The 144,179-nt window shown below is 40.8% G+C and overlaps 4 protein-coding genes and 1 pseudogene across 6 annotated transcripts; 2 read left to right on the forward strand and 3 right to left on the reverse strand.

Annotated features, from left to right (window-relative positions):
• Positions 1 to 14,611: 14,611 nt before the first annotated feature.
• LOC306763221 (androgen receptor-like) lies at positions 14,612 to 23,947 on the reverse strand. The gene is made up of 9 exons (XM_079249987.1): positions 22,540 to 23,947; positions 21,421 to 21,557; positions 21,069 to 21,185; positions 20,268 to 20,411; positions 19,943 to 20,149; positions 19,352 to 19,496; positions 18,142 to 18,272; positions 17,838 to 17,989; positions 14,612 to 16,512 (listed from the first exon to the last, which is right to left on the reverse strand). The coding sequence occupies exons 1-9, from the start codon at positions 23,421 to 23,423 to the stop codon at positions 16,348 to 16,350; spliced, it is 2,082 nt and encodes a 693-aa protein (XP_079106113.1). The 5' UTR covers positions 23,424 to 23,947; the 3' UTR covers positions 14,612 to 16,347.
• An 812-nt stretch (positions 23,948 to 24,759) lies between these two features.
• LOC306763570 (moesin-like) lies at positions 24,760 to 32,229 on the reverse strand (annotated as a pseudogene). Its single transcript has 14 exons — positions 32,193 to 32,229; positions 31,909 to 31,992; positions 31,733 to 31,828; positions 31,421 to 31,543; positions 30,869 to 31,020; positions 30,683 to 30,766; positions 30,465 to 30,611; positions 28,783 to 28,879; positions 28,067 to 28,230; positions 27,799 to 27,929; positions 27,102 to 27,262; positions 26,690 to 26,782; positions 25,781 to 26,014; positions 24,760 to 24,924 (listed from the first exon to the last, which is right to left on the reverse strand). The product of its transcript is annotated as a moesin-like (transcript).
• Positions 32,230 to 39,399: 7,170 nt separating this feature from the next.
• Positions 39,400 to 49,235, forward strand: zc4h2 (zinc finger, C4H2 domain containing). Its single transcript, XM_079250496.1, has 5 exons — positions 39,400 to 39,525; positions 40,177 to 40,348; positions 40,947 to 41,119; positions 45,816 to 45,978; positions 48,616 to 49,235. Exons 1-5 carry the CDS (start codon positions 39,473 to 39,475, stop codon positions 48,727 to 48,729), a joined length of 675 nt encoding a protein of 224 aa, XP_079106622.1. The 5' UTR covers positions 39,400 to 39,472; the 3' UTR covers positions 48,730 to 49,235.
• Positions 49,236 to 51,850: 2,615 nt separating this feature from the next.
• On the forward strand, positions 51,851 to 56,620 carry asb12a (ankyrin repeat and SOCS box-containing 12a). The gene is made up of 4 exons (XM_079249544.1): positions 51,851 to 52,026; positions 52,121 to 52,444; positions 55,493 to 56,021; positions 56,112 to 56,620. Exons 2-4 carry the CDS (start codon positions 52,160 to 52,162, stop codon positions 56,255 to 56,257), a joined length of 960 nt encoding a protein of 319 aa, XP_079105670.1. The 5' UTR covers positions 51,851 to 52,026; positions 52,121 to 52,159; the 3' UTR covers positions 56,258 to 56,620.
• A 2,479-nt stretch (positions 56,621 to 59,099) lies between these two features.
• LOC306763622 (rho guanine nucleotide exchange factor 9) lies at positions 59,100 to 102,902 on the reverse strand. Of its 2 annotated transcripts, none has more exons than XM_079250479.1 (12): positions 102,630 to 102,902; positions 99,592 to 99,718; positions 99,386 to 99,492; positions 81,036 to 81,215; positions 78,635 to 78,835; positions 71,068 to 71,247; positions 70,510 to 70,742; positions 69,312 to 69,441; positions 68,375 to 68,506; positions 65,421 to 65,664; positions 65,056 to 65,124; positions 59,100 to 61,924 (listed from the first exon to the last, which is right to left on the reverse strand). In XM_079250479.1, exons 1-12 carry the CDS (start codon positions 102,720 to 102,722, stop codon positions 61,749 to 61,751), a joined length of 1,872 nt encoding a protein of 623 aa, XP_079106605.1. In that variant the 5' UTR covers positions 102,723 to 102,902; the 3' UTR covers positions 59,100 to 61,748. The 2 variants fall into 2 exon arrangements, with proteins under 2 accessions (XP_079106605.1, XP_079106606.1); XM_079250480.1 differs by having other exon boundaries at positions 61,799 to 61,924; positions 65,033 to 65,124.
• Positions 102,903 to 144,179: the final 41,277 nt, after the last annotated feature.

Raw genomic sequence — 144,179 nt, forward strand, 5'->3', positions numbered from 1 at the left:
GATAAAGTAGCACATAACAAAAGCTCCACAGCATAGTAATAGCAAGACTCCTTCCATCTGTAATCCTGCCATTGAATGTATGGGCACCATGTGGGTATGCACGCATCTGCTACTACAAACTCCCCCATGATGACTAATGAAGTTGACACAGGGCTTTCTGCTATTCATGACTTGAGGCTTGAATTATTTGTTAGGATGATGTAAGCAGACAAACTGTTTCCAGCTATCAAACCCTGTAAGAAAAAAAAACAAAAAAAACTGTCCCCCTCTGTGGGAATCTTCTGACTAGGCGTGCCTTTGATTTAAAAAACACTGTCTCTGTTTCCTACATCAGCCCCTTGCAGTTTACAGCAGCTCCTTCGGGTGGATGCGCTCTGTGCAGCTGTGGGCATGCGAGGAAAGGATGGAGAGACAGAGGAAAAGAAAGGGAAGAGGCTAAACTAAAGCTCATTATGCCTCTTGCTTACAGGCGTTGTGTGCGTATTCTATTAGCCATATCTAAAGTGTAATTGTACCGTTGGGGTGGGGAGGACAGTGTTGTCGGGGTGCCAAGCTTTCTCTCAGCGACTAGCGAAGTGTGGTAATCTCACACACCATCTCATTACAGTTTAAACCCCCAGCAGCTGCTCGCATTAGACTTTTATTACACGCTGCCGCTCACAGCTGTGCTGGCATAGCCCTGGACAGGATGGTGAGAGACGGGAACAAAGACAGACAGACACAGGGATTCCAGCACAACATTTGGCTCCCATCAAAAAAGTGGAAATATCGAAGCAGAGGGTTGTAATGACCCTAACAGCTTCTCAGTGTGATAACTCTGCACCCTCCCTTCCACCCCAAACCCTAAACTGAGGCCAAGGACAGTTGCACAGATGGACCAAGTCAAACCCAGTCAAACTGGGATTCAATCAAAACTGCCAGAGCAGCGGTCATGCTACAGCTTCATGCAGGGACGGCTTTCAGAAGCATTTGTCTCATTCTGGAAACAGTATGGAGCAGCACTGATGTGTTATCCTAGCAGCTATATCTGCTTTAAGACAAACATGTGCATGATTAATGTGCTGAATACAAGTTATGCTCACAAATGTGTATCATGCAGCTCATACAGTGTTTTATAAACAGGTCCCAGCAGGGATGTTCCGTCTCTGATCTTACCCTGAGCAAGTTTAAACACTATATATATATCTATATATATATAGATATATATATAGATATATAGATATAGATATACATATGTATGTATACTGCTGATCCTACTTTTGTGTAATGTGCTAAATATGATTTCCCTGAATGAATATATACACTCGAAATCAATTTTAATAAGATTCAGATGGAGGAATAATGAGTCTTTTTGGCATTATATTCTCAGCTCTATAAAATCCAACTATCCAATTTCACAGAAATGACCTCAGTGTCCTCATTGGAGACTGTATCCCTGGTTATAACAGCTATATTGTGATGGTTTAAACTGTTTAGGCAAAAGGGAACAGAGAGAGGAAGGAAAAAAAACATAATATTGCAGCTTAAAACAAGGTAAAAGCAAAGGTCAAAATAAGAGATACTTTCTGATATCTTGTTTTTTTTAATCTGGAAAAAACTTTGTGATGTATTTGATGTGAAGTTTAATGAAAAAAAGAAATGTTACCCATTTTCCAGTCTTCATAAGATGCCTGTTTATTTGGAAGGATAATAATAAAAAAAAAAAAAAAAAGCTGAAACATTATTAAAATACCATAAAAATATACTCAGTCTTGCCAAGTGGTTTGCTTATGATGAAATACAAAACATCCTGGAGGAAATTCATGTTACATCATAACTTCAAGTGTAAAATGCAAATTGTAGCAGACTAAAAAAAGCAAAAACAAAACAATTATAATGAATTTCACATAAAACATGAAGACTTATTAGAGTACTGACCATAAATAAGATCTGTACTTCAGCTATATAAGTTTGAAATAAAATAACCTCAATTTCAGACTATAAAAAACCGTAAGAAGCATACACCAATATATCTTTGGCATACAGAGCACAAACTGCAATCATCCAGAAGTACCTCAAAATAGGATGTTTCTGTGCAAGTTTGTCATTTCCATCATGGAGCATGCACAAAAGAGCCCCCACATGACTCAGAGTAGACCCAGAGATTTATGTTGGAGTAGAACAGCCTGTCAATATGAGGATTAAAAATTGGGTGATTAAGTACAAGAATTAAATATTAGAACAAGATGGAAATAAAACACAAATATCAAAGGTAGCAGCTATAATCAACAGATGGGTTCATGCCATGAAAGTGTGTGTGCGTGCGAAGAGAAAAAAGCCGGCAACCTGGGGTATTAAGGAGCACGAGTCTTGTGGGTGGACGGGAAAAATTATTTATTTAAAAAAAATAAAAAAAATAAAAAAAGCCCTTTTTGGCTTCATATCAAATCAAGCATGCTCTCTGTGATGTAGGCGTCTTCTTGTCGACAATCAAAAGAGGACTTCATGAACAAAACCTACATGTAAACATCTGGTGAGCCCCCAAATCAGACTCCATGTTAAAGAAAAAAACTCGCAGAATGTGTAAAAAAACTAAATTAAAAAATAAATAAATCATAAATAACTTAAATATGCAAATAAACAGATACATACACTGAAGGAAAAAAAGAAAGCAAAAAAAAAAGAGGATCCTTTTAATTTGGGCTTGCATGTGCAGTAAAATAGAACAATGGTGTTTATCGATGTTTTCCTTTACTGACAGCAGCAACAGGACTAATGCAGATCTATACGGATGCATCATGTGTTCCCGCTCTCAAAGAAATGCTTTCAAACTAACATGGAAACTCTTCATCATTCTGTGGGACAAAGAACCTAAACCACAATCCGGGAGCTTGAAGAGGTGAAAAATCCTCGACTGGCTGAGTCAGTCACCTGACCTCAGTGGGAATGAGCCGCATTCCACTCGCTGAAAAGCAGACTTAAGGCGAGAGAGTACCCAGACACAACTAAGAAGTGAACGTGTCTGCAGACGAGGCCTGAAAAGAGCCATAATTTGATGTATGTGGAACCAAAACCCCCAGATGGTCTCTGACTGTAAAAGATTTTCCCTGTAATATGATGAAAGCTGTGCAAATACCTTTAAACACACTAACTTTAGCACAGTGTTTCTGTATTCCGGTCCTCAGGCCTCCCTGCCCTGCAAGTTTTAGTCGTGATCCTCCTCCAAAACAGTCAGATTATTGCACTTTCTCATCAAGTTCTTTGCAGCCTGTTAACGATCCCTTTATTTCATTCAGGTGTGTTAAAGTAGGGTTGCCTATAAAACATGCAGGGCAGGGTGGCCTGAGGACCGGAGCTGAGAAACTGCTTCAGCACAATACCTTTTACATGTCTTAGTATGAATATTTAAATACTGACATGGTCAAATGAAAGACTGGGTTAAAGTTCAGAGGTGTGTGTCTGTTTAGGTTTCTACTGATCAATGCATTGATAGTGTGGCTGGGTGTCAGTCTGCGCCACTTCAGCGTGTGTGTGTGTGTGTGTGCTCATATCTGTGTCTCACCTTGACTTCAGTGTGAATGTGGCATACTTGCAGAGGACACTGGGACACAGAGCCCAGCTGGGGAGGGAGATGAGGCACAGCTGGGGATAATTAAACCCAGCACTGTCTCTATGAAAGGGCCGTGCAGCCAGGCTGGCTTGGAGTCCCCCCAGACAGTGCAGCTTACATCGAGGCGTTGTACACAAAAGTCTCCCCTCACTGTGTTCCCCAGCCAGAGAAGACTCTGACAGCGACTCAGCGGTAGAAATCTAAACAAATAACCAGAAGCCGCCACTCGACTTTTTTTTTGGCACTTCCCTAAATTGAAAGTACTGATACACGTTCATGTGCTGTCATCTCGCGTGTGTGCATCGCAGGGATTGACGATGCACAAGTGGTGGCATCTGAAAAGATAATTGGCTGGAGCACAGATAACATGGATGTTGAGCGTAACGGGCCTGGCCAGTGTTATCAGCTCAAAACTCGCCTTGGCGCTCCATGAAACATGGAAGCTAGCCACATCGCAGCCAGGGTGTACAGGCATCAAGCTGGGGCTGGGGTCTGTCTAATTTGTGGAATGCTGCTTCCTGCTTCTCCTCCACAAGGCTGATTAATTTACAATGGCACTGCTCTCTGTCTCTGCTTCTCTGATTTTGTACCATTGGAAATGAAAAGGTTTACTTTGGATGTTGTGTTAGAAAAGTGAAACCCTCTCCAGATCGCTAAATATCTTTTTAAAAACCTGTGCAGGAAGCCAACTCAAACAGCTTTAGGTAGAATGAATTGACCTGTCCTACATTTAAAAAGCCTGTACTTGGTGGGATGATAAATACGTCTTTCTAAGGGCGATCAAACTCCTTGCTGTTGCCAAAGCTGCTGAGGTGAATGACCTAGCGCACAAAAATTGCAGCGTGATTAATCAGAAATGGCTCAGGAGCACTGCGCTGTGCTGTGCATGTGCTATCACCACAGTTTTCACTTCCCACTGTTTGTTTAAATAAGTTTGACTGCTAAGCGGATTCATTTGATTACAAAGGCATTGAGTTGGCTCATTAATGATGCTGTTAATGACATCCTCCATCATTCTGGAATCAGTACGTTGTTGCAAAAACAGTCTACACACCATGCACTTCAACACCCACACTTTACTGGTCTGTAAAATTTGACTGCAGACATTTTATTTGCCAGTACTTGATAGCTGTGCTTGAAATATGGGCTTTGAGGAGCATGTAGGGGCATCTCATCAATGTATCTTACTGCACTCACAAGGCTGTAAATAATGCAAAGCTTCATTCAATGCAACCTTCACCTGAGCACATCTTTGTCGCTTGCACAATAATAATAATAAAAATAAAAAAAAAGTACTGGTCCAGTGGGAGATTATTAGCTGTTAGCCAGTTCCAATATTTTTCTGATTATAGCCTCAATGGTTGGTCTGAGAAGTGCAATATGTCTTCATTACAGAAATCATTTTAATGTATTCCTCAGGAATGGAGAGGCTGATCTTAACACTTGTAAGTGAACAGCTAAAGGATTTCTGATTAAATCCTGAGGTGCAGACTCGGATGAAATGAGTTCCATCGGCAGCGATATTACCATTTATTGCCCGAGCTTTCACAAGAAATTACGCTTTACAGAGCAAAGCTCCTATTTCTCTGGCAGTAAGTTCCAATGACAAATACAGATTTCACGGGAAGATGTGTCGACGGCTTGGCTCTCACACAGACTTGTGCACAGACCATGATCAGCCAGGCATGAGTTGCAAAATAGACTCTGGATTCATTATCAAGCGGATTAGAAGCAAAACCGACAAACCCTGCAAGCACATCAGTTCTCAAACAAGTCATCTGTTTGTTCATTTGGCTTTAATATTTACTCCTGTTCTGCAACAAGCAGAGAATACAACAAGCACTCATTTCATATCAGGTAACTACAGAGATTAGCAAACTCTCCCGCTTCAGTAGCCGTCGCAGCAGCGATAACACGCTTCCTTCTCTTGGATTTGCACACACACAAACACACGGAGCAAAGCAAACATTTGAATTTTAAAGCACATCATGCCTGTGAAAGGATCATTAAACCGAGGCCTAATAAAAGCAGCTAACCATGATGGATGGCTGCACGACTTCATAGTCGTCTTCCTGCCTCGATGGAGACAAGTTACTTCTGCAAGGATTCGTGCATTGTGACGCCTCCTTCGGGTTCTTGCAGAGAGGAAACTCACTCCATCCCCACGAATCCATCAGGCTTTGGAGGGAGGCTCCTTCCAGCTTGTTAGAGTAACACGTATGACCATGTAGGAGCTCTAATGAGCAGGAAGCTAGCCGGGAGAACAGTGCACGGACGACACAGAACATAAATCTCCTGTCCTGCTCTGCACCCTGGAGACCATATGAGCACCAAAATCGTGTGCCTGCATGAGCCACGGATTGCGAGTGTGTACATATGGACATGTGCAAGGTGCGTGCATGCTATTGCACACATAATATAGATGACTCTATCCTCCTGGGCCACTCATCTACGATAGTTGAAAGAAACAGGTTGTCTGAATTATGGCCTAAGAATAGTGCTCCTCTCCCACTCTGTAAATTAATCCAATATGGGGGATATCTATCATGACCACAGAACTTGCATTCAACTCTCTTCGTTTTATTTGGAATGACTTGGAGATGAATCTAGCTTTGGAGAAACCACCCAGCAGGTTATGATCATCTCTTGTTTTCAGGTTTCTCTCTTTAACGTTCTTCCTGGTTTTAAAAAGGTGCGGACATTCTTATCATCAGCATCTCACGCAGTGGCACAGACTCTGGTATTTGTGCTTTTCTTCACCTTACATGGCAACAAAAACTGCAAAGCGCTGCTTAAAAAGGAGAAAGAAACTCCATTAAAATACTGATTTATGTGGGTGAAAGTGGCACTGTGGGAAGCAAACTTATGTGCAGCTTTAGATAAATATGTGTTCATGTCTGCATGAGAGGGAGAAAAATAGAGAGGACAGTGGGCTTACATTTGTGCCACAGAAATGCACGTCTGTGTGTGTGTGTGTGTGTGTGTGTGTAGCGAGAGAGACACTTTATGTGCGAGTTATATAGCCTCTGGGAGCTGCTATGGTCATATTTTAATAACTTGCAGTATGTTGGATTATGTACTGTGGGCTTGTAATATCACACCATCGGAGCAAAGTCCTAACAGATTCTCTGTAAGCTAGCCCTTAGCAGGAAAAAAAAGTAAAAGAAAAAAAAAACCCATATCAGGGGACTCGACAAAACATTGTTTTCAGTTCTGCAGTACTTGTGAAAATGTGAGTTCCCACATGATTCCAGTTCAAAGGTATGCCTTCCCCGTTTTGTCTGCCTCAGCACGCAGCGCTGCCTCTCCCAGCTACAACCAACAGAGCTCCAGGTTTAATAGGCCTTAAGTAGCACAGCCCCTCTGCTGCCTTTGAAGAGCAAACACTCTCTGGCTTAACCACACTCCACATAACAGTACATGTACACACACACACACACACACACACACGCACGCACATTGCAGGGCAAGCAATAAAAAACAGTGGAACAGTGGCTAGTTCTCCCTCTGACACTTCAAAAGAGGAGCTGAGGGGAGTAATGTGTGGAATGATGTGTGTGTAGTCCAAGGCCGAGATGCCATTCATGGTTGTAGTGTTGTGGTTTTAACTGCCCAAGGAGGCTTTAAAGCTGTGACTGGCAAGTATGATGCAGTAACTTTTGACAGCCTCAAAATGCAATTTCAATCAAATAAAATGCCTCTGTGTCTTTCTTAATATGTACAAAGTGCAAAGCACATGACCGGATGACTCACGTGCTTGAGAAAAAATAGCAGCACTTCCCTTTACTGAAATCACGTAGCTCCATCTATAAAGCAATAAACATTGACAAAAAACTTTTTTTTTTTAATACTGAAAGTGAAACTGTTGTGAGGGTGCACTCACAGCAGGGGTCCATCTGGGTGAGCATGTTAGCACATATGCATGTTCCCGGGTCTCACCGTGAGCTATCACATAACTCAGGCACTGAAGGAGAAGAGGAAAGTTACAATTAGCCTTCTGCCGAAAGCGCAGCCTCATGTTTACGCTCTACCCATACGTTAATTACATATGTCGTCTTTTGTTTTCTATTTCTCATAAAGCGGGGCAACATAATGAGGGGAAAAAAAGCTCATTTCTACGCAGCATTGTGTAATACTACACAGTGCTCTTTTTGTCTTCAAGCTCATTTAGGCCTCAGAGGATGTCTATGGGCTTTGAAATGGGAGGAGAAGAGGGAGAAGAGAGGAGTGTAAACAGGGACATTGCTTCTCCAGATGGGAAACTTCTGTTAAGCTGTAATGAGAATGCATAATAACTCAAATGAGCTTGATGGAGCTCGACATAGCAGCGCCTTCGCTGAGGAATATGAAACCAAGAAACCTATTACACTTTTTGCCCCCTTTTCTGGTTTTATTCTTCACAATATCTGTTTCAAACCATGAAGGGAAAAGAAATGTCTTCATTAAATGTTTGAGTGAAAATATTTTATTCTTGTTTCATTTCCCTTTTTTTTGTCTTTTGCAGTCATACCCGATGAAAAAAAAAAAAAAAACATGATAGGAGGGCCTGCTCCTAATGGGACTGTTTTCAACAGCTGCATTAACAAGCCTGTTTGATTTGCTTCTCCTCAGTGAAGTTGTCAGCCCATGTGTCCAGCATGCTATGTTTAGGATGTCTAAAAGAGTTGTGTTTTCTGGCACAGGCGGATAATAAATGCTAAAGGGTTGACCTTATGTCTCCTTACAGCATGTTGCTCTGCGGTCACTCTCAAAACAGACCAAGAAATCCTCCTCGGCTGAGGTCACGAATCCATCACCAGGATTCATAGAATAACACACATTTCCATACTGGTTCGGTGAGAAACAAGCCAGAGGGAAAAGATGAGAACTGCCCTTGGTTATAGTGAGCTGCTCACAAACTGTCATACCATCGTGCTTTCTATTGAATTTCTTGTATTTCAAATTAGGTTAAACTACTTGCACCTCTCTGAGTGGTGTTTCTTACATATGCAAATGCTAGAATACTGAATTGTCTGCTTTCATTTCCATAATGTGAGTCATGAATATGCCTTAGACATGCTTAGTTGATTTCAAGCTCTGGAAAGAAACAAAATCCATAAATGCAAAAAGAGACAGGAATATATGTATGTGTATGTATGTATTTATGTATGTATGTATATGTGTATGTATATGTGTATGTATAAATATATATATAAATATACATTATGTGTGTGTGTGTGTGTGTGTGTGTGTGTGTGTGTGTGTGTATATATGTATGCATGTGTGTGTATATATATGTATGCATGTGTGTGTATATATATGTATGCATGTGTGTGTATATATATGTATGCATGTGTGTATATGTGTATATGTATATGTTCATGCAAAAAGAGAGAAAAAAAAATATATATATATATACACACACACATGTACACACAATGTGTTTGTGTGTATTTTTTCTTTTTAAGTGACTGCACATGGCTATTAGATACATGCTGAATATCTGTGTCTTGCACAATATCCCCATGATTATAGATTATTTTACCATGACTGTTTTGATGAAAATGTATGGCCCTGTCCTTGGAAATGTGGCACAGCAGTCAATATGTTCCTGGAGACTTGCTCTTGACTGCGAAGGCAACAGACTCCAGGCTCTTTTCGACTGATGAAACAATACCAGAGGAGGGGAAACATTCTTTTGCAGACTCTGCATTATTGGATTTGGATTGTAACATTGTAGTATCAAGTTGGGCTTAGAGGGGTCTGTGAATATCACGTTGGACTCACAATAGACAAAGGCCGATTGTTATTGCACCAAACTTCCATTAATAATTCAATCATTTGACCCGTGACATGATTTCCCGTAAAACAATCTGATCCTCTGAGGGCTGATAGAGATATTTGAAATCTATGAGTGTGTGTGTGGCATGTATATGTGTGTGTGTGTGTGTGTCTGTTTTGACCTTCCCAGCATGACAGAACTGAAGCCTGAGGCTGCAACTACAAGTATAATGTTTAGAGGGGAGGGGAGGAGAGAGAAGGGAGACGGGATATCAGAGAGTGTGTGTGTGTGTGTGTGTGTGTGTGTGTGTGTGTGTGTGTGTGTGTGTGTGTGTGTGTGTGTGTGTGTGTGGAAAGATAGCTGAAGTGCGTGGTAGCTATTCCCCAAACTAGAGATGCGCCTGCCCCTGAGGGTGCTCTAAAAAGCATGCCATAGAAGTGGAAGGTCTTACAAAAACTATGCACTTAAACCTGAGCAGCACTCTGAAAGTTAAGCAGAAAAATCAACAAAATGTATGCAGAGTGCATTAAGTATAAAAACACAGTGCGTGAGTAAGTGGAAACAAAGCCAAGTAATATCATAACACATTGTTTTAGAGATCACTACTGACAGAGGAAACCTTGTTGTTCCAACTTGGCCTGTTCCAAACGCAAGCCTCGCACACATGCCAGACGTAGATGAATGGGGAGACCTGAATGCATGTACACACAAAATAACAACACGCTTGCATGCATGCGCAAGCAAAAAAGCAGGGGTGCCATCTATCAGGCTGCGGACAGGGGAACCTTGGAAGGGGAAATCTGTCCTGTGATGGCTGTAAATGAGGGCTGTGGCGGCGCTGTCACATTGCATTTGGCTGGGGCATGGGAACTATGAGGGGCTACGAGGGGGCTACAAGGGATGGACTGTCTGTGTGTGTACAGATATAATGAACTTGGAAGGTGGTTGGAGCATGGGCAGACACTGCGATTCTGTCACAGCTAGTGGTGCTCTGCCGCTGGGAGGAAGGAGGGAGCGAGGGGAGGAAGTAAATTGAGTGCAGAGAAGAAAAGAAGGGAGGAAGAGGCAAAGGCAGTAATCAAGAGTGGGAGAGAAAAAAAAAAGAAACAGGGACTGAGAGATAGACGGGATGGGGATGTATGAACAGCCCTGCAGAAAAACACAAAGTTAATCGCTGTTAGAGTGATGAGGCAACACTGGTGTTTTACCAGGAGAATATTTACTCTAATTAGAGCCAGCTAATGTGTCTCCAGGTATGAAGGCTGCCGTGCTTTCCTGAGAATAATTAGAAGCACAGAGCTTGCATTGTCCAGAATAGTGCTGCAGAGCTCCCTTTGTACATCATTAACAGTTCACTGACAACAAAAGCAGAGTTAATAGAATGTAATGTGCCTTCCTCAACCATCCGATTGTTCAAATGGTCATTAGGGTAATGCAGAACAATTCCTTCCCTCTTGCTTCAACCCAAAACTCAACAACTCCTCCCCATGTGCCCGTCGACAATTTTTTTTTTCCTCCCCAAAGTGCTCCCTCCATTTTCCTCTTATTCCCCTCGACAGAAACTTCTCTTTACCCTCTGTGCTCCAAATCAAGATGATAAACATGATTTCACAGCACGTTACAGTCATCTGTCTTCATAAAACACACCAAATCCTCTATAAAAGAATTAATTCTGCTTGGGAGAGACAGAGCCAAATGTATAGATTTACAATTCCACACTTGGGTTCCCCACCATGTTTTAATGCATCATAAACACTTGGTGTTTTTTGGTCTCTGTTCCAATAAAAACAGAGCGCGCGGGGGTGTAATATCTGGAGCTGGGGGAAATTAAAGCTGAAGTTCGTCTCCTCCTTGGTGCACTCCCAGCTCTAACATGTACACACACACACACACACACACACACACACACACACACACACACACACACAGTTAACCAGTAGCCCAGAGAGAAATCTAAGACCACATCTACACCCAGTGGAGGGAACCTGATACAACCACATCTTATCCTACATTCCCGTCTTTCTCTTAATCATCAACACACACACACACACACACACACACACACACACACACACACACACACACACACACACACACACACACACACACACACACACACACACACACACACACACACACACACACACACACCCCTGCTGATAAATTAGACGCAAGTTTCAGTATGATTAACTTGAGTTAATGAAGACTGAAAGTGATCCCAAACACGGTAACAGTAGACGGGAAGGAAAGTATTTGAGGAAAACATTAGGCCTCCTTTCGACTCTGGTGGACACTTCTTTACTTTTTTTTTTTTTTTTTTCCCCCATTTCTAGTTTTTGCTGCTATTTTCAAAAGTCCTTTCAGTGCTCGGTGACAAACATAACCCTTCCGACTGGTGGAAAAATAAATCATACTTTCAAGTGAAGACAAATGCCTCATCCGCAGGGAGTAGCTGCAGGCTATAGTCATAATGGCCTCTCTTTCCCTCAGCCTGCCTTCCTCTCTCTATTCCTTTTTCTTTCAAGGCAGGGAGTTTCCCCTGAACTAGTTTTAAACGTCCACACACACCATCCTTACGCAGCATATAGCTTGTTCAAGGGAGATCAGTAGCTCAGGCAGTCTTGTTCCAGGCTTACTTAAGATGAACTCCAGCATTTTCGCCTCCTGAAGGACAAAAACCTGCTCAGCTTTCTCTTTTCTTTTCTGAACAACCAGCAAAACACTCAACACACATATCTTAACCTGTCAACACACACTCAAAGCCCAACGCATGATCCACGTCTGATGAGTCTGAGACGTTATAAACCATGGATTTTTTTTAATTTTTTTACAACACTGCAAACTGTGTGTTTGGTCCAACTCAGGCTTGGCATGGCTTGGCTTGGCTCGGACCAGCTGCAGAAGGTTACCCCCCCCCCCCCCCCCCCCCCCCTCCCTCCCTCCTTTGCTCTCAGTGCTATCAGGTTGCCACTCCTCCTCCTTCAGCCCATTACACAGGCCTCTTTATGCTGCGCTAAAAGCTGCTCATGTTCAAACACTCCTGGGAAAAGCTCCTTAAAACATGTCAGGATGAGAGGCCCTGTCTGGTAAAATATTAATAGGAAGTTAATTGGTTGTTAATGGACTGGTGCTTGGGTAGCAATCGCCCTCCATTAGATAGATCACCCCACACCATTCCATTCAGAGGTGTCATCTTACCACCTTTCTGATCTAATTGGTTTCCGGTCAGTATAGCTCTGAGCTGTGGCGTTAAAACCATTACTCCTTGGGTTTTATTTAAGAAATGCTGCACCCTGTGTCAGCCACATTGCCTTGTTATTTTCATGCCACGCCTGAAAAGTTACTTTGGTGTCAAATGTTTTACTAAAAGTCCACTTCTCTGCTCATTTTCTTCCCCTCCTTCCTTGTGTTAATCCTGCATCTAAGCATAAGGAAGCAGTTTGGACTTTTGTTGTCTGTGGTCGGCATGACTGTGCTTTCTGTGGTCGTCCTTTCCCAACACAGAAAAATCCCTCCACTGCCAGAGCAGACATGTAATATTGATGCAGAGCAGATTCAGAGGAACATAGAAATCAAATGGCATCTAAACCAAGTTCAAATGTCGACAACAACGCATACATTTTTGATCCTTGCGAAACTACAGGACGCTGCTGCCTTTTAAGGGAAGCCACGGGGGCATTTGTGCAGCAAGGAATATATTTAGAGATAAATGATATTTCAGCGTGTCTTTCAGTCCCGGCTTCGTTCAGCTCCAATTCATTTATGAGAGGGACAAAAACTTGTTGAAAGAGGTTGTTCAGGAAATGGGACTCAAAATGCTGGAGGAGGTTACCCAGATGGCTGCTTTTGCTTTTTTATTTATATATATATATATATATATATATATATATATATATATATATATATATATATATATATATATATATATATATATATATATATATATATATATATATAGTTTGGGCTTTAAAGTGGTCCTAAAACAAGACAGCTCTTGGAATAAAGATTTTTTCTGTCTGGGCCAACAGACAACTGCACTTTTGTGTTTTCAAATCAGACTTTTTGCCATATCTACATCTGAAAAAATGTTTTTTGACCAGACTGTCAATGAGATGAGGTGCTGAGATCAGTTCATCCTTCATCAGACTCCTGAACCCTTTAATTCCATGTACTCTATATGCAGTTAGTCCTTAATGCTGTGTGGTCAATTCTTGCTGCTCACCCTGTTTAATGCTGCCATCACTGAAATATGGAGTGAATCCGTGTCCAATTACATCACAAGGCAAATGTCAATGTATCCAACAGATGTTGTTCTACTTCTGCTGATTACCTATTGCTAAGTGTCATTAATGTGACACACCAGAGACAGCACTAGATGGCACTCAAACACAAGCAGGGATTGTTTTCAGATAACCCTGTGTTTATTTTATCTTTCTTTTCATTTTTAATGGGATAAAATGATTAGATGAATCAGCTTTGGGATGTGTTCTGGTTCCTGCTGTGTTGTATAGTGAGAAATGTGGCGTGCAAAGACTGCCCTCTGAAGTCCACTAACCCGGATGAATCCATCTTAGACATGCTTTCATGAAAAAATAGAAGAAAGTCTCTTATTTAAAGGTTTTACATAAATAAAAGTAATTTGGTTCATATTGGGTCTTAAGATTAGTGAAACACAACCTCAGATGAACTCTGAACTCTATTATTTGTTGAATAAAAGCATCTCTGTTGTAGTAGTTTGCTGATTTGGAGCATTTGTCTAAAGATAATGTCAAGTAGGGGTGTCAAAGTGTGTCATGCAACAGGTGAAAAATGCTGGCAGGATGGCTGAAAAAGAAAACAACGAATCTGTTGCAATGATTCAAAGCCCAAGCCTTTATTAAAACGCTGTGGTGGGACATGCAGAGAACTGTGTGAAAACAAATGTCTGCAAACTTTAATGAACTGAAGCAACACTGTGAAGAAGGTGTGGCTAAATGTGAGACTGAGACAATAGTCTCTCAGAAACCAGCACATGCTGGAGAGCTTTTCCACAAACATTCGCTGCATTTCAGCTTAGTTTTTTATTCCACGGTGTAGTATGTCTTGTTGCTCATCTGAGAATGTATTTGCCTCATTTCTTTTCTCCCTCATGTCCACGTGCATAAAACCACAGAACCGAAAGCGGACATACTTTCATTCTCACGTTGCAGTAAATTAATTTGTTTCAACACACACACACACACACACACTCCAGAGCAGCAGTAACACTCTTCACACTAAACCAAGAGGCTCATGCTTCACTTTTATTTCATTTTATTACATGTAAAGCTGTAAATATGGCAACAAATGAGCAAACTGATGATTGAACAGTTGATGTTTACACAAGCGACAGGAATGCACAATGATACACTGGAAAGCGTTTATCACCTTTAAGAAATTGTAGAAAAAGTTACGGAACAAGTATGAAATATCCACCTTGGCAAAAAAAAAGTACTTTAAGAGTGGTTTTTTTTTTTCTTCTTTTTTTTAAAGTCACCCAGTGTTTTAGTTGATTTAACAAGTCATTGGAGCAAAAAACACTAAGAACATTCTTCATTGTCTCTGGTGCGACTTTTAATATGAGAAAAAAAAAAAAAATCATAAATATACATTTAAAATGGACTTTACTGCAGTCACTTGCACTTATCGTGCTTATCGTAACAACACATAAAAGTATTAAGACAAAAATCTTTTTTTGAGAACATATGACAACGGCTTTTAAAAATGTCTTCATGTGCCTTCAGGCGACACAGCTTTGCCTGGTAGCATGCAAGTCACATCTGCTTATTAAGTGCCAGTCAAACGGCTTTTTTTCACCTCAGGTGCACACAGTTACATTCATTGTGGAAAAACTAGTTCAAATGCCATCGTACATGCACACAGAAAGCGTTGGGGGTGTGAAGCGAGCAACGTGTTTTTCTCCCTGCTGTCTTTCTCTTCCTCGGCTGATGGTAGCTGGCGCGAAAAGCAAGAGCTGGGCCACCAAAATAAATCAATCAATTTGAATCCATTAAAAAAAATTCAACAATTTTAATATTGATTAATATATATAGAGACAACTGAGAGGCTGCCTGTCCATAAATCAGCTGCTCTTGCAAGGATAATACCACATTTAGATTTTTAAAAAAGAACTAGTAAGAAATTTGTTTCCGGACAACAGATAATAAAATAATACACGCAAGGCTGGAAAACTATCAGAAACGTCATAAATAAGGAGAATAAAGGTCTTTTGGTGGATTATGATCACAGTTGCAAGGCCATTATGTGCACTTCTCTCACCAAAATGATGCCAAACTGCGACTTTTTTATTCACTGCTGAATTACATTCACCTGTAAAAGATTTAGCACCTTTTTTACGTCTCATGTTAGCAGCTAAAGCTAAGTCTGTGAGCTCTGCCATGTTTGACAAACGTGATCATAGACGATGATCTTTCGTATCAGCTGATTACGCCCAGATGTCTGATTGTCACGGTCATGGAAACGGGCTCAGTGTTTAATAAAAAAAAAATAGGCGTCTGAGAAAGTCTTTCATATTCTAGGGAGATTGGTGCTGCCACATTCATATCTGGAAATGAATGGATACAGAATCTAATCAGATTAGTCAGGAATTGAACGGATTCAGGCTGTTGTGAATGAAACTGAGTCGGTTCAGGACGACAGCAGTGATACCCAGCTTGATTAAAAGCCGAAGAAGTCTACATGGCAAGTTTTAACTGCTTGTGATGATGAATGCATGCAAGTGGTTTAATCAGCTCCAAAAACATGGGATGTGCCTGATACGGTGAAGTGGGAGCAAGAGGGGACGGGACTATTTAACATTATACAGGACAAGTGCGCTTTCCTTCCCTGTCTGTGTCCACTCATCCCCCCCCCCATAAAGCCATAAACCCTCTTCTGACATTTCTGCTTTGCTGGAAAAGGTGAAAGTTCTGGATGTCGGGGTTTGTGACGGGTCAGAGGGATCGGGGAGACTCGTTGTCTAGGCTGTATTGTGGAAAAGGATTGGCTTGACCATGCCGGACAGGATCTTGGGCACATGAACGCTGACAATCTCTGAGATCATCTCGGGGAAGTTGACGCGCATCTGCAGGGACTGAGCTTGGATGAACAGGTCGTAGGTGAACTGGTGCAGCTTCCTCACAACCTGAGACGTAGAGACAAAACATGGAAGAGAAAGAGAGGGGGAAAAAAAAACATTGAAAATGGGAGCAAATGGAACGATTGGGGCTTGTGTTCAGACACAACCCTAAACAGAGAAGGGGAAGGGAACACCTGACAGTCTGAGTTCCACAGACAAGAGAGAAAAAGGAGGAAGAAAAAAAAAAAGCTTGTGCTGCAAAAAACTCCTGCTTTAAGGGCCCTGCCAGAGACTCTCTGGCTGCTCTCCAGCTCATAAGGCACAAGGCTGAGCATTTAAAGGATGAAACTGCTGCAGCTCTGCTCTCTGCAGGAGGGAACTTCACAGTGTGCTGCTCTGCTGGTCCCACCCCCATCAGTGATGTCAGGGCTTTCTCCTCTTACGGTTAATTGTCCTCACACAAGTTCTAAAGCCATTAAAGCCAGAACGTGGTTCATCTACACCCTCTGGTGGTCGAACACCTGCTGGGAATCTCCATTAAAAGCTGGTATTTAAAATCCACGACATGGCTTTGCTTTTACTGTGTGCTGCTGCTCGAGTTGGGTTGAAAGAAAATTCTCAAAAAAAACCAAAAAAAACAAAATAAATTAAAAATAAATGTTAAAAATCCAAAGTCTCTCGTCTTTTTATGCTAAAATGAAAATGTTAAGATTTACGATGCAAACAGTATCATGTTCTCACATCCTGATGATGACAAGACGTGTGATAAATCTCACCGAGACAGTCAGGCATGCCTGCGTGTGGAACAAGCTCTCACAGCGTGATTTACTTCAGGTTCCACTGATGTTATTTATCTTGGCTACATATGTGCCCAGATGTTAGAGCGAAAATAATGATACAGCGGATGGATGGCGGAAAACGTGCCCTGTGAACCTTTCATGCTGTAATGCATGCAAGGGAGCGCATTCTGAGTGCGTTTTGAGGTTTTTAATGTCACCAATCAAATCGGCTCTACTTAAAATGCTTTCATATATTAAAAAGGAAAATCACAGTAGATGTAAATCAGAAGAAAATGCAAACGACAGCACATGTTTTCAGGTTCCCCGAGCTGGTGTTCTTCCTTCTTTTAAGTTCAGTGAGGATTAAGCATTGCTAGAAATGCATGCTTAAATTCTGAATGCAGAGACTGAAGGACTGATGGATGCTGCCTGGTAGGTTAATGATAAGCCAACACTGTACCGCTGGATTCAGGATTTGTGTACTTAGGAGGGACGCTTTGATCCACATTAGTTTTTTATTGAAGCAACTCAGTGACACCAGCTGAAATGACAGTTTACAGATGTGTTCTGGTGAGGTTTTTTTTGTTTTATTTGCAAGAGAGCGTGAATTACCGTCTGGAGGTAGTCCAGCAGCTGCGTGAGCTGAAACAGCCTCTGCGTCCGGGTGGTCTCTCCGCGGTGGCTGGCCAGGCGATCCAGCTCCTTGATGTAGGAGGTCCGCAGCTCATCAAAACATCGCTGGTTCTTCAGGCCCTCCACTGGTACTGTGACCAGAGCCAGAACACAACAATAAGTCTCACAGACCTTATCCATCCCATCACCCCCTCTGAAGTATGGCCACGCTCCTCTAAAGTCATACATCACTTGCTGAGTTGACATTTAAGCGATTATTCAGACACAACGCCAAGGGACTCACTGATGCTGAAGAGGACGAGGGCTTTCATGCAGAGGAACTCTTCCTCTGTAACCTCCAGCTTGCAGAACCTTTGGGCAAGCAGCTTCATCCTCATGCAGTGTTCATACATACTGGACACTTGCATCCGCTGGCTGTGAAGAAGAGTATACAAGACAGAGGGAAAAAAAAAAAGCATGAGAGGGAAGGAGGAAGCACAAGGTGCGACAAAAGAAGACGTGTGAAGCCAGGAAGATGGTCAGACAGAGTGCAAAATAGAAAGGAGGAAGACAATTAATAGTTGCAGAGATGAGAGAGGAGGAAAGAGGAAGAAAAAGCAGCAGGGGTGAGAGAAAAATGAGTTAGACGGATAATGGAAAAAAGAGAACGGCAGAGAAAAATGAGGGTCAGCAGCGAGGGCAGGCATATCCATTACCATGCAGGTCAGAAGCAGCCCTGCAGAGTGACAGAGGTCTAATGCAGAGAGAGCGAGCGTTTCGCTAATGTCGCACAAAGCATCGGAAAATTGCGAGCGACACCAAAGGGCCTGCGACCGGCGTTGGCGTCTGAGCAGCACCCTTTTCCACCCGTTTCCAGACGTGTAAGCAGCAGTGCATGTGCGTCGAGCGTTGCGATTTGCGGCGAAAGGCCTGCGTGAAGTTTCGAAAAGTACAAAGAAAAGACGAAAGAGCGAAGTTAAAGGAGCGCTTTGATGGAGGCAGCAAAGTTGAGCTGCAAATCAGAACTTGTCAAGGTGAAAAAAGGAAACGCGTCGACGCCGCCGCAGTTCTCGGGGACTCGCGGCTGGTTTTTTGCGAAGATGAAATGGAATAAATCATCTGAAGGTGATTCCTCTGCGGCCACGTTTATCAGGCGCCGAGGAAATGGCAAGAACAGAACACGCTTGTTTACTGTCACGCCTAAAAAGAGATGTTTACGGTGTGATTAGTCAGGTTTCCTCTGAAGCTGGTGTTCCACAGCGCCTTTTCTTTCCAGTGATGATGACAAGTGAATCCTCATGACGCTCCACCAAAACGCTCGCCACTCTGGTTATTCCAACTGATTACACCCCAACAAACTTTCTTTGTCTGAAGAAAGACACCGCGTCAGGTTTGGCAAACTTTTAGCAACTATAAGTCACTAAAAACAACTTCTTGATGTCAGATCTCTAAGACGACCTGCTGAGTTTGAAAACAACACTTTCTTTTTTTTTTTTTTTCTTTTCATGACTTACTCATTGAAAACCAGGTCCGGGGCAAAGTACAGCATGGAGCAGTTTGTCAAATTGTAGGACCTCCAGCCCAAAGCGAACACCATCACCCCCATCCACGACAGCTGGATCACAGACATCTGATCGTCCACGTGCAGGTCGCGGAAACCTGTCAACAACACCCCTTTTTATTCAAAATATCCTCAAGTTAATGTGATAAGTCATCAAATGTGCTCCTCTCAGCTCAACTGGATTCATGTGAAAACTATCAGCAGATTACAGGAGAGGCACGATGCTGCCCATCCACAGGTCTCCCTGCTGGCTTTAGACGTGAACACACCCCCCTCTAGTGGTCAACGCCGGAACAGTTTTAACCTGCCAGTGAATTCTGTTATCTCCTGACCCAGCTCTTGAGGCCTTGCCACCAACATTCCTGATACTTCTACTGATAGCGGTAACACACCTCCACATCACCGTGCACTGCGAGCAAAGCGCTCATACTCTGTATTGTTGACAAGTGCATTGTTTTTGTTGTGAATATACTGACCCGGAACGACTATGCCAGTCATCTGGAGCATTCTGCAGGAGCGGTTAGCTTGGCTCAGACTGGTTTACCTGGTATGGCCTTGGCCCAGCGCACCACGGTTACCAGTTGTCTTTCTCCCAGCTCGTTGAGGCTGGTGAGCAGAGACGCGGGGCTGTCCGGCTGGGCGGGGTCATGTCCGGCATTGACCACGGCGGGCTCGATGGACTGCAGGATGCTTAGCAGGGTCAGGCAGGAGCGCAGAGTTTGGGGGATGCCTTGAGGAGGGCCTTGGGGTCCTATGAAAGATACACAAGCGTAACAGGAGTATTTCTTTAAAAAAGAAAAAAAAAAAAAGAAACGTTGTCTTCAGCGGAAACAACTGAGCTGAGCATGTTCGCGTCTTATCCTCCCCACCTTGAACTCTGGCTGCTGCATTTCTGGCCTCCATGACGACATCTTTCTTCCCTGCCCTCTCATCCATCTCTCCGTGCACCCAGGTGGCAGTCAGTTGCTCTTCCTCTCCGTTTCTTGTCTGTCCGGCTCCCTTCAGCCGGCGACCTACAATTGGCCACATGCAATACAGACAAGCAGCTAAAAGAGCACAAACTGGCTAAATGCAATGATCAGATACGATGCCAGACTAGTCTCAAGCTGTTTATTTTTTCTTTTTTTTTTTTTTTATCATAAACATGTGAAATGTTTCGTAGAACTATCCAGAAAGAAAAGAAACTCCTGTAAAAAGCATTTGTTACACTGTATTACAGCAAATACTGATGATATGCGTTTGTCCCGATTCGATTTATATTGTGATTCTCACAATTCTTTGATATGGCTGATTTTTGTTGATTAAAAACAAAATAAATGTATGAAACTTTATTTTGCTCGTCATTTTTTTCCCCTTGATTTCAATGAGGAAAAAATCCAGTAGCTGCTGCTATGAAACCCAAGAAAACAGGTAAAAAGGTCAATAAAAACAATAAAAATGACAAAAATTTGCAAATGGATTATTTTTTTGAAAAAAAGTGATTTTATAATAAAAAAAAATTGTTTTTTAAATTGTGAAGCATAAAAAAATCCAGATTTTTTATTTTTCCCCTGGCAAATGCAGTCTGATCCGAGAACTGTAAGGTGTCCGACTGCCCTGACTTCATTCTCCAAGCACACAGAATTTCATCCCTCTGCCTCTCTCTCTGTTTTCTTTCTTTAGTTTCACACCTTTCAGGCTCATTCCTGACATGAAGCACCTCTTTAGGCGACACGAGGCGCAGTTTTTCCTCCGCAGCTTGTCGATGGTGCAGTCGTTCCGGCTGGCACACAGGTGGTTCTGCTTACCTGGTGGCACACAGAAGGTCCTGGAGGATTAATGCTCCACAGTGTCTCTGCTTCTACTCATAGCAACGATATGTGGGTGTTTACTGATAACAAATAACTTGCCCTCATAATGTCAGGTCACTGTGCCCTGTCGGCATGAGAGAGCAAGTGGGTGTAAGAAATTAAATCAGCGGATGGATAATTTGTTGTGTTCGGGTAAAGTGGATGCTGGTGTGTTTTTGTGTGTTGCACCCACCTGCAGCGGCCCTTTTGAAGAACACTTTGCAGCTGCCGCAGGTGACTGCTCCATAGTGACAACCAGATGCATCATCGCCACACACCTGACACACTCTCCTGTCTGATAGGTAGACGCCTGGAAAAAAATCCTCATGCCTGCACACACACACACACACACATACAGATGCAACACTGTGTTGTTTTTAAAGGACTCAAATGGTAAAAGATACAAGCTGAGAGATTTAATAACAGTTTCATCTTCTCCAGCTCGGATATCCACATAAAAAGCTTTAAAGCACCTGGTAAAACAGGCATATTATCAGATTTGGGTCACTGGGTCCGTCCCACACAGAGATTTGGAGCACTAATTCCCGAAATCTCATCCAATTATATACTGAGTGTCCCCCACCCCCATCTCATGAGTGATTACATAAGAAAAGAAGTCAATTCACAGGCAAAAGCAAACTTGTGATTAAAGAATAGCAGAGTTAGTTCTTCTTTTTTAGGAATCAGTAACTCCTGACCCCACTTTTGCTTCCTTTCTGAGCACAGAATCAGCAACAGGTGCTGTATCTCTTGTTTATAGTGACACTGATACATTAACTCATGTCTGGTAGTAGCTTGTGAAGCTAGTCACAGCACAAATAAGGACGTTTATGGAAAGTCGGGGATTGGTTGAACTTTGGTTCACTCTGGCTGTTGAAACACAGCTTGGCCAAGGCCAAGAAGAGCACATGCGGCTATTATAGCTCAAATGATTTAGTCCTGATACACAATGTATCAGTTCAGGCATGGCTATGAACAATACATAACAATAATTTTTATTTGTGTGTGCTGACATGGAGCAAATGTTCAGAGGCAGAAATCTGAGAGCGCACTTTAAGTAAAAGGCTATTAGAGAGTTGAAGTCACAACTAATCATCACATCCTCTTAATAGAAAATGCCAAACTGTAAAAAGCTTGGTGTACTGAAGCATGACCACTAGACACTGTGCTCCCGCTGCTTCTGTTCTTTTGTCTCTGATAAGAGACAGATGAGTGACTGAGCGCTGGTAAAGACTTAAAGTGACCAGAGCTGACCCAAATGGAACAATAAGCAAATAAATGAATAAACAAGCCACTTAAACAGACACTTTACCTGAAAGTGCGATCTGTGTAGTCCACCCAAGCTGAAGGTTCGCTCTTGATAGTGGAAAAAGTGCTTTGCCCTTGACGAATTGCGTCTGGGTAACTTTCCACTTGGCCATACGCCTGTGCCGCCGCCGCCGCTGCTGCCTGCATGCCCGCTCTGCCACCCCGCTCACCTCTGCTGTACCATACACAGTTGCATTCCTGCCTGGATCGGAACGAGCTTTGCCCACAATTGCAGTATTTACACAAGTAATTATGCCCATCGGATCCGCCTCTGAGGGGCTCGGGTCGGTTGCTGCGTGCGCGCTCCGGTGCGCACCACACACTCTGGGAATCTCTGTACAAGCTTGAACTGGTGTAAGCAGAGAAAGGTTTCAAAGGTAACACATCTGTTACCAGAGAGCTTTCGGGAGGCTCTGCTAGAGGGCTCATAAGCACGTTTGATTCCTTGCAGACATATCTGGATATCACGGAGCCACGCGCCACCGACCGCGCGCTGTCCACTTCACCCGAACTAAACGGATCCATGCAGCTCACCTGCCGTATGCCAAGGCACACTTCTCCAAAGTCATCGTCTCTTGGGTTGCTGTCAGTCAGAACAAACCTACTTCCTTCCGAGTTCAGATTTCCAGGCGTTCCCAACTCCAGCATTCCTTTGGAACTATTTCCGCCGCAAGCGGAGTCGTAGTCCGCGATGGCGCTGCTGGGGCACTGCTGCATGTTGGAGAGCGGAGACGACAGGGAATCCAAACCCAGAGACACTGACACGGCTTTACTGAGCTCAGCAGTGGAACACGCGTAGCCATCAGCTGCATCCAGAGGATCCCTCTCTGTCGCAGGCAAAGAGTTGGCACTTTCTCCTCTGTCTGACAGGCTCGAGCAAAAGGCCATGTTCACTTCGCGTCCTTGGAGTTGAAGCAGTCAGTGCGCTGGGACCAAACCAAACACTTTCTCGGGGAGAAGACGCCTACCCAATGAGCGCGCACTCCTGCGTGTCGGCGGATGGGGGATTCTGCTCAGCGCGTCGTCGTGGAAGAGAGAATGGACGTCCCGCCGATCGGATCCACAAATGAAAGAGCTGCTGAACTTTTTACCTCTCTGCGTTTACAGACTCTCCATTCTCAGAGACTAAAATTAACCTCGAGTATAAGTGCAGGAGCAAGTGGGAGGACTTTGAACTCCATCTGGCCACAGCGGCAGGATTACACGCTGAACAATAACCGTAATGTAACTTATTATGCCAATTGGAAAGTAGGCGGTTCACCTCCCGTTATTTGGATGCGTAAATAAATAAATCTCGCGAGAAAAGCGCCTCTTAGTGAAGTGGTTTAACATCTTTCTTCTCAGTGTTGCGCCTGGATACGTGGCTTTGTCTGTTTTTAAGAGTTAAATGATATTATTTGTTGCCTACATGTCAAAATAAAGATGCAAAAAAAGCTGAAAAATGATGGCCAGTGGTGTTCCAATGTTTATTTCTGAACACAAAGATGAATCTACAATGCAGTCTGCAAATGGTCAAATGAATTCAAAGGAAATAAGATAAGAAGAAATAAAATCCCCAAATGAAACAGAGGATGGGGTTATTTATAGCAGCCATCTTTTCTGCAACAGAGGGAAGACTGTAAAAGTGCAGTGAAGAAGTCATGATTACGTAAAAAAAAAACCAAAAAAAACACGAAGCGGTAATGCAACTTTTATCTGTCCTTCCACACACTGACAGTGATGCTCATTCATTCATGTAGACACTGATGCACACACAGCACACTGCTTTGTGCTCCTTTTAAATTTTAATTTTCACAAAGTCAAGCGCTTTCAATGTCACTACTACAATCAGTTCACACTGCCTTCAGGATGGTACATCACAATTTAACTTATGTGTAATCAGGTCTTCAAGAATGGCATAAATGAGGGCAACAATGATAAAAGTTTACAGCTCAGGACTGGAGTGGAGATGTTTGGGGTTTTTTTGTTCCTGTAATCAGTCAAAGGCAGCCTACCTCTAAGAACTGTTCTTATTTTTCAGTGAAATCTTCAGGAAACTATTGAAATCAGGAACTTTAAAGATGAAATGGCACAGTGTGAGATATAATAGAATCTGTTGTCATATTTAGTAACTTCAGATGAATTATGTAGATGCTAATCTGCAGCGTCTCTTCTGAGACTTCAGCTCATCATCCTCCTTTGTCTCATCCTACTTTCAGTGCAAGCAGGCCGACAGCAGGTTGCCTCACATGGATTCAAACTCATCGATGCGTTGTTTAGTGTTGCCCTGACGAATCTGACGTAGGGTCTTGTATTTGTCACGGCCGGCCTTCACATTCTCAGCGTGGATCAGGTCATTGGGGGTCTTTTTGCTCTCGTCAACAGCTCTGGCCAGCTCGGTGCTCAGGAACTGAAACAGAGCAGAATGGAATAAAATCCTTTTTTACCTGAGACGGGGAGACTATTCAGTAGCCTTACTCCCTCTCCTCCCCACTCTCCTCAACCCCAATCTGAAAACACTATTAGCAATAGTTATTAAATCTGTTTTTGTGTTGAGTCGCGCAAATAACAAGGTGCATCATTCCAGATGTGAGACAGAGACCACGGATGAGAGCTGCACCCTGGTTGAAAACGGAAACAATGATAATGTACTGGTGCAACTATGTTTAATTATGTGAAGTGCACTTAGTTCTGGTGAAGGTAATTAGTCTGCCATCTGCACAGGTGATTTAAAACCTCTAGGACAATAAACAGCTTAAAAAAGTTTGGCAAAATCATCTTAAAAATGCCACCGGAAAATGTGGTTTTCAAATCACAAACTGGATCAGAAAAGAGAAGGAGCCAACTCCTCTAAATGCCAGTTTCATTCTCATATGATCCTTCTGTGGTGTTGATGCTTACCAGGAAGTGTTACCAGGTTTCTATGTATGGCAAACGTCATCTTGATATAAAAAGAGACTGAACTGCCTTCAAAAACAACGTGGTAATGTTGAGGTCAATCATTTGGGAAACAAGGTTTCCTCTGCACACAGTTTTGTTTTGGTCGACTGCTTGGAAAAAAAAAGTCCATTCATTCACTGTTCCATTAGTCTCACCACTCAGGGGCAATTTTTGATTTACAAAACATTATTCACAGATACTAAACTTTTCTCAATTTAAAATTCAGGCCCTTTTAATGAATTTGCATGCACTCTTAAAAGCTACTTCAATTAGATGGAAAAAAAACAAAAACCCCAGACTTCCAAACTACATTCACCCAGTCTCACCTTGAGGTTTTTCTGCAGTCTCTGGTTCTTCTGCGCCTCCGTTATCCTTTCCTCCTCACTGCGGTCTCGGACCATGCCAGGAGAAGTCAGCTCAGCGCTCGCCTCTGCGCTGCTCTCATCCGTCTCATCGTGCTCATGCATGTGAGTGTGGACTGAATTCTGGATGTGGACACCCATGAGTTTAGTCTTCAGCTCCTCTTTGGTTCGGTCCAAATCAGCCTCTGCCATAATTGCCTGTCAACACACACGACTTACTCTGAAGTGCTGTGGTTGGATATTAATGGGGTTTGACAGGTAGCCTGGTTCACTTTGTTTTTGTTAAATGGGATAAACCACTTGACTGGTTTTCAACAAAGAACACAAAACTAGATGGCCTATGGAGAAACCTGGATTTTCAGAGACTTTCTCACTCTGTAGACAAGTGGACAAACCACATAAATTATATTTAATCTGGGTTAAGGAGTCCAGTTTCTCTCATTTATACAATTAAGATTTTTTAAATAAGATTCTACCAAAAAAAAAAAAAAAGGGCAAAGAAATCAGAAAGATCATTAAATGCAACAGTTTCTCGTGTCATTACACTGCAGAAATAACAACTGCACATCTCTGCAAGACTGCATCCAAGTTCAGGTAGTTTTTCTTATTTGCAAGCTCATTTGTTTTGAACACACTTTTACATAATCCCTAAGTGAAATTTGCATTCAAATTTAATAGTTTCCTTTAGTCAGCAATGGTGTCCAGTGACTGGAGGTTACAACTCTGTTGTGACAGGGATATAATTCACTCAAAATACACACATCCTCAGCTAATAGTTCATTATATTTTGTACAGATCTGCTTGCAGACTTCTCTCTCTGCTCACGTGTGATTCATCCCTTATCCCTTTCATGGTTCCCAAATTTTCTCTCACCCTTTTCTGCCACCGTTTCGCCTCCTCATCCTTTTTCTTCTTGGCGTCTTCCAGCTGGGAGATCTTAGAGGTAAGCTCTGCCAGCTCAGTGGCCTGTACAACCATGCACACAAATGGAAAGAGAGTTAAGAGTGCTTCTGATCTAAGGTCATTGTGCTCTGTATGTGCGTGTGAAGTGCACAAGAGAAAATGAGTCAGTATACGTGTGTGTGCATGTGTGCATGCATGATACATGTTTGTTCCTGGCATCACGGTCCAGGTTAATGACTCCTGACTAAAAACAAAGGTCCTCAAATGAGTGGGTTTGTGTTAACTATGTCATCATCTGGGATTTGGAGAGAATTCTTTTGTTTGATTTAAATGAGTAAAACTAAAGAATAAACAACAACAAATTTGTGTTTTGCACGAGCACCAGGTTTTCCTGGCTCTTGGTTTGGGTTTCAGAGTGATGTAGCAGGGCTGCTTTAGCCTCGACTGCAGCTCTGCGATCCTTGTCCAGACGCTCAGCCTCCTCCTGAGCAATTGTTCGCTCTTTCTCCAATTCAAGTGCTCTACGTGTCTGCTCCTCAAGCTCTGAAAGAAAAATATATATACACACATAAATATATGTGTATATATATTACACAACAAATACAGTGTTAATTAAAATGCAGTGTTATTCTGCATTCTCTTTGCCTCTTTGTCATGCTGACCTGATGTAAAAAACGGCTGAATGACTGTAATATTCACTCTTTGTGCATGTACAAAAACAAACAAAGCAAGTAAGATATGTGCATCCTATTCTAGTTAAATCAGACTTGGATTATGTTCTGTGTCACTTATCAGATAAGTATATTAGTGGAATGGACGATATTTGACATCTAATTTTGAAGCCGACATCGGCTGATATCGATGTTGTGCTGATCATATCTCTAATGTATATCTATCATCCACATGTGCTTAAATCACCCACCACACACCCTTCCAATGTATCCCTAACATGTCCACATGGTATAAGCTTTAGATCAAAACTGTTTTTAATGTATTCAGCCATTCTTTTGACTTCCTTTAACAGGGAAAAAAAATAAAGCAGTACTTAAGAAAAATTTGTATTCAGAGAGTTGTCAGACCATCCTGAGCTCTTTTTGTCTGCTCTTCAATCTGTCTCAATCTCTCCATCAGCTCCATGGTCTCACGAGCAATCTTCTCTGTTTCCTTCTCAGCATTTTCTCGCTTTTTTTTCTCACTCTCAAGCAGAGCCCTGACAAGGAGAATTGTGCATAAATACACATATAAAAAAAGTTATCTCTTGACAGTTCTTTCTTAAATCAGAGAGAACACAGTGTAAACTGTAAAAAAAATAAGTTTCCATTATTCCCCCCCCCCCTCTCTCTGTACCTCTCCATTTGCCTCTTGTTCTTCTCCTCCCTCGCTTGTGCCTTCATCTGCTGCACCTCAATGGTGTCAGGCTTGCGTCTGCGCATGTACAGGTCATGGTTTCCCATGCACAATGCCAGGATACGTTTGTTGATGCGAAGTCGAGGTACGTAGAAGACAAAGTCCTTGAACAAACAAAAACAGTAATGAGTTTACCTGATACGTGAAAAACCTTTAACTCAAGATATATGATTCTTTTTTTTCTCTTAAAGTTGTTGACTTTTTCCTTCCATCAGGGCATGGAGTCAGAAGTTGGGCTTGATGGTCTAAGCTGATGTTTTTAAAGAGAGATCAAGTAGCTGCTGTCAAGTAACTGTAATTTAGGGGTTTGTAGAACTGATTATTTCACCAATAACCAATGGGCTTCTGCCACATCTCCTGTTTACAGCTTATAAGTCTGCATCTTTTTAAAGATGTACATTCAAAAGAAAGCCTTAAATGTAGTTGTGAAAGTGTTTTTGGTAATGCTAGGATAATGACTGCTCTAAGTGGGGAAATAACAGCCATTTAATCCACAGCATCCATTAAAAGAGGGTAAACCAAGATAAACTGGTTATTCAACGAGCCATAAAAAACTCTAACCAAATAATCTACCCCTCCAAATGGCACACCTCTGCTCTGTATTTATACACTGGCGACTTCATCAAATCTCGCCATCATGTACATGTGATGCATACCGGAGCTTTTTTGTCAATTGGCTTGATGACGAATTTCTTGTCATTGAAGGAAATGTTTCTGATCTCACTCCAGGGGAAACCAATCTTTGGAGTCATCCTGCAGAAACATTAGCATGTTTTAGTGTAGTATATTTGACATATATCAGCACACTCAGATAAAAAACTCCATAGTATATAGTTATTTTGAACTTATGTAAGGCTGTGGAAACTGCATTGAGTTAAATATGCCAGCATCTTCATGCAAACATACTCAAAGTGGATAAAATTATGAAGGATTTCAGTTCACCATGTCACAATTTTAAAAACAGAAAAAGACTATTCACAACTGGACAACACATGAGACCGGAGTGGATATCAAGAGAGTGCAATGAATCCTACCGCTACTTCTCAGACACTACCCACATAGCAAAAAAGCTTTGGCCCAGATATGTTTTTAATTGGATCAAAGTTGGCCTTGACTTAAGGTGTTGGCACAGGAGACCTGCCATAATCCAAGTCAGGCTGTGAACAGACATCTGGTCTACGTATGGCCCACACAGCACTTGATGTAGTTGCCTGGATTCAGCCGAAACGTGTCTGCTACCAAGGTACAGGCCTCAGTTTTAGCTAATTAAATGTGATGATTTGTTTCAAAAGCACTGCAAGGAGAAAGTCTTTTCTCTGTAAAAAGAACAAGGCAACGTAGCTTCGGTTTGCAAAGTTGCATCTGAGCACACCACAAGACGTCGGAAACAATAGCTTTTAGAGGGACGATACCAAATTGGAGACATTTGGTTACAATGCACAAGCAGGTTTGGCAAAAACTACACGTAGCACATCAGTACAAACATTCATACTAACTGTCGGTGGTGGAAGGTTGATGATTTGGACTTGTTTTACAGCCACAGGACCTGCAAACCTTGCTGTCATCGAGTCACCCATGAACACTTCTGTGTACCAAAATGTTTTAGGCTCAAACATGAGGCCATCTGTCTGACAGTTAAAGCTTTTCTGAACTGGGTCAACATGATTATATTTCCGAACACCACAGTAAATCTCCAGCAATGTCTGGAAAAGAAAAAAATAAATCCAGTTGTTTTAAATGTCCAGTCAAAGTTCAGACCTTAACCTGGTTGAAATGCTATGATGTGACCTTATGTGAGCATGAAGAAACAGCCACATGCAAACCTCAATAAACAGATACTTTGAAAAGAAAAGTGGATTAAAATTCCTGTGTGGTTAATAACATTAGATGGGAAACAAATACATCAAGTTAAGTCTACTTTTGAGTGTCCTTCGCACACAGCTTCGAAATTTTGGTTTAAATTTAAAAAAGACATAGTGGCAAATTTCATGTCTTATTATTTATTAGAGGCTGTATTTATCAGGGCCAGATGATTTTTCATTATGCCAAATGTAAAAACCGGCAGGTGACAGATGGGGTACTGTTGTTTTTTGGACAAAGCCTTTTACAATAGCACAAATATTTAAAAAGAATAAAGGAATTTATGAGACAGTCCCCTCAAAATCATCCCCATAGTAAAGTGAGAATTGAAAAAAAAATAATATTAAAAAAAAACAAAACAGGGATTTCCAAAAAGTGTGGGAAAACACAAATGTCTGTCCAAATTTTGTTGCAATCAACCCAAGCTGTGATTTATAAACATGCCAGAGACATTTTAAATGCTCAAAATGTGACATACTTGTCTTTTTTATCATAGATGTTTAGTCCCAGCGCATCCACTCCCAGCCACAGCTCTGACCCTTTCTTGTTCTTGATGCTGAAGTAGTTGACCCCATACATCTCCAGGTCTTGGGCTATCTTCAGATACTCCACCATGGCATCCTCTCTGAAGCATGCCATAGTTTAGTCAGATACAGAACACCTGCTTCACAAGAAGCACCTCAATATTTTTGGTACCTCAGCAGTCCCTTATGCTCTTCATGCCACACCTGGATCCTTTCCTCCCACTGATTCTTATTCAGCTTATGCTGCTCCAAAACCCTGGTTTTATCAGTAAAGAGGACAAACCAATTAGAATTCAAGTGACTGAAACTGGAATTAAGGTGCACTTTGGTTAATGCTTCTATGTGCAGGACGCTCTACCTCTGTGGCAGCAGCTTCTCTTTTGCCAGGTATCCCGGTACGTGATAATCTTTCCTGAAGTCTCCCTGTTTGACCTGAACTGCATACGAGGCCAAGAGTACTGCAGTCTCAGGTGGACAGTATATGTCGTCGTTTAGGATGCTCTCTTTCACCTAAAACAGAGAATAAAGACATAGATGCTTGCGCTACTGTACAAGATCTCACAGAGAAAGACCAGCCATATCTGTTTTGACGTTTACTTCTTGCACATGGATCTAGTTTTTGTGTACTCTCAGATGGTAAACCCATGAGTGTAAAGCAGATCCGCGTGAGTCATCATGAAACCCCCACTGGTGATTAAGACCAGTGCTACATTTTGTTTTCACCAAGAATGCTTGTTTACTTTTGCATCTGCTGGTTACTAAACTAGCATTGCTGATATTGTGACATCCTTTTGTCAACACTGATATTTCTTTCCAATTTTCTCCAATAATCGTGAAAATAAGTTACTAAAGCTTGCGAATCCCTTTCGTGCTGTAAAGAAAGAAAAATTTGTGCCATTTCATTTCTAACCTGCAGAAAGAAGAGTCGCTGCGTCGCCTCCTGGATCAGTTCTTCAGCAACATCCTCAGGGTAGAACTTGGCCCTGAACTTAATCAACAACGGGTTATCCCTCTTCACATCTTGAGCTGTCACCTGGGATTAATACCCCGCCGCAGGGGAATGCAAGAGTGAATAAGTAAGCACTAATTAGCCTCAATGGGGTGAAATAGCAGCATTAGCAAAAAAAAAAAAAAACTTTAATCACAACTGTTAACAGTATTTGTTTGCAACCGAGCAAAGTCATCGAGGGATTTAAAGTTGGCTTGCAAACTTTCACCTCACCCTCTTGTTCAGCTTGAGCCAGGTGGAAAAACCTTTGCTGTCTTGATACTGGAGGCCAAAGAACCAAGTTTCTCTCAGCCCGATTGTCTTTACTACCTAAAAACAGCAACAGTTATGATCAGGATTATTGTGTTGTTTCTGTTGAGGCAACCGTGTGATTGCAAAGCACAACAAACCTGGTCAAAAAGCTGTTTGCCGGTTGTGCTCTGCAGGATGGCAAACTCCAGCTCTGCATCCATGGTGGTAACTCGGACATTTATCTACCAGAGAAAAGACAGGAAATGCTCCCTGCTGTTTATATGTCTGAGTCACCAGAGAAGCATTACAAAGAGTACAGATCCACAGCAGGGTGAGACAGGAAGAGCGCAACCAATTCTGCAGTAACATTGTTTATTCTTGGAAACAATGCTAAATCTTTTGGTTTTTTGACAGAAAAAGGACCAAAAAGAGTGTTTCTTACATTTTTTCTGTTCAACCAGGAGCATCCAATCGCAAGACGTTGGTAGATAATAATAAGACGTTGGCTATAATCAAAAAATGAAGCCTGCAATGTATTTTTGACTTAACTGAGAACATGGGGTTCATTCTCTCATGCAAAAGTACTTAAAATGGGTCAAAACAGTGACACCATTTACAGCATATGTTGGCAAAAGTTGGTACAAACTAAAAAAAAAAACAGCAAAGAGTATCAACTGTTTGCTCCATAGATTTCTTGGAAGTGGTAAGGCAGGCTTCCATTGATGCCCATCTTAATGACAACAGAAGCAAAAACCACATAGCTTTCCTAAATACTTCTTTTACCTTGCCTGATGCTATGCTAAGAAGTTAAGAACCTCAGGCAATCACACTGGTGTGGCCTTAACCGAGCACGTTCACACAATTCGGTCCAGTTGCGAATGAAATGTTGAGATCATAAGTGAACCACAAGGAAAATAAGGTTAGAAACAATCAATAATATCTACTTACAGTTGACATTTGTGTTTTTTATCAGTAGCCAAAACGTTTCTTCAGAGAGGTGCTCGTAGTAGCCTTTTCTCTGCAGAGTCATATGAAAGTGCTTGCAATACCTACAAGGATTACAGTAAATGAGAATAGGCCATTGTATTGTTCCCAAGTGCTTCTTGTTTGGTTAATCCACCTGCAACTCTAGACGATTTAAAGCGACAGCCGTCATCTTCTGGGAATGCTTTTACTTCCTTAATTGCCCATATGTTTGCACTTGTATCACTTACCTTTTATATAGAAATATATAGATTTATACAGGAATAAAACTCAAAAAGAAATTCAGGACCAGGAGTACATAACCCCCTTTATATACAAGAGGGGACTGGAGCCAATCACAGCAGCTATCAAGCAAGAGGCGGAGTACACCCTAAACAGGTCACCAGCCCAGTTTCTTCATCAATACATCCAAAATATCCTTACTTTACAAATTTTTGAGTGTCCATCAGAGAAATACTGAAGACAAAAAATACATATATAATGGGGCTGTGAGGAAAAGTCCCAGATCTCTTCAAAGAATCCTGTCGTCTGTTTGCAGTTTGCTTAACCTCACTCGGACAAGCCAGAAAGTTTTATTTATTTTGTAAAAATGACACCAAAACAGCATTATGTCTAGTGAAAGAAAACATATCTCTCTTGTATCCTCTTGATGAAATACAGTGGTGGTGGATCATAGTTTGTGTTTGTTTGGATGGGTCTTAGTCAGAACAGCTAAATGGAACTTCTTAGTCATACCAGCAGAAAAGTCAAGAGTTGCTGACTTTGAACTCAGTGTCAACAGAAATGCTGTCATGCAGAAAGATGATGAGCCCAAGATCGCAAGATGTTCCACCAAAAAATGCGACAAAGAATTCTGGTTTAAGTCCTGATTTACATCCAAAAAAAATGTTTTGGAAGGAACAGAAACTAGCTTAAGAAGAAACCCACCAACATCCCAAGGTTGAAGCTGTTCTTTCTTAAAGAAATGCTTGAAAAGTGATAGTGTTCATTGATTTGCAGGTCCCAGGATGAGGCGGATGCAGTCAAGGTAACCCCTTTTGTCACACAGCCAAGTTTCAAGGCCAAGCTTGTTTCATTTCATTCATTCATTCATTCATTCATTCATTCATTCATTCATTCATCCATCCTGTTAACATGGTTCAGTGTTGTAGGGTGGCTGGAGCTGTCAACAGGCAAAATGTGGTGGCGTTTACAGAGGAATTGAACAACAATAGGAAAAGCTGCTGGGCTGCATGGTGGTGCAACACTGGCCCCACAGCAAGGTCGCTGGTTCGATCCTCGGCTGTGGGAGGCTTGAAGAATGGCCTTTCTGTGTGGGCTCTGCATGCTCTCTTTGTGTATATGTGGGTTCTCTCTGGGTATTCTGGCTTCCTCTCACTGTCCAAAGTCATGCATGTTAAATAATTGAAATAGTCGGTTAAGAAAATGGATGGATTGGAAAAGATCATGGTGGATATTTTTGTATTTATGCAATTAATTTTAAATTAAAGGGCACTGATTCCCAAATAAATATCTTCCACAATATGTTGTGATGTAAACTAGGACCATATTTAGAGCTGCAAATACACAATGGAATACATATAAGCAAGTTTAAATAATTTGTTTTAAAGATTTGATCCCTTAAATATCCTTATTTCCATTTATATTAGACATTATTATTTTACTTCATTGATTTTTCAGTTCATTGCATTTCATTTCACATGCAGAGTTTCTTTAAGACGTGGAGGACTTTGAACTATAAAATTCCAAAAAGTTCAGATGTGTAAAATGAGGAAGAAATGTTAAAGATTCTGCTCTACATCTGAGTGAGCAGTCAAATTTAAGCAAATTTCTGGCTTTGACAATGTTACCTCCCTCGTACAAAAGGTCAGCTCTCCTTAAGTTTTATCCCTTCCTCTGAAGCACGTGTTCGGGTGAACTCGATCTACTCATCAGAGGCTTATTCAAGTAAATGCATTTGCAGCCATTGTTCACCTGCTATAAATATAGGTGCGCCTCAGGCCTCCTGCTGAACATAACCTACGATGCAGCATTGTGATAGTGGAAAACATGGCAACAGTACTGAGGAAGTATCAGAAAGTAAGTTGTTATTTCAAGCAAACAGGAGCTTTCATGTTGAAAGCACAGCTAGACTGAAGGTCTCCAAAGAGCAGAAATAGGATTAGTTGTAGTCAGAACACAATCAGGTGAACAAAAAGTGACCACACCTTTTATGAGGAAAGTAAATTGAGATGTCCTTCAATGAGAGACAGAAATGTAACATGACAAGGAAACAAACAAACACAATGCAAAATTCAAATCAGCTAAAGGTCTTGCTAATAATACTGAGGATGACCAGCAGTTGCTACACACCTTACAAGATCAGACGGCCAAAGGCTATTAAGAGGTCACGTTTGAATTAGATAACAATTTGACCTCAGACACCTTTAATCTTACTCTGACGCTGTGTTTCCTATAATCTTAGTCCTATTCCTGGGATATTCCTATCCTATCCTATTACAGGCCTTATTTATATCTGATTAGAAGGAGCTAATACACAATGTGTAGTTGAATGAGCCTATGATGAGAAGTTCAAGTTCACCGTCAACACACAGTTAGAACACGGATTAAATTAACCTTAGGTAAAGCAGTTAGGTGTTGCTGTATCTGTGCAGTTTCATTAGATGCTGGCAGAGGTGGCAAGTCCTGGTCCAGAAAGTAAAAGTCCTGTCTGGCAGCTGTTCCGACCAGTCACCAAACAAGCTGAATTTAATGAGCAGAGTTTATTTGCCAGGTAAACGAGTCTGTTAGTGAAAACACCTGTTCTAAATGTACAGGTAGATCCAAAAACATGGCAGGACTTCTACTTTCTGGACCTGGAATTGCCACCTCTGCATACTGGTAGATAATTGCATACACTGACAGGCATTCTGTCACTGTCAATGTTATTGTTGAGGTTTTGCCTTTAAAAGGGAAAATATAATAAAACATACTTTTAGCCTTCCTGCTTCCCTGCATTTGTAAATCTTGTGTTGATGATGCATTTACTGACTGTGTGGAACTAACAGATTAACAGCGGATACAGGGGTGTGTGTCTCAGGTTGTTAAAGAAAGAAAGAAAGACAGAGTTTTTTTAGTTTTAAAAGGTCCTTTATTTCAGCTTACACAAACAAAGGAGAATAATTTACATGTACAACAGCCAAAGGGGAGCAGGAGGAGGGGATCAAAAATTGAAAACCAAACAATTCTCTGTAACTGAACACAGAACATTTTGCAGACCCCAAAGATCCACAAATTCCTCCAACCTGTTTGTGAGCTTAAAAAAAGCAAATTCCACCCAGAGCCGAGCCGCCAATAGCCTGGTGAAAACCAGGAGAGCATCTTCTGACCCTTGACCTTTGATCCTGTTCCTCCTTCCTTTGTCTGGCCAGTGGGATGATGAGTATGAGTATGTTTTCCCTGCTCTGGTAGTTTCTCCTGCTATAGAGCAGTGGCAGGAGAACCAGGAACTTTTACTGACTTTTCAGACACCAGAGCTGGGGGAGTTTGAGGGGTTGGGAAAGAGGGCCCTCTATCTCATCAGCATGAACGTTTCAAACTTGCGCTCTCTGGCGGTTGTCAGGGGATCGAGGTGGACTGAGTTTTTTGGCCCTGGGACATCCCTTAGGGCAGAGGTGTCCAGCTCCGGTCCTCGAGGGCCAGAATCCTGCAGGTTTTCTATGTATCCCTGCTCAGACACACCTGATTCAAATTAATTAGTAGTAGAGCTTAATCAGTTGTACACGTCATTGGCTGTTTGATCCATTTAGTGGAAGCTAGATGTGTTTGAACAGGAATACATGGGAAACCTGCAGGACAGCGGCCCTCGAGGACCGACTTTGGACACCCCTGCCTTAGGGTATGCTAGCAGTCTCTGTACAAACACCCCATGGATAAACGGTCTGGAGACCTTCAGTGGAGGGTTGTGCATGGGGCCATAGCCACTAACAGGTACCAAGCACACCTAAATCCAAACACAAGGCCTGGGTGTCCTTTTTGTTCCCTGTCAAAAACGGTTCACCATCTTTTTGTTCACGGCTGATGGGTTTGTTTGAACTTCTGAGCGGTTTGGTTCAGAGGTTTGGGGCACAGTTTTCTCTGTTATTTTATCTTTGGTCTTCAGTACACATCGTGCAGAAAATCTGTTCACTCACTGTTAAACCTGATCTTTGGTGAGGCTAAGTTGGCCATTTGGAAGACCAGAAGGAAAAAGAAAGAAAAAGAGACAGAAAGACAGACAGACAGAAAGAAAAAGACAGACAGACAGACAGACAGAAAGAAAAAGACAGACAGACAGACAGAAAGAAAAAGACAGACAGACAGACAGAAAGAAAAAGACAGACAGACAGACAGAAAGAAAAAGACAGACAGACAGACAGAAAGAAAAAGACACAGACAGACAGAAAGAAAAAGACAGACAGACAGACAGAAAGAAAAAGACAGACAGACAGACAGAAAGAAAAAGACAGACAGACAGAAAGAAAAAGACAGACAGACAGACAGAAAGAAAAAGACAGACAGACAGACAGAAAGAAAAAGACAGACAGACAGACAGAGACAGACAGACAGACAGAGACAGACAGACAGACAGACAGACAGAGACAGACAGACAGACAGACAGAAAGAAAAAGACAGACAGACAGAAAGAAAAAGACAGACAGACAGAAAGAAAAAGACAGACAGACAGAAAGAAAAAGAAAAAGAAAGACAGACAGACAGACAGAAAGAAAAAGAAAGACAGACAGACAGAAAGAAAGAAAAAGACAGACAGACAGACAGACAGAAAGAAAAAGACAGACAGACAGAAAGAAAGAAAAAGACAGACAGACAGACAGACAGAAAGAAAAAGAAAGATAGACAGACAGACAGAAAGATAGACAGACAGACAGACAGACAGACAGACAGACAGAAAAAGAAAGACAGACAGACAGACAGAAAGAAAAAGACAGACAGACAGACAGACAGAAAGAAAAAGACAGACAGACAGACAGAAAAAGACAGACAGACAGAGACAGACAGACAGACAGACAGAGACAGACAGACAGAGACAGACAGACAGAGACAGACAGAAAGAAAAAGACAGACAGACAGAAAGAAAAAGACAGACAGACAGAAAGAAAGAAAAAGACAGACAGACAGAAAGAAAGAAAAAGACAGACAGACAGACAGAAAGAAAGAAAAAGACAGACAGACAGACAGACAGAAAAAGAAAGACAGACAGACAGACAGACAGAAAGAAAAAGACAGACAGACAGACAGACAGAAAGAAAAAGACAGACAGACAGAAAGAAAAAGACAGACAGACAGAAAGAAAAAGACAGACAGACAGAAAGAAAAAGACAGACAGACAGAAAGAAAAAGACAGACAGACAGACAGAAAAAGACAGACAGACAGACAGAAAGAAAAAGACAGACAGACAGACAGACAGAAAGAAAAAGACAGACAGACAGACAGACAGAAAGAAAAAGACAGACAGACAGACAGACAGAAAGAAAAAGACAGACAGACAGACAGACAGAAAGAAAAAGACAGACAGACAGACAGACAGAAAGAAAAAGAAAGACAGACAGACAGACAGACAGACAGAAAGAAAAAGAAAGACAGACAGACAGACAGAAAGAAAAAGAAAGACAGACAGACAGAAAAAGACAGACAGAAAGACAGACAGAAAGAAAAAGAAAGACAGACAGACAGAAAAAGACAGACAGAAAGACAGACAGACAGAAAAAGACAGACAGACAGACAGACAGAAAAAGAAAGACAGACAGACAGACAGACAGAAAAAGACAGACAGACAGACAGAAAGAAAAAGACAGACAGACAGAAAGAAAAAGACAGACAGACAGACAGACAGACAGAAAGAAAAAGAAAGACAGACAGACAGACAGACAGAAAAAGAAAAAGAAAGACAGACAGACAGACAGACAGAAAAAGACAGACAGACAGACAGACAGAAAGAAAAAGACAGACAGACAGACAGAAAAAGAAAAAGAAAGACAGACAGACAGACAGACAGAAAAAGACAGACAGACAGACAGACAGACAGAAAAAGACAGACAGACAGACAGACAGAAAGAAAAAGAAAGACAGACAGACAGACAGAAAGAAAAAGAAAGACAGACAGACAGACAGAAAGAAAAAGAAAGACAGACAGACAGACAGACAGAAAGAAAAAGAAAGACAGACAGACAGACAGACAGAAAGAAAAAGAAAGACAGACAGACAGACAGACAGAAAGAAAAAGACAGACAGACAGAAAGAAAAAGACAGACAGACAGAAAGAAAAAGAAAAAGAAAGACAGACAGACAGACAGAAAGAAAAAGAAAGACAGACAGACAGAAAGAAAAAGAAAGATAGAAAGACAGAAAGAAAAAGAAAGACAGACAGACAGAAAGAAAAAGAAAGATAGAAAGACAGACAGAAAGAAAAAGAAAGATAGAAAGACAGACAGACAGAAAGAAAGAGAGACAGAAAGATAGAAAGACAGACAGACAGAAAGAAAAAGAAAGATAGAAAGACAGACAGACAGACAGAAAGAAAGAATGGGGGACTCGTGTTTCCTGTCAACGCACGTTGCCACGGTTTTCTGTTGCGTGCTCGTACTGTAATGCGCGCACCCGCCAGGCTATTGTATTTTCTCCTCCATCAACAGGGAGACCACCGTGGCCTTGTGGGTTCACGGAGCCGGCCACTTAAGCGACAAGGGACAGCTGAAATCATGGCAGACGAACAAGAAATAATGTGCAAATTGGAGAATATCTTAGAAATACGGTAAAGCGTGGATGCTGGCTCAGATGAACGTTTTTCCAGCTGCCTGACAAGTAGCGTTAGCCGCTAACATTAGCCGTCCAGGAACAAGCTGCTTTTGTTACTCACCTTGCTAATATTAGCCCTTCTGCTGTGAAATAAAATGCTTCTGCGTTGTAGTTTCACAGATTCACACCACAGGGTTGGCAAGTTGGTTAATTACGAGATAAGTACACAGGAAGTGTGTGTTTGGACCGTTCATCACCATCCAGATGTGTAACAAAAATGCCAGATGTTTATCGCAAATTGTTATGGTGTGCAAGCTAGCTAGTTAGCTTAGCAGGATACCATTATATTATTCGAAAGAATTGGAGAATGATTTTACTTTATTCAGGAAAACCTGCTGCTGGAATTAATGTCTCTCTTCTTTATTTTAATAATGTGTTAACGCATACAGTGAATACTGACTGAATTGGACCAATCATATTGTTAAGATGTAAAGATTTTTTCACTAAATGTAGATCAATAATTGTGTTTTGTTGCATTTACTTGTTTCTTTCTAACAACTTGTTATTGTGGGATTAATTGGTTTATTTCTGCCTTTTATGTGGAAGTAATGGAATAAATTAAACATCTGGTTCTTATTGTTTTTCTTGTTAATTATGTGGGCTACAGGAATAAGACGATACAGATGCAAAAGATCAAGTCTCGTCTGAAGATGGAGTTTGAGGCTCTGGAGTCTGAAGAGAAACACCTGAAAGAGTACAAACAAGAAATGGATCTCCTTCTACAAGAGAAGATGGCACATGTTGAGGAACTGCGCCTCATCCATGCAGATATTAATGTGGTGAGTGTAAGGCACTGATCTCAAGATGCACTCAGACTAATGGAGAACCCCGCTTTTATATTATTGTTCAGGAATTATAATTGTTAAAAAAAAAAGGTTCAGAATAGGTTTCTTACCTTGAAGATGCTCCTTCACAATTAGAGGACTGCCATCTGGTTCTTGAAGGTTATTACGTAGGTTACTTTTGGCTGTCATATTTACAGTAAATACAAGCTGAATCGGAACCCCAATAGGGATGACAGTGGTGACATAGACGAGGATGTTCTGAAACTGTTAAAGGGAAGAGCTTAATTGACTTCAATGTGGATCAGCATTTGAGGTCAAAATGCTCTGAAATACAACTGAATGTGTCTGCAGTTCATGAGCAGAACTGGTGCGCAGACTAAGCTGGTTTCTCTTGTGGATAAAAAGGCATCTTGCCCAGTGTTATAGCAACATTGTGATGAAAGTAATTCCCAACATTATTCATAAATTAGTAATCAAATCGAGTTATGTGTTTGTATAATTTTTACTGTAAAGATCTAACATTCAACAGCAACCAGTTTAAACTTAGCATATTGCAAGTCTGTGTCTGAAATTTTAAATCTTGTCCTTTCAGATGGAGAGCACCATCAAGCAGTCGGAGAATGACCTGAATAAACTTCTAGAAACAACTCGCCGCCTGCATGACGAGTACAAACCACTAAAGGAGCATGTCGATGCCCTGAGGATGACTTTAGGACTGCACAGACTACCTAACTTAAACGAAGAGGAGGAAAAGCTATCTCTGGAGTCAGTATAGACACACAAATAAACAAACACTCCAAATACACGAAACATGCAGTATTTGACTCAGATAATGTAGCTCAGATTGCATTTCAAATTATATTTTTTTGCAATCTTTAAATCTCCTAAATTAAAGTGAGCAGAGCCAATTGTTGACACATCTTATGTAAATAAGACAAATTGTAAGTATTTTTAACTACATGTGAAAGACATGATTTCAATGATATGACACATTGTGCACACCACAAACATACTTTTATTTCCACTTGTTTGTATTTTTTCACTCTTAAATTTAATTCTTGTGGGGAAAAAGCAGGTGGTTACAAAATATATACAGTAGACCATTAATAGCTTTTATTGTAGAATTAAGAATCCACAAAGAATTGGTGGTACATGGGAAGTTCTGAGGTGCGATAAGCAAAAGGCAAGAGGATTGCTGTTTTGTTGTTGCCATGATAGCTCTGAAGCTTTATTTCTCTGGATGAAAAGCTAATTTATCCACTTAAAATCTTTTTTTAATTTGCTAAAAGTGCACAGTATACAAAAACTTGATTGTTACTGCACTTTCAAAATTCGCAAGAATATTTTTCAGTCCACACCGACGTTGTTTATATCTACTTACATCAGAGGTAAGCAAGTTTGGCCCTAGAGAGCCACGCTCCTGCAGGTGTTAGATGTCTCTGTACTCCAACACAACTGATTCCAATTAAAAGCATCAAACTGTTTAACAAATTCTCTTCAGTGATTCATTCATTTGGATCAGATAAAACAGAGACACATCTAAAACTTGCAGGATTGCAGGTCTCTAGAACCAAACTTGCCAAACCTTAGCACTAGATGAAAAGCTCTGCGGAGGTCCGCCTCTGCAGCTACGTAGAGCCTACGGAGATTACAGCATAATCTCGATCTGAAGCAGATGTGGCGCAAGTATAAATCGGCCTTAAAGGTGGAGTATGTAAGATTTTCAATATTTTCAAAATAAATGAACTAAAAAAATAACTACAGTCATAATTAGATAGTTCTTTTAAACATGTAGGTTCCAGTCTGTCCATATTTGATGTGTTATTAAATTACAAGTTTAATTAATAACAAAGACCCTTCTTAAATGCTTGCCTACCAGTAAAAAAAAAAAAGTGCTTTTTGTCATTTGCATTTTTTTTTTTAAACAAAAAAACAAGTTCCCTACTATCACACAGGACAGATGACAGGAAATACGCCTGAAGCCAGTGGATTTGTAAAACCGTGGATGCTGCAGGGGTGAAACCTGGATCAGGTGCAGTGTTACGTAAACAATCACGCTCTTTGCAATTTGCTAACTTTAATTACAGTTTAGAAACGATGACTCATTCATTCCTAATTGTGTTCCTATGTATGTACAGCATTCATTGGAAGTCATTTTTTAATCTGTTGCATATCAGGTTCTCCCCATTACCATGGTTGTCTGCCTTGAAGGTTTGCAGCTGTCATTTCTGTCATGATAATTTTCATGCAACACTATTGTATCTTTGCACATAAAAAATCTCGTCTGAACAGCATCAAATCGTTTATAGGGACAGCCGTAGTGTACATTGTAGTAATTTTACAGATCAGAATAAGATGATCATGTATTCTCATGTAGAGGCATTAAAGCATGCATCTGGAAGTTTAAAGCTCCTTCACCCTCCAAAGCAAAGAGTTAAAGCAGAGCTACTGGATAATAATGTAAGTCAGCTTTATTTATAGGTGACATCTATCACAGAAATGTAGTGCATGTAAAAATGGTCCGAGAATGTAGTGTTATGGCACGTAGCATCAACCTTCTCAGTTGTCACCAGGGTTGCCTTTACTTGTAATTCAGTTTTGAATGTAACGAATTGTGTTTTTCATTGCTCAAGTCCTACTTCTCATCCAGGTTTCATGACCTGCCAGGTAGAATTGACTTATCCTCCTGGCGATCAGACAAACAGCTTTGGAAACATATTCTTTGCCTTGACTTTCATAGAAGAGGAGAGACATGGATACTTCTGCCAAACAGCAGTAGCAGCAACAGGCCTCAACTTAGTGTATTCATTACACTGCAAGATCTAATTTATGGCCATGACAGCAACATCTGTCACGTTGCTGTCTTAGAGTGATAATACAACTACAAAATTCAGATTTAAAACTGTCACTATTATCTTTTTATTACTGTAGACCAGAGCAATGAAACATTATTACAGAATGGGTGTATTTGGAATCTTTGTAGCTCAATTTTGGTGTGTTTTGTGAAGCTTTTAAATTTTCTGAGTGATTCAGGGAACAGACAGCAGTGGGTTGCCTAAGAAGCATGACGGATGGTAAATACTAACGCAGAAAGATGTTTCAGAAGAGTCGCCAAAGTGTGAAGGGGAAGCCGTTAAAGTAAAGTTGATGGAGCTCTCCATGCAGCTTCTGTCTAATGGAGATGGGCTGGATCACAGGTTGGATTACATGTTCGGATCAAGTTACTCAAATGTCAAGGGCAAATAGTAGTTTCCTGCCCTTTTTTCTCAGTGGTGTCATATTTTTTTTCTTCTGACAAGTGCAACCTGTCCTTTTCAGAAATTTATTTCTGAGAATTTGTAAATTTTTTTGAGAACAGAAATTTGGCACAGTGCAAATGCAAGGCAAGTCCTTGTAGCCGGAGCGAGTATCTCTGTAGTGTGAGCCGGTTTTGTCGCAATCGTTGGTCTGATGATGAATTTTAATGCTTGTATATTATATTATATTATATTATATTATATTATATTATATTATAGACCCAATGTAAAAAATGACACTTTTGGAGCAAGTGTTTCTGGAAAATATGCTTTTCATATAGAATTTTATATTCATTTAGGATTCTTGAGACACTTAGTTTTGCTTGGTTTTTAACAGAATCTATAAAGCTCTAAAAGTTAAATCCACATTGGACCTGCATGTCTATGCAGTAAATAAACTAAATGTTTGTTTGTTATTCAGGTGAACTGGTCATTTAAAATGTTGCAGCCCTGACAGTAAGACTGCGGGCCAGTTTTTCGTGTCTGAAAGAGTTTGTTCAAAGGACTTAAAATGCTTAAAATATTTGATTGTTCTTCTGTGGCTCAGTTCATTGGGTGGCTTTTGCAGAAATTCATATCAAATTAAATTTTCCATCCATTTGTCCAGGCAGACTCAGAAACCTGACAGAAATGCTGGTGACGAGAAAACCATTTATGGCTTCACAAATTCCATGTTATCCACAAAATTGGAGGTACATCAGGGGGGTCTGACAAGTAGACTTTCAGCAGCACAAAACCGCAGGCTGACATCCATCAACAGGGGATGATTGTACAATTTGCTGCAGGAAATTATAGCTGATGATCCTAGAATGTAGAAGTGAAGCTCATCTTCGTTTCGGACAAGGAGACCCTTGGTTATCCCGAGTTAAAAGGTCGGCTGCCTTTATTTTATCGTCCACATTTTGCTCTGCAGGAAGTGCAGAAGTAGCACCGACTGGGAACCCTAATGGTGGATTTTTTTCTTCCTTTTTTTTCTTTATTTTTTTTTATTAACAATGCGATGAATGACTCTGAAGAGCATGTTGTTGTTTCCAAGTTTCTGCTGGGTCACTTGCTTTTTTGCAGAAAAATGCAGAGCTAATTTGCCTGTTTTATTTAGATCAGGTGTTTCTATCTAAGTCTCTTTAAGTTGTGACATTCCTGATTTATTTTTGGGTAAAAAAGCAAGCAAAGATGTGTTGAAATATATTCTTTTAGTCTCTGGAACGTTTCTTTTTAAAAGTCTGAGTTGCTGCACTGTCCGCTGACAGCATTGCTGGCCGGCCTCTAAGTCGGGCCACGTATTGTTTGGAAGCTGTGCTGATGAGTTCATTGCTGGCCAGGTGGTTGTCGTCTTTCCTTCCATTTGTGGCGTCGTGCTCCTCCACATTTCCAGATACAGAAAGCTGCAGCTTATGTTCTGCTGTGTTTCTTCTGAATTGACAGAACTGATCAGAGTGAAAGTGAGATTTCTGATCATGTGAAGGGAGATGTTAAAACTCATTTGCACATTTCCTGGGTAATTGTGCTTAATAATAATGCCATCCTGTGTTATTGTATTACAAGATGTGATAGAGCAGTTTAGGAGAAAATTAAATCACACCTCAAAGGCCTGCTGGGTACGTTTTAGGATGCTACGTGAGAGTGTCACATAAAAATCAACTCTCCACACATGGAAGACTGGACAGAAATACTCACTTGAACAAGAACCAGAATGACACAAAATCTGTTTGTATGCAATGTTTATGTTGTGCTTGATAGTAAAGCCAGAATGTGTGCCGTGTTGACCGTGCTTGCAGGAAACGTAACCACATTAAATTTACTCTGTGAATGTTCACAGTTCTACTCTGTCCCAGACCTATTTTGAGTGAAACCAGAGAGGGTAATGAAACCAGATATCACTTTTTTTTTATTTTTGAAAATGAGCCAGTCAGGCATAAAGTCCAAGGCCACATTTCTTTCCCAGCCCTCTCCTGCCCACACACACACACACACACACAGAGACAAATAGTCTCACAATAACTTTTAGCTTTCGCTTTGTTCATTAAAAAAAGAAAATAAAGGCCAAACATTTGCTTGACTGCTGCTCTTCTCCTGATCTACAGTGCAGATTGGGCTAAAACAGACTCTCTTATGATTTATGACCCCAGAATAAGGCTTTCCTCTCTTCTGTTTGCTTTGAATAGTTACTTCGAGAAGCAGAAAGCAGAGTGGCAGAAGGAACCACACGAGCCCGCCATCCCAGAATCCCTAGCTGCAGCTGCAGCAGCAGCACAGCAGCTTCAGGTGTCCAGGAAGCAAGACGCCCGCCAGACAGCCACCTTCAGACAGCAGCCACCACCTATGAAGGTATTTCTCCGACTGACTGTAAACGAGATAAAAAAAGATCAACTTTTCAATATATAACAGTTCGTTTAAGTTGTGAGCGAATGAAACAAAAGCTGTTTTATTTACACAAGTAACAACTAATCAAGTTACACTTTAATATCTTTCTTGACTAAGAAAGGACAACATCTAAAATATATTTCTGCAATGATCGCGGTGAAAACAGGACGTTCAGAAAAGCGACACATCGAGACGCTTTTATCTTCAGTCTAAGATGACCTGCTCTCATTGATTTTCAGTTTTGAATCTAATTCATTAAAACAGAACACCAGAGTTCACTCTGGTGGAGTGCTCGATTGCAGCGTGCCAGCCAATAATCCTAGACCTGAGCTTCATCAGCGCCATGCGCCCAACTTCCAGCTATTGTCATTATGTTTTTTTCATGCTCAAACAAACTCTAGTTTATGCGATAGGAAGTGTGTACTTGTTAGTTGTTGTTACACATGTAGATGTGTTTTTTGGCAGAATATGTTTCTTGTATTACAGATACAGATAATCTGTAGCGATCCTACGTCTGCTTCTCCTGGGGCTGTGTGATTTCCAGTGTTGTGCATGAACAAGTCTTCTGCGAGCGTTAAACTGAACAAAACGTATCTCCAAATAAAGAACATGAACTCGCTCAGATTATGAAATCCTACAGCAGTCTGGAATTTTTCACTAGTTCACACTACGTTACCCAGAATGCTTTGCAGATTTTACCGTAGCACACCGCTGCAGAGAAGCTGCAGATGCCTGCTATGATTATTTGCAGGAATATTATGTAATGTTTGAAAATAAAATGGTTGAAATCTAACATTTATGTGGAGGTTATGTCCACCTGTGCTTAAAGAGCAAGTCAGGCTGTCGACTTCATCAACTTCTAATTTAAAACGACATGCAGAGTTAAAGCATCTTTCCAGTGTGAGAACTTATCTCAGCAGTGTTATCTGTTTTTCTTGTATATTTATGGAAAAGTCAAGCCGAAAACAGCTGTTTGACAAAAACAATATCTTCTTTTATTCTAAAAAAGGTTTTTTAGACTAATAAAACAAACATTTTTTCCCTCGACATGTGTTCCACTTGTACATCTGCTTTGTTTGACAACTTTTAAGGTCTGGTATATTTCACAAGTCCAGTGTTTCATTCTCACTTCGAACCTAAAAAACTGAAAAATAAACTAAACTGTGAACGAGTTGAAAATGAAAATGAACTGTGAACACAACCTATTCATTATAACACGTGAGAACTGAACTTTAAACACGAACTGGCACAATACTGGGAATTTCTTTAATCGTTCACTTTTCTGTAACAAATAAATTATTTGAAACATTTTCAGTGGAGACATTTTGTCTGGTTAGCAAGAAAAGCACAACGGTAGAATTCTTTTTAGCACTTCAGTAAACGTCAACAATGAACCTGCATGCTAGCAGGAATGCAGACATCATTAATTCATTTCCTGATCTTACTTGTTGAAGTATCTGCAATGGAAAAGACTTCTAGCGAGAGGAGCCGTCGTTCATGCCGGCAAGTTGCAGTGAACTGAAAGGTGGTAGTGTGAATGTTGTGTTTGTATAAAATCCTAAACGTGAGGGCAGGCTTTGATCTTTCTGTCTTATCTATTACAGTTGTGACTCAGTGAATCTCCTGTGTGACAGCTTTTCTGTCCAGTGCAGGAAAGGTGCTCAACCAACAACAAAGTACTCAGCAGTTAATCGCAATCATGTGGCCTTGTGTGCTCATCAGATATGTTACTTGCGTGCATGGAATTTAAAAAATTTTTTTTCTTATTTATTCATTTCATTCAATAGACAAAAACATATTTTAAAATCTGAACATATTTTCAAGTTTAAAGTTAAATAAAATAAGGAGCAGTAAAAGTAAAGTCTTGTGTTATCTGCCCTTTTTCACCCAAACATTAGTGCACTGAGTAAACAGACCAAAAGCAAAAAAATTTATACAAAAATGAAAATTTATTTATTTATTTATATCTATTAATTTTCACACGTGTTGTCTGTGAAAGCTGCATGGAGGCAACGTGGAAGCACAGCACTGGACACGCGTACATATGTTGTGGTACATCTATGTCAAAACTAGGAAATGTATAAAATGTATAAAAAAAAAAAGGAGAATCCAGATATTCTCAACCTTCGTATTTTTACAGCAGAATGTTGCTATAATTCTCAAAAATCTGTATATTCTGTAGCTTTTGCATCTGGTTGCGCTACATTAACAGAGTGGACAATCAAATGCGCTGCTTTCTGTTTAAAGCCTCAAGTGCAGTGCTGAGTTAAGTCTGTAACTCAGATTGTTTTCTGTTGGTAAATGTCATGGGTGCCGACATGCGGGCGCAACAGCTGAGATTAGAAAAGGCAACAGAAACGGGGCACCTGTAAGGAAATGCAGAGGTAGAGCAACGGAGAAGATGCCAGCTGAGGTAGTTGCAAACCAGTTGCATGTAAAAGAACAGATTTGGAAAGCCAAAGATTCCTGTTTTTTTTTTTATTTCAGAGCAAAAGAAGGAAGTTTATTCAGACTCAAGCTGAGTAAAATGCTCACCAGATTCTTTACAACACAAGCTTCAAACTAAACAAAGCGGTTCTGAATTTTTCCTCTTCTCTCCAGGCTTGCCTGTCCTGCCACCAGCAGATTCATCGTAATGCTCCCATCTGTCCGCTGTGTAAGGCCAAGAGCCGCTCCCGCAACCCAAAGAAGCCCAAGAGGAAGCCAGATGAGTAGATCCCGCTCGCACCTTGAAAGGCAACTGGTCCAGTACACTGATCAAGGATCAGCCATAAAAGTCTCTCTGCCGTGAAACGACAGGTCCGCGCTTCTGGACTACTTCAACCGTCTCTGCTTTAATAATAAATTGTCTTAGTAATTGTTCAGAGTTTGTCAACAATTGATTTAGGATCTGGTGATGTCATTTTGTTTGTGTTTAGCAGTGCTTTGGATGTGTTTATATGTAATTGTATGACTTCCATATCAGTTTACTAACCCCTGAACGATGCAATAATGCAAAAAAAAAGAAAAAAAAAGTTGCCCCTTTTGCTGTTGTTAATTGCCTTAGATATCTTCATGTACTTTTTTTTTTATTTGCAGTGCATGCCTGCTGCTATGGCTGTTGTGTATTTTTGTGCCAGTATAAAAACAAATGGGTTTAAGTGCTAACTTAACTACAACTATGATATTCTTTTTATGTTTACAGTGTTCATGGTGGGCATTAAAACTGGAGAAAAATGCCAGACTCCTTTACTTTAAATAGTGATGTGTTTAACTTTAATATGGCAATAAGAAAATAAATAGCAGTTTTGTATTAACCTTGTTAGTGTCTTGTTTGTATTCAGAAAAGGGACCGGACCCTTGTCTGTGTAATTTAGTGGTGTGTACATAAAAACATCTGTGCCTCAGCAGGGCAAATGGGTGGGCTTAGCCTGTGTTTGAAAATAAAGAGGCAGGAATATGTTTGAGCCCACCACATCATTGTACCTTTCACTCTATTAATACTGTGATATACTGTCATGTCTGCAGCTACCTGTCTGAAAAAGGACAGTGAGGATTTGTTAAATGAGTTCCAGGAGCGTTTTTGTCAGGGTAACCCCTCATTTCATCTGTTGCCAGGGCAACTCCACGTTCCTTAGTGGTTACTAAGGCAACTTCAGGTTGCTGTGACCCGCATATCTTCACCAAATAAGTTCCTCCCAAATCCAGCCAAGGGTATTGGAAGACTTCGGGAGATTTTGCAGATACTCCTCCCAAAGTGTCCAATCCTCTGTGAGACAGGCAATCAGATAATCGATCCGATCCGTCAGATTGACAGAAAAATGAATGTCCACTAACCAACAGTTGCTCACCAAAGTTAGTGTTTAGTCTGCCCCTCTGTGTTTGGAACTACAGTTGTGTTCTTCCTCCTGATAAAAGTTGTCAAGGCCAGTGAAGCCTTTTCCTGCCCGCAAACCTTCCACGCTGCAGAAAGGCCGTGGAGCTCCGCCTGGGGGGACTGTCACCATAGAGACGTGAATGGGAAAAATAATCAGGCTTTTTCCATCTTTTACCAGCTACAAAGTAAAACAGACACTTCCTTAGCCATCTAGAATTTCTTTTCAGAGTTGTGAAGCGCTGGAGATTAAACAGTTATTATTATTATTTATTATTATTATTAATAATAACATTTATTATTATTTCCGGTGGTATTACTCCCTGAAGCTTCCAAATATTTCTTTTCTATTTAAAAATTGTTACTTAAGCAACAGCTGCTTGTTTTGAATAGTTTCTGAACAACAGAAGGCTTCGTCCTTCTTTGTTTTATTCAAATACATCTACCTGGGACACACATTTACAACGCTAACACAAACAATTGTGGGGGGAAAAAAAGTTGTGAAATCTGTTTACATTCGGCCTTCTTTAGGCGTTTACCTGCACATCGTCCCAGCGCTGCGCCTCTAGCGCCATCTAGTGGTTGACAAGTAAACCGCGAGGTATGCACTGAAGACATCAAGCTTTCCCATTTGATTAGCTACCCCCATTTAAAGAGAATATACACACAGTTGTGCTCATATTTATTCATACCCTTTCATTAAAGAAGAAAAAAAGCAGCTGCCTGTAAAATAAATTGACTAAATTTATAATAAATAAAAATTTTATGAAAATCATTACATTTTTTTCTAATGCTGGTTTAACGGAAATGTTTTTTTTTTTTTTTTTTTTTAAAGCAAACAAATAAGATAATTTATTACATATTACATCACTCATCACTCTAATTTGTCCAGGACCAATTTGTTTGTTTGTTTTTTTTTCTTCAACTCAAATGAAAAAAGTGTCTTATATTACTAAATTATATTTTTGCAAATTTTTAGTTATTTTTCCTTTTTTAAGTCTCAAGTTATTTGAGTGAGTGTTGTAAATTCAGCCTTTTCTTTAATGAAAGGGTATGAATACATATGAGCTCAACTGTGTGTATGTATATATATATTTATATACTATTGTATCTCCGATCTCCGCTGCAACAGTAAGTCCAAATGAAACCACTATATTATAACTTTTTGGTGTTATTTTGTGGAATATAAAAAGAATATACAGAATTGTAATCCATTATTATTAATTCACAAATTAAAATGTAGTCAAAAACAAATTCCCAAAGAAAGTTTAAGAAAAAATGGAATGTATGTGAAACAAAGCTTTTCTGTTTCATTTTAATGGTTTTTTTCTTTCTTTGTCACCATTTTTGGAAATGGGTTTATATTAACTGAATCTCAGAAATCCACATTAATTTGTTCTTTTGCTTTGTGCTCAAACAAATAAGTAAAACCTCATCATGTGTTTGTACAATGCCAGGAATCTGACGATCTGCCATCTGCTGAAAGAATGTGGTGCGTCTCAGCCCTCCTGTCTAAACAGGGGGACAGTGAGAAGACATGGTTGGGTTTGGTAGACAAACAGCTGACTGGATTCTCCCCTAAAGCCTCAGAAAGCCACACAGCTGAGACTTACTAAACCGAGTGCCGTGCTGTGAGTCACGGGATAACAACATAACTCCATAACTGCCGTGTTATGCAAATTATTTGGAGCCATCGCCACAGTGGGAAAATGTAAAATGCAGCTGCTCGTTTCATCACACTGCACACTAAACCACGACAGAGACACCTCAGTGTACTCATTTAATTGTTTCATTTGTGACACAGGGAAAGACCAAGTTACACCCACCAATCAGAATGAGTGTCACAGTTCTATCAGCTTTCTAATTATAACCCTGAGCTTCGACTCTCCAAGAATGGAAGTTTAGCCAGGCCCACCATATGACCTAAAATTAGCCCCCACAACCCCCTCAGTAGGGATCACTGCTCCCCTATTGTAGGTTAGCTTCCACACACACACACACACACACACACACATGCGCTTACTCTGCATACTGCACATTTAACAGCTGATAGCTGCTGTAGAGGCATCACACACTCCTTGGAGGACATCTTTTTCTTGACTTTCTACAAGTGGATTTTTTCTCCTCTGATAACTTTGAAAACATCAACACAAAGTGAGGTGGGTGTATGACCAGTAGGAAGCAAACAAAAATCAACCATAACAAAGATAACCTGAGTGTGCCGACCGTGTCTGCGTCTCTCTGCCTTTGCAGATGGAAAGGTTGTGATTTGCTCTTGTCTGGAGTTACATTATGGCTCTGAGCCAGGCCGTCAACATGAGTTTGATGGACATTTCCAAGATCTTCTCCCTGCTGCAGCCCAAGGAGGAGGACGAGGACAATGAGCTGTGTCAGGCCTTGAACAGCGCGGTGAGCAGCGACAACGTGTCTCTGCTCTCTGAGCTGCTTTCTCAGGAGAATTACAGGAGGTGTATCAATGCTCGAAGTGGATGGGGGGTCCCTGTAACCCCCTTGCGTACTGCTGCTTCTCTGGGACATCTGAGGTGCTTGGAGCTGTTGTTGGAGCATGGAGCAGAGGTGAGCTACAGTGTTTCATCATTCACATGTGTGGAAATCCATCTGTTATCTTATTTCATAACCTAAATCACTTTGAGCCCTGTGCTTTTTTTTTTATTTTTTTAATTTTTTTTTTAGGCCTACTTAGCAATTATAAAACCAGTATATCTCAGCAACTACAAGGCCTATTGAAAACTTTTGGAGTCATAGTAAAAGGAACACTTGTGAGATGTGTTAGGATGTGTAAATATCACTATTTGTCTTACTGGTGAAGAATAAAGTTAGATGGCAAAAATGAAAAGGTTTCAGGATTGCTAAAGATATTATTTCAGGATATAATAAAGATTCTTTTGGATTTAGCTGTGGCTCCAGAAATACCTGTCAAATCATAGCACAGCATGTGAGCATTATTTCTGCAAAGGGCAAAACTGATGAAGGGAAGCAGAACAAAATCCTCATTCGATGCTTCCAAACTGCTGATTTAGGCAAAGTTTAGCTACATTTGTTGTCAGCATCTTCCAACTGGGGGGACCTCAGGTTTTATCGTATTAATCCTAATTTATTCAGGGAAGAAAAAAAGAGAAAGAAAAGATGTCATTTTGACAACACTTCATGTTTAATCAAAGCTGCATCAGTTATGATTTCAATTCCTGAACTGACATTAAAACTAATCTTTTACAGACTTTTACAATCTTTTTAATCTCTGTATGGTTTTCTCTTCTGAACTCATTCATTCATTATCCTGACCGCTTAGTCCGATGAAGGGTTGTGGGAAAACTGGAGTCTATCCCAGCTGTCATTAGGTGAAAGGCGGGGTACACCCTGGACAGCTCACCAGTCCATCACAGGCCTTAAACTCCTCTGTCATCATTAGTTTTGTCATGTTTTTCACTAGTCCAACAGAAATGCACATTACACAAATCTCGATGAGCAGACTCACACAGTGAACAAAAGGCTGAGAAACACTGTAATAATACTAATAACACTACTGAGTGAATCAGAAAACGGGAAAAAGTACAATCACCATTCTTCCTCAAGGTTACTTTGTTTTTTTTTAAAAGACAAAAACACAAAGCAGTAACACAAAACTGTTTTAACAGCATAATATTGTAAAACCGACTGAAAAAACAAATTAAATTGTTAAACCTGTCATGCATAGCGGCCATATAGTGGACACCTATTTACAAGCTTTTTTTTTCTTGCATATTCATTAAAGAGGATGGTATTTTTAATAAATAAACCTCTTCAGTGGATGTTAGTGAGTCATCCAATAAGTTTCCACTCACTGGAGAATAAATAGATATATGGTATAATTTAACATAATGTAATTATGCAAGTCAGCCATTACGATAAATAGGAAAAGAAAATTATCTAGCTAAATTTGTTAGAATAGTTACATAATATAATTATGTTTATAAATAATTTTATAAGTATTTTATAGAGTACATTAAAAATAAATCAGAAATCATGATAAATTCTAAATATCACTAATAAACAAAAAAGTATCATTGCATTTGTCTGGAGAGGTAAAATATTCTATTTAAAAAAATGTTGCATTGTTTTTTATTAATTAATGCAGGAAAAGGTTAAATTAATGATGTTTTAACAGATACAGAGGAGAAAAAATTAAAGACTAAATAAAGGAATAATTGTGACATTGTTGCACAGATTCTGGTTTTTATCACAAACCAAAATTCTTTCAGGTGTTTTAATGAGTGAAACACAATTTTTTTCCCGTTTAGCAGCTGATCAGCTTTGTGAGATAAACTTTCACTTAGGTTAAAATTCAGGCTGTTTGCAGATAATATCTCTGAGTTTTTTGCTCTTAAAAGAAAGTTTAAAGGAATTATTTTTGTGGTAATGGTGTACTGTTCTGTTTTTCCTGCACATAATCTGTACACTGACTTCTGTTTCTGTCATTTTAATCTCTTGTGTTGTGTATTGTCTATTTCAAGGCATTTTGCTTTGAGTTTGCTGTCCTGACTTTAACGTCCACCTTATGTTTCCTTTAACAACCTTCATGTTCTGTTTGAACGAGCTCAAACTCTAAGATCCAGTTGACTGGGAAGAAGAAAAAAAATGCATTTAATGCAGCAAACTTACAAAAATAATTGCTTTATAAAGTCGGATATTCCATCTGTTAAATAAAACAGTTTAGTCAACTCTGAATATTTTTATGTTTCAAATAAAAAGAAAAGGAAAAATAAATGCAAAGTGTTGATCCCACATATCCTGCTGTGATGCTCCACTCACCGGAGTGCTTTTGTCAGCTCAGCTGTGCTTCGCAGCATGTTACCTCCTCATTATAACCACATTAAAGTGCCGTGGAAGTCACACCAACATCATCCATCTTCAGTTATAAGTAATCAGCTGCAGACTGCGTAGTGTCAGGTTGGTTTAATACCGAACAGACAATGTTGGCTTGAACACTAACAGATTAAATAAGCTGCTGAAACTGTTTAACACTCATCTATTCACATGCATTTGTCCAGCAGTGTGTTCACTTACCAGTGTGTGTGTGTGTGCATTTAGCAACCCCTGGTGGTCCTGAAGGGAGCAGAAACGTTTGGCGAAATGCACTAGTTCAGAAAATAGATGGTATAATATTTGTTGTTTTCTTGAAATGTCTTGAAAAATGTTTTATGTTTTATTGCATAAACCTTTATTTTTTTATTCTGCTTCAGTTAATAAAAATATTTTCTTGTCTTTTTTCTATTTTTTTTTTGGTAAATATTTTGTTTTTCCTTCTGTTTTCCAACATTTGTGAAAATTAGATTTTTTTTCCCCCTTTTAAAGTTTGTTTAGTTATGTTTTGTTTGTCTTTTCTGAATGCTTTTTTCCCTTTCAGTTTTGTTTTCCATCTTGTTTTCTTTGTTGCAGGTTGTTTTACAAGTGTTGTTGTGTCTTCCGCCTCGGAGCCTCCACAGAAAAATATCTAGTTTAGAAAAATGAGTGAACACACACACACACTGAACTGAAGTGAAAAAAAAGAAAAGATCTGAACCAGCCACTCATTTAAGCTGTCTCCACAATGCTTCCTCCTCAACATGTGGTTCTTTTTAACTCCAGATAGACCTTTTGGACGTGAAGGCCCAGACGCCTCTGTTCACAGCTGTCAGTGGGAAACATCTGGACTGTGTGGTCGCCCTGCTGAAAGCTGGAGCCGACCCTAATGGCAGCCAGTACAACAACTGCTCCCCAGTGCTCACCGCCGCCCGCGAGGGGGATGTAGACGTGCTCCGAGAGCTGCTGCGGTTCGGGGCCGAGGTGGACGTCAGACCCAAAGTCCCAGAGTGGGCGTCCAATGCCACAGCCTGCAGAGGGCCCCTCTACATCTCAGCTGTTTATGGACATTTGGACTGCTTTAAACTGCTCCTTCTTCACGGGGCCAACCCCAACTACAACTGCACAGATGAGAAGATGCTGGCCAGAATTAAACAACCAAAGACTGTCCTGGAAGTGTGTCTCCGTTACGGCTGCGGGGTGGAGTACATCCAGCTTCTCATAGACTTTGGGGCAGACGTCTACTTACCGACGCTCATCATTGATAAAACCACAAAGCAGAATGAAGCTCTGGTTCTGCTGCTCAAAGAAAGAGGTGAGACTCAGACTCCAGCGAGTTTAACACTAAAACACTTCAATCTGCAAATGTTTCACCTGCATTTTGTCACTTCTGTTTTTGCACCAGTTTACCCCAAAACACTGATGTCGCAGACTCGACTGGCGATTCGAGGATGCCTTCATGGTGCTGACAAGGAGCCAGCGATTGACAGTTTGGACGTTCCTCAGATCCTGAGGAGCTACTTAAAGCACGACAGCTCTGAAGTGGTGTGACGTTCACGTCTGTAAAAGCAGATTCGTGGCCAGTGGCATCTGGACGGCTGATTTCTTGGTTTTTCCTCACTTCTTCCCACAAGCAGGACAAAATAACAGTTTAACAACCAACTGGAGTGTGTACTGTGTCATAAAATGTTTGTATAGTTTTGGCATTAAAAAGCTCACACAGATGCCTTGTTGGAAACCAGTGTAACACCATGGCTGACCACTAGAGACCACCGCCACACCACACATCGCCCTCGCCTTCTCATGGGCTCTTCTGACCGTTTATTGCAGCGTTTCTCAATCCTGGTCCTCTTGGACCGCTGTCCTGCATGTTTTAGACGTGTATCCATGACTCAAATAAATGTCTTATTATCAACTTGCATAGATCTTGGTGAGCATTTCAGGTAGTCTGTATAAGGTGAGCCGGAGCTGGAAAGCACTAAAACATACAGGGCAGAGGTCCCTGAGGAACTGGACTGAGACACACTGATCTATTGATACCTGTTTGCATCAAATTTTGTGCTTTTCTTTTCCACAGGTGACTTTACACAGTCAAACGCACTCGTGCTACACTCAGTCACGACTATAGAAAACACACACACATACACGCTCAGGTTGTCTGCCTGTATCACCCCAGGATGTCTTAGATCTTGCCTGAAAAACAGTCTTGCATCTTTGGACTTGAAAACACCAGGAAGCCGAGCGAACAGCCGACACTTGAGCGTGGCCAAGTGGGAGAAAGACTTGCATAACTCTCATTACTTATTTATCACAGCACAGTCAGAGCAGGCTCCCATTTCTCCTCAGATGTTTATTGATTTCTTTTATTTGATGACTCGCGTTTATGTTGTTTATCTTTAATCTTTCCTCTGTAATACATCCTGGAATTAATGTGTCAGCTGTTGGGAACGGCTGCTACAAACAGGAGATGATGTCACACGACAGGAAAGCCAGCACAATGCTCCCACTCACACACTGACGCCTCGACACGAAGATCTGTAGAGGTTTTATTTTCAACAAAAAGTACAGCTATATCAGATATGGATTTATTTTTTTCTCTTTTTTTTTTTTTTTTACAGCGAAGTACAACATATTCCCAGTGCTTCTGATTACATCAAAACATATAATGTACATACAGTTGACATCTCCACTCTCCCATTCACAGTTTCTGGATTGAATAGGCATTATTTTTAAGGTTTTTTATTTCTACAACAAATAAACTTAAAGGCCAGCAAGAGAGAGAGAGAGAGAGAGAGAGAGAGAGAGAGAGAGAGAGAGAGAGAGAGAGATAGAAAAATAATAGTTGCATATGGCGTCAAAAGGATGCGGATAATGTGAGTAAATTTTTCTGAGACAGGAAAAAATCCAGACCTCAAACTAGATGGTAATATACAATGAAGAGTTTCCAGGTGTGGGATGTCAGTCTTCTTGTTGTTGTTGAACACCACATCAGTATATGGCTCATCGAAGACTTGTACCCTGACTACTGAAACAACACAGGACTGTAGAACCAACTAGCAAGGAGCTCCTACTGAAGATGCTGCTATGCTAAATGTGAGTGAACGCGCTTACTGGCTCATGTACACCCTGGACTAAAAGGAATTACATAAATCGGAGCATCCTCTGATGCAACTCAGTTGACAGCCTGCTAACTTGGCTGTCTTGCTTTTAGGACCAGAAAGACAGGGAAAAAAAAGAGAAGAATAAAATACTTCCAACTGTGCAGAGAGCTGACCTCTGAGCTGTCAGTACAAGGTCAGTTTGATTATATAAGAAAAATAAAACCAATATATACATCCTTTTAAACAGTTTGGCCCAAAAAGCTACAACTTAATACTGATTTCAATAAATAGAAGAGAGGAGCGAATTTGTAAAGTCAAGTTATTGGACTTCATTTCTTAAACAAGAGCGTGATATGAATCCAGATGAAGTACTGTGTTTGCGTACGTCGGTTTATTTTTAGCTCATCCACAGAGGTTTCGAATGCATTCAGCTCTTCTGCTTGACTACAAATGTATACACAAACAGCCATGATCAGAGCTGACTCCTATTTGGTTCACTGTTGTCATAGAAAAATTATACCCGTTTTGCCTCCGCTGATGACGGCGTTCTGAAAATAACCAGCAGTCCGGAGCGTGACGATGTAAAGGAAAAGAAGCACTTACAGGAACAAAACAAAAAAAAAAAAAAAAAGAAAAAGAAAAGATACTTCTGTGATAGTTTATAGTACCCATTTTATTTGGGCAAAGAGAACCTCATTTCACCTTTTAAATGCTGAGTTTCTCATTCAGCATGAAGAGTTGCTGTTCCGCTCTGGCTGACAATAAATGGAAACAGAGGCTGTGACCTGTGGTGCGAAGTGAGCGGGAGACAGGTGGACGGAGAAAAGGACTCCCTTTAGTGAGATGGCATGGGTAATAACAGGGGAGGAGGGGTCACAAATGAACGCTTCCATATTGTTGGGGGCGGGGGGGAGGAATCAGTTAAATGAAACTAAACAATCTGTTAAGAGTTGCCTAAAGTCTCATGCAAAATATTGGATGCCACAAGCATGCATTTACCTGGTACTGAGGTCTACCGCACGCTAGAACTGGAACAACATTCGTCTCCAACGCAAAATACCAATATCCAAATATATGATCTGTCTTTTTTACAGTATTTACAAAGTGTAGCTGATAAAGGTAAAATAGAATGATTCTTCTTTTCATTCAGAACTCACTATTAATAATATACTTTGAAATGTGAAACCAAAACTTAACGTAAATCTGCTTCCTAGCATTTATTCAAACGGAACCATCTTTCAGCAATATAAATAGATAACAATAAATCATTTCTATGTCTGAAACTACAGCTAACTTCTGTTTGTGCAATTACGTTTATGTTATGTAAAATGTGAGAGAATATAATGGAGGTGTTTCAGTCAGACAACGCAGTTGGTACTCATGTGGAAAAAAAAAGGCCTGACCCCATAAGTTTCTGTCCGAGTGGAGCTCGTGCACTGGCGAACGAGGCACTCCCAGCGTGTACGAGAGCGAGAGAGAAAGGAAGAAATGCACTGAAGGGAAAATACATGACTAATTCAAATCTGCCTGTGAAACTGGATAGATAATCACTAGTGGAATGCTGGAAGGCACTGTTAGATAGCATCTCTCTTCTCCGCAGCAGAACGGGCCAGCAAGTGCGCGTGATTGTGCATCTGTGTGTGTGTGTGTTTGCCTGCATGCTTGTGTCTGTATGTTGGTAGTGTTGATGGGGGGAGAGTCAGGGATAGGGGTGGGTGTAGCATGGGACCTGAGGTTATCATGGCCTGGGAACCATATCTTTTTGCTGTGCCAGGTGAGAGAATTATCTTCCAAAACAATCTCACTGGGAGCCATCTCTACAGACACCAGCAGCCAACTCACCCATTTCTCAACTTTCTTTACTGAAACAAAACATAAATTACACAACGTATAAAGCAATTCTATGGTCTTTTTTCCCCCAATAGGTTATAAGGCCTATAAGAAGGCAAAGAAATGACATAGAACAATATATAACTCTTTCATATCACGTCGTAGTGAATAGTGAAGATATATAATGATATATCACATTGCACAACTTGTCATACTGTGTGTGTACTGTCCATCAGGTGATATAATTCAACACAAAAATGTACTTCTGAGGTCAAAAAAATGCTCACAAACCGTGGACAGACGTTTCACTTACATTCCAAGAGTAGAAAAGAACACACCGTTGAGATCAATGCAAAAGTTTCTTCTCAGATCCTCTCTCTTCCTCTAGCGCTTCGGCACAGGGACTCTACGGCGGGATCTCTCATACAACAGCCTCGGGGACTTTGTTGATTAAACAAATCAATCTGATCGGGCCGCAGTTCTTTTATAAATCACTTAACAGTGCCGGAGCTAACTGCCAGAACATGGATCAGATCTGGAAAACGACGCGACAGGGCAGCCGGCCAAGATTTGGAGCTGTGGTCTGTAGAGGAGCGTGAATCTGTCAGAGGACACCTGCATGCTACAGATTAAATTCACCTCACTACCCCGCCATGGCATGGGCTCGCTGCTGCAGTGGCCGTTTTGTCAGTACTGACTCAAAAGCAACTGGAAGGCTCTAAACCATTCCTGAACCATTTCCCCCCTCTGCTGGTTAGGCTTCGTGCTAATTTGAACACTGTAGCATTGCATATTTGTGTCGCTCGTACTCAAATGAGAGAACAAAAACCTAGGACTAAATAGTTTTTTACAGTGTGAACACTACAAAATCATTAAGCTAACTGAAGAAGTCTTCTTTTACAGCACACTTTTACGGCATACAGGAGGAGGGGGGAAGGGAAGAGATTTCAGACCCTGGCCGATGCATCAACTTGACTTTTACTGCTCATTCCCAGAGGTAGGATGTGCTCTTTCCCTACACCCAGTGAGCTGCCAGCACAGTGCTACAGGGGTGGTCTCTGGGGAGAGCGAAGGAGGGGCTGTGACACAAAGCAGGTGGATCAGGACCTGCATATCTCCTGCTCCCAGCTGCTTGATCTGAGTGGCGAGCTCTCCGTCAAAAAGCAACGCAGTGAGCCTCGGCATGAGCAGATGTGAGTACCCTGTCACAAGTGGTCGGTGAAAGGATCTAAATATTCTATTGATGTTCCGACTATTGATTTGTTCCCTGACCCATCATATCATGGCCGATGGCAGGTTTCCAAAAGAATGAAACTCTTCCTCTGAGAGCCACTGACTCATAGAAGCTGAGCAGGTGGATAGAAAGATAGAGAGGACAGGAAGGATGCAGAGAATGAAGGGAAGGCTGAATGGCACACTTTGATAAAAAAAAAAAAAAAAAAAAAAGTTTGGTAGGTGGGTTAGTTTATGTAGAAGTGCTAGCAGTCAGAGTCCAGGTGACATCAGTAGAGCAGAAATGAGTCCAATCGGTGGTGGATTGACTGAGGTTGAGATTGACGGTTGACTTTGGAAGGTCCAACGCACAAAACATCCCGTGGCTGAGGTCATCATCTCTCTGTCTCACATTCAGAAGAATGTAACAAACAATCTCGCATAGCAGCACAGCAAGATCTCAGCTTTTGGGCACAATCGCACAACGAGGAACGACCTGGCTTGGCCTGGTGTTTCCTTTCCGAACGATGGATTAAAAAAGAAATCATATGACAATCTGAATAACTCCAAAACATTCAGATGGTGTGAATATGCAGAATCCAGGGGGAAGAGTTCATGATGGTTGACTCAGCTGGAGAAGCAGGATAACTAAGAACGTTACTAACATACTTGAGTTGTAAAGTTGTAATTTTTCATCAAATTTTAATTCAATTAATAAATCCAAGTCTTCAGTCCTCTTGGTGCTTCCAGTCAAACGCTTTGATAACATTGGTCCATAACTTCAAAGTCTCTTGTGTATGTGTGTTTTTTTTCGTATTTTCTTCATCATGGGACATAATTATCCAGTGTTTAGTGCTTCTAAGAAAAATATCTGGTCCTTCAAAAGAGTCTGTATTTCTCTATTTCTTAAATGGCGCTAATCTACTAAAATTTTGCCAGAAAGGAGCCTGGCCTCTTTTGGATTGACTGAATTCAAAAACCTCGCCTTGTGCCATGTCCTCCGTTACCTCATACTGCCCCGCACTGAGGGGGTCCTGGGGGGGCGGGTATGAGGGGGGCGTGCACCTGTTTACACCTGGGGAAGGCAGGCGCAAAAAAGAGCAAGGGTGGGGTACGAAGGGGAAGGGGACAAAGAGGCGGTGTAGGGGGGAGCGCAAAGCAGAAAAGACAAAAACAAGGGAGGTAGATAGCAAAGAGGAAACTTCGTCAGTATCTTATATGAGACAGACACAACAACACAACATCAAGTCATGCTTCCACAGAAAACAGGCACGTAGACAGACGAAATGAGCCTTGATTTAACATTCCTGCATATTAATCCTGAGATATGACACGTTATGATCGTATGATGGACGCTGAATTGGCAAAACAGTGGAATTCAGCTCTTGCAATGACACAAGGGAGACTGAAGATGCTATTCAATTAAACTCTGTAGCGGGCAAACAAGAGAACCGACAGTTTACGCCTGAGACATTTGGACACAGGACACTGTTCTTCCATGTTTGTTAGCAGCACATTTAATTGAATAGCACCCCTGACACTTGAAAACACAAGAGTGGTGAAAATAGAGCCAACAGAAAGCCGTTAATATGCATTGAACTACAGTCTACCATGTCATTTAGCTACAGTCTACAAGCATCACAACTATGCTAGTGTTGTTTAGGAAGAGGTAATATTTGGAGATGAAATATTCAAAAGTTGCCATGGCATCTTATAAAAGAAATGAAAAGATGAGAAACAGTGTCTTCTGTTCCAAATATTTAGCCAAACACTGTTTTAGCAGTTAGAAGGGGTTTGATCTATTTGTGTTAGTAGAGCCTGTTTATCTTGGATAGTCAAGATAATGCTTGTAAACAGATTGGACAGTGACTGCATGCTCCAATACCAACGTTAAACACAACACCTCCCAATGCTGCTTAGCAGTTGCCATGGCATCTTATTGTGCTAGCTCTAAGGAGAACTCTAGTGCATATACCTTTATCATTTTCAAACCATGTCCATACAACATGGCCCTCTTTCTCAAGATGAAATCTATAAATGAATCTGAAATTCAAGAGAGTACTTCACCTTGTGCCAGCCATGTACACATACAGCACTTAGAAACACACAACATTTACTTCTGACAGACATCTACAGGGGTCCTAACGTCAGAAAGAACATTCCAGCAGTGATCATTAGTTCATTAATACCTTAATGGATGGTCATGCTTATTGTGAAACTGGCAAGAACATCAGTAATGGTATATGTACAAACATCTAGCCTAGCAGTAAAACAGCTAAATCTTAAAGGACGATAGCAGCATGGTGGATATACGAGTTCTCTGTCTTGTCAGGTTGAGGCATCTTGAATCCTTTGTTTGATGTGTTCTTCTGTTACTGAGCTAGTTGGCAGATGTTGCTAAGGGTCGACCTGTCAACAGCCGGGTTTCCATTCAATAGCAAAGCACATCTATATCAGTGTTTTCAAAAGCCGCAAAAACAAAATCGGGAATGTGGTATGCTTCCTTTAAACGATTAATAGTCAATAAACTTTTGTTGGTGATTCAGTTGACATACTGGCAAAAAACCTCTAGGAGTAAAACAAAACAACTACGATTAACATCCACAGGACAAAAATGTGGAAAAAGCTTTGTACTTGAGTTTGTTGGATCATTTTTTCCCTTATTTTATTGACTACTTCTAAAAGTGAATCAAAATGGACAATGGAAACCTCGTGACTGCGACGTCTCCACTGACTGGTCTGATGTCAATAAACTCAGCTGTGGTGTCAGAGGTTAGTGGTTCAGTTATACTGGTGCTAAATTAAGTAAGGGTGTGTATTAGCAAGAATCAGGCGATACGATATGTATCAAAAATACGATATATTGTGATATATCAGGATACTATATCCAAGACGATATATTGTAATCTTTCTTTACTAGCAGTAAGACAATTAATGACTTACTGAAAATGAAGAGATAATCTACATTTCATAGCAGAGTAAATAAAAAACTGATCTTTATGTACAAGATGAATAAAAAATGAAAATCTGCCTCATTAGTAAAGATGGGTTGTTTGATAAAACTGATACACTTGCTTTTGAATAGCAATATAATATTGTCACACAAAATATTGTGCTATATTGTTATATCAATATTTTCTTACTCCCCTAAAATAAAGTATAAGAAGTTTTCTGAAACATAGACAAAGTATGAAGGGAACAAAAACAATAACAACTGTAAGATCTCCAGTTCAAGAATTACTTTTGTCTCTGAGAAAAGCTGGGATATTATATCCTGTCTGGGAAGACGCCATTCAGTCTTGTGAATGTATTGTTTGCCAGCAGAAACAAACACATCATTTCTGTCTTTGCCAGGCCAGATGTAGTTCTCCAAAATGCCTAGATGGAAATTATGATCATTTCAAATAATTTACTTTTTCTTATCCATATATCTCAAAATAAAATCTAAAACATGAATAGGAACCCAGCTGCTTTCAAGGTTGTTGAGCATATGTTGGCAATAAATCACGATACATCGCCGACTTTGAGGAAAAATTCATGGATCTGCTGAATTTTTCCGAGTTGAGCTCATGTCTGAGGCAGCACAGCACAATTAATGACTAATTGCCCTGCTTGTTTGGTGATGCATTACGAATTCAGAACAACTGAAAAATGACTACCAAGACTTTCCGTGTCACCACAAAGAGCTGGTTATTGTTGTGACAATCTGTGTGAGCGGAAATGGAAGCAATAACAACAGCTCTAACTCAGTGAGAGAAAAAAAACTCAAACAGTCAGAAGTATTAAATAGTTTCAAGACAAGCGTGACAAAGAACCCACATGCCCTTAAGTCTGGTATCGTCCTTTAAACTCAATACTTCATGCAAACAGCCCTCTGTCTTTTCATTGATGCTTAACAGCTGCTTTACAACAATATCTGGTTATTTATATGTATGGGCTGACAGACAGTTTAACTGAGAGGAGAAATATTGGACATAAAATACCGAGTAGACATATAACCTCTTGACTTTTCTACCTTACTTGGTACAAGACAGGTCTAGGTCCGTTCATAAACAAAGTATGTGTTTAAAAAAAAGGTGTGGAAAGTAAAAAAAAAAAAAAGAGAGCAGGTTAAGGGAAGAGTAAACAGCGATGAGAAGACAGAGCACACCAGCGAGGAACAAAAAAAAAAAAGGGAAATCACCTGATATCTTCTTGTTGCCTCACCTTTCTGTTTGGTCACCTTTCTCACTGTCATGGCTGCCTGTCGCTTCTGGTACTCAGAGATCTCAAAACCTAAACAACAGCAGTACGGTATGTTAGCCTGCAGGTCGTAAAATGCAAGGCGCTGTCTGTTACTGAGACTGGAGAACAACAGGAACGTTTTCTAGGCTTTACTTTCACAAATAAGGCCACAGGTAAGCACAACTAATGCGTCTCTCAGCGCAAATCTATCTCATTATAATACATTTTTAGTTGGACCATTATGCTTTTTATGCTGTGACTTTAGCCTTACAATGCTTGCTGTTTTGATATACATAGCAGATGAAACGAAACATTTCCAAACAGGGAGGTGTCCGTGTGTGACGAACCGATTTTCTCGTCCTCCTGAACCATCTTCCTCTCCTCGTGGAAAGCCCTGAGCCAGCGGATCTTCTCCTCCGGTTTTTTGGCCAGGAAGATGTGGATCTCTTCGCTGTCTTTGCTGCACAACTTAAAGGCATTCTTCACGCTGACGTTGAAATCATCGTCGCGCCCGTCTATGGCGTCCCGAACCTCGTAGCGATCCATGTCGATGCGGCCCTTATAGTACAGGATGTCCCGGCGTATCAGATCCTGGAGAGGCGGAGAGGAAGATGCATGTGAGAGTGTGTGTGTATATGTGTGTGTGCTGATCCTTAAAGGTGTCAACAAGCATTTCTCCTTTGGTGTCCCGAGAGTCTTTCTCAGACAGCCCTGTCCATCTGCTGCCCAAACATGCAAACACATTCAAACACATCGCAGAATGCCAATTTCTCAATAAATCTGATCCTCACTGAATTTCACAATAAAGGTTCAAAATGAACTAATAGTAGTTTATGTACACTTATGAGGTTATTACAGACTAGTTTGACCAGAACTTATGTCAGGGGTCTGTATGGTTATGATTTGTGCGTTTTGGGTTTTGTTTTTTATTTTTTATTTAGATAATGTCTTTTCCTTTCTGGGATTTAGGTCATGTTTTATTATCATGTCCAGGTTTAGTCAAGTAGGGTAGTCCTGGTCATATTATGCACATTACTTTTGTTTACTCCAATTCCATATTTAGCTTGTGTTTACTCTAGTTGACTTCCAGTTTTAATGTGTTGAACCTGTTCTGTCCTTTATTTACATTGGTTTTGCTCATGTCACACTCGTGTTAGTGTCTGATTACGACACCAGCTGTGAATTAGTTCTTCTTTCCCTCAGTATATCACCTCTTTGTTTGATGTTCTGTTGTCTGTGGTAGTTTTTGTTTTGTCATATCCTTTTGTTTTTCTTTTAAAAATGGATCGTTCAGTCCTTCATTCGGGTCCATGGATTGTGACATGTTTGTCCACATGACTAAAGAGTTGTTTGGGGTTTTTTGACTTTGTCAGTTGTTTTGAGTCGGGTAGCGTCATGCTTTGAGATAGGAACTGCGACCAATGTGAATCAGACAGCGCAGTCTGCTACTATGTAAAGGGTTTAACATCCTAACATGCACCATACAACATACAACCCTAGCTGTACTTCTGATACATCACTGTAAAACAGCTGTTGATGGGAATGAAGTGAGAAAGAAATGTATTTTTCCTGAGCTGCACAGTTGTGTGGGGGTTAACACTATTGCCTCACAGCAGGAAGGTTCCTGGACCAAACCTCATATGAGGTCTTTCTGTGTGGAGTTTGCATGTTCTCCATGCACATGCATGCATTATTTCTTTCCATCTTCCTCCCACTGTCCAAAAAAATCCATGTCACTTTAACTAGTTTGTATCTTTAGCAGCTGCACATTTGTAAGCTTCACAGTAAAATAGCAACATATTGTCATGTTGGCCAGTGTAGGTATGACACCATCTGCTGAGATGTTCTGTTGGTTATAATGCTTTCACACATAACTGCAAAACAAGTCTTTCCAGGCTTCCAGTGTTGATAATTATGCACATTCTCTTCAGAGTTTATAAATGATTTTTCCTTTTTATTGAAAAAACTCTAAACTTCTCTCCCAATTTTCCTCGAAATAATTAGTATTATCCAATCATAATGCTTACATATCAGTTTATAATCACAGGAAAGCAGAAATTATCCACATTTATGAAGCAAATTTTTCCCTAGAAAGATGTTAATTAATTATTAATATCAAACATTGATTAACTGACTCACTGACTGGCAAACTCTTGCTGCTGTGATAGACGGCACCGAAGGCTTAGCTGCTTCTTGGAAAACCCTCACCAGCAGCTTCAACACATCTAACAACTAAAATCAGTTTTTATCCAACGTGAATGCTTCATGTTTGTCTTCGTCCTTCAGCTTACAGATGAAAAACTCTGCGGATCTTTCAGGATTTTGGGTCAATACTAGTGCATAATACATTAATAACTCCAACTAATGTAACTTTTATTACACTTAAGATCATGATGGTCACATAAAACAATCCTTGTTGCAGTTTCTTCCTTTTTTTTTTTTTTTACCACAAAATGAAGGTGTAAAGATAAAATCAGTGTGGAGGGATGAGTGTGGATCTGTGCGCTGATAAGAGGGAAGACTGCTTGCCACGTGCTTCTACTGCAATACACCCTGAGGGCTAGTGGGAGTCCTTCCACATGTTGCACTGGGGATGTTGGATATGCATGAGCACAAACAAAGATTGGAGTTTGTAATGTAAAGCATCTCTGTGCAGATACTACACAGTGGACTGGGACACAGACATCTGAAGACATGCAGGAGTTCATTTCTGGGGTCAGAAATGTTCAACTCTAGAAAGCAAAAAACAAAAAGGGGAAAAAAAACTAAACAGAAAGACTTTATGTCTGTATATCTTTGTTAGTGTTTTTCTCAGTTTTTGTCTTTGTGGGGATAAAGTCCCGTGTGTGTGTGTGTGTGTGTGTATGTTTTAGTGAGTGCGATGATGCTGTTATATGGCCTCCGTGTATGTTTGCGTCTAAGTGTCTGTCTACATTTGTGTCTCCATCCCCGTGCATGTATTGAGTGAAGCCAAGCGTGAACATTCGTCTGACAGGAGAGAGTGGAGCCTTGGTGCATAAAAGCCCAAACCACCACAGCTCCATTTTGTGAGAGGCGCTGAGGATTTGAATGCTTCTTCACAGAGAACTGGTGTGTCTCATACAGCATTATATAATGTCTTTTCAACTCCTCACGAGGTTGTATAAAGTCACATTGTCTTCACGCATCACTGTCACCAGCCATGTGATACAACTTTCAGGAACGCAAGCCGAGCTACTTCAGCAACCAGCTCCGTTTTCACCCGATCGAGTCTTCAAATAAAGGGAAGGAAATGATCAAAACCGAAGCAGAAAGGACCCACCTTTTTACAGAGTACCAGCTGGTGATCGAAGAGGAAGAATACTCGCTGCTGGCTGCGTCCATATGGTTGATAGATCCATGACAGCTCCCCAGTGTAGATAAGCTCTGAGCTCCTGTCTAAGATATCGTCCCCCTAAAACATAAACACAGAAAGATCCAATTAAAGCAATACTTGTATTCTGTGGCGTATAGTCAGTTAAAGTTTTATTGTTACAGTCTGTGGAAAGAGTTATGTATTGTATGTCAAAAAAAAAAAAAACATTGATTGAAGCCATAATTGCAAAAGAAGAACTTTATAGTCTTATCATATTGCATATCCATATATTAGACCATGACGCTGCACTTCCAGATGCACCAATCACATCATCTGGATGAGAACTCGGACTTGTGAATGTTCCCACATTGTGGCAATTTCTCTCCACATTGGATGCTTTGGATTTTATGCTTATTCTAATCTCAAATCACAAGTGCGCCTGTTGAAGATCATCGTGGGTAGGCAGCAAACAAACTGAATCTCTCTGTAAAACCACATTTCCCAGGTAATATCATCCCTCACCGTGTATCAGCTTTTCGCTCGGACAGTGGGAACAACGAAACAGAAAGTCAGTCCAACAAGGTGAAATGTATCAGAAAACACTGCTGTTTACCAAGCTGGTGGGTTAACAAAAGACACTTCATCAAGCTGGATGGTGGGAATAATTAATCCAGCTGCTGCTGCTGCTTATATTTGGAAGTGTAATTTATTAAGCGTGCCACCTTTAAAAGCACCACCTACATCGCTTCATTACTGGTTTAAACAGAGCTGAAGGGGGTTCAGCTATTACACCACAGTCTGTGAGGCACAAGGTCATCTCGATGTCTGGAAGTTTGAGGTTTAAGTCGTAGTTTGAGGAGTAATTTGTGAATTTAGAGAAGGTACTTTTTAATTAAGCACATACCTCCCAATCAAGAACTGAAGCTTGCCACTGGGCAATCTTGTCAATGTTCTCCAGCCTCCTCTTCCTCTCATTGATCTGCTGAGTGACGTTCCGCATCACGGCCAGGGCTGCTGCCACGTATCGATAGTCACTATAGACACAGCATAGATGCAATTACTCCAAATCATTGATGGACAAAGTTATAGCCCTTAGAGGTTGGCCACCTAATGACATGTAATGTTGCAGTGGAATGGTACATAGTAGTCCATTAAAGGCATAAACTGAGTGTAAATCAAATAACAGTGTTAATGCAGTCAAAATAACAGTGCTATTTCATCTTAATCAGCCAGTCTTGTTTGTTCGCAGTTAACTCTGATGGCGTCTGAGCTAACTGAGCTGGATTTATCCCTCTGGCTTAGATCTGCGACGGATCCAAGCATCGCTTTGGAAGATAATATGTGTGTGTGTGTGTGTGACAGAGAGACAGTGTTGTCTGTACAAGTGTGACAATGACAGGCCTATATCTGGCAGATTCTCCACAGCTCCCTAACAGTCAAACACTGTGATCTGGCAAGGCTCGCCGGCAGAGCTGGCACCTGTCCTTCTCTGGCTGAGAGCGCTTGCTTTGTAAATGACCTGGAGCTGACTGAGATACGCTGAATCACTTCGCACCATGCTTCTGTGAGCTTGCACGCATGACTTTGCACATCTGGATTCTCACGTGTGCGTCTGTGCATGGGAGCTCATCTGCAAACATTTACCTTGTGCATTCTGCTTCCGTGCTGCACATGCAATTTTTTAGAAAATTGTGGAGTCTGGCACACAGTATGTGTAAGAAAAAAAAAAAACTTTTTATATTTTATCTATAATCTATTTATGTACAGAGTTCTGTGGAATAATGTCGTGGACATGCACTGCTGTGACAATGATAAGCATTGCCTCTCTAAAGCAGCACTCCAGCATACTTTTTCATGACTTTTCATTATTGAAAAGTTATTGAAAAGTTTTCTTCTTCAGCATGAACAAGCTGGTAAACAGAGCAAAACAGCATTTCTTTCCCTTCATGTGTGTATAATTACCACTTCAGATGTATAAAGCCAACACCTGCAACACAATGTCTCAGGAACATAATGATGACTTCTTTTTAAACAACTGAATTAGCAAAAAACGGCAACAAATTCAATAGATTACATGCAACCTTGGTCGCATTGTACAGTACCTGTGCTCCTGTGCAGTATATTTAAGAAGCTCAGCCAATTGGAGGGGATATTTGCAGATTTTCTGGACGGGTGTGAGCAAGAAGCCGTCTATGGCAATGTCAATCATTTGCTGGAGGAGGCGACAGGCCTCAAAGAAGTGCTGGTACCTGCCATCCCTCATCAGTTTACTCAGCTCCATACAGGCATCCAAGTGGTTGTTACAGTATTCTGAATAGATCCAAAAACCATCTTGCTGTAGTGTAAAAGGCAGAGAGAGAGAGATGTGATCAGAAAGGATAATGAGTAACACCTTCAATCAAACATACCAGGAAGTTGACTGCTGATATACAGATACGTGAATTTCTGGAATTTTTATTAGATTTTTTTTCCTCAGGATCACGACATAATCATCTATTATCTTAAACAGCCTGCTGGTGACTCAATTATCTCTGCACAATATAATTTAGCTCAGATCTTGAGATTAAGAACCCAACAAAACCATTAGCCATTATAACTGCCCTTGCATGGATAACGTGTCCAAGTGCAGGTCTTCAATGTGTAGGACAAAAAACACTCACGTGTTCTAAAAAGCATGGCCCGATTTCAGAAAGGTGAGGTTCCTCTGTGTTGTACTGTTTTTCCAGATCCCTAACAAAACCCATCTGGAAACGGTAGATGTCCTCGATGTTCCCAAAAATGACCTTCAGCTGGTCATCATTGAACATGTCCACACGCTTCCTGCACTGGCGCAAGTAGCCCTGCAACGACAGGGTGTGCAATTTATGTGAAGGTTTAAAGAATTAGACTTTTCAAAGGAGATGAATACATTAAGACCTTGTGTGAAAAAACAAACCAACCTTCCATAAAACTAATTAACTGAACATCATAGAGTTTTAGCCTTTTTTATGTAAATATTAATAACTAAAGCTTAATCTGAACAGTTATAGTTAATAATTTCCCATTTCTCCATCAGGTAAGGAGTCATTTTTCTCCTAATAAGTTGTCACAACCATTTACCTTTACACAGAACTTATTTAAAACTGTCCAAACACCTCTAAACCTCTCCACATTTCTTGCCTGTGCATGTTTACGCAAACTCAAAGAATGCAGGATGCTTTCATCTGCAAGAGATGAGGAGGTGAAATTTATGCTTTATTGCCACTTTTTCTTCCAAACAATCATGCTTCATCCATAGCATAAACAAAGCGTGTGCTGAGCATTAAGAGAAGATGATTAGATAAGCAGAAACCTGCACTTGAAGCCAAAGTCAGTGCAGCAAAGACACTTTAGTCTGAGTTCTGATATGACCGCTATGTTCTCATGAACGGGCTTCTGCTGACAAACAGCACTTTAGACAATCCAACCTGAACTACTTTGTGTTGTTGTGAGTCTGACTCAGTATTTTTACAGCATAAACCAGCTACAGACATAACAGCTTGATATCAATTTACTTCTATTCCCATAACTATTTGTTTCAGTGCATCTCAGTCCCAAGTGGCACTGCTTCTTGTCTTTTCATTTAGTCGATGTAAATTATTTACATGTATTATGAGCTTTTGTGTGCATAATATCACTGATAACTGAATCAGATGGATTAGTAATTCTGTTCAACACATTAAGCTATGCATGTAATAAATAAAACTGTTTCCATAATTGAAATGATTGAAATACGACACCTATCTGGCACCTAATACCTATGGTCATGAGCTGTGGGTCGTGACCGAAAGAAGGAGATCTCGTATACAGGCGGCTGAAATGGGTTTCCTCCGCAGGGTGGCCGGGCTCTCCCTTAGAGATAGGGTGAGGAGCTCGGTCATCCGGGAGGGGCTCAGAGTAGAGCCGCTGCTCCTCCGCATCGAGAGGAACCAGTTGAGGTGGCTCGGGCATCTGGTCAGGATGCCTCCTGGACCTCCCTGGTGAGGTGTTCCAGGCACGTCCCTCTGGGAGGAGACCCCGAGGAAGACCCAGGACACGCTGGAGGGATTATATCTCTCGGCTGGCCTGGGAACGCCTCGGGATCCCCCCCCGCAGAGTTGGCAAATGTGGCTGGGGAGAGGGAAGTCTGGGCTTCCCTGCTTAGGCTGCTGCCCCCGCGACCCGACCCCGGATAAGCGGCAGAAGATGGATGGATGGATGGATGGAAATACGACACATTTATATGAATCACACTTTTGCTTCTCGACAGAAATAGGCAATTATTCCAAATGCACACATTTTAAAAGAACTGTAAATTGAATTGGTAGAACTAAAATTAGGGATGCACCAATACAAATGCCAGAATAAGCTCAATATTAAGCGTGTGTACTCGTACTTGGTATTAATAAAAGTGTACCGATGCCATACTAGTCAAGCCAGCGCAGATGTTTTTGATGACATGCTTCGGGTGTGTTTTAAAAAAAATATAAATGCCTTAAATGTTAAGATGTGACATTTTTTGTTACACTAAAAGCTATATGTTTGTTTCAAAACCACACATGTAAAGTTGTATTTAGGTAAAATGTACCAAATCAAAATAAAACGTGTTGAAATTGTTAGATCTGTAATGTTATTATATTTGTATTGGTGAGGTAACTTCAGAAAGGACGGGTCATTTATTACAACCTAATGAAATCTTACACAGTTATAACAGCAATAATAACCATAGTCACAATAATGTTCACATAAACAGATTTGGTATCGGCAGATATTCAAGTTTCAGAGTTTGGTATCGGATCGGATCGGATTAACAAAAAGTGGATCGGTACATCCCTCACTAAAATTGTTAGTTATATCATGTGTCAGCAAATGATATAATCCAGAAGTACCCAGTTATGTGTACAATCCCAGTGCTGAAAATGTCGGAATACAAATCTCAGAGTCTAAAATATTATTGGCAAAAGAACACAGCAAACGTACTAAATGTTTTAAGATATTTTATGAAGAATATGAGCTCATCTTGAATTTCAAGTGCTGCAATGTGTCTTGGAAATGTTGGCACAAGGGCAACATAAAAAGTTGGACAAGTCAGCAGGACGCTCTGCAATGGACAGGCGAGCTGTCCAGGGTGTACCCTGCCTTTCGCCCAAAGACTGCTGGGATAGGCTCCAGCTTCCCTGCGACCCTTCATCGGACTTAGCGGTTAGGATAATGAATGAATGAATGAATGAATGAAAGTCAGCAGGACAACAGGAGGAGCATGTTAAAACTGAGTAAACTGGAAAAAAGTCAGTAACATATATAAAGCACCTTATAGAGGCAGAGTCTTTCAGTGGTAAAGATGGGCAGAGATTTAAAGATTTGCATAAAATATAACTATTTTATCTTCTGTAGCACAGGTATTCAATAACATGAAAAGATACAAATAATCTGGAGATATCTCAGAGTACAAGGTATGCAGCTAAAAATCAATGTCGCATTTCTTTAAACTTTGGATCATCAGATTATTACGTTTTAACGTGATAGTTTATTGTAAAAACGTATAACCACTTAAACGCTGGAGGGATTACATCTCAACTTGGATGCACCAATGATGTTTGTATTCATAGCGATTCTCGTGCTGCTCAAGTTTCAATTAGAAATGATGCCACGTCATGGGGATTGGACTCATTTTTCCTTCTGTACAGACCCATGCCTTTTAAAACTGTCCTTAAACTACGCATATTTATTATAATGGATCGAAAGTGTTCCAAAGTACCATAATTTCACAATGTCTCAAGCCAAGTATGAAGAAAAACTCTATCAAGTCCTGTAAATGAGCCATTTGTGATCTCCTATCCACCCCGCACACAACTTCCTCATCTAAAGTCAAAAATTACCAAGTTCACGTTTTCAGATACATGTTTCACGTTTTTACAATAAACTTATCACGTTATAACGTAATAAGGCCCAAACTTTTTTTTTTTATGAAGATGACAGCTCTACGCTTCCGTAATGATGCAAAGATGATGTTAAATTTGTCTTTGGCAAATCTTGGATGTCATGTCGTCTGACCATCTGGTGTAACCCTAACAAGAACAACAGGTCTTAGTATCATTATGTTGTGGAAATTCGATTAAATTACTCAATTACAAAAAAATAGAAGACAGTTGAAAACCTGTGTGTGTTTTTGTATCAATATCTAAAAACATTCGTTGATTCTTTATTATTTTTTTTATCCAATTTTTTCAACAGCTATTGCTGAAGATTCAAAGTCACTCCTGGCTCTGGATAAAAGGTTGCAGACCCTCAAGCTTGTTCCATCCTCCACGAGAAGCGAGAACTTTTTTCTTGTTTTCGAGGCTCCGAGAAGAAAATGACGATATTTTGTTCTCGCGGACGCGTTTGAGGACAGTTCTCAACACATCGGGCTAGCAAAACTTTTTTCTTGTGGGGCTCCGAGTGTGATTGGTCGGACATTTGAGGTGGGCGTGGTTAACACGGAGAAAGCATGAAGCGGAGTTGCTGCTTCCATGTGTTTGCTGTTGCAGGGAAAACGGATTGTTTTGATAAAATAGCTGATCGAGGTGGTGAGAAAGTACAAACATTTTTACATGTGGCATTAAAACACTCGGACCCAGCCGCGTGCACGACCCGCCCTGCCGCAGACGAAGTTGCTCATTAAATATGAAACTAGAAAAGCACGCAGAGAGCGGAAACCTCCGCCGAGCACAATGTTAAAGAATCCTTTTAAAACATTCCTGGATCCAAATGGTGATCCGGATAACCACCAGAAATTAATCAGTTCTTCATTTTTACCTTTCCAACAACTCTTGAAATTTTTATAAAAATCCGTCCATAACCTTTTGAGTTATCTTGAGCACAAAGACGCCGGGAAAAACATAACCTCCTCGGCGGAGGTAACAACCGGGTTCATTGCACATAAAGCAGACATCGCCTCCTGCAGTGACCCCTCCCCGCTGCCGACGTACTTCTCGTGGAGTATGTATTGCCCTGACAAACAAAACGTTTTTTCTTGTTCTTGCAGCCTCGAGAATAAGAACTCAGTTTTTTGCTTCACGTGGAGAATGGAACAAGCTTTACTTTAGTCCATTAAGAGGCTTTTTCATACCATCTTTACCTTTGAATCATCAGTTCTGCTTCTATACTGACCCTTCAGAGGAAATGATGTGATAACGTCATGGATACATTAGGGTTTGGTATGTGGATGGCAGGTTGACCGGACAGACAGGACACAGTAAACAGCTGGTAGCGCACACGACTGAAATCTACTTAGAGTCAACAGCAAAAAAAAAAAAAAAAAAAAAAAGCTGAGGAAAAAAAAAAAGCTAATATCTGAAACAGAAGTAGCAATTAATGTTACCAAGAGTCCAAATGTAATACATTCATGTACTTTTACTTTAGTCCATTATGAGGGCTTTTCATACCATCTTTACCTTTGAATCATCAGTTCTGCTTCTATACTGACCCTTCAGAGGAAATGATGTGATAACGTCATGGATACATTAGGGTTTGGTATGTGGATGGCAGGTTGACCGGACAGACAGGACACAGTAAACAGCTGGTAGCGCACACGACTGAAATCTACTTAGAGTCAACAGCAAAAAAAAAAAAAAAAGCTGAGGAAAAAAAAAAAGCTAATATCTGAAACACAAGTAGCAATTAATGTTACCAAGAGTCCAAATGTAATACATTCATGTACTTTTACTTTAGTCCATTATGAGGGCTTTTCATACCATCTTTACCTTTGAATCATCAGTTCTGCTTCTATACTGACCCTTCAGAGGAAATGATGTGATAACGTCATGGATACATTAAGGTTTGGTATGTGGATGGCAGGTTGACCGGACAGACAGGACACAGTAAACAGCTGGTAGCGCACACGACTGAAATCTACTTAGAGTCAACAGCAAAAAAAAAAAAAAAAAAAGCTGAGGAAAAAAAAAAGCTAATATCTGAAACACAAGTAGCAATTAATGTTACCAAGAGTCCAAATGTAATACATTCATGTACTTTTACTTTAGTCCATTATGAGGGCTTTTCATACCATCTTTACCTTTGAATCATCAGTTCTGCTTCTATACTGACCCTTCAGAGGAAATGATGTGATAACGTCATGGATACATTAGGGTTTGGTATGTGGATGGCAGGTTGACCGGACAGACAGGACACAGTAAACAGCTGGTAGCGCACACGACTGAAATCTACTTAGAGTCAACAGCAAAAAAAAAAAAAAAAGCTGAGGAAAAAAAAAAAGCTAATATCTGAAACAGAAGTAGCAATTAATGTTACCAAGAGTCCAAATGTAATACATTCATGTACTTTTACTTTAGTCCATTATGAGGGCTTTTCATACCATCTTTACCTTTGAATCATCAGTTCTGCTTCTATACTGACCCTTCAGAGGAAATGATGTGATAACGTCATGGATACATTAGGGTTTGGTATGTGGATGGCAGGTTGACCGGACAGACAGGACACAGTAAACAGCTGGTAGCGCACACGACTGAAATCTACTTAGAGTCAACAGCAAAAAAAAAAAAAAAAAAGCTGAGGAAAAAAAAAAAGCTAATATCTGAAACAGAAGTAGCAATTAATGTTACCAAGAGTCCAAATGTAATACATTCATGTACTTTTACTTTAGTCCATTATGAGGGCTTTTCATACCATCTTTACCTTTGAATCATCAGTTCTGCTTCTATACTGACCCTTCAGAGGAAATGATGTGATAACGTCATGGATACATTAGGGTTTGGTATGTGGATGGCAGGTTGACCGGACAGACAGGACACAGTAAACAGCTGGTAGCGCACACGACTGAAATCTACTTAGAGTCAACAGCAAAAAAAAAAAAAAAAAAAAAAAAGCTGAGGAAAAAAAAAAAGCTAATATCTGAAACAGAAGTAGCAATTAATGTTACCAAGAGTCCAAATGTAATACATTCATGTACTTTTACTTTAGTCCATTATGAGGGCTTTTCATACCATCTTTACCTTTGAATCATCAGTTCTGCTTCTATACTGACCCTTCAGAGGAAATGATGTGATAACGTCATGGATACATTAGGGTTTGGTATGTGGATGGCAGGTTGACCGGACAGACAGGACACAGTAAACAGCTGGTAGCGCACACGACTGAAATCTACTTAGAGTCAACAGCAAAAAAAAAAAAAAAAAAAAAAAAGCTGAGGGAAAAAAAAAAGCTAATATCTGAAACACAAGTAGCAATTAATGTTACCAAGAGTCCAAATGTAATACATTCATGTACTTTTACTTTAGTCCATTATGAGGGCTTTTCATACCATCTTTACCTTTGAATCATCAGTTCTGCTTCTATACTGACCCTTCAGAGGAAATGATGTGATAACGTCATGGATACATTAAGGTTTGGTATGTGGATGGCAGGTTGACCGGACAGACAGGACACAGTAAACAGCTGGTAGCGCACACGACTGAAATCTACTTAGAGTCAACAGCAAAAAAAAAAAAAAAAGCTGAGGAAAAAAAAAAAGCTAATATCTGAAACACAAGTAGCAATTAATGTTACCAAGAGTCCAAATGTAATACATTCATGTACTTTTACTTTAGTCCATTATGAGGGCTTTTCATACCATCTTTACCTTTGAATCATCAGTTCTGCTTCTATACTGACCCTTCAGAGGAAATGATGTGATAACGTCATGGATACATTAAGGTTTGGTATGTGGATGGCAGGTTGACCGGACAGACAGGACACAGTAAACAGCTGGTAGCGCACACGACTGAAATCTACTTAGAGTCAACAGCAAATGAAGTGCTGAGGAAAAACTTTAAAGGTGCGTGGCTTCCAAAAACTTAAAAATAAACTCAAATTTATAAGTAAAATGTCTCCATTTAGGATGCTGTTATTGTTATTAAAATATTGGTTTAAGACACGTCTGTGGAATTAAAGTTGTATTTTAGCCTGTTTATGCCATATAACCCGAAATACAATGAGAAATCTAATAGGAACCTAAAAGAATGCATTTTCAAGCTGAAATGCTGTATTTTTACATTTACCAAATAGAACATTTTCTTTTGTCTGTTCGTGATCTACAGAAAAAGAAAATCAAAGTGTCAACATGAGAGTGCTGCTTTGTTGCTTACATATTTGTCACCTTTGACAATTTACCTGTTCGGCTCTTACTGAAGGTGGGACCAGCTGTGCAGAAGAATATGTGTGTGTTGGTGGATGTGTACTCGCGTCCGGTACCTCACAGATGTCCTTGAGGTGTTTAATGTAGTGTCTCTCTGTGCTCATGATCTCATTGATGACGTTGGCCCTCATCTGATCTCGGTTTTGGAGCGGTGAGCCCAAACACAGGCAGTCATTGGTTGGATCCAGGTGCCCGTTCTGCACCTCACTGGTCCCCTCGGCCGGTTCCGCTCCGCCATCCTCCTGGTTCACCCACAACTGAGGACAAATACATCCAAACACACCAACACACAAAGCCACTGGATAAGAAAGATGCACTCTTGTGGGAAGTTGCACTGAACAGATCCACACACTATCATCTTGTCTTTGGTGTCGGGCACTGATATCACAAAGCTGTTTACATAAATACACTCCCAAAAACACTCTTTAGCTTGAGCGTGAATGCACAAACACACACAGTAAATACATAAATTCATCTCACACACACAGAGCTTAATTTAAAGGTTTTCTGATACTTTAAACAATGAGAAGACTCAAAATGGGTATAAGACCTACTGCCAAACACCCCCTAGAGGATAACATGCCTGTTTCTTAGACTAAAAAATATTCTGAAGATATTTAATGTTCAACTTCAGCCCTGTGTGTGACTCACAAAAGCTTGTTCCATTACACACACACACACCCGAACTTATTACTTCCTCACGCAAGCATGCACTCACCAACACACACTCACACAGACCCACACAGAGATAGTTTATTCCACTCTCGCTCATCGAAGGGGGCCAAGTGTGGTTTCAGATGCCCAGCAGCCGACACCTGACGACACACAGTTTGTCAAGAGAACATCAAAGAACCGACGGGTAGAATGCCAAAGACAAGATGGAAAATGTAGCGCCACAGACAAGCGGAGACAGGTGGTAGAGCACTGACTGCAGACGAGAACTGGTAGCGCAGCAATAAGACTGAAAAATACTCAGAGTCAATAGTAAATAAAATGTGGATAAACTTTCATATTTGGAACAGAAATAATCATAAATGTTACTAAGAGTCCAAATGGGATACTATGAATAGAATTTTACTTCAGGCCGTTTAGAGGACTTCTCATATCATCTTTACTTTTGACTCATCAGTTCTGCCTCTCTATCGCCTCCTTGGAGGAAATGATGTGATAACGTCATGGGCACATCAATGTTTGGTAATGTCAAGGGCACGTTGCGTGGACAGACTGGAGCGGGCGGGTGAGCGGGGGCAGGCTGGATGGGTTGATGAAGCTGGGAAAACGCACCTTTGACGTGGTGTTTTGGAACCGTGGAGTTGCTATGGGGTTGATATAGAAAACCTGTTTTGTTTGGGGCTGAGGAGGGTGGGGTTCCACCTTGGAGAGAGAGAATGACAGAACAGAAAGATACTTTTTGGTTGACAGCCTGTCTGCCCTGCCCTCTCAGGAGTGAATATGGAAGGGTGGACAGGTGGGAATGGCCATGAGAAGAGTTTAGAGGTGGTGTTTCTCCACAGTTGGAGGCCTCCACCTACAGCGTGGATTTTAGGATAAAGACACCTTCTGGGCATGTTATAGTCATATAAAAGTACTATCCTGACAATAAGAATCAGTCTGATACATTGAAAGATCCAATTACCTGATTAGAAACTCTAAAAGTGACATCTAAGCCTCGCTCATTAGTGAATCGCCCATCATATATGATCATGAAAATAGTTTTCAAAATCTGAAACTTAATTACCACATACAAGATATCTCCTTAACAATGAATCCATTTTCATTTCCAAGACTTCAAGTTCAAGTCGCATTGCAATTTCATGAGCTTCCAAATGGACCAGGATCAAACTGGTTATCCCAAAAATCACACTTGTAAATCTATACCTCAAATGTAATTTTACACAAGTCTGGAGAATATTTACTCTCATGTATGGGAAAAAAATAACAAAAAAGAAGCACTCTACTGCCCCCCAAATAAAGAAAAAAAACAACAAACCCTTGTGCCAAAATCAGAATACACATTTAGTGTAGTCAAGGTCCAACATCCAACAGAAATAATCACTATGCAGCAGCTGCACCACACTTATGTGCAAATGCACTTCTGTACTAGCTGAAATAAGATATTAGAGATATAATACAATCACAGCATAATATGAAGCTGCTGTAAATTTAATTTAATCAAGGACGGGAGTTGAAGGTGAAGCCACACTAAAAAAAAAAAAAAGGAGGGTGGGTTATCAGCATCTTTATTTCATTGTCCCTGAATGCCCGATAAAGGCGCTTAGCTAACTGTTCTCTGTTCTTCTGGGAGTTATGCATCATTAAAATGAGAGTGTGTGTTTGCACATGTGTGCACGTGCGCATGTACGTGTTCCAGGACGTATCCGCATGTGCCACCGTTTATGTGCAAGAGAGGAGGTTGTATGTTTGGTTGCTGGCCAGCCGTAGCTGTACCTAACTCACCCGTACAAAGCTGGCAGGGAACCATCCTTCTTCCTCATCGATCTGGCCCCACCACCAGTCCTTGTTGGAGGCGTCCAGCACCTTGATGACATCACCGGCCTTAAACGCCAACTCCCGATCCGCCATGGTCACATGGTCCCATACCGCCTCAGCGTTGACAATTGAACCTCCACTTATCAACTACAAAACAAAGAAGGAAAAGGAAACTGTGGGAAAGGACAGGAAAATTTCCACTTTTTATTTGAACTTTTATAAAGCCAATGCTGCAAAAAACTGACTGAAACAGGGGTGAACAGCAGACATGCAGATTATTTAATAAAAAAAAAGTACCAGTACTCATGATTTATAACTGTATATAAATCATATTTCAGACTAATTTCAATACACTAATATGCCTCATTTTCTTATTAAACCCACTTAGATTACTAATTGATGCGAACACACACCCTCAAAGGCTCAGCTTAGGGATTGCAATGCAAATTGACCAACAAAATAGTTACACAGACTGTACAACAAAACAAATACAACACAAACAAAGCAGAGCCTTTACTGGGAGGCAGTCGTGTTTAGAGGCAACAGACCAGTCTCCACACAGGGATGTAATTGGCCCATTATAACATAATAATCACACATATTAATGTGGTGGAAATGCTGAGAAGAAAACAAATCATGGGCTTGTTTTTTTATGTGCAGCATGAAAAAAAAGGATGGATGAGTAATCAGAATGTATCTATTGATTTTTAAAATCATGATTAAGTAATGTGGACATCACACGACATTGAAAATAAATGTGTACAGCTGTGTAAACACAAGCAAACAGAGTGCTACACGATGCGCAGGAAGGGCATTAAAGCATGGCGAGGGGGGTGGGCAGTCTTTAGGAGATCTGAAGAGGCGAAAGGTTGATCTCATTAAAGGACAAGCGACGGCAGACCATGTTCTCAAGAGACACCCGGGTCTGACATCGTCTATCTACAGCTTCACCATCCATCACACTGCTGGCTTACAGCTTTGTCACCTTGAAAGCTACACACCCCCTGCATATACAGGCACATGTTCATCCACACGTTTCAACTTTGTATGCATTAGCCCACGTGTACGCATCTGTGGCTGATTTCCAACTGTTCATTCTCTCCACAGTCATGCTCATCAGCATTCTGCAGTCCGGAACTAACCATGCATTCACCCCCTGGGGCTCTGGGCAGAGCAGCCAGGGCTAACCAAGCCTGACAGGCGACGCTTAAGCTCCAGGTAGGGAGTAATCAAAGGCCTGAAGACAGGGATGTCTACTTTAGTTTATTTTAGTCCCTTTCTTTCTTTTTTTTTTCCTAAAGAAGTGCAAACTGTATATTCCTTCAAGTCATTTTAGATATTTTTGCATCTTATAACAATGAATTGACAAAACCTTTTTAAATCCACCTTGTTTTTGTAGCACAAAAATTCTTTTTTTCCTTCCTGCTTATGCAGTGTTTTTTATGAATTTCCATGAGAAACAGCAGATTGTGTGTGTGCGTGTGTTTCCTTCTACTCGTCCAAACGCCCCATGAGGATCTAAGCTCTTCGACTCAGCAGCTCTGCTGGCCCTTCAACCTGTACACAAGCCTGCTTCCCCGATGGCTCACTGAGACAGCTACAGGGGATATAAGCCAATCAGGGCAGAGGAGAGAGCACAAGGAGGGACGTCCATGCCTGGAGGGTAAAGAACGTCCGTCGTCATGGTGACAGATGAGGATGCTTCACTGGTATTGACAATATGATGAGATGAAGCAAGGCCACTTCAGGCTGTACGAGAACATTTCCTAAATTTGGGAGTGTGTGAGTAGTCACACACAAAGAGTGACAACAAACTGAACGCATAATCAATTTCAGTTATTTTCAATTTCAATTTATTTTTATTTAAAAGGGACAATGCCCGTTAATGAACGTCATGTACAGTTTGCAGACGTAAACAAGCCAGATTATAGCCACAGGCTAATTTCCACCTGTTGTCCCCTAACAGATGTTCCCTAAAATTACAAAATAAAACATTGTAAAAGCATATTATTCCACTATGAAACAATCATTATCATAAAAGTCATTACACTCATTACATTAGTTAATACACCCAACATCCCCTAATATTAAACAATGCAACAGCAACAAGTTGCATTTAAAGGCAAAGGTGAACAGCTTTAGCCTCTGTGTGTGAGTTAAAACAGAATTCATTCAATCCAGTGTCACTTTGGATAGGGAGCTGGAGCTTATGTCTCAAAGCTCTTCAATACAGTAGTAGCAGAAAAGAGAAAAAACATGTCATGCTTCCATGGAAACACGACCAATCAGTAGTTGTTCAAAAACATGATCGAACCAGGCAAATGGAATCACCTTTTATGCAAAAGTATATTTTAAAAACACACGCAGGAATAACAAGTAGAAGTTAAATCTGATACCTTAGTCTGAGACAATCCAAAGAACAGATGAGAACTGGAACTGAGGTCAGATCTGCTTCTTCTTCCACTTAACGTCCTCTCTCCCACACTAATCCACTTTAAACCCCACTCACTACAAGCACTGTCTCTAGTCCCCAATCAATCTGCTGTAACGCAGACAACTTAAAATATAGCAAAGGAGAGACAGATAGACATCCATTCACAGCCAATGTTCCTCCCCCCTTCCTGCTCTCTCCTTTGCCTCATCCCTCCAACTCCCACATGAGATCAGTACTGCCCTCTTCAATATATTGCACCCCTTTTCCCTCCACATGTCTGAATAAATTAAAAGCATTACATAATCAATCTTCCTCAATCCTCTCCTAGCACAGCTCCGTACCTAGCTTGATCAGATGGCACACAGGAAACTGACACGCAAACACAGAGACAGGCTTTGCATCATAACCCATCATTCCCTGTTTGTCTACCAGCTGTAATGGCCTGTGTCATCATCATGGTTACACTGCAGCTCCAACATCACAGATCAAGTGCTAAAACATCCGTTTTTAAACCGCAAACGCTGTATTTAGGTCAATGCAATGCAATGCAGAGGAATCTATCTCCATATACAGACTGAGAGGACAAAGCTTTCTGATGCATGTTGAAGCCCAGACATGAAGCCTGACAAGGAAACATGTAGGAGCAGAAAGCTGATTCACTAGCTTGTATCATCTTTGCAGCGCAACACATCAGCATTCACTGCACTGTGGCAGGTCCACTGCATTCCAACATCCTCCTGTCTCCAGCCACAGCACAGCTGCATCAAAGCACCTATAGCACACACACACACACACGCACGCACGCATGCACACACAGACTCACACACCTAACGTCAGCCTTACCATGTTTGTGGCATGTAACTGTTCAAAGAGTGTATGCATGGAGAAGTCCGGTTCATACGATCATGATAATGGAATTCCTGTTAGAAGCAGTCGAGGCGAGGGTCCTCCCGCCAGAGCCAAGCCCGAGATGGTAAGTAACGAGATGCTGTATTCCAGAAAGAGGTTTCTCTTTCCGATGCAGCGAGCGAGTCTCGCGGTCTGTCCTCCCTGTGTCTGCCAACCCTGTTATGTAATACACTTATACCCCGAGTCTGGGAGCCAATCAAAGATGCTCTGCCTACAACTGGTGAGGAATACACACGCACCCTCACATATAACTGTTGTCTCACTCACATCCACCATCTGCACATTGACACTTCTGAATGCACAGCATGAACCAGAACTTTATTACCTGCCCTGGGGTAATTACAGATGTGCAAATGTGTGGGGGACCCCCGATTCAAGTAGGAACAACAGATAACACCCACTAACACACACTGCTTGCCATGCTCACATGTTTGCATGTGAACATCCATCTGTAAGTAGGACTAGGTTCTGAGTGGTAACTATAACTTGAATCTTGTGTTATTAAAAATATACATGAATGCTTACACTCCTTGTTGGGGCTTCTGCTGGGGAGGATGTTAAGTGATGTGCCTTGTGTGATGACAACACTGGCCCACATGCCACGGCATGTGATGGAGGCATATGTGTTCACAAAACAAAGCTGCTCTTCTATATATTCAACATTAATCACTTGACTCCATGCAGGAAAAGAGGCAGCACTTAGCTTTGAGAGTTAGAGAGCACATACAGTATCTTTAAAACAAATCCAAGCCAGTCCATCTCTATAAATAGGACTGCCATGGATGGCTCTGGGACTGGCTTTTAGCATATCTATTTCTGACATTCATTCAACATTCATGACACCTGCCCCTGATCCTTTATTAGACTATGCCACTTCAAATGCAAGAAAGAGGAAAAGTGTGTTTTTCATCCGTCTGACAAGCCTTTGCACTCAGAGGACATTTTGTCTGAAAGAAATAGTCATATATATATATATATATATATACATATATATATATATATATATATATATATATATATATATATATATATATATATATATATATATATATATATATATATATTTATGTATATATATATAATTACACATTTTATTAATCACTGCATAATAACAGGGATAAAAATGGGAGGATCACAACTGGAAAAATGAGAATATTGGGGGCTATGAAATGGGAGCTGAGTTTAGCTGAATCTAAAATGGGGGAAACCTTGAGTGATGGAGGCCCTCTTTTATTAGGCCTAGCCCTGCCTGCAGTCGGTTACTGTTGAGCTGAGAGCACAATGATCCCCCCGAGTCCACGAACAGCAGCACAGATCTCTCACTTGCACCACTATTTGCTCCAAATATCACGTTAACTTCTGTAGAGAGATCCCTGCACAGCCATTAGCTGCCATATTGTGGCTGTGGCTACAGTGGATCACAATAGAAAAACAAGTCCTGACGCAGCAGTAGGATGTGGTTAAAAAAAGAAAAAAAGGAAAAAGCAGCATCAGATTCATTTTTATGTTCTTTTTCCTTTTTAAAAACTTATTCTCACACAAAAACCACCAATTTGCATAATCCACAATATATAACATGGGGGGGGGGGGGGGGGGGGGATCGACGTGAGGGGGGACATGTTTGGGGCTTTATAGGAGGATTATGATATTCCATTCAGCACAGTAAGGGTAAGAGCATCACAGATCTGTATCCGCACAGCTACATCCACCACCAGACAACACTAGCTACCACAAACGGTGAGAGGACACAAGACATAACGAAGGATTTGGGGAGGGGGGGTTAGGAGAGGGGGGGGGACAGAAATACATTATGTTGTACCAACGTCATTCATTTCAACGCGTAGCCGTGATGGAGCGCCGGGTGTCCCCGCTCTCGACCAACGCGCACCGCTTTTCTCTCCTCTCCTGTATGAAAGCGTGGTGCGCTGCGAACCGGGCCCCAAGCGCAGATCCATTAACGAGTACCGAGGATGAACATCAACAGCACGTTCACAAGCACCAGAACCGCGATCACCGTAAAAACCGCGCAAGTCTGGACATCCAAGGCCATGGCGCAGCGCTGCGGGCCGACGCCGAGATGCGCTCTCTCTTACGGCTTGCCTTTTGGTTTTTTCTTTTCTTTCTTTTTGGTTTCCTCGTTTAGCAGCGTCGCTTACAAGGCGACCAAGACATCCAGCATAACCGATGGGCAAGGCATGAAGAAAGGAAAGAAAAAAAAAAAGAAAAAAGATGTCCCTACGTCTCTTCACACTACGCGATGCAATTCATAAAGGCACGGGAAGAGATGCATCATCCTCACCATCATCTCCGTCATCAGTCTGCACCGCGATTTCTCCCCCGCTAGTCAACACCTGCCGGTGTTTCGCCTTTTTCCCGTTTAAACCCACCGAGAATGAGGCCAAAAGATTCTCAAAGCAAACAAGAGAGAGTCTGAGCCCAGGCTGTTCGCAGCTGCTGAGCTGCCTTCCGGTGAGAGGGGGACAGGGGAGATGGGCTGCGAGCCTGAGAGGCGGTCCTGCAGTGATCAGAGCTCCGCTGCTGGAGTACCGGCTCCAGCCATCACCTACAGCCAGGGGAGGGGCATAGCCGGCCCCCTTTCTCCCAACACCGACCACTGAGACCAGAATCATAACCTCATTCATCTCTCACCCCATCTAAAAATATCACTGCTCTGGTGATTTATCATTTATCATTAGCAGCTGAGGGGGAGAAATGTAACCATAATGGGTGCATGTTCCCCAAAGTCATCATATTACTGGCATGATGTCAGCCTGAACGCCAATCTTATCTGTGCTCACACATTAATCAGAAAGTTCAGCTGACATGATGAGGAAAATTTACAGTATTGTCACCAGCTTGTCAGCATCACTAACAGAGGAGGAAACACAGAATCGCACAAATGCAGAGAGGCTCCTCACAACACACCACCATACTGTCATTAGTCTGATGAGCTTGTATAAGGTTTATATTTTTCAAAGATATTCTTCACACACTGGCCATGAAGTTGACTTTCCTATTCGTTGAATTTAGTTTATTATGTTTATTAATGTCACCTAAAGATATCTGGGATCAGCTCCAGCTCCCCTGCGATGCATGAAGATGAATGAAAGTTTAAAGGAAAAATGGAAATTAGGTGAAAATGAAAACACAAATGACTAAACCTCTTTTATAACAGACAAAAGTGAGATTTTCTTTCCATTCTGATGATGCAGCTTCATATTCTGTTTTTTTTTTTTTTTTTTTTTTGCCAGGAATCACGTCATTCCATAGTGAGGTGCAAGGTATACCCACTCATTTATGAGTCAGCCTTGAATACCCTTTCTACTAGCTCACCTCTGTGTGTGTTAATAGTTTTCAGCATTCTTGGTTGCATATAACTTTTGTTATGAAGACAGAGGCATGGCCTATCCATCTTACATTGATAAGAAGTTGCTGCCATCACTGGATGAGCTGGTTAGGATGATTTATCTGATTTAAAGCTGCAGAATTATCCGTCTCACAGCAGGTATCTCTGCTCCTTTTTGTTTTTACTGGTGCTCATGCATCTCAGCTGTCCTGTTTCCGGACAAAGCAGATAGCTGTTTGCCGTGAGTTTGGCTCTGTTGGAAGGCACTTCTTCCTCACTGAGTCTGCTGCTCGTGCATGACAGGGGATTGAATCCATTCAGTCATTTGTTTGGTTAATAGTCCAATTAAAGGTCACTGGGAAGTTGGAGTCCATCCCAGCAATCATCAGGTGATAGGGGTGTACATCCTGGACAGGTCACCAGTCCATCACAGTCTTCTGCATAAATGACTCTTTAAAGGTGGAGTATGTAAGATTTTCAATATTTTCAAAATAAATTAACTAAAAAAATAACTACAATCATAATTAGGTAGTTTTTTTTAAACATGTTGGTTCCAGTCTGTCCATATTTGATATGTTATTAAATTACAAGTTTAATTAATGACAAAGACGCTTCTTAAATGTTTGCCTACCAGTAAAAAAAAGTGCTTTTGGTCATTTGTCATTATTTAAACTTGTAATTTAATAACGCATCAAATATGGACAGACTGGCACCTACATGTTAAAAAAAACTATCTAATTATGATTTTAGTTATTTTACTAGTTAATTTTTTTTTTTTTTTTAAATATTGAAAATCTTACATATTCCACCTTTAACCAAAGCTGTTGGTCTTTTAATGTAAATAAAATCCATTATATAATGAACCAGAATACGATATTCAAAAGCAAATACTTGATCAGTTTTAACTAAAGTTTAGAGTTAGTGTTCAGTCTTTCTGAGTCCATTATCATATATAAAAAAAATAATCAACTATTTTTGATCAATTGCTGCTGAATCATTAAATGAATCAATGTACAAAGTTTCAAAAATTGATAGATCTTTCCCCATCGCTTTACATCTTCATGAACTGTTGCTCATTGCTTTATTATTTTTTGCCAATTAAATATTGAATTTAAATGATTAGCAAAATATTACAATATTATCCTTTTTATTTTAAATATATTTTATACATTTAATCATGTTAAATAACTTTAAGCAGGATTCCATTTAAAACTTCCAACAAAAAATGATCTGTTTTATAATTCTGTGATCATTGACCCAGAGGACATGATGACACACACTTTAATGAAAATATCAAGCCACTCATGCAACTGTAGATTCCTGCTCAGAGATTACATGCATTGCCTTCTGAGTGAGACTTTTTTAACACTCAGTGCCATCACGCACAAGCGCAGTTGTGGGCTGGTATCATATTTTTGCCACAGTGTGGCTGTTTGGGACATTCAAAGCATATTGATGAATGCTGGCAAAGTGGATTATGCCTTTGGGAGGGTGTTTTATAAAGTGTCTCTGGTGGTTTCAACACTGGTGTATGATTTACCAGTTGGAGAAGACAATCTTTGTGTGTTTTCCCCAAGTAGCAAGATAGGAACATTTCAGCGCTGTCTTTCAAACCTAAAAAAGGGTTTGGTGTCCACATTTTCCATGCAGGGCCCTCTAAGGCTCGGTGTTATGAGCGACAGGACAAGGTGGCCCGAGCTCTTACTAATGCTGCTGGCATGCACTTTCATTTTCAGAGCCGACCTCTCTGGTACTGTTTTAATCTGGTTCAGGTCTTACCTCACAGACAGAACTTTTTATTAACACTGATGACTCCAATTCCAGATGATCGCAGATGATGAACGGTATTCCCCAAAGATCAAAATTAAGACCAATTATCTGCAACATCTACATGCTGCCCCTTGGAGACATCATCACCAGACATATACCTCTCTATGTAAAACATGATATCATCTGAACTCCATAGTTATGCTGATGATACACAGCTTTATGTTGTCGTGTGTCTTAGTTACTCTTGTGTCATAGTTTGCTCTTGGCTGTGCTGGCTTCCAGGAGGCTCACTGCTCAGTCTGAAGTGCTGACTGAACACACCTTTAGCTTGTCTAACTCTGCTTAAGGACAGCCTCACTGTGCCTGTGGTGAATCAGGTTCCCACCAATCTGCCTCTTGTTCTTCACGAATGAACTTAGAACGCTGTCTTCTACACTCTGGTGCAAGCTTCCCACCCAGGATTCAGGAGCTGCTCCCTTTGCTGTTCTTCCCACCAGCTCTCAACAACCTGCCTGCTTGCACCGCCAACTTCCTGGACATTCCTTACCACAGCCGGAAACTCATTCTTAGACCCCCCCGTCTTCTACTGGACTCCCTCTGGATCACAGCAAGCTACCGACAGCCAAACTACCCTCCTCCTGCCAGTTTGTCCGTTTTTGGATCCACACTAACAATCTTGTCCTCCTCCAGAGAACTTCCTGGACCGGATTATATCAGACTCTTTAAATCTTCACTTCAGCAAAAAACTGTTCCTTCATTCACCAGACCTCCATGTAGGTCTGCTTTTGGCTTCAATACCCATGACAACCCATGTCTGGATTTTGTTTGCTTTGTCGTTTCATATTCATGTTTGAGTAATAAATTACTGTTAAAAATAAACAAAAATAACAAAAAAAAACTCACCACACCTATTGAATTGTGTTTTATATATTATTACACGGGCCTTACAATGGACTGGTGAGCTGTCCAGAGTAAGACTGCTGGGATAGGCTCCAACTTCCCCGCAACCCTTCAATGGATTAAGCGGTTTGAAAAATGAATGAATGAAAATGAATGAATGAATTTTATTACACGGATGGCAAAGAACATCAGGAATGTTTCCAGAGTGTGATTGTTCCTCTCCCATGCCAATGCAGAGACAATGGTCCATACTTTTATCACCTGTGGATAGATTATTATGATGTAATTCTTTCTGATTTGCCTAAAAAGACTATTAATCTGTTACAGATTCTTCAGAACTCCGTCGCTTTACACCACTTTTCAATCTCTACATTGGCTTCCTGTGTGCTTTTAATTGTTTTGAAAATACTTCTCTTTTAATACATTTTTAAGGCTCTTATGTATTCATCAGACTTGTGTTTAGTTTACAAGGCAGCGTCAGGTCACCGGGGCCTGGTCGCTCGTTTATTCCTGAGGCAGAGACTAAAACATACAGAGGGGCGTCATTTAGTTTTTATGATCCTCACCTATTAAACAGCCTTCCAGAGGACCTGAGGGGAGCTGGGGGGGGTGTTGATATTTTTGAAAGAAAGCTTAAGACTTACTTTTTACAGTTTTATTGAGCCCCTTTCTTGAATACACCTGGTATTTCATTTTATTTCAGCTTAACAGCTTTTATTTCAACTTCCAGTGTCGTATTTTCCCCGATGTGGTTGGGGAAGGTTCATTTCACGTACATGCGTTGATGTGTTTGTGTGGGTGTGTTTACAAATGTGCATATGTTGTGTATGAAGATTTTTCTGTTCATTATATTTTTAATGTAAAGCACTTTGCGTTCCATTTCTTTGCATGATCTATAAATACAGATTGATTGATTAATTGCTTTTCACAGTGGATACTTAAAGAGGAAACCGTAGTACACATGAGCACGTTCCAGGCTGCTGTAGATGTCCCTCTGATCAGAGTGTATTGGTATGAAGAGCGCACAAAACAATGATGAATTCTTCAAAGAGAATATGGAAGCTACAGTTTAGTTCCCACATGCCTGCAGCAACCACCACGCCGTCAAGCATCCAAAGTACACTCCTCACATTCACCTGAGAGCTTCAGAATGGATGAAAAGACCTCAGAAGAAGTTCAAAAGAACAACACCAAAGGAGCGCAATATATCAGTATTTTTAAATCCATAAATAATTTCCAGGCGCTTTCTGCACACACATGGTGATAAAAGTGATGGCTCCTGAAAGCCGGGCTTTCAGTGAGCAAAGAGCGCTCGGTGCATCACAGCTGAGATATGACAACCGTCCTCAAACATGCTTTTTTTTCCCCCTCATCTGTGCTTTTGTGTGCATGTGTGTGAGCAGATTACATAAGCCTGTCCTTCCTCTGTGGGCTCCCTCTCCAATCTCCCTGACATTTAGACAACAAAGGTCACATCTGAAAGTCTAAATCTGCACCGACACCAAATGCTAATACACTCATACATATCCAGAAGAGAGGGAGAGTATGTATAAATGGCAGAATTTCTCCCACTGACAGAGAGTTGTGTGTTAAACACGCCTTAAATCAAACTAACTGAAAGTAAACTCGATGCAGGACAACTACTGATCCATTATTGGGAGCGATATCATTAATATGAGGGTCTGTCCTTGCAGCTTTATGCTGTTTGAGAACCATAATCATTATTGTAACCCACCTAACATCGTTAAATTTGACCATTTGCATTACATAAGCAAACTTAATCTTTATTATTTTTGCTGCTGTAAATGTATATTATTGCAACCATTTCATGAAACTGTAAGACTCTCTCCCTTTACACGCCTTTGAATCCTGAACCTGCGCCACAGGAGCAGCTGTAAAGTCAGGATTTGCTTGTCCCATGAGAGAAGTGCTCGGTGCAAATTGAACACCATACTTCAGCAACGCTGTAGGGGAAAGAAAGTGGACAGCTAACAGAGGACATCTAACGCTCACCAGACCTCTGGCAGGCCTCAAAACCCTGCTAATCAACAATGTTACAGATAATTTCCTTAAAAAAGACTGACCTATTGCTCCTAAAATAGCATGATGTCACAGAAAACTAATTTATATCCCAGGAAAATCTCCTCTTGTGATATCAAGTAGTATCCGGGTCGGATGTTGGCAGGAAGTTATGGAAGCATTTGTTTGCTATCATTTTTTCCACACCGACAAACACAGCTTACCCTGAGACGAACGTGTTGCTGACCTGGTTTTTTACACGCCAGCTTTATTCCAGACGCATGTGAATAGATCAAACTCTCTCAAGTTCGAGTCATGAATTGTCTTATTGCTGTTTAAAATAAACTTTCTTAGAAACTGCTGGATCGTGAGAACATATAATGAATGGGGTGAATTCTGCAAGGCATCTGAATAAGTAAAAAGAGGGCACTGATCACTTTCAGATCTGAGCTCAGCTGTTTGATAGTCCAGAGTGCCAGTCTTCTCTCAGGTCAGACCTGAACCAACTGGCCTTCAGCTGAGCAGCAACATCGTTGGAAAATTCTTTTCCTGAACAAGACAACCAGTTTTTAGAGCTAGCAAATGAATCTGTTTGTGGTCAGTAGGTATTTGGCTAATGGGAGGCAAAGCCCACCACACCCATTTCCCCTCCAGTCTGCTCCAATTCTTTTCTTCTCCTCCCATCCCCACGGCAACCACACTTACTTCCTGCTTCCTCCCAGGCCTTCCAGGCCACAAAGCACCCTAAAAATAAACCGCTGGACTTTTCCTGAATGCAGTTTTGTCACCATTGTTCGCTCATCAGCTGTTTATTCGTTCAGCTTCGTTTGGCTTTTAGTGCAAAGTCAAGTCAGTGGGTCAGCACAGCGAGAGCGGAGAAGCACAGTAAGATAGATGAGATTGAGGAGGGAGGTCATGGGAAGCAGGCTGGAAAAATTGTGGTTAAATACTGTATAACACGAGCGATATTGCCACATTTCAAGACCAAATAGCTTCAATATTCCTTCTGGCTCATGTAGTCGCTATGGGGGCAGGAAAAAAAAGGAATTATTTTTTAATGAAAAAATCAGGGCGATATCTGCGTGTTCTGCAGCGTGTGGAACAAGATGAATCTACCCTGTGACTGTGTTCTTTTGTGTCAGCCCCTTGTGAGACTGCATAACTCAGCGGATGGCAAGAGATGCAGCTGATGAAGAGAGGAAGTCTTTGAATACACACAGCATGAACTTAGGGTATATAAAGTCTCTGGAGGAACAAAAAACATCTGAAGAGATGCTCGCAGAGGAGACACTGCATTAGAGGCAGGAGCTAATTTAAGACACCTCACTTGTTTTTCTACCCTTCTTTGATACAGACAACCATGATACTTTGTGCGGCTGGGGTATTAATGGCTGAAAGCACACGGCAGCAACAAACTCTTTCCTCCCTGTACCTGAATTAAACATCCAGCTGATTTTAGAAGCACTCATTCTAACATGCGAATCTTATCTAAATACTCATTTCCTAAGAAATTTTTACATTTCCTAAAATTACTGAACTAAACTATACAGTTTTACAAGCTTCAACAAGAAATCTGAATTAGAAAACAGGAATAAAAAGTCTGTTTCATAATAAAATCCAAAGACTGGTTATGTGAGACTACATCTGCAGTATGAGATATACACTCCCATGTTTTGTTCTGGGGTTTGGTTGGTTGCCTAAATCAGCTGTGCTTTATTACACTTGCACTGTGCTGGTTGTGAGCGTTACGAGCATGAGCGTGCTCGCTAGTGTCACTATTCATCAGAGCGCTGTCCGCCACCTGAGGCCCAGAACACTGGGAGGTATGGAGAGACTGGTGTCTTCCTCTTCTTCCGGAGGTTTCTGAGTCCACTTGCATGCAGTGTTTGTTTGTGTTGTGTCTCTTCAGGAAATGAAATACTCTCCATTTAGATTTTACTGTTATATATAGGGTGAGGCTCCTGAGACATCCTCTCCACGATGACGAGACCACATTACCAACTCCGACCAACTTCCACGTCCACTACTACAGATGTCAGAGATGCGCATCTCATTATGAATAGTTATAAAAGCTCCACCTGTCTGTTAGCAGACGGGTGTCATGAGTTCATATCAGCCACAAATAAAGCACAAAAACAGAAATGAAGTGAGACAGAGGTTCTGTGTTTTGCTCAGCACCTTAGGATTTGTTGATGGGTCAGCTCCTCCCATCAAAGACTTCACAGGGTCTATCTGATGTTGTGCCGTCCTTTATAAAATCACTAACAAGCTCCTTAAAATATATGAATGTTTACAAGCATGGAAGAAAACAGAAGCGCACACACACACACACACAGTGGGCTGCAGGAGGCAGGTGTTTTCACATGCCTGCAGGGAGAAACGAATGAAGGGAGGGTGGACAAGGTGAGGGAACATTAAAAAAAAAGAAAAGAAAAGGAAAGCAGTGGGATGGGAGGAAAGCTGATCTGAGAAGAGCAGAAAACAGGCGGATGTTGTGCTCTTAGGTCAGAAAGAAAGGGAGGTGCACGGAAAGAGCGAATGAGGAATATGTACAAAGAGCAAGGGGTTGCGTAATGCGCGTATGTGGTGGAGGGTTCTCTCTGATGCTGCATGTGGTGTAGCAGGGAGGTCAGAGGGAGAAAGTTAAGCTAAATAATGCACACAAGAAGTGGCAGCTGCCAGAAAAATCTAGCCCATCGTTCACAGAGGCCTGCAGGATACACCCTAACTAGCAGAAAACTGTACAGACACTTAGCTTCTGTCTCATTATTTCATGGCAGGGTAAAGGGACCAGAGATGGAGTTTTTCATTTTATTCAGACGGCAAAAGTTGAACAGAGTAGTTAGTGAGATCAGACAACTGTATAGAGTAGTACAAAAATAGAGTGCTTTAGTAACCCTCTCCAAGCCCCAGTTATTAATAAAAAAACAAACCTGTTGACCATCTGATGATTCACTGTCGGTACATTTGTTCTGAGCTCATAAAAGTGTTGAAAATGGCTGCATTACAGGACAGAGCGTGCTTACTAATCATCTCTCTACACAGAAAATTACTCAAACTGAGAGACAGATCGAGCTTGTCAATTCTTTCCAACTTTCTTAACAGAGGAGAGAATTTTTATTCTGCTTTTGCAGAAGAGAGATTCAGGAAGACGCGGCTAAGCTTCAAATTTTGGGCATTAAGTTTACAAGTGTTCTTCAGTCACGCTTAAATTAAATACTAGTTATTATTTATAATAAACCCAGCAATGAATATGTTTATTTACAACCCATATGTTTATTTGCAAGCTGTGTATCGTAGGTGTGGACTGGGCAGAAAATGTCCCAGGAATGTATTTCTGGACCACTTTCTATTTAAACAAGGTTTATGCTGGCAAGTCTGAGTCTTTGGAGAATGTTATTGCAAGTAAAAAAACAACACAAAATGAGCCATAAAAACACATTTTCAAAATTAGAATAGCCTGATCAGCACATCTCACGTAGCGTAATCACCTCTTGCACACCCCATCGTTTTCCACTAAAGGCTGTGGAGAGAGCTGTTGCTGTGTGTGTGGCGTGCAACTAGTCTGTAAAGTTTATACATGTTGCATGTGTGAAAGTGGAAACTATGTAAATGAATGCAGAATTTCCCAACAAGATTTGCAGTGAAACAAATTTGACCTGTTTGTGGTTTTAAATATATTGTTGATCGTTGTTTAGAGTCAAAAGAAAATCCAAAATTTTGGAAAAATAAATGAAAAACATAAAGATTCATCAATTATTTGAAGGAAATATTCATACTTCTGTGCAAGGAAAACTCAAGCACATTTCACTAAGCAGTTTCTCTAACCCAAAATCTACATTCCCATAAATAACCTGTCATTCATCCAACATATTAAAGAGTCTCGGGATACATAAAAAATACTACGTGTTGTAATATTACTGTTTAACTGTCCTACTGTGGCAGAAGAGGCATACTTTAAGTCATTGATGGAAAGAAAGATATACTGGCCCTGATGAGCTGCACAAAACACAAGTCTATGCATGCACAGTGCTGCATGATCTGACAAAATACACAGTATAAAAGGGAAAACTGGAAGCACCAGTGCCTCTCCAGAGGAGCAGTTCCAGGAAACATACAGGCAATCTGAAAAGTGAAAACGCCTTTTGTAGGAAGCAAAGGAATCTTTCTCTGCAGTTACATAAGAGAAAAAGGCCCCCAGCCTATCTTTCTCCCTACCTAGCACACACAGGATTACACTCCACACAAACGTAAGCACAGAGGCACATACACACTATCAACAACAACATGCAAAGAGAAAGCCATTCTTTGGAAGAATCAGCCCAGAGAAGCTCTGATTCAGCTCGGATTCAGTGAAGGGCATATTTATCAGAAGTCGCCACATACTCTGAAACAGCACTAGCTGTTGGCTTGTTGGCAGGTGAACAATGCTGAATGAACACTGATGAAGGATTCTAGGTCGTTTGTGGTTCATAGTGCAAACCGTGCATGCACATAGCTATTTCCAGAAAGACCCATTCCCATGGCTTCTCTAAAATAAAGCCCAGGGTGAAACGAGATGCAGTGTGTTAGACAGAGATATCACAGGCTGCAGCTATTCATTCCTCACCAAATAATGAAGTTGTCAATGCAATGACTCATACGTCCTGACAGATTCATTCAGAATGCACCATAAGGCCATGTGAAATGTGTGTATCAGACTGTTATTTAGCGGGTGTATCATCCAAACAGAATCCAGGTGTACGCTGTTAAATTAACTATTATAACACATCAGCTGCTGCTGCTGCTGCTGCGGCTGCTGAATGTGTGGAAGTATGTGCACCAGGAGCCCTTTTTGGTCATTGAGCTGCTGCATGCTGACTCATACAGTACATTCATATTAAATAGATACCATTGCATAATATGATTACAACCAGAAAAGTCCTAGGTTTGGTCCAAACTTAATCATATAAGATTTCTGTTGAAACTCTTAATCTGCATGACTCTCTTAATAAGATCCCCCCCCTCCGCCTCTTCTGAAAAGTTGACAGCAGAGCTTCAGGCACAGCATTAGTAACACATAGCATCATCTGCATAGGAACTAAAGACTGCTATTGCCGTAGTCTGCTGGGGTTAAAGCATGGGGCAGATGGATGAAGAGACAAAGGGAAAAACGGGGAAAGAGAGAGGAACTCTGTGCAGGACAGGAATGGAGAGATGAGAGGAGAGGAAAAGAAAGGGAGACCAGAGGAGAGGGACGGGGGGAAGAAATCCATTTAAATGAAAGGGAGAAAGGAGGCGTCAGCATTAGCAGTTAATCCACTGCAGTGAGAATGCTTTCTCTCTGCCTGAGGCCTCTAGGCTCCAGTCGTCATCAGAACAGGACGACTGTAACATACACTACGCTGGATCACAAACAGCAAATCCAACCATGACAGCCTTATGAGACAGAGGTTTTTTTTTTTACCCATATGCCATGTTATCTTGTAATGTTGCCATCCCACTGAGAGCAAATAAATACAATGTTTTTGCTGCTGATGCTGAATTATTTCATTTGACTTCACATAAATATTATTCTTATCTGATCTCAGTCTCAGCATTTGAACGTCCCTCGCCATTCACACATACACACAGGACATTTCCAGTGCTACGTGCCCATGTTCCCTACCTCAGGGGAGAGCCATGACAATGGGAGCATCTCTCTTCTTTTCTCTCCCACCCCTTTTTCTCTCTTTCACCCACACACTTTCTCGATTTAGCTCATGCCTAAAAAGGCTGCCTAAAGATAGAAGCAAGAAGCTGAACGGGAGCCAGCCAAGTGTCATAGCAACAACGTGTGGTGGTTCACAAATACCATTTGGATCGGCGAGAAAAAGTTCTAATCAAAGCTGAAGCGCAGCAGTCTCATTTCCTGAAGGATTTAGTTTGCTTAATTTCCCATCCAGAAAGCTTGCCAGCTATGAAAGCTACAGTGTGGGCTCGTAACTCTGCAAGCAGCATCACTGTTATGACAACAGGCTGCTTATTGTACATCATATATTTACAGCCTCACCGACTATAAATACTAGAGTTTGTATGCGAGTCTGCTGCAGAAAATGTGACCTGATTATACATTTCTTTGTGAAGCTGTGTACCGATACAGTTACAGATTCAACAGTTAATTATTTAGAAAATAAATAAAGAAAATACCTTTCGAATCCATTTAAACTATGTATGATTATGTTCTTCTGATTTTGAATGAAGTAAATATGCACATTTTTTTTAACAATGTTATTCACTTATAAGTAAGTATGAATGGTAAGTAATAATTTGCACTTGGAATAAATCTGCAAGAAAAGAATCCATGAAAAAATACTGAAACAGTGTGAGATATGTGCAGTCAGGTGCTGCAGATATAGAAGCTGGACACAACCCCAGAAATGTTCCCTATCCTGTCAGGGATATTTTAAAAAAAGCTTTGCATCTCCTTCCAACGGAGTCCCCCTGAGGCCACTTGCACATCAAAGAATCGACTCTGAAACGCCTGGTTTTACTTCCTGCGTACTACTACTCCAACATACTCTGCAGCTAATTTTACACAACTGAGAACGACACAGTCTGGTCGATGGCTACAAGAGCACAGCAGGTACTGTATGTAGATTTCATCTAATGTGACTTCTCTTTCTGCGCTGAAGGTCAATCTTCTTGCCTGCATATGCACTCATCAGATGGAACAACAAATCTGAAGTTTCAGCTGCTGGACTCAGGCTGAATTGTGACCCAAGAGGCATGGCATTAATCCACATGGCCACCTTCTTCATGGATCAGTTCCTTCATTATCAACAGCCACCCATGCCTTGCTAGTATCGCTGCCAGTATCAGTCATCTATCAGTTATAACTCCTACTCAGTTCTCTAACATGACATGCTCTTATATTTGCTGTAGTTATATGCTTGTGTTTGAGGGGAATGTTAGACTCACAACGTTGACCTGTAGTGGTTCTGAGCCAGGTCTTAACAACCGTCTCCTCCTGCAGCTCCCGGAGCCTCCAGACCGCAGACGCACCGACGATGACGACTGACCCATGGCTACTAGACAGGAACACACAGGCAATCAGCTGAACAATTTAAAAAACATACATTACCCCATAATTGACATATTTATGCAAAGAAGAACATAATTTATACCTGATTGAGGAAGGAGCAGTGCCAAGGCAGTGAGCATGCTGGGGGGGAGTGGCAAGGAGCGACACCGTTGTAGAGATGCCCTGTGCGGGGGCTCTAGCGGTGACACACCCGGAGGGCGAGACAAGGCCTAGAGGGCACTGAGTAGTTAGGACATCTCATATATTCCAGTTCCACACACACAGAGACTACTCTGCCCTTCACATGAAAAGAAGTCTTCCTTACTTCCTTGTCCCCTTTTCTTATTTTTTAGCTATTTCACATCCAGCAATTCTATTCTGGTGCACGGGCCGGTGTGCGTGGCCCGCAGCGAAACCTTGAGAGACTATACATCATGCCAACCAGGCGTTCTCTCAGGTTAAAATGAACTGACTCTGAGTTAGGGCAATGAGAGGTAAAGCTTATGGGAGCGATGAGGCAGAAAATTGGCCACAGAGAGAGACTGAATGTGAGGGAGGGGGGGAATGAGAAGCCACAAAGAAAGAAGGGGTGAGATGGAGGAAAAGAAAAATAGGGGGGAGTGAATGGAGGGAAGAGCAGCATCCAGAAATACGAGACTCTAAATGAGGCAGAGCATGCAGGCATTGTTGCAGCTAACAGTGAGTGGTATATAAATACTGGGTTAGTACTGGACTGCCCTTCAAAGTCTGGAGTGTGTGTTTGATTCATTATGGCCTGAGCCTATATTTATCAGTGGAGGCTACTAGTGAGACTTGGCCATCCTACTTTCATGTTTCCAAGCAGTAAGGTGAAGATATATTTGTGTTCTGAATGCATATATATATATATATATATATATATATATATATATATATATATATATATATATATATATATATATATATATATATATGTACATTTACTTGTGCCCCATGTGCCCATTTTTAGTAAATCTATTCATGAATGCTTGTGTTATTTGTTCAAGTCTTACTCTGTGGTGCAACTCCGTCGACTGCGTCTCTTTAGCAATGCTGCTCTCTATGACAGAGCAAGGCCTGGAGCGTGCAGCCATCCGTCTCTGCCCTGGAGAGAGTTGCATGGTGGGAGCAGGCCTGCGTCTCAGTCGGGACAGTGAGCCGACCTCACTATAATGGGTGTAGAGCTCTCGATCTGGATTGGGCCTCCACAGGTCCAGCACGGCCGAGGCCGGGCGAGGACGGGGTCGTAGCCGCTTGTGCGACACAGAGGTCTTCTCTGTGCTAGAGTGGGGAATGGCTGGACCCGGCTGTCTTAAACTGCAGCCTGTCTGGCTGGCAATCTGCTCACACAGCTGTGATTGGCAAAGATACTCAGCAGTTTGGCCCAGATAAAAGTGCAACAATGCATTAGTTGTGTAGGGAATTAGGAAGAATATCTCTGTAGATTTGGCAAAATATATCTCATATTTCTTTGTAACAGACTCTAGCAGCTAAAGCCCGTGCTCCTAATTGCAATGCATAAGTAGATAACTAAGTGGCAAGCCTGTTGGTACTTAAATTAAGCATAAGACACAGGCGGATTTAATTTTTAAACACTTGGTGGATTATAAAAGAGGATTATGAATGAGACCAATGTTAATTCTATAACTTATCTTGATGACAGGCCAAAACAAACTAGACTGAGTCAGAGGGAGAAACACAGCATCACTCAACCAAAGATTGTGTATGAGGACAAGGAGATATCACTCTGGAATACCACTGCACTATCTGAGCATTTCTGTCGTTTCATGACCTACAGGACAAAGTTAATAAAAAATATGACTAATACCGCTATACAGTGGTATGTTTGAATTGGACAACTTTACATTTACAAGGACTGCATTTTTTTCATTCCTGACTGGATGATCATTTTCTGTGGGTTTATCTAAATGTAGGTCCTCTCCCTTGTTGCTATTTATGGTGTCCAACAAGGGTAAACAGTAGAAATAGGTAAAAATGATAAACTTTACACCCAATTTAAGCGTCAAAAGCCTAAAAAGTATTTGTGTGACTATGCTGTCTGCTGGAAGAGTCCTCAAGCAATTTGTTATTTTATGTTTTCTTAATCTGCAAAATACATTTTAAGGTTAAAAACTAGATAACACTAAGTTAAGTCACCTTTTCTCTTCTTATGTGATACACACAGTGTGGTTTGTTTAACTTTAACGCCTCTTCTTAAAGTAAAGATGTGTTATGCTTGTTTTTCCCCTTCATTTCCACATATGATCCCTTTTCTTTTATTTCTTTGATCCTCTAAAAATATGAACCAACTGCAGAACCCTGATAAATTATTGTGGGACTAAAGATTAGCACCATTTCCAAAACAAATTCTCTGAAAGCCTTTACATAATAAAACCCCTGTGAAAGTGTGCTGAGTATTGAGTTGTCATATCTCATTTAGTCAAACGGAGCTGGGGCTAACATGTCCTGACTCGTTGGTATGACTAGGAGGGAGATGACTAATTCTTCCACTGGAGTGAGAAAGGGAAGGCTGCTGTCATGAGGCGCTGACATCACAGACCTACAGGGGCTGCCGCACTTACACACAGCTGCCTCTATGGGAAATCTAGGGTTTCCTTGCGGGCTGCAAAGGGCTGGCTAAGCAGGAAAGGACAAACTCTTACACTGTGGTGTTGTGTACTTTTGTAATTACTATTTCCTCTTTTGTCCAACAGATGGGGCAAAAGGACAACAACAGACTTGGTGTCCAAATCATGTCCTCACAAAGTGGTGCTTTGAAATCCACACCCACTGCCTATAACCGTACCAGGGAGAAATGAGTAACAGCTCTGGTACCACCTACATTCTAGTTTGCTGTTGATGACTTTTAAAGAAGCAAAAGAATTACCATGGTTAAAAGCAGATGCATAAATGATCTTTCGAGCACTTGAGCTGTAATTACATGACACATGCCTCTGGTAATGTTAATAATGTGGGAAAAGCCTGCGATGGAATGTTATGTCATAAATGTGCAACAGATTTTACATGGATATACTGTCCCCTTAAAAAGAAATGGAAAATGCATTTATTAACATCAATTAGCAGGAAATGAAAGCAGAATATCTGCTGTGCAAAGTAACGTACCTTAAATATTTCTTCTGTGGAATCTGATGGTGGAACACTATTGGTTGTGCTCTCTTTATCACCTTGTTGTGATTGGACAATCACTTCCTGCATCTGCCGGGAGTCAAGTGGATCACCCCTGGAATCCTGCACATTTCCTGTCTGTCCCTTTACCTTTCCCTCCTGATAGAGACAGTTCGGTTGATCCCTGTCAACCTCTGCTTCTATTTTTGCCTCTGCGTTTGGTCCTGAATGAGGAATATGGTTTTCTACAATGGCTGTGGATTTGTGGTTTGTCTCTCTGTCCAACGATGAATTGTGAAGGCCATTAACAGCTCGGGGTCCTGGACAAGCTCTGAAGGCCCTCAGGACAACATGAGGGGATCGTCCATCTGTCCCAGGTGCTTGAATCTCACTGTCAAAGCCATTAGAGTGCGAGGGTTTAGGGGTGAGTGGTAACGATGGGGCAAGCTCTGATTTTGGATGTCCGTCATTGTGGAGAGTCAGAGACACACTGTGAACGTTGTCTACTGTGCGTTGTGTGGCCCGTGGGGAGCTCATGGGAGTCTTTTCCCCCTCTGGAGGAGAGAAGGAGCGTGATGTTGTTCGCCATTTTCTGGCTGATTCTGCTACACTGTTGAAAAATTTGAAGAGACCACCAAATGTTCCCTTAGTGTCCGAGTGTTTCTGGGGTGGCGGCTGAAAGTCTCTGACACTCTCAAAGTCGACAGAACCATAGTCTGAGTCCATGGTTTTGTCAAGAGAGTGAAGTTCAGAATCAAAACTCCTCTCTGCGTAGACAGGATTGGTCTTCCCCAGGAGAGAAATCCTTCTCAGATAACTCCACACATCTTTATGTCTCCTTCCTCCACTGTGGTTGGTCCTTGGGTTAGTCCTGATGCTGGGTTCCTCACAGCCTGCAGTGATTCTGTTGCAGTTGCTTGAGTTGTTGTTGCTTCTTTTACTGTAAGAAACTCTGTCAGCGGGTTTACAACCATTCTGGGTAACAGTCTCTCCCGTTACAACTGGTTGATTGCCATCAATCTGAGAGGAGAGGTCAATGTCTTCAAAGGAGCAATCAAATTCGGCCGTACAGCCGGCATATGAATGCCTCTTGCCGCGGTTTTTAAGCGTGCCCCTGCTGATCTGCTGAGGAGTGCCAAAATCACGGCAGAAAGACTCCTCATCCACCAAGGAACTGGTAAACTTAGCAGTGGACAGTTTCCCAGTCTTCCCTCTGAACACAGCTGGGGATTTTAGCTTCTTAAAAGAGCGAACTTTGTCAGCGAAGGAGAGTTTAGGGATGGAAACCTCCCCGGGCAAAATCATGGAGTGAGGTCTCCTCTCCAGTTCTGAGACAGCTCTTTTTCGGTTCAAGATCTTCCAGATGCCTCCTGTGGCACGAGGTCTCCGGCTGACCTCCAGTCTGTCCTTGACAGGGGTCTGAGAAGGGGCAGCCTGGGTCTCTCCTTGCCCCTCTGAAGGCCCCGGCCCAGTCTCCTGAATATAAACACTGCTTGTCTCATTCTCCACATCCAGAGAAACATTAAACACTCGGTTGACAAACCCATTAGGGTTGTTGCTGTCAGGGGCAGGACTGTCTGTCTGTTCCATCCTCTCTCATTCTACGGCGTCAGCTATCAGCTCCAAGGGATACCATGTTTAGGCCTTTTCTCAAACACCTGGAGGAACACAACCACATTTGTTTTCAGAAGTTTGACATTAAATCAATTAAAGAATGTTTAATGCCATGGATGATGAAATGAAAAGAGTTTAAATCTCTAAACTCTGCTTTATCTACACTGGAGCTCTAATGTTAAAGATAAACAGGCATTTAAAGACATTCAGGCTTTCAAACACAATGGCAGCCTCAGATATTGCTTGTGATTTTCAGAGAAGGACTTTTGTACTTCCAGTTTGCACCCACAGCCCCTTCCCCCTCATATTTGGTACATGTTATCCAAAGTAATTATTTGAGACACAGTCCCCATCCACCATTTAAACCAGGAGGCTGTGTTGTCATGGAAACACTCACTACAGAGATGTCTGGTTATTTCAGACCTGCTCCAGCTGTGACATCATCACACAGCTTAGATAAGCTATTCGTGAGGAGGAAGACGCTTAGAGAGTGTTACCATACCACATGCTAATTGCCCTTGTTTAGTAATCTCTTTAATATATTTAGGCATGTTGTATAATTGATGCCTGCGGCATACATCAATGTTGTTACATGAGATCAGATACAGAGACGTGTTTCAATTACACTGGTGCTTTAATAGAATGTCACATTTTTTTTAGCTTTTTTACTGATAACCTCTTTAGAATACTGTAGAAGACTTCAGCCTCCTTAAAATGCTAAACTGCACACACTAGCATGCCAGAAACTGTCTGGACATTGACATAAAAGTGTTAATATAGCTACTTATTCAAGTTGCAAGCATGTTTTACTTCAACTTCAGACTCAGTATAAGCAAGAACTGGAGCGAGACTCCAGCTATCCAACACAGGTAACCAAAACGAGTTACACAAAAGCTGTTTTGTTGACAAGTGTGGGATATTATTTCACTATTTCCTCTTCATTTGAGTATGTAAAAGTGTAGAATTTGTATTTAGAAGTGTCTGAGTGCTCTCAAAAACAGGCTATATCATCAGATGAACTTTCAATGCAAGTGAATTGACGTTAAAAACAAACAAATCCACAAGGATAACAGCAGCAAGATTAAGATTGGCCATACAAGTGTACATATCTATCTATCTATCTATCTATCTATCTATCTATCTATCTATCTATCCATCCATCCATCCATCCATCCATCCATCCATCCATTTTTTTCAAATCTGCAATAAAGGAAAGATTTAATAAAATTAAATGAGCAAAGTTTAAAAGTTTACCAGACAAACATAGATTACCTTTGGATTAAAAAAGCAACATTAAATACAAACTAGTTATACTGTTGTTGATTTGTTTCTTTGGACAAATGAAACTCATATCAAACTGCATCAGAATAACATGATTTAAAACACACGAATACATTTGTAAAACAAGATGCAGCAGGTCCGATGACATGGCCAAACAGAGCTTCCTCTAACCGTTTACTGATGGTGTGACAGATGACAGAGTCGCCAGGAGGACTTTTGGTGTGTAAGCAGAGACAGTCTCTTAAACTGACTAGATGGAACGTCTCAGTATGCAGCTGGACAAAAAACACTGCCAGAGCAGCTGGTAAGTTTTTTTCTTAGCTAAAGCAGTGGAATATTCTCCAGTGGAACAAGCCATCTGATTTTAGCCCAGTGGAGCTGCAATTTCACCTTCTGACATAGAAAACTGAGGGCAAAAAGTACCAAACAGCAGCTGAAGGGAGCTGCAGGAAGGACCTGGCAAAGCATCACAAAGGAGGAAACCCATTCTTTTGATGCTGTTTTGTGGGCTCCAGACTTCTGGCAGTCACAAAGGATTCTAAACAAACTGTAAAAGAAAATTAACATTTCATTTATGGTTAATCAGCCTAGTTACGTTTAAGAAAAAAAAAAAGAGGGAGCTATGAGAGAGTTGTAATCCCTAAAACCATTCTTACCATTTCAAAAGCACTACCCTCAAATTAAATGTAAGTCTTAAAATGAAGCCTAGATGATTCATTATATGGGCTAAGAAAGACAGGGAAAGTGTCCCAGCAGGCGGCAGAAATACATGGACCTAAATAAGATAAGTATCAGGTTAAAATGTTTTTTCTAGTTATGGTGCCATAACTCCACATTAAGGTAGATTTGCTTGATTTTTTTCTGTTTTTGTGACACAATCCTCATTTAAAATAAACGTTCTCCTGTTTTTAGTCTGTAGGAGCTTTTAATCCTCCAACAGAAACGTTGCGTTTATGAAGAGACGCGGTTTAAACGGTGAAATGACGCGTCTTCTAGAAAATGACAGGATACCGAAAAGTTTTATAACTCCCAAAACTCCACAAGCTATTCAGTTAATAATACGAAAACTCCACTCAAAAAGTAACCTTAAAATGAAGTGAAGTGTTAAAGTCGCCGACTTACCCGTAAGGAAAGCTCCAGTTAGAAGCAGGACATCGCCTGTTGTTAAACACCGCCCGGCTCAGACGCCACCGCTGTCCCAACTTCTGTCCTGCGGGGCTGGAGACAGACGGACGTTGTGTGGTGGACAGCGACTCCAAAGCAATGTGTTTGGTTTTTACTCTTGTAAAAACTTTGTCAGCTTTCATCGAAGTTGGAGAAACTCCCCGAAAGCAGACGGGGAGGTGAACTCTTGCCCTGTACGTGTCTGCAGACGCCGACACTCTGGTTTGTGATAAAGCTCTCACGCAGACAGAGAAACACACGCTAACACATCCTACACACACACACACACACACACACACACACACACACACACACACACACACACACACACACACACACACACACACACTCAGACGTATACTCCCCCATGCTTAACAATACATTATAATATATCCCATTATCTTAATGAAGTCACAAATTAATTACAGCTTTTTTTTGCATTATATTTACTGTCTTTAAACCCATTCAGTTCACATTTCCATTCATTTTCCCCCAAAAGCTGCTGCAAATCATTTTTCTTCTGGGCCACTTGGAGTTCTTTTCTATCCATTTGTTGGATGGATTTATTGGAAAAAAAAAAAGCACTTATAATTTCTAAAAGGAACATCAGTGAAAACAAGTGATTGACTGAACTCTGGTCTCAGTAGCTAATACTCCTTTGGGATTTGCACTGAATGTGAAAATCCTTCTATTGAAATGACACAATGGGGAGAGGGAGCACTGGGAGAGAGAGAGGGGGGGGGAACTGAAGGAATTCACTAAACTAAACAGCTCCAGAGCTCCATAGCTGCGAAAGAGGAGATGGTGGAAGAAGAGGCCTAAATTTAAACATTTCCTCTTTGTCCTGTTTTGGGCCCATTGTCATCACATGGCGTTCTCCCTCCTGCACAGGAAGGAGTGGATCTGACATCAACGCTCTCAAGCTGACAATGCCAGGAAGTCTGTCTGACTGTATGTAAATATCTCTGTGTGTCCATGCTTCCCTTGCTTGCCCGCGGAGCTGCTCCCTGCACCCTGGCCCTCTCCCCCGGAGTGGCTCTTAGTACTTCAGGGCGAATTTGTGGTAGCAAGACGGTGATTTACATGCCACACTTCCCCGATAAGTCATCCGCAACTGTCACTGCCAATTACAGCAACCTCATCTTCCAGTGACCTCTCCTGCGATGAGGCATCTTCTGGATATATCTTCAAACACAGAGCTGATAGATGTCTTTTCTATTATTATTATTATTATTATTATTATTATTATTCAAATCCAAATAGTAACCAGCTATTTCTTTGTTTATACTGTTATTTTCCCAAATAGTTTGGCACTGACTTACAGTTTGTTGCTCTCCTTTTGCTCACATTCCCTCATTTCTTTCCTCCCTCCCTTCACTTCCTCTGAACCCCGAGCAGTCTTCCTGCTGTCCCCTTGCAGTCACAAAAGACATCCTGGCTCAAACTGGCTGAATGTTTTAGCTCAGATCTGGCCTGAAAAGACATAGAAATAGTATGTATTCTTTTAATCTAATAAATGTACCTGTGTGTGACAGAAAGCTGTAAAATGACATAAAAGGATGTATCAGGGGAGGAATACGATGTGCTTGTGTCTAAAAGTTGACGCATCGTAAGTTTACTTTGCTACCTATTTACCTTGAGCATTGAACAGAGCTCTTTTAAATGATGTCATTGGCCTCTCAATTTCAGAACAATCGACCTCTTCCTCCTCTTCCTATGACACGGGCCGCACTCATGGGTTTGGTGGAGATTACTTGAGACAAACACTCGCTGAGTTTAGGCCCAGCTGTAATTATTTCACCAGTCTTTGTCAAAGCTGCTGAGTGAAAACAGGCTGCCGTGAAAAAGCAAGCCAGACAGGGAGGGGAGGGAGGGAAGAAGGGAGGGAATAGGGGGCAGATATGTTGTGATATCAAATGAAAGGCTTACTGAAGCCTGGGAACTGGATTCAGGGGCTGTAGCTCATGTGAGAACAGCTGGGAGGTCAGTGGAATCTTGTTTTTAGTGCAGGTGTTTGGGAACACAGTGTGTGTAATTTTACCACATGCCCTCAGATGGGGAGGATCGTTGAGTTCAAGAGGGCCAGGGTGAGGAGGAGGGTTGATGCTGACGAGATGTCAGGACCACAATTGGATTTGGGGCTTCTTATTTAATAAGGAGAATAAAAAAAAGTGCTCTGTTGGGCCACCACACATAATTTTTTCCCCACTTTTGGTATAAAAAAATATGTCCAGGTACTTCTTGCCTCTGGTACCAGAAGAGAGTTTGAATTACTCGGACATTCCTGGCATTCCCTACACACTGACCTGCATACTTTCTTGGCTTGGGTGCACACTTGGCACTGCACTCAGTCTACATACACACATCTACACACACATGCATGTGAAGCCATCCTACTTGCTCACACTTTGACATCTGACTCTTTGATCCTGACTGCAATCAGTTTAGGTTAATCAATCAGTTTGGGGTATTTAAACACACTCACCCACACACATGTGCCATCTCACACCACAGCTGGAATGTGTAGAAATGTTGTTGGTGACGGGAATGTCTCAGGACACAGAGACAATGAGAAAGACGTAGAGAGACAGAAAGAGAGGGACAGGACAGAGGGAGGGTGCCTGTTTGTGAGTGTGCATTTGGAGCTTTCAGCTGGGGACTTTCTGCTTTTATCAGGATGAATCTGAAAACAGGAAGGCGGGTTCCAATAAACAAGACGAGCGGAAGACAACCACAGTTCTACTTCCTGTTTTAGAGCGAGGGAGGAAACAGAAGATTTTTTAGGAATTCAAATCAGAAGTAGGGAAAAAAATAATCTGGTTTTAGATAAATGTTTACAAGTATTACACCTATAAACGCACCAGAAATTGGAAGCGTGATGAGGCAGATAATTACCCCAGGTCATCATTTGAGGGATTGTTTATCTGGCTCTGTATCTTCCTATTGAAGCCTGGGGCTGAACTAAACTTGGCTGTGTTTGTGGGTCAGTATCAGTGACAGAGAAGCAGTCTGGCACACACAAAAAACAACCCCACCATTTCTGCTCTGCTTGCTGTTTTCTTCAAAAAGCAGAGCTTCTGATTGGGAAAACCCGGGGAGGAGGGGAGTTATGATAAAGTGTGGGATTCCAGTCAGGAGAAGAGAGATATTTGACTGAGAAGAACAAAAGGAGATAAAACTTTGCTGATCGTCCTGTGTCTTCTCAGTGCATGGTGTCACAATGTGTCAGCCAGGCTGAGATCTGAGGAGAGATTGCAGACAATTAGCACTGTGATTGATGGCAAACTGGCTTTCTGCTAACTAATTCATCTTTGAAAAAGTTCTGTTAGGATTGTCTGTTTTATCTCCTTGATGAATGCTGACCCCTGACCATGTCATTGTCTGTGTTTTGTGCTGGTTTAGTTGTGAAAATTAAGCCTTTGTCGTGTTTTAATGAGGATTGAGCAATAGCTATATTATTACATGTAGACCTCTTGTCTCATTGTTCTCCGTGTCCTCTCGTCTGATTTGATCTTGCTCTAGTACGAAGTGAAAAACCTTGCATGGCAAATGAGTAGTCCTGGTTTTTTTTTTTTTTTATAAACAACCAAATGATGAATTCTCAATATCCCACAAGATTTGATCAAATAATTCTTTATTTAACCATTTCTCAATTTAATACTGTCGCAATGTGTCACATCTTCCTTAAAATAGTCATGTAAACTTTTGTAATCTTTAAAAAAAACCCATTATTTTCAGTCGGTTGTCGAGTAAGGGGCTTCATATTTACATGGTCACTGCTTGGCTGTATAGTCAAACTATGAAATGTCAGAAACAGACTGTGGTGAAGGGAGACATCTAGAGGAAACAACTGAAACTGCACTGTCATTCTTTCAATAATTAAGTCAGAACAAACGGCAATTTTTGTCCCTTAATACTGAAAATACACAGAAAAACATTTCTGCATAAGCTTTTAATTTTTAATCTTACCTTTCATGCATTTAAATGTTTTCACATGTACGTGCACCCCGTTCAGTGTGTTTAATGTGCCAGCCTGCAGTTACAGGCCTCCGCCACATGATGACACTCTGGCTCTTTCAAAGCATAAAACTGTATTGTAAACCGAGTTGTGGATTACAAGAAAATCTTTTATTATTAAAAATCAGATATAGCATACATTTGAGAATACCATCCATTTCAGCAGTAATACCACACAGGCAAAATCCAGTTTTCAGGGGAATCAAACTCATACAATGAAACCAGAGGAACTGATATAAAATGATGAACTGAAATTGATCAAATTTGCTATGAGCATTTTAATTAACTGGTAGAGCCCCAAGGTTTAGTTCATTTTCCCAGTGAATTATTGCCTACTGTAAAATAGATTCAATAAAAAACCTCTACCAAACCTGATAAAGGGTTACGATTGTGCTGTGCTCCAGTCTGCACTAGAATTTAGGTTCAGCATTAGAGACTGAGGTACCCAGAGGCTTACCTTACTGTCATAAAGGTGCAGTTACATGTGCAGAAACAGTTCAGATATCCTCTCCATTAAAAATTCAAACTACGTTCTGTGTCAATCGGTGGATCATAGCCATTGTGCTGAAGCTGTGACCACTGATACATTTTTTGACAAACTGTGCCTGAGGCAAAGAAGTAATTCGGTGTGAAAGTAAAGAATCAAACCTTTGCAATGTGGCTAGCTTTAAAGCAAGATGTGATTAAGGTTGCAGACATCGATTGAATCTTTGTTAAAAGGTACCAAGCCATGGGATGTTCTGCAGAGTGGCAGAATCCCTCTATTTAATTTCATGATTTTCCACTATAACCCAGTGTGATCATTTAATTTGCTGTAGACATTTGCAAAAAGGTTTGAAAAAAATGTATCATCTCAGACCTCTTTCTGGCTAATTCCACTGAATCTAAGACTGCCTAATTGATACATGTTTGGTAATGGCTTGGTTTAAATTAAAAACTACAAGTGGAGTGGAACTTTCTCATTTATTATTCAGTGAAGCATACTGTCCTTGCTTAAAGGCTTTCACAAGCCAGATAAGAGGATTTGAATCTGTATATGGGAGGCAAACAGCATTGTGGAAATGTAAAGACAACCCTTGAAAGCTGTTGGTTATTTTACCAAGATGAGATGAGAGATGTACTTAAAAAATAAGGTTTTTCAAACATTTATAGATTCTTTATCAATAGATGTGATGCTTTATGAATAATGTAAGTGAATTCCTTTAACTGTGTTACAGTATTAAGTATTAAGATATGATCATTTATCCTTCTTTGGTGGATTTGCGGGTAAAGGATCAGGAGGTCTTCAAGCTCAAATAAATAGATTTATATTTGAATCAGTGGTAGTGAGCTGCACAGTGAAGCAAACCCAAAACATAAGATTTCTGCCACCATACTTCCCAGTTGGAGCGATGCTTCTCTAAAGACATCAAACACATTGCTCAGTCATAAAATAAGCACCTGATTCTTTGTCAGAGGTTGAAATAAAACAGGTTTCACCCACAAGTCACCATCTGTGAGAGTGTAATCTTTCCAACTGCATCTGTAAGCCTTGATTCCAATTCTATGTATTTGGAGATGTGATGAATGAAGGATTGAACATAAAAGTGTAAATATGGGTAATATGTTCATTTAAAATGATGCACAAGTCTGAAACTATGTTTCAGCTTTTAATTCCAGCTACAATGCTCATTACTTGTCTGTGTTTAAAAGTGCTGTATCTGTTTATGCATTTTTATCTGGGTGCACATTTTTATTTTAATGCATGTGTGAAAGTGCAGAGTATGCAAGAGGAATGAGGTATCCTGGTTATTAAGGGAGAAACTGTTGAAGAGGTTAGAGCCCAGCTCCCCAAGTTAAAACCACTTTTGCTTTCATGTTAGCAGCTGTCCAAGCCCAAAATGGCCAATTACTATCATTCCTCTACTGGTGGTGGTAATGTCGGTGAGATGGTCAGGAGCAAGAAAGAAAGAGAGAGAGGGAGAGAAACAGACGAAGAGATGCTGAAAGAACCAGCAACAGATGAGGTGGAGGCAGCTGAGATAATCCAGGAAATAAAACCATATTTCCACCACATGGAAATTAGACAACATCCACCGTGACAGAAGGTGAAGTCATCATCTGCAAAGGAAACAGATTCAATTAGATGGGTCCCTCTGGTGTCTTAATATATGCTGAGATTGTTTTTATGGTGACAATGATTGCAATTTCAGTGTTTCCTGCAGTTTCAGTGAGTTCTTTGACATGAATTATATTGTGTAATAAATACAAGTTTATGTGAACATACAAACAGCTTTCAGACCTAGACGAAAGAAAGAATAAAGACAAAAACAAAGTAAGATTTGATTTTTAATCCAGTTTACTTTCTCATCAGGTTATAACCTGCGCCACAGAGGATAACAGCTTGAAAATGAAGCACCAAACAACTGAACACACAACATTCTCTCCAATACTTACAAAATGCTCCATCTTTACCTTCTGTCAGTGGAAAGAAACTGAATGTGAAACAGTCATTTTGTCAAGAAAATGACACATTCGCAAGAAGTAATCTTAAAAAATGGTTTTCAAATCCTGTTAAATTTGAAGTTTCATTTTCAAATGACCGGATTTAATTTTTCCAAAAAAGAATCAGAGGGTCAACATTCTTTCATCACACGAATAGCCAGATAATAAGAATCTCTTTAGTCAAAGACTCACTCAAATAGGAATAAGATAAATATTTCAAGTCAGGACACTGAACTACAACAAAACAGTAGATTATAATCTCTACTACTGAGCAAAAAGGATATTGTGGAGACATGATAGATGCAAATGCCAGTGCTGGACAATAATATAAAATACACCAATATCTTTGGTTGTTTCATATAACGTTCTCCATATGGGCATTGCAGAACATTCACACTTCTGATATGTGATTTCTCAGCTTAAGTTTAGTGGAACTAGTCTTAAAAAGTTTATTTATTCATTTATTTTACAACCTTAAAAAAGAAGAACATTTACAAAAACTGAAATAAAACAAGAATAGTAAGTGCGGGAGAAGTTAAAAACCCCTATGCAGGGCCGAAAGAAACCCCCAAAGTGAGCAAAAAAGTCAAACAAATCAACAACAATATCAAGAAAAAAAAAAGTAAAAACAAACAATGAAAAAGCAAGCAATACCCTTGCGAAATGTAATTGCGTTTGAGTGGGTGAGCATAGAAGACAATGATCCAATGACAACTATGCTGGTAATGTAAGCAGCTGTAGCTTAATGGATTTGATTAAAAAAAGCAAAACATGACAAGTAGACTGAAATCATCCTGCTTGCCCAATTTCTCAAATGTCAAAAGCCAACTGGACCTTTTGTCTCGTTTCCAGGGTGTTGGTGTAATTTGTCTCAGCTCCAGCCACTCTGAGAAAATATCAAACTGTTGCTACAACAGTATTTAATAACAATAATCCAGAGGACATATGTCCTTTCACTCAGGATGAACCCAAAAGAGCCCTCCGAGAACCGGATCCATTAGTAGCCTATACAAGGACATGTGAGACTCCCGGCGTGCCACAAAGTAAAGGACACTAAATTATTACTATTAAATGTACAGACTCAATGAGATACGCACAGTTAAAGTGCTGCCTTCACTCATTTTAGCTCTAAAAGCAAGCATGTCTTCTTATTATCAACAGTGACGTTTCCCATGAGACATCTCCACGATCCTCGTCTCATCTGATCTTTGCTGGGAGATAAATGCTGTTTCAGCTCCCACGATTGAATGTGCACTATTTCTTATGACAAAGATACGACTTCCTTAGAAACAGCATGATGTTTTAATCTTCCATTCTCACAGTCTAATCAGCTCATGCCAATAACACGGAACACTTGAAAAATAAATATCCCTGAATTATTTTCAGCTCCTTCAGTTCTGATAATCCCTCAAGGAACAGCGTTGCTTCAAAACCCCGGCTCCTCATAATTTCCCCGAAAACAAACTGCTTCAGCCTCGGGCAAGGTTCGAGAGAAAGACATGACATTTCTCAGGTTAGATAAAAGATGGCGTGTCTTTTCATCAGGACTGATAATGCGGCACAGTGTTACATGTGGGTGGCTTTGGTAGCTTCTGAAAAGAAGTATAGTCTGTTTACTGACCTTTCATTTTGCTGAAAAGACCTTACCAATAGATTGTCACACGGTGTGGACAAAGTCATGTCTGACAGGAAAAAGAAAAGGAAAAAAGAAAGAAGTCATGAAAAGAAATAAGCTATTAAACAGCATGAAAGAGCTTGGTGAAACTGAGGCTAAGAAAGTGACCGAAGTGATGATGTTACATGAAAAGATCAAAGTAAAAGTCCAGCGCCACAAAGAGTTTGGAGACCATCTAAAAGGTTGATTAAAAGCAAACTACAATGATCTACAACACTTGTAAACTAAAATTCTCTTCGTAATTACACTGTCATGATGTAGGTTTTGTGTTTTGTCTTTATCTCTTCTTTCCTGTTTTATTTTGTAGTTTTCTGTCAAGCCTCATTTCCCGTTTATTAGTTTACCTGGACTCATTTAGCTTATCAATCACACCTGTGCCTCATTGTTTTTCCTGGATTTATACCTCTTGGTTTCTGTTCTCACTTAGTTTGCTTATTGGTTCCTTGTTCTTCCCCGTTCAGTTTGTTAGTTATTTTTTTAAATTTTTTATTTCAATATGTCCTGTCCAACATCACAGCATACAGTACAGGAATCTGTGTGCCATATTTAGCCAGACACATTTACTCTGTCAAGGAAGACATACTCTGAATATCTTTATTATTTCTATCATTATTATTTTTATTGAAATCATCATCAGACATGATATGGCAGCGCTGGACCTGACAGGGGAAAAGAAAAAAAAAAGAAAATGAAAGAAAGAAAAGAAAAAGAAATAAGAGGAAAGAGTGTGTCTAAGCTGCTAAAAACACAGTATTCGCCAAATTAATAAAAACTACTACAGTTTTACAGAACAGCAAGATATATAAAGTGGAGTAATAACAATATGCAGAAAAAAAAAAGTAGACGCACACACACGGCCATTATTGGACATACCTGCAGAGAGACTTAACAGATCAACATCTGCAACATTTAGTAGGAAGTAGGTGGGAAGATGAACACTTTTGTGGGCATGCACATGTGACAGTTCGTTAGCTGTTTAAAACAATATTCCCAGCACTTCCTCTACCTTCCTACCTCTCAGTTCTGCATTTGGGCACCTCCACGGTCCATGATAACAACACATCTAATACAGCTGAGGCTATGGAAATAAAAGGCTGGATGTGAGTGTGAGTTGCAGGAACATGTTGTTAACTAACGGGCCTAATAGGTCTTATATGTGATTAGATATGACAAGAGCACTTTAAAGATGCAGAGTCTCTCGGGAAGATAAGAAAAAACTGTGTTTAAATTTTGAAAGAATTTCAGAAAAATGCTCATCAGCATAAAAGTAGGAAGGCTTTGAAAATTTCAGCATATATGATAATAAAACCATCAAGACTTCCAGTCAAACGTTGCATACTCAACAATCTTTGAGACCCGAGGAAGCGCTGTCTTTAAAACACAGACACAAATCTGTCATGGAAATAAGTGCATGGAGTCGGGAACACTTCCAGAAATCCTCCTCTGTAAACACTTTTCACCGTGCCGGCCACTGAAGCGGATTAAAGCTTTATCATGCAAAGAGGAAGTTTATGTGAACATGATCTAAAAATACCATCGTCTTCTCTGTCAAAGATGATTTAAAATGAACCGGGGCAAAGCGGAAAATGCTTCTGTGGTCAATAGAAGTGTGACGTTCAATCTAGACATCTTGGAAACCACGTTCTTTGAGCTAAAGAGGAAAGCAAGCTTGTTAGCAGCACATAACTCAAAAGCCTGCATGTCTGTTGAATTAGTGGCGATGGAGCTTCCGACCACAAGCGTCACCAGAAGTTTTTCTCTGCAGTACCTTAGTGGTTACTCTATGACCTAAAGAAGCCGCTTAAACTTCTTAAAAATAAAAAAACAAATTACAATAGTAAGAGAGAATACAATGTGTATACAATTATTGTAGTTTACACATCTCATAGAGGCAAACTTAAAATGTTTTAACCAAGTTAACACTGAAATCCAATATCCTGAACAAACACGCATCTACACACTGCAAACAGGAGTTTACACACACGTTACTTTTTTTTTTTTTTTACATGAAATTCTTTTAATGTTTCATGTAAAGCACCTTAAATTGTCTTGTACATGAAAGGTGCTATACAAATAAACTGGCCTTGCCTTACTCTACATTACTCTCCCCAGCCACACCATACCCAGCAACTAAACGATATCAACCACTGCCTGACCGGTGAGGTTTGCCATTAGCACATATTATTTGGTACTTCAGCCAAAAACAACAACAACAACAACAAAAAGATCCAAAACTATCATCCAAATGACAACATCATCATCCCATTTTATGTTTTGTGCTTTCTGCTTTGTTTTGTTTGTATTATTTTCATTAAATTTTTGGGACTGTTTAGCAGTTGCTAGACTGACATTTGGTGTTACTATAGCAACCCCAAGGTACCGCCTGGTTGCTGTCGCTGCTGACAAACTACACATCTTGACAGGCACCATGAAGGCTGATCGATGTGTATACTGGAGCCAGAACAACGAATGCTCCTGTCCAGACAACATCTATTTTTTGGGAAGGCCTTGGATATTTCAGCAAGACAATCCCTACATTCTGCATTTACAGTATTACCACAATGGTTTTGAAGAAATTAAGTCCAGGTGCCGGATTAACCAGCCTGCAATACAGACTCAACTGAAAACATTTGGTGCATCATTAAATACAGTTAGGATGACTCAGGACTGTTGAGCAGCTGGAATCCTCGAGGCAATTCAAGATCGTCTCATATTTTTCACGAAATTCTCAATATTAGCCTATTGTGAATTATTTATAAAATTTGAAAGTAAAAGAATTCTTTAATTTTCAGTTTTGAAAACATCTTAACTTTAATGGACTTCAAAATTTAGTTAACTATTTCAAAGCTTCCGTTTCAGTGATCTAAAATGACCATCTTCCTTGGTCAGACTGCAGCCCTGCTAATTTTCATTTTAGGCCCTTACAAGATGAGTTATCAAGCTCTGCTCATGCTGAGTTTATTTTCTTTTGATTAAATCTGATGCGGCTTTGCCCAGTCTGTGATAACAATGAGGGTTGCATGTCTCACTGCCTCCATCTGTCCTCCTCGAACATGTCTGGGAACACAACAACACCAGAACACCAGAACGGTTAATCTGCCTTATTTACTTCTCCCAATATGGCTGCTTTGTCACACACATCATTTGTCCTACAGGATAAATATTTCCCCAGTGCCGGTGCACACTAAATGTTGATTTATCCTCAGCCTGTTAAACTGGCCAATCTGCATATGGCCTGTTTTTGTTTTGTCAGAAAGCATCCACTGTGACAACATATACTATAATTATCATCTAAGTGTGGAAGCAGAAGTGAAGTCCTTTCATTGGTCTGCAGAGACCGAGGTGGGTGCGTGGACTGCATTGTCGTTTCCATATATTGAAGGAATCTTGTCTGACAAAGAGCTAATTTAATAGGAGAACAATTTAATGTTGTCTGATTTCATTGTAATGAACAAGATCTTGAGTCATTTTGCTCTCCTCAAAGGGGAGAGAAATAAAGGGGGAGTCAGAAGGAGAGAGAATGAAAAAGGAGATGGAGATCTGATTTGCTGTCGAGCTATTTATGCTGTTGAAACAAAGAGAATTTGGAGCAGGCCATTTAACTTAATGCTCTCTCTTCTTTGCTAACGGTCTGAAGATAATTAGTATACCTAATCAAAACACTTGTGTCTCCACTCCCCTGTTGTGTTATCTCCCCCCAGGGCCATTGTAAAATGTCTATTGCTATGAAGGGCACTCATTTGCTCCTTTTATGTTTCAATTGGATGTACATAAGTGCAATCTAATGTATTTCCCATCTGTACTGTTTATTATTGCAGCCTGACTTCGGTCTATGGTGTGACTTAGCAAATATCATCCAAAAACACTTCAATCACCACCTTATTTCCCCAGTTTAGATTCAAACTTGTCAGCTGTGTCATAGTCAGAGATTCATCTCACCATTATAACACACCAGTTTGTGAAATGAATGAATGAAATGAATGAATGAATGAATGAATGAATGAAAAAACTTTATTAATACTTTATTAATCCCCCAAAGGAAAATTCAATTTTGTAAGTATATTATATATTATATTAAATATTAATATATTATAATATCTGATCATTAATATATTATTAAATATATTTAATATCATATTGAATATTATAAGTGAACTATTTCTGATTATTTCTAATTAGCTGAATAATTCCTCAGTTTTTCTTGTTGTTTTGCTTCCCTGTAGTAATTCAAATCTTAAATAAGGGTTAAAATGTTTATTTATTCTTATTTATTTATCAAATAAATCACATCACTTTAATGCTGTGAATTGTCTTAAATGCCACAAAAATATGAACATTTTCAGGTTAAAAGTGAAGCGTGATGTCCTTAAACTGACTGTATAAACCTTCAAGGCCAAGCAAATGTGTCTCTGTAGCAAAAGAAGACATAGAACTCAAAGCATGGGGAAAAAAAGGTTAAGTAATTACATCAAAATGATAGAAAGACACGATTCAAGACAAAAGTAAGTGGAAGGGCTGGCTGATGAGAGAAAATGTGTTAATTTGTATGGATTTTTAGTTACTGTTAAACCAAGTTCAAGCAGTTAAGGTAATGGTTTGGAGAAGAAAACAGATTTAATATCTTGGAATTTCTGTCTCAAAAGTCTCTGTGGTGAAGTAACAGTGACACTTGACTGTTTTTAACTAAGAAACATGAACTTTATACTGCAGATTATTAATGCCGGTCTGTGCGATGATAAATCCAACTCCAAATCCCTCCTGAGCAAGCAGTTGGCAACAGTGGGGAGTAAAAACATGCTTTGAAAGGGAAAACTTTAGACAGAACCAGACTCTGGTAGGGTGGCCGTCTGCTATAAACAGATGGATTGATTGGTGCGCAGAGAGAGAAAAGATGAAAACTAAAGAACAACAAGCAAACACTGAGAAGGATGGTGCAGCCTGTAAATGATGATCAGAAATATGCTGTTCGCAATCCAGAGATTTTACCTGCAAAAAGTAATGCTGAGAATAAGGAAAGAAAAGAAAGTTTAACAAAATAAAAGGAAAGAAAAAGTTGGTTGCGCAATAGAAGGTCACCATGTTCTATGGGCTTATAACAGAATAAATACGGTATTCTGCAATTCAGAAAGTTAATTAAAAACACCTGAAACAGCGTTAAGATGTGAAAATGGCTACAGTTGCATCTCCTGGTTCCTCCAGCAGTATTCCAGCCAAACACTACTGTGTTATAATGACAGTAGGCAATGTCAACTATTTTATCTCCAGTGATCTGAGAGGTCCAGCAGGTGAGGACTGATATATCTGAGGAGCCAAATTTATTGATCTATGGACAAGCAGATGTGTTTTTAAGGGACATATGCCCTTTTTCACAAATTGACAGTCTGTCAGAGGTCTTAATGAAATTTCTATGACATCTTTTTTGTCAATATACAAGAGGATAAATATGCTGTAACACTATCCTCAGTCCTGTCTTTATAATTCTTTTCAAAGCAGACAGGTCCTTTTACTCTGCTCTCTCCCTGTCATTTACAGGCTGTCTTTTTTTTTTTTATCTCACTTCTGGCTCTGCATCGAATTTGGAAATGTAGATTCAGACCTAAATTACTTTTAAATTAACTTGAAGCCCACCATCACCATATGAGAGTGGATGGAATAGCTAGCCTGGGTGCTAAAGCGAGCATACAGACCCCACATTACCACGCATGAATCACACTGATCACATTTATTCACAAACACTAAATATCTCTTTTTCAGTTGAAGAATTACCGAGCGCTCTTCCTGTGTAAGTCTTTGTTTGAGTAATTTATTGAATCGGCCCAAGCTATTGAAAACAACACTAAATTATTCACACCTAAATTACACTTAATATTACTTGAAGCCCATCCATTAGTTATGCAGCCGTAGGGACAAACCTCACCTGAGTTGGAGCCTGCATGCAGGCCCAGGTTATGCTATTATAGTTAGGAGTAGTCTAGCCATCCATTAGTTATGCAACCACGTGGACGTCACCTGATGCACTGAGTAGTACCTTTCTCCTTGTCCTTCATGTATTGTTATATGGCAGTATTGCCATCATTAATATATTTCTCCTTTTTCTGCAGATCTTCCTGAATTAAAGGTGTTGTACATATTGATCTTTCTTTCCTGTCCTTTCCACCCCAACCAGTCAAGGCAGATGGCTGCCCTTTCTGGTCTGCTCGAGGTTTTGCTTTCCTGTTAAAGGGGAGTTTTTTCCTTCCCACTGTCGCCTCATGCATGCTCAGAATGGGGGATTGGATCGAAGTCAAGATTCGATGCAATCAGCTGATTTCAATGTGAAAGGCTATTTATGAATTGGCTTGAAATGATGTGTCCGTAAAGTGCCCTGACACAACATTGTTGTGAAGTGGCGCTATACAAATAAAGCTGAATTGAATTGAATAGGAAGGCTAGTGTAGCTCATCACCAACCAAAAGCTAATAGACTGGGATGGTTTGGAATTCTTTCAATAAATTCTGGACTTCATTATTTATCTGCAGTCCTTGTTTTAGGTTTAGCTCATGTCAATGGTTCTGCATTACATGCTGATTATTATAGCCTTCAATTAAAGAGGCATTGCAGAATTTAGCCATTTTTTCTCAGCTATGGGCCTCGTAACAACAGCAGACTTGGCATCCATCTTGCATCCTACCTGTACTCTGATCCCTTTCAACACAATAAAAGTCTGAAGTAGACTCTCGTCTTATCTCTTGATCTCTCTTTCACACTTTCTTTTCCTCTCCTCTAACAGTAATGTCTTCATGTTTCTTTGCTGAATCAGCCACGGTGCATGTTCTAAATGCCTGTCGTATTGATATCCAGCCAGTGGCGTGTGATACAGTGGGTAAAATTAGCTCTAATGTCACATGTGTATCCTGGAAGTAAAAGTTGTCAGGTGCCGTTTCTCAGCTTCAGAAAGTTGCTAGACAACGACGTCTCCAGAAATGTACATAATAAATGTCAAATGGGGCAATAAAATGAGTCTGGAATGCAGAGTTTTAACATCAGAAAGTTACTTTGTGCTAATTCAAATTTCTAAATTTGGACTGGGAATGTACCCCTGGATGATGGTGTGATGGTTAGGAACAGCAGGAAGGGTCCTGGTTTAAGCCTAAGCTTGTTTGTCAACTAGGCCTGCTGATTAGCTGTTGAGGTCTGTTGTGTCTCTCAGTGATGGCAATGATGTTTGAAATTAATGTCCCTATTTATGTATGTAAAGGAAACTTAAATGGGCCTTAAGGGTAAGCCTTGCCACTCTTTAGAGGAAGCTCACTTCGGCTGTTTGTGTTCGCAATCTAATTATGTTGGTCACTACCCACAGCTCATAAAACTACCCACGGCTCATAAAATATAGTTTAACTGGTAAATTGATCATCTTACCTGGAGAAGGATGACAAGCTCAGCTCTTTTACGGCAACTGACCAAAAGATAAAAAGTTTGATTTATTTCATTTTCAGTATTAATGTAGACCCTGAAAATGGAGTGTCATGGTTCAATTCATTCATTTCAGTAACCGCTTAGTCCATTTAAGGGTCGCAGGAAGCTAGATCCTATTCCAGCAATCAATGGGCGAGAGGGAGGGTACACCCTGGACAGATCCCATCACAGGGCCAACACACAGAGACAAACTAGGGACAATTTAGAGTAACCAACAGCATCTTTGTATGGTGGGAAAAAGCCAGAGCACCCAGAGAGACCCCTCACTCTGCACAGACTCCAAAGGCCTCTGTTCGACCCTCTCCACAGTCGAGACTTGAACCAGTAACCTTCTTGCAGTTTGCATTCACTTCTGTGACTTCTGAGAAGACAATGATTAGATATAAATACCAAAGCGATGTGATCAGCTCTTTTTGTTTTCGTCATGTGTTCATGGGTCAGATATTTCCAGAAGAACTGTAAAAAAGATACAACCACCGTTATTTTAATCAACATAAATGACTTACTTACTTTTTGCTCTTGTGCTGATGTGAAACGCAAGTCTTAATACTCTTTCATTTCCCACAACTAAGAATAAGGTCACTGTCAAATTAGAGAAGATGGAAGTGGATTCTGTTTGACATTTCTTTGTGCAACATCACACAAATGAAAAATGGACAATTAAACATTTTTTTTGGGAAAGTTATTTTCATCAGTTGCCTTTTGAGGTTGTAGGCGTGAAGAAGTGTTATCAGCAAAATGCCAGTGAAAAAAACTTGCTCTTGGTTTTACATTGTTAAACGGGTTTAAGCACAAATTACACACAAATTTTGGCTGGTAGGATGGTGTCTTTGTTTACAATCTGAGACTTTTTCTGTCTTCTTCTCCAGTCAGATCCAGCAGTCCTATGTAAACCTTATAAAAACAAACATTTAAGCAACATAAAAATAAAACAAACAAAAGATAAATAAATAAAAATAAAAGAGTAAAATTGTTGCCTCCTTTCTCAATAGAAAGGATGCAGTCTGTTGTTGCAGCCGGTCCAGGTTCTGATCAAACCCCTACTCTACCTGCTGTACTACAACACTGGAGTTCACATGATGTTATAAATAAATGAATAAATAAATAAATAAATAAATAAAATCATGAAGGGGGTCTTTATACATATAAATCCCCTCTTGGAAAAGAAAAAATTGCTCTGCACAACACAGCAGCCACAACATCATTCTGCTTGCTTTAATGCTGGACAGGACAAGTAAAAGAAAAAAAAACAAAAATCTTAGAGTTATAACATACGTAGCTGCAATTTTCGGTAACTTCAGTACATTTCATTTTGATCCACTAAATAGATTTTGAGCTTGTGCTTCTGTTTTTCCCTTCAAGCCTAGGCTTTAACAAAAGTTCAGCACCTGAATCAAAACCAGAGTTCTTGCTGTGAGGCAACATTGATTATCACTGAGCCACTGATGAAAAAGCAGAGCTATAAATATATTAAAGCAGAGCGACATTCAGCAAGATGAAATGCAAAGCAGCTATCACTGAAAAAGACAGGAAGCTTGGATTTCTCTTGAACATTTAGTTTAGTTTTTCCCCCTCGGATGAAACTTTACTCAGGAGGGCGGATACTGGCAGAAGAATCATTATGTGTGACTTCATCTCAATAAAATACAGCCTGTCATGGATTATAGATTAATTAGTTTGTCTTCACCTGAGAAACATGAGTGAAATCCAGTGGAACAAGAACAATTTGACACATCTCTGATTAAATAGTGTAAAATTACTTTTCAGAGATAAGAACCTGGAGAAAATTGTGAAGTTTTACTCACTGCCTTGTGCATTGCCACGTTATGCTTGTGAAGCAAAGAAAATTGATAATAAGAATGATTTTTTCAATTGAAATAAAAAGAGAGTGTATGCATTTGTGTTGCTTGATAAACGCAATAAAGAAAGCAGATCATCAATCAAGCAAAACAATGTTTAGATAAAAACAATGGCAACGAAAGGCTTGTTGAAATGTTCTTTCAGTTCTGCAACTGGGGCAAATTGTCATTTATTGATCCATGTTCTGGGAAACAACTCTTTTATTCATGTATAGTGGATGATACAAAAATTTACAGGAAAGCTTTAGTATTTTATAAAATTAAATGGAATTTTAAAGGGCAAAAAATGGGTTACATTCAGAGTTTAGGGTTATGGCAATCTGGACACCCATCTGTGTATTATCTGATCCAACGTTTTTCACAATTGATATTATCTCACACTTCACAGCTGTTTTCATTTGCTGTTTACTTTCTGTTTTAGGTGCAGACAACCATATTGTCTGTTTGACTTACATATTAAAGCTACTTGGTTATCGTTTGATACACAAAGCTATATATCGTCTGACAATGTGCAACACACTGGGAATAATTTTATTTGAGAATGTTAGCTGGCGTATTTAATCTTATCTTCCAAAAGAGAAATTTGCTGCAAGAGATTGTAGAAAAAATAACTATATAGCCATTTATTTATTGAATTTATTTATTTATCAATTTATTCCATTTATTTATTTCATTTATTTATTTAACCATTTATTTATTGAGTTTCCCTTTAGGGATTAATAAAGTATTTTTCGTTTTTCATTTAATTTTCATTCATTTGATGCTAAACGTAACGCTGACTTTGAGCTGCAATACTGTTAATATCCACTAGTTGCTGACTCTAAACTTGTTACATACTTCACAAGAAATAAAAACTTTGTTCTTGTTTTTAAGGCTGCAAGAGTAAGAAAAAGATCGTTTTGGGCTGGCCAGTTCACACTTCATGACAAGCTTCTTCAACGACGAGACAGGTGATGTCTGTGTTTATGCAATGAATAATTGACCTGATTATTTCATATTTAACAAGAAACTGAAGGGTGGGGTCATGCACATTGTGGTGTCTGTGTCTTTAAATGCCACATTTCTTGTATGCATATTGTTAATTTCTCACCATATCTATCAGCTGTTAATTGAAACTTTTTGTTAACTTCCACATCAGCAAAAAATACAGAAGAGTCAACTTTCTGCTTCATGCTTTTTTGCGTTGACCACACCAACTTCCAACATCCGTACAATCACACAATACTTCCTAGAACCCCATGAGAAGAAAGTTTTGCTCAGCTGATGCATTGAGAACTGAAGAGATGTCTCCAACCACGTCTGCAAGAACAAAATGCAACAACAAAACTAGCCATTTTGTTGTTGCGTCCTCAAGAACACAGAGAAAGCTCCACTTCTCGTGGAGCGTGACTGGCTTAACCCAGCTTCTGCAGATTCCCATTCACAATGGGTCATCTAAAAACTTCTCTCATACAATACTAAATCCAATACCTTCTCTCCACAAGTCATTATAAGTCATTATGAGGCCCTGTGATGGACTGGTGACATGTCGGCGGTATACCCTGCCTTGTGTCTGCTAATTGCTGGGATAGACTCCAGCTGCCTGCAACTTTGAATTGGACAAAGCAGTTCGGAAAACAAAAAATTGAATATAAGTAATTATGATCTCAAGTCCAACCTTTTTGTCCAAATATGGCCACTCCCGCCTTTAAAATGACAAAGACAAGTTGTTGTCAAACTTTTTGTCTCACATACCTCCTCAGAAAATACCAGGCTCTGCTAGTACTACCTTCGTTGGGTGGAGACAGTTATCTATTGTTTGTTTAATTTTTATGACAGTAAATGAAGATGAGCGTTTCTTGCAGAGATATGTTGTTGCAAAGGGCAGAAAAATGCTAAATTTCTAAATTAGCTGATATGAAATGACTTCAGTACCACGAGCGATATGTGTAGTATGTGTACCATGGACTGGTTGGGTCCTGAGGTGGTGGCCTCTGTAGTCATGATTTGTGTCCCGGTGTGGATGGATCCTTAAGAATGGTTGAATGAGAATGATTTATATGTTTTATCTATGTGAGTTTATGTGAAAAAGTGAGTACCGGTATATGTGTTAGACTTTGGGTAAATTCTATGTATTTGTATATAAAGGTGTTTTTCTTTCAAAAAATATTGTTTTAGCTTTGCTTTTTATTCTGCAAAGCACTTCATGCTAATTTTGTAAAAATAGAAATGAACTTTGATTTGATTTTGATTTACCATATTTTAAGAAGTATGGTTCAATGCAAGAATGATCAAATACCAAAACTAAAGCATCTTCACATCTTATATACATATATAAATGAAGAAAATTACTTTAGATGATGCCGCATGTCACAAAATAAATGTCCAAATGCTCCCCCGACTCAAAGGATGAAAGTTTACTGCCCCATGATTGCATGCTGGCCCACACAAAGGCACTGTGAAAAATGACCCCAGCAAGAACATGCTTCATTTTAGCATTTTGATAGCATTAGTTCCAGCTGCTAAACCTTTTGGAATTGTGATCTTTAGAAGGCATGCGTCAATCAAGCATTTCAATTCACTTCTAGCTTAAAACTTTTTCCAGTTCAAACCACTTGCACCTCTTTGGAGAAATGATGAAACTTGTTGCAAGATGCTGCACCTGACAAAGAGTAGCTCAACTTCAGGAACAACATCTCTTCATGTCAGAGCCAAAAACCAAATACTCCAAAATATATATCAGAAATCATAGTTATGTTACAGCTTGTCAGAAATGTCAATATCAGTCAACATTCTGACAACTTTTCACATTTTTGGCCTTGAGACGTGGCTCCTCCAGTTGTCGGTTTAGCCTTTCTAATTAATGTCATCAGACAAGAGAACATGGTTCTTTTTTATTTTTTCTAACAAGATTTTAAAAAATTGTTGTAATTTTTATTTTTTTTTCTTGGTTTTTGGTTGCTTGAAAATGATGACACACAACCCGTCGTGGTGATTTTCTTCATCTGTTTGTGCATCTCAGACACTGTCTGGTGCTGTTTTTGTCAGTTGATGACTCTCCTTTTTCTTTCTCCATAATGTTGCATGAAGTCCAAAACAGTCTTTATTAGACATCTGCATGCCAACAGAGTGGATCAGAAAGAGAGTCAGGGAGGGAGAGGGTGGAGATGCAGCAACATAGCCCCATCAGGGGTTTGAACCTAGGCTGGCTGCAGCCTCTGTATGTCAGGCAGCTGCTCCACCAGTTGCTTTAAACAGCAGAGCACTGTGGAAGTGTCATACATGCTGTTTTGAAGCGACTTTAGATGGAAAATCATTTCTCTTGTGTACATCTGCACCAACTAACTAGAAACACAGAAGTAAATTTGATTATTTGATTATTATTGTAAAGAAAAAAAAACCCCCAAAAACTAAGGGTGATCAGTCACCTTCATTTCCATCATGACAGACGCTGTATGGCTTCAGCAGCTGTGCAGGTTTGTATTTCTTTCTTTCATAATGTCGATGCGGCTTCTATCATGCACGGCGGTCAGTGCTTTTGGGAGCAGACAGAAATCATTTTTAACATCAACAATACCTTCCTTCATGTTAATTTCATGTAAAATCAGGATCACGTCAATGCCGTGTTTGCCTCAAGAGACGGGCGCTGACATAACACCAAAGAATTAATTTACCACACTTGAAAACATATTATTATTCATGAGTCACCTTTTGCAGCTAAATCACTGATCGTCCAGAAAGCAGTTGAGGGCAAAGCCTGGATCAAAACTGAACACGACAGCGAGAGTGACTGCGACAAACAATCCCCAGAGAAATAGCAACCTTGATGGGTTTCAGACATTGCTGGTGTCTGACAGGGTTGTTTGGCCTCTCCCCGGTGCCCTTATTCAGGAAACTTTAAAAAAAAAAAAAGGAAAAAAAAGAAAAGAAAAAGAAATAAAGAAAACAGATCAAACTGGCTTTTCTGGTCCTTGTGCTTGATGGTGGAAAATGATATCTGAATAAAACATGAAAAATGAGTGTGCTTGAAAGTTTTTTTGCACGCTGCTTATTGTCAGATTCATGCACAGCACATGACAGATGAAGAAGCAGGAAAAGTGTGTTTGAAATGAAAAGTGCTAATCTGAAATCTCATGCATATTCATTGATTAACGTAGGGCAGCATCACTCTGGAAGATGCGCCAGAGTGTTCCAGCTTCACTCATCTATCACACACTTTACGCTGTACATGAACTCCACTGGGAGAAGGTTCATGTTTTGCACAAGACCCCTTTCAACATGTGCTTTTGGCAAGTGATCAGGCCCATAGCCAACTCAGCTGTGATTAGTGCGGAACTAATGCATAATACCGAGCTGATTTTAAGTGTGTAAAAAAAAATCATGATTCATTTAGTTAGTCTCATAAACTCATAAGTATAAGTTCTACCACTTAAGATGCAGTTTCTCTGCTGCAAGTGTAAGTACAACACACACTCATTGTGTGTGTGAATAATTCAATTGCACGTTGAGTGCTTAGATTTGTATGTGCATGTGTGGGTGTGCGTCCCTATGAGACAGGATTAAGTGTAGATAGAGTTTTCCGAGTAGAACTGATCTTTCAGAGAGACGGGGGTCTCTCAGCTCTTAGTGCAGAGCCCCGGGTCTTCTCCTCTGCATTCCCCTCCCACTCCCCTCAGCACCAGGCTTAAATACTGTGGGGCCTTGGATATAAAACTGGGATACAGTTCTGTGCTGTGCAGTGCTGTGGTTTCCATTTAAAATCAGCCTGAAACCTCTTTTTTTCGAAGAGTACGGTAAGAGAAAATTTAAGCTCGACAGAAGGATGGATAGCACTGGTGCTCTGCTCTCTTCCCAATCACCAGCTCTGTGGGTGTCTGGCTTTAAAACCAGCAAGGTAAAAATGAAGTTGTGTGCACAACGGTGTGAGGACAGGAAGCGAGAGAGGACTCCCGTCATGTTGGATGTCAGAAAACAACTGCGATCTCTTGTGATGTTTACATTTTTCATCACCCATTGTCCGTCGGCGTGTGAAGGGGGTGAAGGAACAGTTTTTTTTTTTTTTTTTTAATGTTTCTTTTGCGAACAAAGCAAAATTGCAGAGACAAGCAGACATTACCTTGCAAAGTCAAGACCCAACATTTGCAATGTGTATTGACATATTGATTTTCCTTGGCAGCTATTGGCAGAAGGAGTAAGGAGGATGGGGCCATGTGTGCTGGTCCACGGGAGTTCGGTGAGATCCAGGCAGCATTATGCACACCAAGAGAATGAGGCTTAGCATATATTGAGTGTTTATGCTGCAGAATAGAAAGTGTGGAGCACCTTTGCTTAAACTCACTGACTGTTAAATTGGGCTTAACTAAAAATCCCTCTTACACAAACAGAAGGTGATCCTGGGCCTTTTTTTCCTCCCCTGTTTTGCATAAAATCTATTTTCATGTAGGCATTTTTGCAAAATGCATTCTTATTTATTGGTAGGTCGACCCGTTTAACATGAAAATAAGCAGATATCTGAGTATATGAAAAGGATCAACAATAAGCAGATGAAGGATAATGTGTTGAAAGAGGTGATCTGGAGGAGAGTGAAGGATATCTATTGTTTGTCTTCTTAAGGGCAGGGCACACATGGGGGACGGAGCTGGAGTGTATGTGGATTAGTGTGAGGCTCTGTCTTGAATATATAACCAACCCAAGGTCTCCTCTCCTCAGCTCTCTCCTCTTCTCCTGTGTAATAGCCATTATAGGAGTAGTAAGACCGTGAAATATTAACATCCTTAAAGTATTGGTACTGGACACCTTTTTGATGTGAAGATAAGGGCTATTGCATGTGGCAAGTATGCCTCTTGTGCAGTTTGCTCACGTTTCTTGCCTGATGAAAAATGGGTCAAAAGTAGAAGTCCTGGTTTGGAATGCATTTTTTATGGCTTGGTTATGAGTATGGAAGGGAAAAAGTAGTAGATGTCAAGATAAATTTTGACACTAGACATAAAATCCTCCAAACAGAAAACTTATATATATATATATATATATATATATATATATATATATATATATATATATATATATATATATATATATATGTGTGTATATATATATATATGTGTATATATATATATATATATTTATATATATATATATATATATATATATATATATATATATATATATATATATATATATATATATATATATATATATATATATATAATTTGCAGAATCGCTTGGAATTTAAACATACATGAAAAATACAATAAAAACACCTTCTCCCTTTGCAACACTGGAGTCTCACACTTCACGAGTAAAAATTTCAAACAGACTAAATGATCAAAAAGCAAATAATATTAAATGCATGACCAATCATTCATGCAACAGCAGCATACTGCTCCCCCAGCTATTGTTCTGCCTCAGAGCATGTCCTCAGTTTTTTATACAAAGAGACATGCGGTCTCTTTGTAGCTGCATATACAGTCTCATAAACACCTGAACTATATCTGTGCTCTGCATTTCAATTTTCTCGCTCCTCTTATTTGCTGGCAATTAAGAGCTTAACACAGTAAATCTATGCTTTGGCTGAGTACAGCACGCAGATGGCATGAGTAATAAGGAACATAACCAATCATGTCAAATTATTATGATTTCTTTTTCTCTTTTTTTTTTCTTTTTTTTTTTTTTTGTAAAATTTCCAGAAGCCAAAGTGAATGCATTAGTTTTGCAGAGTAACTCTGGTCAAATGGTAGGCTATGTTTCCACCCCCTCACTGACCTTCTGTACAAATGATTGTATTCGATTTACAGCTTGCAGCATGCAGCCTGGGAGTGATTTGGGCTTGATGACGAAAGTTACTGCACACAGATAAAATGTGTTTCTAGATCGGTCCACTGGGTTATGTTCAGTTCGAATGGCTGGTAATCGAATGCAAACAAACAAAGGCTAGAGGGGGGTAGTTGTGATAAAACCAAACATTTCCTCAGTTATTTGTACAATTTCCAAGTGCACAGCGTGTTGGGCATTTCCAATGTATACTTAAAGCAATATTTTGTTCAGATCACATTGGAGCTTTGCTATCCAACTAAACACTCTGCTAGCATACACTCTAAAATGAGTTTATGTTAGCAGCTGGCTAGCTTTGCTCAGCATAAATATAGGGACAGCATTTTGTTGGATTTGTTCACTATATAGTGAAGCACATAGTGAATTAAATAATTAGAATGGCGCTGTTAGAAATGTCAACCTTAACATATTTACTTATTTGCAACTGCAGGACTATAACGTACTGGGCTTTACACATTCCCATAATGCAACAGTGTGTCAGTGTACTGGTTGAAACAACAATGTAAACAAACTGTCGCTAATGCACGTATGCAGAGGATCTGTAGTTACCCCTAAGTTGATTCGTTGTTTTGTTTTTACAGTTTCACCTGCTTTTCCTGAGGCTTTAACAACATAATGCTGTGAGTCATCAGTAAAACACCAATAAAACATTCAAAGGAACATATATCATAAAATGAACCCAGTTTGTCTCATTTATATTTTATTTATGTCATGTTTTGACATGTTTACAACATGGTCTCTACAAAAACCAGCAAACCTTTGCTGAATATATCCAGATAGTGAGCTTATTTCTATATGTTCAATGCAGAATGATGAAGCACAGCTGTATTCAGACAGAGTAGAAAACTGATCACATGCTAGCTAGCACTATACACTGTACTGTAGAGTGAAACTTAATTCACAAGAACCCTGGAAGAAGGGGAAACAGCTGGTTTGCCACCATCCATCCATCCATCCATCCATCCATCCATCCATCCATCCATCCATCCATTCATTTATCCATCCATGGTGGGATGTAGCCAGAACATCCAACCAGCGAAGCATCCAGGAGGCACCCTGACCAGATACCTGAGCCCCCTCATTTGGCTCTTCTCGATGCGTAGGAGCAGCGAAACTCCTCTGAGGCCCTCCTTGTTTACTTCTTACTCGAGCTCTAAGCCACCCTGTGGAAGAACTTCATTTTGGCTGCTTGTATTTGCGATCTCGTTCTCTCAGTCTTTACTCACAGTTCGTGACTATAAATGAGAGCAGGAGCGTAGATTGACGGGTAAATTGAGAGCTTCGCCTTTTGGCTCAACTCCTTCTTCACCACCGCAGACTGATGCAGAACTGCATCCTTCTCTTAGTCGCAAACAGGACCCTGAAATACTCGAATTCGTCCACTTGGGACAGGACCTCATTCCCAACCTGAAGAGGACACAGAAGCAGTACTTCAGAGGTCTACGAGTTGCTGTTTTAATAAGTTTTTATCTTAGTCTCCCAACACATATTGATACTTTCAGACCGAGAAAAGGAAAGTGTTTTATGTTGCTAAGTTAGCATTTAATGTAGCTTCATTTTAGAGGACATTCATTCATTATTATTCATTATTCTTACTTGCTTTTACACTTGTCCGCATCAGGGAAGAATTGTTACCTTGGCATTCATGACTAATACAACCTCTCTTTGAACCCCTTTGATGGTTCCATTAACGCGAAGAGAAAGAAAGAAGCCACATATGTAAGAAGAGATGTGGCAAGTGCAGTGTTTTTGTCTTCAACCTTTTTGTCTCATTTTTGTCTCTCTTAAGCCACATTTCCAATATGTGGAAGTGTGACAAGTTGATAAACTGATACATGCAGACTGAATGAACAGCCGTTAGGTTTTAGTTGACGCTGGAGGGCTGATGGTAAGACACAGCTTACCCCCAACCGAGGAGGCATAGCTTAGCCTGAGTTTTACAACTAGCCTTATTGATTTACTCATTATCTTCTTCACGGGCGATCCCCCTGTAGAGGATCAAAGGCCATCCGTCTGTTCTCTTCTATTTAGCTCTGTTTCATGGAAAACGAGATTTTGACATTATGATATATGGAATATATAAAGCTTAGAGAGTCAATTCACTGAACCTTTTTTTCGGCAGCTTTTTAGTGGGATGCAGATTATTTTAATAGAGCTACAGCCTTTTGAGACATTTACCATTTTCTGGAAGTTGACGGTGATATTTATCTATTATTCAGTTCAACCTGAAGTCAAGTTTCCAAATTTCATTTTGCAAATCAATGAAAAATCCACTTTAGATGCAGTTGGTGGACCTTTACTCACAAATTGCACCCTATTTACAGAATATTGCACAACATTTAGAAGTATTTGTGAGCACTGAGTGCAAACCACTTTCAGCTACCACATTTTATAGCTGACTGTGACCAAACAGCAGACAGTGATGACGCTTAATAATAACTAAAATGTCAGAATTTCAGGTCTGGAATAAACAATTGTGTCCATTATGAAGAAAGTTCACTTGATTGGATCATTCTCGAAGCACATAACCTCTAGCTGTCGTTTCCCATCCCAGAGTTTTTACAGTATATGAATGTTGATGTATACATTGACAGACTCGGCTTGCGAATCAATGTGATATTCCTTTGTTTATGCTGATGGTATTAACAGTCAGCACAAATCACATCAGGAAGGAACTGTGTCATTGTGCTGTAATTGAAATTATGCAAATAGTCGCAAGCCAGGACTTTTTAATAACCACACTTTTTCATAAATATTCTCTTTTTTTTGTTATTATTTCTCTCTCAGGCAATGTTGTTATTTTTTTTTTATCATTTATGTGGTGTTCATTATTTTCTGTCACCACCTTATGTTGCCTTTATTGTGTTAACTTGTAAACAGAAGGACATGGACGAAAGCAGAAAACAAGTGCATCCTATTGAACAATGAGCAGGGAAACAAAGTTAACAGTCAAAGAAGCTTTTCATGCATAAGTGTTGATTTCTCTGGGGAGGATCAGCAGGCACTTTTTCTCTCCCTCCCAATTCGATCCACTCCTGCGCTGCAGTAAAGTTAGTCTCTGAAGAGACAGAAGAGAAATCCATACGTGTCTCTGTCTGGCCATTGATATTCTCCTTACTCCCTTCCTTTTCTCCACACCTCCATCACCCCTTCCCTCCTTCTCTCTTGTTCTTGCTTTTGCAGATGGTCTGTGGTGGCCAATCCATCCTCACGCCCTCCACCGGCCAGGTCAGGACATCCAATATCCCATGGATTCACACTCCCCCCCCCTTCCCACCCTCGCCTCCCTAAGCCACCTGCACCCCAACAACCCACTCACTCCTCTGTTCCCGTCTTTCGTCTCTTCCAGCCTCACATCAATCTTAAAATCCTCTCCCCTGTCTCACTTCACCCTCTCGTTTGAGGTGAAACGTTTCTTTTTGTGCCCTTCTGCGTTGTCTGCGTCGCCGCTCCCATTCCTCCTGTGAGCACATAAAGAATACTCACCTTCAGACTGCGTCTCCCACCCACGCCCACTGGTAACCTCCACTCAGACTAGATAATCACAAGAGCTTTATTCTCTGCAGCGTATCAAGCCTGTTTATAAATCATATTTTATGATTTGTTATTTTTAACCCCAGATAAAGACACAGCATATGGAGCTTCGCACAGCCATGATGCTGGCATGTTTTTACAGCACTGCGATTTGTTTCAGTAATAATTCATTATTCATTAAGTTGGAATTTAAAATTTTGTAATTGCACTCTGAATACATATCCCAGTAAAATGTTCTGCTTATTGTCTCTTGTGGGGAATTTGAAGGAGGGCTGGTTTCAAGTTTGTGGGTTTGATGTTAACATGGCACAGTTAGCCCACATCAGGGCTCCGCTGTATAACAGCAACACTGCTCTGCAACAGTAGCCTCTAGTCTGTAGTGACCTGGTTTTGTTTGGACTCGGCTGTCATCGCTGCCTGATGTGAAGGCTGTATGCTCAGAAATGTCAGTTAGACTCATGTGAAACCAGTCCTCCCCGGTCCTTACCCAACACAGGAAACATACAGATGTAGAGATGTTTATTAGAGTAGGTGATTCATGAAGTTAACTGATGAATAAAAATAAAATAAAAAAAGAAATAAAATCAATGATAAAATAAAAAATATTTTATTCCCATTAGGGAAATTAGGGAAATTATCCGCACATGAAATATAATTATCTTTCATTCATTATCCAAACTGCTTAGTCCGATGAAGGGTCGCGCGGGACACCCTGATCAGGTCAATATAATTATCATTATTTATTTATTTATTAATTAATTTATTTATTTATTCATCCATTCATTATCCTATCCGCTCATCCAATGAAGGATTGCAGGGAAGCTGGAGCCTATCCTAGCAGTCTTTGGGCTAAACACAGGTACACCATGGACAGGTCAATATAATTATCAATATTTATTTATTTATTTGTTTGTTTATGTTTAACATTTTGTGGAGTTTAGTGTCGTAGTACAGCAGGTAGTTTGCTCACAACCTGGACTGGCTGCATCAACAGATTGGGTGGGGAGGCTGCTATAGGTGAACTAATCATCCCTACAGCTGCATTCAGACATAAAGTACCAGTTTAATATTTCAGACAAACAAACAAACAAACAAAAAAACAAAACAACACATGAAATCAATCACTTTTCTTTAGCTAGTTTCTGTTTTCCAAGCAGAGAAAATCAAGAAATAAAAATGAGCAACTTTAGTTTTTTTCACCAGTTTTTAAAGGAATTTATGGAAACTAAACATAACTTCTGATATTGTTGTAAATTTACTATTTCAAAATCCAGAAAAGGGGTGAAATAATAAAGATGTTTGTCTATGTGGAGGTTCAACCGTGGAATACACCGCGATAAAGAAGATCTACCAGTATACTTTTAAGAGATAAGAAACTCCATAAACGTATCACCTTTCATGAAGGTCACATACTGTATATGTAGTACATTTGTTGTGTTGGTATCACATGTACAGTTGATGTAAGTGTGCACTTCAGGCACACAAGCTTTCTGCTTCTGCTTGTTTTGGCTTTTCAGCTTTTGATTTCCTTATAAAGAAATTAATTATCTGTGACTGAAATAAATAAGCAGAACTTCTAAATATGGGGCTGCACGGTGGAGCAGTGGTTAGCACTGTGGCCTCACAGCAAGAAGGTCACTGGTTCAATCCTTGGCTGGTTTGGTCAGTGGCCTTTCTGTGTGGAGTTTGCATGTTCTCCCCGTGTATGTGTGGGTTCTCTCCGGGTACTCCGGCTTCCTCCCACCATCCAAAGACATGCATGTTAGGTTAATTGGTCGCTCTAAATTGCCCCTAGGAGTGAGTGTGAGCATGAGTGTGGTTGTTGGTCTCTCTGTGTGGCCCTGCGATGGACTGGCGAGCTGTCCAGGGTGTACCCTGCCTGTCGCCCAAAGCCGGCTGGGATAGGCCCCAGCTTCCCCGCGACCCTGAATTGGAATAAGCAGTTTGGAAAATGAATGAATGAATGAACTTCTAAGTATATTTGGACTGATGGCCTTGTGACTCGTTAGTTCCAGGTTTTCTTTTTCTCAGGAGACAGCGGAGGCAGGGATATGAACAAGCCCCTCCCACTAAGACAGTCTCCTATCAAACCCAGCAACCCGCCGCTTCACTTAGTTGTGCCGTCTTGAAGTGTCCATTAACAAAAAGCTGCTTAAACAGCAGATATTTCAGTCCTCTGTCCTCTTCGTCCAGCAGATTATCCTCATATTAAAGATTTATTTTTAGTCTTTTCTTCATCAGAATACTATTTCTGTTCATGCACTTAGGTTAATATAGAAGAGTGCAATAATAGGACAAGACCACTAAGGAACAATTTTTAATAAAAATAAAGCTCAGTTTTCCTAAAACAACGTTTTTTTCGTTAACAAATGTTCTGACGAGGTCTAGTTTGCCTCCAGCTTGGAGTTTGCTCGAACTTTGAGCAAAATGTGACATGTTGCAGTTAAATCAGAGAAATAACAACTCGTCAGGAACAGTCGCTGTGAGATTGAAATGAAAATAAAGCTCGACACTTGGAGAGGTTTGTAGCCATGAATGTTGAAATGCCGTTAAATATTTCATCTTAAATGATTATATTCATGTTACCCTGACCCTCCTCGGTGTGCTTGCGCATGTGTCACTCACGTTTGGACTGCGCAGCCATTGTTTTGCATGCTAACACAAGATTAGCTGTGAATGCTCAGTAAATTGCATCTAGCGAGCAGCAGGCTGGCTTTTTTGTCAACCATGATGTCTCATGTTTTTCCTTTTAGAAATGCCGTGTTTTCTCAGCGTGTAGGTTGAGGTCTGATCACAGCGTGCAGCTGTGTGAGCCTGAGAAGCAATGCCCGATTACACAGATACACATGTTACTGCTCTGAAAAGAGGACAGCTAAAACACAAGGGTTAAACTGGGTTTTGTAGGTAGGGGTCATGAGGCCAGGGTCACAGAGAACATGCATGCTGCAGACAGCATACAATGCTTTGAATAGTCCACTTCAATACTGCCTTATTTCTGGAATGAGATGTTGAAGATGAACTTTGTAAATGATCAGTTTAATAATCTGTGTTCTCCATCTTCTTCTTCTCATTATCATCATTATTATGCTAATTATTTACATTTTCAATATCAAATTATATGAAGCTAAAAGATGGAAAATGAAGCGAAACAGAAAAAGGGAAAAGTTGCAAACACTGACTTATTTTATGGTGGATGTGAACATGAGATAATTAATATTTTCATGTGGATTATATTTCAATACACATGCATTCTAGCTTTTCAGGTGTCCAAAACATTACCAAAAAGAAGATAAAAATGGGGGCAATTTAGAGCTTATCGTTTGGTAATAACCTCTTGCTAATAACACAAACAGGCGGGGAACTGAGCTTCACCTGCAGAAGCTTCAGTACAAACACTGATGAAGTGTCAGGGAATGAAAAAAAAAACCCTGGAAGATGAACACAATAACAAATGAACAACTGGTGTGGAGCAATCAGCACATTTAGACCTGGGGGGCCGGGTCAAAAAGCAAAAATGGACTCCGTTCCGTGCCCCTGATGGAAAACATCACAAGGTTGAGGGAAGACTGTCGGTGAAATACTTCAGGGGTCAGGAAAAGATACTTGTTCTGCAGTAAAACTCCAACCACACATTTTCTGAACTGTTAAATCCTCCTGCAGCTTTGAAATGATACATATGAAATATTTGGCAAATTATGAATGTTAGTCTAATCCAATCTTATCATGCTGTTACTCAGAGGTTATATCAGGCTGGCTAAATGTATTATTTGTATAATAAGATATAAAATACCGCATTATCAAGGTTGGAAAAAAAAAAAAACCCAAAGGAAGAGATCGCAGGCGGCTGATACACACCATGATGTTCTCACTTTTATCTGCACTGATCACAATTAGGAAGTCTGGAGGAATGTAAATGAACGTCACTTTGAACGTTGCGGATGCAAGGGACTGTGAAGCGAAATTATCTGCTTTCCTTCATGAAGCACGGCCCGGTCTTTCCTGCACTAAAGGAGATAATGAAGGAAATGCTGAAGCTCTATCTTCTCAGCATTTACAGAATTCGACAGGCTCTTATCACTGCCACTCCTTGGATACTTCTGGGTTATTTCCCTCAGGGAGTTTCTTTAAAAAAAAAACAAAAAAAAAAAAACTACTGTATGATTAGATCCTAGATGTGAATCAGGAATGAGACGTAAAATCAAATCCAAATGGGCTTTGGGCTCTTTTAAAATTTGAACAGTAGGCAAGACTAAATTAGGATCCAGGCAGCAGACAGAGACAAGAGACGAGGTCCCACTGAAACAAGGAGGCAGAAGTAAAGTCCATATGAGGGATAAAACAGCAGACAGCTGAGAGTTTAGGCACTGCAAGTTTATTTGTAATACACATTTCATTTACAAGACAATTAAAAATGCTTTACATTAAAAAAAAAAAACAAAAAAAAACATTACTGGCGTTGAAAAGACAAGACAAAACAAACGGCAAAAATGACAAATTAAATGAAATTAATTAAAAGCAAGATCAGTTAAAAGTTGCTGTTCAGATTTTATGCACAGGCGACGAGAAAACAAAAGTTTTTAGACTGGATTTAAAAGTAAAAGTTTAGTCTCACTGGTGGTTTGTTTCTCTTGTTTACAACACAACAGCTAAATGCTGCTTCCTGATCACTGTCAGAGTTATATTTTGGGGATTTGGGAGTTAACCATGGAGAGGAAGGTAAATACACACACACACACACACACACACACACACACACACACACCCACTTCATGTGTCTAAAGTTTGTTCGTGACAAACCGAATTATTTCTTTTGAAACTTTCTTGAATTGTGGGACATTTTTAAAAGACAGAATGAAGGAAGTGATGAACTTTATTCAATCTTTTGGTGTAGATCTAAAGATACAGACTACAAAGGATAAAAGGTCTGATGTAATTTTGACAGTAAGAGGCAGCAATATACTGCTGCCTCTTACTGTCTCCGCTGTGCCTTGACTGCCAAATAAAGGAAAGGAAATGAAGAAAAAATACTGTCAAAGGACGAGTCGTGTTTGACTTCATACGTTTTTATGACAGAACTGTTGACATGCTAACAGTCTGCATGTATGTTTTCTCCCATGACCCTCATGTGTGGATTTCCTACACCAGCCTTTCTCTGACTGGGGGTTGGCGCCCACACGGGCGTCCCCAGATCAGTTCCAGGGGTCGCCGAATCATTGTTGAAAGAATTTAAATTTGATGTTTTTTTCAAAGCTGTCAAAATTATGCAAATATATTAATCTGTGGATTTAACATGTTAAGTTTTTAACGCATTCATGCATAAACAACAAAGTTATTACTAATACTACATTAAAAATCTGAAATTGGCATTATCTCAGGGAGGGAAGCATGTCGGTGCCTTGTCACAGTGAAGATCCCGATCCGTCAAACATCTTTTATTCTTCTTATTTATGTAGATTCTGATCATTTTCAAGTCTTCCATCTAGAACACAGGTGTCAAACTCCAGTTCTCCAGGGCCAGTCAGCAGGTTTTTCAGGTCACCACACCACACATGACCACAATGAATGAATAGGTTGACAAGAATCTGCTGGCAAGAATCTCACCGACCTCTATGATGACGACCAACCTGGGCATGAATGTTCCCTTGCCCGGACGCGGGTTACCGGGACCCCACTCTGGAGCCAGGCCTGGAGGTGGGGTACGAGAGCGAGCGTCTGGTGGCCGGGCCTTCGCCCATGGGGCCCGGGGTTACATGGGCCCCACCTCCCGTGGGCTCACCATCTGCGGGAGGAGCCGTAGGGGTCGGGTGCAATGTGAGCTGGGCGGCAGCAAGGGGCGGGGACCCTGGCGGTCCGATCCCCGGCTGCAGAAGCTGGCTCTAGGGACGTGGAACGTCACCTCTCTGGTGGGGAAGGAGCCTGAGCTTGTGTGCAAGGTTGAGCGTTTCCGGCTAGATATAGTTGGACTCACCTCGACGCATGGCTTGGGCTCTGGAACCAGTACCCTCGAAAGGGGCTGGACTTTCTTCCACTCTGGAGTTGCTCATGGTGGGAGGCGCCGAGCAGGTGTGGGCATTCTCATCAGCCCCCAGCTTGGTGCCTGCACGTTGGGGTTTACCCTGGTGGATGAAAGGGTAGTTTCCCTCCGCCTCCGGGTGGGGGGACGGGTCCTGACTGTTGTCTGTGCTTATGCGCCGAACAGCAGTTCAGAGTACCCACCCTTTCTGGGGTCCTTGGAGGGAGTGCTGGAGGGTGCTCCTTCTGGGGACTCCATTGTTCTGCTGGGGGACTTCAATGCTCACGTGGGCAATGACAGTGAGACCTGGAGGGGAGTGATTGGGAGGCATGGTCCCCCCCCTCTGAACCCAAATGGTGTTTTGTTATTGGACTTCTGTACTCGTCATGGATTGTCCATAACGAACACCATGTTCCAACATAAGAGTGTCCATATGTACACCTGGCATCAGGATTCCCTGGGCCGCAGTTCGATGATCGATTTTGTAGTCGTATCGTCGGACCTGCGGCCACATGCCTTGGACACTCGGGTGAAGAGGGGGGCGGAGCTGTCAACTGATCACCACCTGGTGGTGAGTTGGCTCAGATGGTGGGGGAGGAAGCCGGTCAGATCTGGCAGACCCAAACGTGTTGTGAGGGTCTGCTGGGAACGTCTGGCTGAGTCCCCTGTCAGAGCGAGCTTCAACTCCCACCTTCAGCAGAGCTTCGAACATGTCCCGAGTGAGGCGGGGGACATTGAGTCCGAATGGGCTGTGTTCCGTGCCTCTATTGCTGAGGCGGCCAGCCGGAGCTGTGGCTGTAAGGTCGTTGGTGCCTGTCGTGGCGGTAATCCCAGGACTTGTTGGTGGACACCAGCAGTGAGGGATGCCGTCAAGCTGAAGAAGGAGTCCTATTGGGCCTTCTTGGCCTGTGGGACTCTGGAGGCAGCTGATGGGTACCGGCGGGCTAAGCGGCATGCGGCCTCGGCTGTTGCCGAGGCAAAAACTCGGGCATGGGAGGAGTTCGGGGAGGCCATGGAGAAAGACTTCCGGACGGCTTCGAGGAGATTCTGGTCCACCATCCGGCGACTCAGGAGGGGGAAGCAGTGCTCCATCAATACTGTGTACAGTGGAGGTGGGGAGCTGCTGACCTCAACTCGGGACGTAGTGGGTCGGTGGAAGGAATACTTCGAAGACCTCCTCAATCCTGCCAGCACGTCTTCCGATGAGGAAGCGGAGCTGGTGGACTCAGGGGTGGACTCTCCTATCTCTGGGGCTGAAGTCGCTGAGGTGGTCAAAAAGCTCCTTGGCGGCAAGGCCCCGGGGGTGGATGAGATCCGCCCAGAGTTCCTTAAGGCTCTGGATGCTGTGGGGCTGTCCTGGCTGACACGCCTCTGCAGCATTGCGTGGACATCGGGGGCAGTACCGCTGGATTGGCAGACTGGGGTGGTGGTCCCCCTTTTTAAGAAGGGGGACCGGAGGGTGTGTTCCAATTACAGGGGAATCACACTCCTCAGCCTCCCTGGTAAGGTCTATTCAGGGGTCCTGGAGAGGAGGGTCCGCCGGATAGTCGAATCCCGGATTGAGGAGGAGCAGTGTGGTTTTCGTCCTGGTCGCGGAACAGTGGACCAGCTCTATACCCTCTTTGGGGTCCTGGAGGGGGCATGGGAGTTTGCCCAACCAGTCTACATGTGTTTTGTGGACCTGGAGAAGGCATTCGACCGTGTCCCCCGGGGGATTCTGTGGGGGGTACTCCGGGAGTATGGGGTACCGGACCCCCTTGTACGGGCTGTCCGGTCCCTGTACGACAGGTGTCAGAGCTTGGTCCGCATTGCCGGTAGTAAGTCGGTTTCGTTTCCGGTGAGGGTTGGACTCCGCCAAGGCTGCCCTTTATCACCGATTCTGTTCATAACTTATATGGACACAATTTCTAGGCGCAGCCAAGGTGTTGAGGGGATCCGATTTGGTGGCCTCAGGATTGGGTCCCTGCTTTTTGCGGATGACATGGTCTTGTTGGCTTCATCTGGTCGTGATCTCCAGCTCTCGCTTGAGCAATTCGCGGCCGAGTGTGAAGCGGCTGGGATGAGAATCAGCACCTCCAAATCTGAGACCATGGTCCTCAGCCAGAATAGGGTGGATTGCCCTCTCCGGGTCGGGAGTGAGGTCCTGCCTCAAGTGGAGGAGTTTAAATATCTCGGGGTCTTGTTCACGAGTGAGGGAAGGATGGAGCGCGAGATCGACAGACGGATCGGTGCGGCGTCTGCAGTAATGCGGGCTCTGCGCCGGTCTGTCGTGGTGAAGAAGGAGCTGAGCCAGAAGGTGAAGCTCTCGATTTACCAGTCGAACTACGTTCCTACCCTCACCTATGGTCATGAACTGTGGGTCGTGACCGAAAGAACGAGATCTCGTATACAGGCGGCTGAAATGGGTTTCCTCCCGGATGACCGAGCTCCTCACCCTTAGAGATAGGGTGAGGAGCTCGGTCATCCGGGAGGGGCTCAGAGTAGAGCCGCTGCTCCTCCGCATCGAGAGGAACCAGTTGAGGTGGCTCGGGCATCTGGTCAGGATGCCTCCTGGACGCCTCCCTGGTGAGGTGTTCCAGGCACGTCCCTCTGGGAAGTCCCAGGACACGCTGGAGGGATTATATCTCTCGGCTGGCCTGGGAACGCCTCGGGATCCCCCCCGCAGAGTTGGCAAATGTGGCTGGGGTAAGGGAAGTCTGGGCCTCCCTGCTTAGGCTGCTGCCCCCGCGACCCGACCCCGGATAAGCGGCAGAAGGTGGATGGATGGATGGAATCTGCTGGATCCATTTGATTTGAATCAGAGAAGGGAAACAGCAAAAACGTACCGGGTACCTGCCCTTGAGGGCAGGAGTGTGACCCCCCTGATGTAGAAGATAGTTGTAGGATGACCCGTTTGATAGGCCTCAGTTACCCACTCAGTCATTGCATTTAATGTTTCATTCACACTCCGTACGAGTGGTGGTAACTGACCCAATCAGATCATTACTAACCTCCAAAAAAAAGAAAAGTAATAGTTTCACATGCATAATGGCTGTTGTGACCAAAGCGGGTTGGAAGAGTTTTTGTTTTACCGAAACATTTCTATCTAAACTTGCTGATGCTGCAAGATTCGGTTCAACGTCCAGCTTTCGGCAGATTGCAAGCTGGTCTGCAGGGTTGCCATAACATATTTATCTTGGGAGTCGTGGCTCAGAAAGGTTGAGAATCACTGCTCCAGATCAACATTTTTCAGTCTTTTCCATGTATTTTTCATGTTTCTCTGCTTGACAACAACTCGTTCGAACGATGCATCATTCAAAGGTTTCTTTTGCCACCTGTCTGTGGTGGTCCCTGCATCTCACCTGCTATTTGCAGGGATTGATAATTAATAAGTGGATACAAGGCTTCTCACAGAACTTCATGACAAACTTCAGACTTTGGGACAATAAATTATGCAGTGCATGATGCTGGACTGGATCCTAAGAGAGAAAAATGCCCTTCATGTGAGTCTCTGAAACCAGTAGTAATTAATATTAACTTCTAAAAATATACTTTCTCATCTGCTATCTTGGCTTAAGAAGAAGATTTTCATCTTATTTTCACAGATAAGATCCACATTAATATTTTGTTTGCATTTTACTTAAACAGGGTTCTCCAGGTTT

This window comes from Telmatherina bonti (genome assembly GCF_933228915.1).
Source record: "Telmatherina bonti genome assembly, chromosome: 12".
Taxonomy (NCBI): Eukaryota; Metazoa; Chordata; class Actinopteri; order Atheriniformes; family Telmatherinidae; genus Telmatherina; species Telmatherina bonti.

Bases quoted from the DNA above. Each gene is read 5' to 3' on its own strand.
- LOC306763221 (XM_079249987.1), bottom strand. From the start codon at position 23,423: ATGGCCTTTTGCTCGAGCCTGTCAGACAGAGGAGAAAGTGCCAACTCT. The intron at 20,150-20,267 runs GTGGGGAGGATA...TATCTTTCATAG, and splicing joins TGCAGCAGCCAGAGTTCAAG to GACCCCAAGGCCCTCCTCAA. The intron at 18,273-19,351 runs GTAAGTCATGAA...TCTTCTTCACAG, and splicing joins CCGGACCTGGTTTTCAATGA to CCAGCGGATGCAAGTGTCCA.
- LOC306763622 (XM_079250479.1), bottom strand. From the start codon at position 102,722: ATGCAGGAAGTGATTGTCCAATCACAACAAGGTGATAAAGAGAGCACA. The intron at 99,719-102,629 runs GTACGTTACTTT...AGTGCCCTCTAG, and splicing joins CCACAGAAGAAATATTTAAG to GCCTTGTCTCGCCCTCCGGG. The intron at 78,836-81,035 runs GTGAGTTAGGTA...ATTTGTCCTCAG, and splicing joins TCCCTGCCAGCTTTGTACGG to TTGTGGGTGAACCAGGAGGA.
- zc4h2 (XM_079250496.1), top strand. From the start codon at position 39,473: ATGGCAGACGAACAAGAAATAATGTGCAAATTGGAGAATATCTTAGAA. The intron at 40,349-40,946 runs GTGAGTGTAAGG...TTGTCCTTTCAG, and splicing joins TCCATGCAGATATTAATGTG to ATGGAGAGCACCATCAAGCA. The intron at 45,979-48,615 runs GTATTTCTCCGA...TCTTCTCTCCAG, and splicing joins AGCAGCCACCACCTATGAAG to GCTTGCCTGTCCTGCCACCA.
- asb12a (XM_079249544.1), top strand. From the start codon at position 52,160: ATGGCTCTGAGCCAGGCCGTCAACATGAGTTTGATGGACATTTCCAAG. The intron at 52,445-55,492 runs GTGAGCTACAGT...TTTTAACTCCAG, and splicing joins TGTTGGAGCATGGAGCAGAG to ATAGACCTTTTGGACGTGAA. The intron at 56,022-56,111 runs GTGAGACTCAGA...TTTTTGCACCAG, and splicing joins TCTGCTGCTCAAAGAAAGAG to TTTACCCCAAAACACTGATG.